This window comes from Corvus moneduloides, chromosome 2, assembly GCF_009650955.1.
Source record: "Corvus moneduloides isolate bCorMon1 chromosome 2, bCorMon1.pri, whole genome shotgun sequence".
Classification (NCBI taxonomy): domain Eukaryota; kingdom Metazoa; phylum Chordata; class Aves; order Passeriformes; family Corvidae; genus Corvus; species Corvus moneduloides.
The window spans coordinates 119,156,167-119,299,736 of record NC_045477.1 but is presented as its reverse complement, the minus strand read 5'-3'; the positions used below and the strand labels follow the sequence as shown (position 1 = coordinate 119,299,736).

General features: G+C 44.2%; 3 protein-coding genes and 2 long non-coding RNA genes across 8 annotated transcripts; 1 reads left to right on the top strand and 4 right to left on the bottom strand.

Moving 5' to 3' along the window:
- Positions 1-12,091: 12,091 nt before the first annotated feature.
- PRDM15 (PR/SET domain 15) lies at positions 12,092-46,836 on the bottom strand. The gene is given in 36 exon segments (XM_032101075.1): positions 12,092-16,134; positions 16,137-16,250; positions 16,252-16,404; positions 16,882-17,067; positions 17,168-17,190; positions 17,439-17,496; positions 17,498-17,521; positions 18,660-18,739; positions 18,742-18,796; positions 18,798-18,835; positions 19,036-19,119; positions 19,628-19,688; positions 19,690-19,707; positions 19,709-19,761; positions 20,455-20,571; positions 21,187-21,208; positions 21,210-21,294; positions 21,708-21,862; positions 24,281-24,418; positions 24,803-24,861; positions 24,864-24,906; positions 24,908-24,934; positions 26,068-26,162; positions 27,317-27,484; positions 28,197-28,284; positions 29,046-29,140; positions 29,768-29,946; positions 31,004-31,139; positions 31,770-31,988; positions 32,752-32,850; positions 35,239-35,364; positions 36,499-36,751; positions 37,449-37,602; positions 40,356-40,449; positions 43,690-43,736; positions 46,469-46,836. Coding segments are annotated over 36 exon segments (3,720 nt in total). The 5' UTR covers positions 46,633-46,836; the 3' UTR covers positions 12,092-15,924.
- A 9,496-nt stretch (positions 46,837-56,332) lies between these two features.
- On the bottom strand, positions 56,333-88,291 carry C2CD2 (C2 calcium dependent domain containing 2). Of its 2 annotated transcripts, XM_032101074.1 has the most exons (15): positions 87,880-88,291; positions 85,816-85,914; positions 77,192-77,311; positions 76,765-76,866; positions 73,599-73,721; positions 73,189-73,309; positions 69,794-69,902; positions 67,751-67,812; positions 65,975-66,114; positions 65,566-65,737; positions 64,710-64,823; positions 62,337-62,464; positions 61,285-61,597; positions 59,520-59,556; positions 56,605-56,673 (listed from the first exon to the last, which is right to left on the bottom strand). In XM_032101074.1, exons 1-14 carry the CDS (start codon positions 88,165-88,167, stop codon positions 59,531-59,533), a joined length of 1,917 nt encoding a protein of 638 aa, XP_031956965.1. In that variant the 5' UTR covers positions 88,168-88,291; the 3' UTR covers positions 56,605-56,673; positions 59,520-59,530. The 2 variants fall into 2 exon arrangements, with proteins under 2 accessions (XP_031956964.1, XP_031956965.1); XM_032101073.1 differs by lacking the exon at positions 59,520-59,556 and having other exon boundaries at positions 56,333-56,673; positions 87,880-88,288.
- A 5,725-nt stretch (positions 88,292-94,016) lies between these two features.
- Positions 94,017-101,202, top strand: LOC116440367. The gene is made up of 3 exons (XR_004238569.1): positions 94,017-94,734; positions 96,022-96,182; positions 97,132-101,202. It is a non-coding gene; the product is annotated as an uncharacterized LOC116440367 (long non-coding RNA).
- Positions 99,133-118,641, bottom strand: ZBTB21 (zinc finger and BTB domain containing 21). Of its 3 annotated transcripts, XM_032101070.1 has the most exons (3): positions 118,565-118,583; positions 110,101-110,155; positions 99,133-107,320 (listed from the first exon to the last, which is right to left on the bottom strand). In XM_032101070.1, the coding sequence occupies exon 3, from the start codon at positions 107,305-107,307 to the stop codon at positions 104,131-104,133; it is 3,177 nt and encodes a 1,058-aa protein (XP_031956961.1). In that variant the 5' UTR covers positions 107,308-107,320; positions 110,101-110,155; positions 118,565-118,583; the 3' UTR covers positions 99,133-104,130. The 3 variants fall into 3 exon arrangements, with proteins under 3 accessions (XP_031956961.1, XP_031956963.1, XP_031956960.1); XM_032101072.1 differs by lacking the exon at positions 110,101-110,155 and having other exon boundaries at positions 118,565-118,641; XM_032101069.1 differs by lacking the exon at positions 118,565-118,583 and having other exon boundaries at positions 110,101-110,824.
- A 19,399-nt stretch (positions 118,642-138,040) lies between these two features.
- Positions 138,041-138,463, bottom strand: LOC116436763. The gene is made up of 2 exons (XR_004237059.1): positions 138,425-138,463; positions 138,041-138,346 (listed from the first exon to the last, which is right to left on the bottom strand). It is a non-coding gene; the product is annotated as an uncharacterized LOC116436763 (long non-coding RNA).
- Positions 138,464-143,570: the final 5,107 nt, after the last annotated feature.

The window sequence follows — 143,570 nt, the reverse complement described above, 5'->3', positions numbered from 1 at the left end:
CTTCTCCCTGCTCCTGCTCAAGGTTTACGAGGCAGTGCAGGTTAATTCCAGCAGAAATGGGGAGGCTGCACAATGACTGAACTGAATTAGGTGTCAGGATGCAGCACCCCACGAGTCAGGACTTACTGACAAGGGGGGACTAAACCTTAATTAGCCTCTGCCTCAGTCCACAAAAACCCCACACCTGAGAGTGCAGGTAGGCTGCAAATTGCATTTTCTGCAGTGTGAAAACAGGGTGTCATTCAGCAGCAGTCCAAATTCACAGTGCTCCCCTCAGTTCCCCACAATTTAAAACCCTCAGCCCCACTGCTGTGCTTGGCACAACTTTGTGAGGCTACACATGGAATTTGGGGGCAAGGAACTGCTTTCAACCAAATCAAACAGGAAACGGAAATGGGTGAAACTCCTTAGGCTGATAACGTACAGCTGATTAAAACATAAATATCATTCAGGCTGTTTTAAAGAAAAATATGTACATTTAAAAACTCCATTTTATTTAGGGTTACCTGGTTTTAGTCATTCTAATCTTAGTAGAGTGAGTTAAACTAAGCTGATGAGCATTCCCACAAGGAGTTAAGGCAGGCAAACTGCTGCATTTTAAATTCACACTCCAGTGTATTTCACAATAGCTCCCTGAGGGAGACAAGCCCTTATTTCCTCGCAAGGGCTTGAAACAGGATCTGAGAAATCCAAGGTCCTGTGTATATGGGAAAACATAGAGGCACATAAAGGTGAGTCAACTAAAATAGTGAGCTAGACAGATCGAAAACCACTTCACTTCTCAATCAGAGCAACCATACGGGGCTTAAACTCATTTTAATTCCTTGCACAAAGCTTCGAGTGTTTCACCAGAACTTCCTTAAATATTCTTTATGTGTAAACAGGAGAGGAGCGAGGTTTTTGGAGCTGTTGCCTGAGTCACAAGCTTTACCTGTGGGAAACTGAACGTGACCCAGAGAGAGGTACCACAAGTGTCGGGGAAGCTGCATGGGTGATTTTCAAAGGGAGTTCTATTCATTACTGTGGGAACATATTTGCAGGAGGGTGGGAAAGGTAAGCAGTTTTCCTTGCCCTCAAAGTTCTCCTCTTTCGCAGTGTGCCCTACCCCACCTCCTGGGGCTGGTGGAGCCTGCCTCCTAAGCTGGGAAACATTCTTGTAATTAATAAAATTCACTAGATAGTTGGAACTTGAAAAAACACGTATGAAAAAGATTTAGCAAAAATGCTGGCGGACTCAGGATTCCGTCAGCCCCAACTGCCCACTTACAAATACAAAAAAAATGGAACGTGAAATCAATTAGCTGGGGTTTAAGCACGTTCTTCAAGCAAAGACTGTGCTTAGTGACAGAGGCAGCAAAGTAAAAATTCTGAGGGCTTTGAACTTTTTCTGATCCTTCTTCATTTTTAAAATAAATAGACCAATCATGGCAGTATGTGAGTAAAGACTGATTGGTCTGTATTAAAGGGCATTAGTATCAAAAACAACTACTGCAAGCAATATGATTCCTGTAAGATATCAGACATAAGGCAATAGGGTTTATTTGTAATCAAAACTATGCAAACAATCCAAGAGTTATCATAAATAATGGTCTGTGTTTTAGGCTTAGGCTTATAGCTTTAAAAAGATGACAGTGGGGTACTTCACAATGTGTAATCCACTTGTAAATAAAAGTTTTTATTTAGAGGTTCTCACAGACTGATTTACTACCTCCCTCTATAAACAGATTTTTTTTGTCGTTCCTTATTCGTATAAGGAAAAATTAATGAAAAAGGAGGTATCAGAGCATTAGGTGAATAAAGATACTCTAAATTTTAGAGTCCAAAAGGACAAAGACATATTTCTGGACATCCTATCTGAAATGTTAAGAGCAAACTGGAAATTATTTTAGACCTAGTAAGGCAAAGTTTAGCAAAGCAAAGCATGGACTGTAGGCACCATCAGAAAACAGAAGTGACTTTGCTCCATCACTGCAGTGCATTTACTCCAGTAAATACTGATCATAAAATGCTCCAATACACTCTGGTTCTAATTCTAATACAATGCACATGAGGGATAAAATGTCTTTGTGAGGCACCACCCTTTGGTCTGACATTGCCTTGCATGGAACTATTTTTATCCTCATTAGTGTTTGTTCTTACCTCAAAAATTATAATCTGTGTCATTAATTTTATCACAACCTTGATATGAAAAAATCACAGATAATAGAGAAATGGGATTTAAGGACGGTCAGCTATGAATCTTTGAAAGGCATAGAGAGACATAAGGACAAAAGGATCAAAGGCCTCTGAAAACCAAAGTTTTTGTATTGATTCACTATTACAAAACCTGCATCAAATTTGTCCATATGAGGTTTGCAAAAATTGTTTAGTTTTACAGTTTTTCAGTAACTCAATTCAGTTGTTTCTTCTTTGCCATTATTTTTTCAGTTGTATCACTTAACTGAAATGAAAGAGCAAAACTCATGAAACATGAAAAAAAAATCATTGTAGACCAGATAAAACAATTTTCCTGCACTATTTCTTTGTCTAAAAACTATCTTGCTCAAAGAGTTACACCAAGGGAGATGGTAAGAAAATGTCATCCCACTCATGGGTGCAAAGCTATTGCTCACTGGCCATAAATAAGAGCTGAGGTTCTGAGGCCAGGAGTGACAGAAAGTGCTTCCCCATAATGTCATAGCAATATGAAGCCACTTCTGATCAGGAGTGAACACCCTCAAGATGCAAAAAAAAAAAATCATATGGGCATCAGTATTTACATTAACAGTGTTTAAAAAAAAGATAGCAACTGCTCTTGTCTTGGGTTGCTTGGAACAGAAATAGCACAGTCAAGACAGAAGGGATTAATGATTTTATTTAACACAGGACACCCAATAGTGGTCAAGGTAAAAACCATTTTTAGTTGAAACTAATCTTGGCAATGTTTGAACATTAAACTTATATGAAAAGCTTGTTGAAAATGTCTGATTTCTATCTGAGTAAAAAAAAAAAAAAAATCCCAAACATTTCAAACTAACCAAGGGAACAATCAGGTTTGGTTGCCTTTTTTCAGACCAACAATAAACACTCTGGATGTGGCTACAAACTTCAAATTTATCATTAAACACTGGTGTATTAAAGTTTTTCACATATGCTCTTAAAACACAAGAGAAGTTGCATCTCTGTCAAAAAGATCATTTAGTCCCGAGAAAGAAAACTTGAATCCAAGGTAACAAATGTTATGCCAAATATCACAGGATGGGTCATGTTGGGAGGGACCAGAGTGGCTCACCTGGTCCCACCTCCCAGTTCCAGCAGGGCCATCCCAGAGCACACGGCACAGGATTTTGTCCAGACGTTCTGGAATATCCCCAGGGAGGGAGCTCCACACCCTCTCTGGATGATCTGTTCCAGTGGGTTTCATTTCTGTCATTGCTACCATAACAATCTCGTGTTACTTACAAAGATAGTGGGACACGTTGTTCAGAGGTAAGACTGAGCAAAAACTCCCCATTTGGAGTCAAATCCAAAGAATGCTGAAGTTAGGAAAGGGAAAAAAAAAAAAAAAAAAGCCAATATCAAGTATTTCACATCACAGTTCTGCCAGCAAACTGCTCTGAACTGTAATAACTTCATCCTCTGTGAGTAGCCTTAGCAGAGAAGCTGCTAATTGCTATCTCCTGATAATGCACCAAATAAAACCTGCAAATCTCAGTGGCAAACAGATTTCCTGCTGCCTCACAGCTGCAGCAGCACCTGAGTGCTTTGTAACCTTAAAGCACAACTTTCTGCACAAAGGCACTTCATAGATTCCATAGGAAAATTTTGTACAAATCAGTATTTTCTTAGGTGTGTATACTATGACACTCTTCGGCTTAGGTCACAGAGACATTGCTAATGTTGGTCCAATTCTACTTTTTTCACCTTTAATTAAAACTCATTCACCTTAATTAAAATGTCTACACCTGTAATTACACTTGATTACAGTGTTAAGAAGAAAGAGCAGGATACACAAGAGCCAAACCAGCTATATTAAAACAGTCTGGTGTATTATTGCTATTACATCCACAGAGTCTGCCTGTAATTTTCTGCAGAATCGGATTTTTTTGTTTTCCTTTTGAGTACATTTAATGCTATTTAAAAACTGTAAAATACAATAGCCATCATACTAACACCAGTGTATTGAGGCAAAACACTGTAGAAACAATAAAAGTGTCCCTTTTCCTGTAAAGATTCATACAAATCCTAATTTAAACTTAAAATTCTTATCCCTGAAAGGGAAGAAAACTCTGCCATTGACAACAGTTTGTTAAAATCTGCAGCTGCTGAGGCCCTCATCTTAGAAAAGAAAACCTCAGCAGACATTCTCATGACATCACCTCTTCACTCTCCTTTCATATTAGCAATAGCTGTCAATACAAACAAAAATCCAGGATAACCAGCAGTGAAGGAAGAAAACCAGGTATAAACCCTTCTTGAAGGGCTTCATGCAGCTGGGGCTTACCAAAGCTCAGGTGCAGGTAAACTGAAGTCAGTATTATTTTCCAGGTAAACTGGAGTCAGAATTACCTTCCAGGCTTGGAATGGTCTCCCAAACTGCCACAGGATCTGTGTGAAAGGTGAGGCAGGAATGACCTGCTGTTCCCAGTGGGTGCTGGAGGTGCTCCTTCAAGTGTTCCACGGGTGCGATTGCAAAATTCCCCCGTGCATTTCCCTACAAAGCAGCATTCTTTCCACTCACACATGGCAGTATCGATCCAGTGCTCTTAAATTTGCTTCCTGGGGCCATTGCCTAAAAGTTTTAGTTAAATTACATTTCTGTGAGTTTCTCTTGTAAAAATAGTAGTCAAGGTTCCAGTCTCCTCAATGACATGAACGTTTTTATTTTTTTTAATTACTGGATACCTTATTTTAAGTATCTAAGGCCGTATTTTGCAAACATTTACACCTTGCCAGAAGCCACAAGTTGTAACATTTTCATTACAACCACACAGTAGAAGTCCTATGATCACCATCCCAAACATCTGCTGAGGGTGCCTTTATTGTAATTTACTCCACGGCAGGGCTGTAAAACTCTTTCCACACAGAAAGCCAAAGCAACCATTACCAGGAGTGCAATTCCAGTCACTGACACCTGCGTGGGATCCCACTGAACACGGCTGGTTCCATTTTCTTGTTCTTCTCAGGACCCAGCTCTGGAATTGGCTCAGCTGCTAAATTAGTGAGAAAATTGATGAAGAAATTATTTGCAGTTGAAAGCTGGTTCTTGGGGGGAAATGATTTTGTTTTTTCTGCTCAACTGGATGGATGTTTGTATAAAGGAAGCCACAGGAATGAAAACCAAATAAGAAATAGTTCCACTGGTTTTTGTTACTGTGAATAGATACAGCAACAGCAAACTCCATTTAAAAAATCCTCCTGGCCCGTTCTCCGTGGTTTTCCACCTCCCTCCTCTTCCCTGTGTTACTAGCTCAAAAGATCTGCCAGATCAGCTGCTCCGAGAAACCACTCCCTAAAGTGCTTTATTCCCAGCACTCGGGATTAGTTTTAAAGGGTTTCAAGAGCCTCGGAGCGAGATCAGCTGACGGAGCTCAGTCAGCGGCAGACTTCGGGAGGAGGATGGCAACAAGCAGCTGGGAGGGAGAGGTTTCTTCATTTGCTCATCCCGATCTGGAAGACAGACTCTGCCCAGTAGCCTCAAGCATCAGTGTAAAAGCCTGACTGTGTCTTCTCTGATGCTCATGCTGATCCCACTGATTAAAAAACTTGGGTGCTGACATAATTCTGGGCTGAAAAAAATCCCAGTGTGCAAGTGGGAAAGCGTGCAGGAATCGCCGTGCCAGCTCCACGGTGTTAAGCAGACACCATCCACACGATGGGCTTTGTGCTCTTTGTACATCCAGCTATTAAAAATACCCCTCTGGAAGTGTTCCCTACCAGGAAGTGAATTACTGGAAAGCTTCCAGAGAAATGATGGTCTGGTATTCCAAGTGGCACTCTCCTCATGTTGTAACAGTTCAATCCACACTGCTACAACCAACCTTTTCCCTGAAACAGGAAATCCTGGTGTCCCCTAAAGACAGAGGGAAAGGCAGGAAGAGTAGTGTTTATGCTGCACATTAAATAATCCGTGGGTCAAGTAACTTTATTAAAGTTATTCCAGCCACGGTATTAATACCACTGGAACAAAATATCTCAAGTTATAATTATTCTAATTCACCAGCGCCAGTATCCACAATATCCCACGACTAGGGGCAAAACCACCAGAGGGAAAACTGTGGGACAGACTTTGAAATCCTCCTGTCCATTATGGTACAGCCCCCCCTTGTCTGCACATTCCCACCTGAACCTCCCACATCTCCTTCCTTGTCTGCACATCCAACCTGAACCTCCCACATCTCCTTCCTTGTCTCCACATCCCACCTGAACCTCCCACATCATCCTTCCTTGTCTGCACATCCCACCTGAAACCTCCCACATCTCCTCCCTTGTCTCCACATCCCACCTGAACCTCCCACATCTCCTTCCTGGTCTGTACATCCCACCTGAAACCTCCTACATTGCCCTTTCCTTGTCTCCACAGTCCCACCTGACCTCCCACATCCCCTTCCTGGTCTCCACATCCCACCTGAACCTCCTACATTGCCCTTTCCTTGTCTCCACATCCCACCTGAACCTCCCACATCTCCTTCCTTGTCTCCACATCCCACCTGAATCTCCCACATCCCCTTCCTTGTCTGTACATCCCACCTGAACCTCCCACATCCCCTTCCTTGTCTGCACATCCCACCTGAACCTCCTACATTGCCCTTTCCTTGTCTCCACATCCCACCTGAACACCCACAACTCTCCCCCCTTCTCTCTACACCCCACCCACCCTCTAATTCCCTCTATTTATATTTACATAAATATATTATATTTATAAACGATATATAAACTATAGTTATGGTTTAGGCTCAACCCCACTATTTTCAACATCCTTCACACCAACACAGGCAACCTTTAAAGGCAATGGAGAGCTGGAAGGATTCTGGAAGGATTTGCAGCCAAGCACAGACCACACACATTTATTTGCTGCTTCCAGGCTGATAAGTGTCCCTGTGCAACCAGAATTTGTGATTTCTTGCAAGCATTAATTGATAGCAGCAAGTTCTTGCTCTACTTGAATTACTCCTTAAAACCACTCTTCATTTCGATAAAACGCTTACAACTTAATTTCTAGACACTTTTCCAAGCAGGCAGACTCAGAAACACTGGCTGTACTGTGAGAAGACAAAGTAAAATGAAGAAGGAAATGTGTGTTTTGTGTAATTAGAATGACAGCTATCCCTTTACTACCTACAGATGCTCTCAGGGGTGAGTGCAACGACTTTAAAACAGCAGCAGAAAACAGAGCACATCTTTTCCAAGCTCTTTCTGCCTGGAACAACTCATATCTCTATTCAAACTCACTTCTTATTTAAATAACCACACAAGTATATCATGCCTGAGAAAACTTAGTGCATGTTGGGATTTGCATGTATTTCGTGGGAAAAAAAGTAGTGAAAAAGGGAGGAGAGTGAATGAGAAATAGGTGCATTTGCCTTCAGGACAAAGTTTCCAATTTTTCTCTTTGGTTATGCAATATAAGATCTTCTCTTTTTTTTGTTTCTGCATCTTTAAAAAATGGTGCTTTGTCACTGATTCCAGTCTCTTCAGGCAAAAATCTTCTGCTTGCATCAGCATGGACTTCACAGGGGGCAAAAAAGCAACTGTTCTTTACTTTTAAAGACACACACAGCCCCAAAAAGAGCCCACTCCTGCCCAAACACCCCCAACATATGTACTCATATTTGCAGTTCAACAATCCTGAATTTTAGCCCCTAACAAGGGCACAAGTGCCACCTGTATGACAGCCAGACAAAGGTATTTATTCCTTTGAAAGCTCAGATTAGGGGCAGAGGTATTGGTGTGGGAGAGCAGGGAAAAGGAGTGGTGAACAAGCAGTTTATTTATTTATTTTTACCTACCAGCCAGTGTAACAGACTGAGAGCCATTCTTTATATCTCCCTTGGCAGAGCAAGGATCTAGGGTTACTACTTCCCCACCCTTTCCTGTAATGAGCTGATTTGATTTTTTAGAGGTTTTTTTGATTGCAAAGCCCCCCTTTCCTCCAGGGTCACCCCCCTGACAACTCTCCTGTGCCTGACTTGCACACAGGCACCACAGAGGTTTATTCTGTGTATGAGAAAGGACAATCACCCTTGGGAAAACTCTGCTCAGAACCCCCCTTCCACAACTCCAAGTGATGCCTTTTCCTGGTCTTAAAATCAAGAGTCAGACACGGTTAGAAGAGGGAAAGGGATTTTACCTTGGTATTTCTTTAAGGATCCTTAGGTGCACACGTCCAGGTCATGTGCATTGAAATGCACCCCGCAAAATGCCCACCCCAAAAGATCAGGTATAACATTATAGGTTTTACTAATTAGCAGATCTATCAAAGATTCCCCAATGAGAGGCTCAAGTGAGCCCCCCTCCCAAGGAACCTTCCCTGGATGGTTTTTCTCTTGGTTTACAGAATGTGTTCTGGAGAGGACCTTGGGCTCTGGGGGCACACTGATCCCTGGCTACGAAGCTTCTAAAATGTTGAGTCTCTTAGCTTGACAAACAGTCCAAGAATGTAGGGAAAAAGCACTAGGAGTGCAGAAGTTGTAAAAAGGCGTAACAGGGGGTATAAAAGAAAAGGCAAAAATCATCATGGCATCACAAAAGCCACAAAACGTGGCCCTCTTCATTCTCTTATCACCGGGCATCTCACTGCTTGGTTTCTGCATGCTGCTGCACATAACAACACACTGAGCATGTGAATCCCAACCTTTGAGCTTAATTTATGGTGAATTCACACACTGAGCACAACCCCAGCACCTTCCCCTGTGCGGGAACAGAGCACAGATTCTGGGCAATAATCACTAATTAGTGAACGAGCCCTGCAGCCAACCCCAGCCTGCCATCAGTTCAGCACAGCAGGCTGAGCTTGTGTTCTCTCACGTGTGTTTTAGCTGTGGGTTCCGATGTGCCTCGTTGTCCCTCAGGCCCCTCTTTCCCCTCAGTTTTTGAATCCATTTCTTGATGCTGAGAATGTTGGGGCTGTTCAGCTTGGGGAGGAGGAGGTTGTGTGGGGAGACCTCAGAGGAGCTTCCAGTGCCTGAAGGGGCTGCAGGGAGCTGGAGAGGGACAAATCATCAGGAACTGGAGTGACAGGAACAAAGGGGGAATGGGGACAAACTGACAGAGAGTAGGGTTAGATTGTATATTAGGAAGGAATTCTTTTGCTCTGAGGGTGGTGAGGCCCTGGCACAGGGTGCCCAGAGAAGCTGTGGCTGCCACCTGGATCCGTGGAAGTGTCCAAGGCCAGGTTGGACAGGGCTTGGAGCCACCTGTTCTAGTGAAAGGTGTCCCTGCCCATGGCAGAGGGTGGTACTGGATGGTTTTAAGGTCCTTTTCAACCAAACCATTCTATAATAACCAGGAACAGGACAAAGAGGAAATGGCCTCAAGCTGTGTCAGGGCAGATTCAGGCTGGACATCAGGAAAAATTCCTTCACAGAAAGGGGTGGTCAAGCACTGGAAGGGGCTGCCCAGGGAGGTTTGGAAATGCCCATCCCTGGAGGTGTCCAAGGAAGGCCTGGACGTGGCACTCAGTGCTCTGGGCTGGGGACAAGGTGGGCATCAGTCACAGGTTGAACTTGGGGATCTTGGAGGTGTTTTCCAGCCTAAAATGATTCTGTGATTTTATGTTCACGAAACATGAAAAATACAAGTCCTGGAGACTTTGAGGTTCCCCTGAGCTCTGTGCAAAGCTGTGCTGGGAGAGACACTGAAATGAGCACGTGGCTTGAGGGGAAGGCTGGCAGAGCTGGCTGGTGTCTGCTCTCATTACAACACCCTGCACGTCAATCCTGACGCGAGTAACCCTGGCAAACGAGCCAGAGCTTGTGCTGCCTCCTTCCTTGAGCTTCCATCACCCATCACGGCAGGAACCTAAGGCTCAGGTGGGCAGGAGAAGGGTGGGAAAGCTGTAGAAAATGAGCATCACTTGTTTCTCCTAATTTTAACTCCCCATTTTGCCATTACTACACTTTTTTTTGTTTTTTGCGCTACACTTCTGGGACACTTTAAAAACCTTCTAGAATCGAAATCTGCAAGTAAACAGAAAAACACAGGAAAGCACTCAAATGACAGCAAAAAGATGTTAGGACTGAAAAACTTGGCTTTAGATGAAATAAACCCCCAAACAGTAGTTTTTATTGCTTTCCTATCAGCTGCTTTACAGACATTGCACCCAATAATCAGCTTTCAGAAAGTGTTAGCAACTAACCAGGCACTGTAACTGGCCAACACAGCTCCTGGGTAAAGCAGGAAGACAAGAGCATTACACCCCAAATGTTGATGGAATCCTGACTCTGGGGGTGACAACTGAAATCTCCAGGACAAGGCTCACTCTCACTGCCCCTTTCTGCTCAGACCGTTGGGAAGTTAGCAACAGTGAGCTTGGACTCTCCACATGAGTAATCCAGCGTTTCATCTATCAGCAGCTGTGGCAAGAGAGCTGGAGAGGGACTTTTTATAAGGGTATGTAGTGACAGGACAAGGGGGAATGGGTAAAAACTGAAAGAAAATATGGTTAGATTTGGTATTAACAAAAAATTCTTCCCTGTGAGGGTGGGGAGGCCCTGGCACAGGGTGCCCGAGAGCAGCTGTGACTGCCCTGGCTTCCTGGCAGTGTCCAAGGCCAGGCTGGATGAGGCTCTGAGCAACCTGGGATATTGGAAGGTGTTTCCTGCCCATGGCAGGGGAGTGAAACCAAATGATTTTTAAGGTCCCTTGCAACCAGAGCCATTCTGTGATTTAAGATTCTGCTGCAGGGGTTCCCTTGGACTGAATCCTGTCTGAACTGAACTGGCAGCAGGACAGATGCAGAACAGCCCTGCAGCACCCAGGAGGGAAAATAAATCCAGAAGAGCTTTCTCAAAGCATCTTAGGGCAAGAAACATCCTTTCAACCACAGCTGCGCTGATTTTTTAACAGCTTCCTGCCATGTACAGTGCAAAATCAATACTGAAGACAATCAAGACAAGTTGATGAGAAACATGATAGAAATACTCTTTTTCCTTTATCCTGTTACCAACCACGAGACTTTGGGTCTGCTATAGGGCAAAAGCCCCTGTGTGGAAACAAACCAGGGTAACTAATCTGAGATTGAAGTCACTTGGCAGCCCAGGTCTGTCTCCAAACTTGCTTGCAAGCAGAGCTTTGCTGTGCCTCGGTGGTGTGGATGAGCAGATCCTCCTCCACGTTCATCTCCTTTCACACCAGATGAGGCCAACTTGTGAGAGGGGCCCAAAATACAAGGGTTAAAGGGTTTCCAACAGATACACCCAAATCAATAATAAATGTCAGGCCAAAAAAGATCACAGTGACGTTATTATTACTGTGGAACATCACCAAGGAGGATCTCATCACTGACCAAGAATTCACATGCATTTGCATGGGTACCTATAGTCTGTACACGACTGGCACTCGGATGTGTGGTATTTATTCCATTCCTGGTTTCCAGATGAGGAATTGAGACATCTTTGTGTATGCAGAACAAATCACTGACAAACTGGCAGAGAATTAAGTTCTTGAAATAAATCCAATTGTTACCTGGCTGTTAACTTCACACAATCTCTGGAACAATAAGAGAGTAAGAGATGTGGCTCGTTAAGACTAGCAGGAGACTGGCTGGTGGTTTTCTGCAAAAATTACTCACTTTTCATAGTGACACAGTTAAAAAGAATAAAAATTAGTTTTAGAAAGTATAGTAACACTTGATACAATTCATCTCCTGAGAGAACTCCGCAGAGAAACCATGAAAGATTCAATCTCTTCTGCTTTCTGTTATTACCAGTAACAAGCCAGAGAATAAATAGTTTAGATGCTACCCCGTGCTTCTATAATTTGGGATGCCACAAAGTTCCACGAGATGAGGGTTAATCTTACTGCTTTGGGGGCAAATCTGCGAGGTTCAAAGGAAAAAATGTTTTGGTATCTAATTAAGGAACAGAAAAGAATAACACTGGCAGAGAAAGGGTTTTCTGTACCTCGATGCTCCTTTACTTCAGAGCCTGTGTGGCCACAGACATCAATTCAATTAAATATAGTCTTAGCAAAGAACAATGACAATACACAGAAACACCACACAACATCACATCCTTTGGCTCAAGTAATTCCAGTTTGTTGACTGAACTATTTGTTACGCAAAAAACCTCTGACAAACGTGGCTGAAAACATAAAACCATTCACATCCTACAGCTGAAAAGGCAGGGAAACAAATTGGCAGAGGAAATTTAGATGGCACATCCCTTATGGAGTAAGTTTTATTTCTTGTGCAGTTTGAAAACAGCATTAAGTTACAAACTTTGGTATTCACCTGGAAAAGGCTTAGCTGGGAGAGCTGCTTGTCCCAAGGGAAGCTCTGTCTGAAAAGGCAGCAATTTCCAAACATCTCCAAACAACAGAATTTGAAACAAAAGGCAAACAGAATAACTTGTTCTCAATTTTTTTTCTTTCATGGTGCAGCAACACCCAAGATACAGTTGTTTTCTCATAGGGATGTTAATAACAGTAGTAATAATAAAATCATGCTGGAGATGATGAGGCACCACAGCAAGGGCTGTGGTGAAAGTCACGGCTCCTGTCTCAAAGCAGTGCTCTGGGGAAGATCAGCTTTTAGAGAGCTTTCCTCGTGCCTGGCCTAACAAAAGCCTTTCCAGTGGTTATATTTTCCTCTCCTGAACATTATTTAAGGTAATTTTTACAGTAAGAACAATCACCCACTGGAACAACCTTCCCAGAGATTGTGTCACTGAAGGTTTTAAAGACGCAAGCTGACAGGATGCTGGTTAATGATGATTTTATGAATTCTATCACCCACCTACGCTCCATTTCCCCAAAAAAGGCCAGACCAGATCATCTTTGGAGGGGCCTCCCAGCCTGAGCTGTTCTATGATTTTGGGGATACTGAGAGACTGAAGAGGGACATTTCTATGTGACCACCAGCATGCAAGCAGTTACATGCAACTACTTACTGATCATTCTGTCTAAAATCACCTGGAATCAACCACTGCCAGAAAGGGCAAGAATCCTATCCCCTGGATGGGGATAGGGAGGCCAGGCAGCAAGGGAGGGATGCCAGACCCCCTAACAGTACAGAAACCCAGGGGATCACATTAGGATACAGAGATTTTGTGAAGCCAGAGAGGTCTCTAATGGTTGATTAACTCTGAGTGCAATTCTTATCAAACTGGAAATTATGTGTTAAAATGATACAGGTTGATTCAATTGCAGCACAAATGCCACTGTCAGTAGTATCAGCACAGAGGCAGATGGACTCTGCTAAGGCAAAAAACCTCTTCTTCCCAATTAAAAAGCTTAATCACCATTTACATGCATCTCAACAAACTTTGATCTTGTAGAAATCCTGTATTTACCACAACAACTCGACCTAGGAGCTCTCCATTTGCTTTCCTTCCCTTTTTTCCCCTCTCTCCATAGTACCCTGCCAAAAGATAATGTGCCTTTACCAATTAGGCACCAAACACAGGGGGAAAAAAAAAGTTTCAAGTACATAAACAATATATTTCATAAATAAAAACCTGGCTTCCTCTTGCCCAGTGGGTTTGGTGTGAAACAGAAGCATTTGTGGATAGGACAGGAGGAGAAACTGAACTAGCTCAAGCCAGTGGTGGGAATAATCCAGGAACTGTACTCAGGATATTGGGAGGCTAAAAAATTACAGGATCTCACAGTATTTGTGTGAGAAGTACCTAAGGAAGACAGAAGAGCGTAGGGAATGAAAAATTCTCTTCCCCACACAGCTGAAAGGTACCTCCTCTTTCTGATATGCATCCCTGTCCCATCAAATACTGGTGCCTCCCAGGTGCAACTATTTTATAGACTTTGTTGACTTTTAAATAAAAGTCGTTCTGCTCCTCTGACACACAAATCTGTCACCAGAAACCCCTTTCCTATCCATGTCCCTGCAGCTTTACACAGAACTTGGCATACCAAAGCCCTCTGGACCACAGCCATGGCACCAAGAAAACCATCAGAGGTTAATTTTAATGTACCAGACATTTATACTTTTGGGAGAATGTGTTTGTAGAGATCATAAGCAACCTTTAAGGGGTCAAGTAGTCCGTGTTAATAGAGACTTTCAAAGCTGAAGTCGTCCTACTCAAGTTTTCACTAAAACATAGAACTTTTTCATAAATACGATAGGCACAGACAGGATTTTTACAACCACCAATCCATCCTCCCTGTCAGACACAGCAGCTGCTTTATCCCTCTAGGAAAAAAAAACCCTTCAGCACAGTTCTGTGGCTCAGTCTGCTGCTGCACCAAAGGACCTTGTTCTCCAGCCACAGCTGGGTTTGCCCTCAGGATTCCAGGCAACAACATTATACATATATATATATGTATATATATATATATATACACATACATATATATATATTTATTCCTTTCTGCTATCAGCTCATTTTCCCTGTGGGAATAACACTATCTTCTCGACATGCAAAAGGCCAGACTGGCACATCCATGAGTGGAGAAATGGAATGGAAGGTGTGCTGGCAGCAAAGATGTGTCCGACCCAACCCACGATCTGCATCCCCAACAGTCATGCAAACCTCGCCCATTACACTGGGGCACACTGACTCCCCGTGGCAGGACACAGAATATGCTTCGGACATTCCTTTTTCTTGCACTTCACACAATCTTGTGTGTGGCTGTGAACTTTGGAAGTAAGTTTTTGGGAACAGAAGGAACAGAATCCACATGTTATTTCTGTGAGAAAGGGCAACACGGGGATGAAAAAATTAATGGATCGTATTGGCAACAGTGTTTTTCACACAAATACTCACCAGGAACACACAGTAAGTACAAAGGCTATATATATATATATATATGTGTATGTATATATATATAAAAAAGAATGCTTTCTCAAATGTTTATTACAACGATGAAATAAGTCTAATTGAAAAAAATTCACATCCTGAACTTCATCAAAGGGGACCGATTGCTCTTCAGGGTCTATTAGCTAAAAGCAAGATTGAAAGAGCAGGTTTGAAAAAATTACATAAAACTGTCTCACATTCTTCTTTCAGTTTGTAATTGGTTTGATTGGAACTGGACTAGAAGACCATAAAAGTTTGCTTCAGCTTTAGACCAGGTCTCCTGGCTCAAGTAGCACTAACACTGTGGGATGGGTACAGGGTTTTTCCATGACTAAAATGGAAATACTGGTAATATTTTCTTCCACACCACACTCATGCCCACCCCAAACCCCCAAATTCCACCTGGACTTTACCGATGTTTGTTAGATACAAGACCTAAAGAAGATAAGAAACAAAGACAATTCTTGTTTTGCCCCTTTGTGTCTTCACATTTCAGTCTCTACCAGCTGACCACAAGTACATTCCACCCACTGTGAACAAGATCTTCAGATGTCATTTCCAGACTTCGAAAGAAGTGACATGGTATGGCTTGAAAGGGTTTTTGTACATCACCAAGTGCTGTAAAATTTAGGATTTCCCTGCTTTGGTTAAGGTGTGTGATGATGCACCTGTCAAATCTCAATCTTACTGCACAACTGCAAGGGGCTACTAAATTTGTGGTGAGATTTTTTTTTTTGTTTGTTTTCCTTTCTGTTATTTTTAAGACAGTGCAAGGTCTAGAGACAGCGTGAGAATCTCAGACCAGGGTGTTGCAGGGCGATCTGCAATTTCAGCTTAAATTTCATTGTATAAAACATTTTCCCATCTCTGTTTGGTATCCAGCAAACAATCCTATTAGAAATGTTCCAAAGGTCTGTGTGGTTTTTTTGTCTCTGAGTACTGTCCATGCCAGCACTTTCCCAAGTATAAATTAGTAGCTGTACATCTGCTGCTGCTGCTCTGTCTGAACCGGCTGCTGGCCCGGCTGCTGCGGCGTGGCCGGCGCCGGGGGCTGCAGGACATCAGTCTGAGGCACTGACCTCCAGGCCAGCGGGTGCTGCTCTGTGATCTGGTTGCCCAGGGGAGCAATGGAGTTCACCAGGGTGGTCAGGTTTATGAAATGGGCCACGGACTGGGGGTTGGGGCGCCTCGGGGCTGCGGCGGGAGCTGAATGTCACTCTGGCGGTTGTGCAGCATGGCCGAGCCGCTGACGGTGTCGAAGGTGACGGTCAGGATGGAGTTGTCCAGCTGCAGCTGGGCGCTCCGGGGCGCTCAGGTGGCCCACGGCCACGGGCTGCAGGTTGGTGAACTGGGTACCAGCTGCCGTGGTGATGGGGGTGACGGTGATGTTGGTGAGCCCCACGGAGCTGGACGGGGCTGTGACGTTTGGGTCGCTGAGGGTCACCACGACCTGAGGAGAAACACAAAGGTAACCTCAGCCTTGTAGCTTTCCAAGCGACCACCAAAATCAGGGAAGTGCTGGTGGGCTCAGGCGATGCCAGCAGAGAAGTCCTACATTCCCATCTGTGCCTGAAACTTGGAATGTAACAGTTTCCACACACAGAAGAAAGATGGTGATGGGAGAGAGGGGATATGCAAGATTTAAAACAAGCAGCCAAATTAACTTTCAGTCTTTTAACCACAGCTTCAGCCAGTTACTTGAGAGCCAGCAAACAAGTTGATGCTAACACCAGAGGAAATGAAAACAAACAGGAGGAGCTTGGAGGTCCAACTTCACGGGTTTTTAAAGTCTCTATTCATCTTTGTGTTACCACAATTTGTCCAATCAGCTCCCAATGTTCCAAACACTCTTCTGTGATTTTTTTTTAACCAAAGGCAGGGTTATCCCTCTAATCAATGCACCCATCACCCTCCTCCTGCAGCTCACCTGTTGGATGCTCTGCACAGCTGAATTAGTCTCATCTCCAACATTCCCAGTGAATTCACCGTCCTTCTCTGTGTATTCACTGAAGGCAGGGTCCTCAGGCACTTGAGCTTCCTCCTCCTCCCCAGACTTTGTTTTCGTTTCTGGCCACGTTTGGGGAGTTTTTATGTGCTGCTTCCCTTCTGGTAGCTCACACCCTGTTCCAGGGCTAATTCCGGGCTGGAGCAAACATTTCCGAACAAAACATCAAGTCCTTTTGCTTAGTGAGTTCCAAGAAAGAGACAATCACCTGAAGCTGGTTTACTGTCAGTTCTCAAGAGGAGAAAACAAACTTTAGCAAAATCCTGACCCCAGGGATTGAGACCTCGCCCTGTAATTATGTTTTGCCAGCACCCCTGTGATACAACCAAGCAGATCAGCAGCTTGTGGCTGCTTGGACATGTTCCACTGGGCTGACTCTCTAAAAAAGCACATTCCTCACCCATCAGCCCACGCCCAGCTGTGCTATGTACCCAAAAAAGTGATGTCCCACCTCACCCTCCAGCAGGCCTGGAACCCACCTGAACAAATCCCAATTGAAGAGGCATCAATGGTCGTCGTCTCTGGCAGGGGCTCTAAAATCATCAATCCTCACTGAAAGGATCTGAGCACAAAGAGGTGTCAGCTGGAAAAGTGCAGCAGTGCAAACCACAGCCAAATAGCACAGCATTTCCCTAATAAACCCTGTCACCAAGCAAAAGTGATGTAATCTAACATTTTACACACACTATTTAAAAACAGGGAGTTAACTGTGGCTTTTTTTTTAAAATAACCTTTTGGCATATCATCTTTTCCTTTTTGCTGAAATCCAGCAAAAACGTGAACACAATAAAAGAACATGTCCATTTCATATTCTAGACAGAACACAACCCTCTGGGAAGTGATGAATTCTACAGAAAACAATGTGTTTGGAAAAAAAAAAAAGTATTATGTTAGCATTTCAATTTATAAACCTATCAACTGTGTCCTACTTCATTATTTTCAGATGCATCTACACAGCTCATCAAAGAATAGAGACAAATTGCCCTCTGGACTTCAGATATGTAGCTGCATTTTAAATCCCCAAATCAATAAGCAAAGCATTTTGTTGACTTCCTTCACAGTCATCATGATAAAACAGCAAAGCAATGCTAATGATAAATTGGTAGTTAAAAAAATAAAAGCAGCCTCAAAGGGAACAGGACAAGCCTTAGTCAAACCTAAACAAGAAATGCTGAGGAGAAATACAATAGCTATTCAGAAATTTAAAACACAGAAAAAAACCCCATTGGGGTCAGACAAAACATCCTCTAATCCAGATTCTCTCCAGTCGCATTCATCTTTTAATACTGAGAATAATTTTGTGTCATCAGCAGATGCTGCCATCACCTCTCTATTCACCACTCTTTCAGATCATTTCCGAATACAGAGAAACACAATGTGGAAAAAAGAATCCTTTATACTCACTAATGGATGGAGACAAAACATGAAAAAACATATATTTAAGCTGAGGCAGAAAAGGAAAAGAGATTTACATAATCAGAAGAACTTCATTTTTAGGGGACTGAGAATCAGATATATTTACTACTAAAACATAACACAGTGAAATGGCTGATTCAGTTAAGTCCATGTTTCACAGACACTATGTAAAACTGGAAAAAAAGAGAGAGAGGAAAACAAAGTAATTCTTTCCAAGTCACCGAAGACCATAAACATTCTTTAAAAAAAAAAAATTTCCACCATCCACCACACAAACTCCTCACCTCTGGGTGTTTACGCCTCATGTGTCGACTCATGGACGCCCTGGTAGAAACCTTTGTCCCACACAGCTGACAGCTCTGGCTTCCACCTTGTCATGGGTGAGCTGGATGTGCTTCTGCAGCATGTAATCAGTGACATAACTTCTTATCACACACTGAACACGTCCACTGTTTTCCTACTGGTGGCAGAAGGAAGGAAGGAAACCCAATGGATGAGCATCGTACTGCCAACACCTCACGAGAGGAACAATTTTATGTTTGGTAACAGGATGTGGAACACTAGTTCCAAGACTGGCCAGTCTAAAGCAAAATTAAGGAGGCAGAATTAAGGAGCAAAATTAAGGTATTTTTGCTGGATACTGTTTTTTAGGGGGTTTACCTGTATGGATCAACTTGTGAGTCTCCATTGTATTTCTCTCACTGAATGTCTTGCCACAGAGCTCACACATGAAATCTTTGATTCCTGCATGAAAAGCACATTTGGCACCTGTGAAAGCAGCCTAAAGCTATCTGGGACAATTCTGAGTCTCTTATTAGTAACATTAAAAAAAAAAAAACAACCCAGAAATCACAGACTAAAAAGGCAGAAGAAGCCCAGCCTCAGCAGCTGTTTTTATCTAAGTCATTCCACTATATCTGGCAGAAAATAAATCCAAGAGAAACTGATGTGGGGGGTAAAATTTTGTTCTAGGAAATGACAACCTGAATTTAAAACAAACCCAGCACTTCTAGACCTACCCTAGACCGAAAACCTAAAAAAAAAAGCGAAACTTGAAACCAACTAAATTGCATTTATTTGCAGAACAAGTGGTCCTGGCTGAGGACAGACAAAAATCTCACTTTTCAAAGAGCAGAATATGCATATTTTATTAGTTTTTTCTCATACTTTCTGACTGTTCTATGTAAGGAATTCTCATAGGAGGCATTTAACTGATGCAGTGCAACTTTTGTCCATCTTTGGAGTCCCTCACCTGTGTGTCTCTTGTAATGCTTCAGCATGTTGACTTCTGTGCAAATTTTTCGGTGACATTCCCTTGCACTCGTATTCCTTAGATCCCTTTGTGAAGCTTCATGTGGTGACGAAGGGCATGTTTTGTCTTCATTCCTGTGCAACAGCAGGTACAGGACACTTAGCCCATCACTCCCACCTTCAGGGGAGAAACTCAGGCTCATGTTTGTTAACCAACAGCTCTATTTTATATGTGCTGCAAGTCCACAGTTGTGTATTTTTAATTGTCTACGTAAGCAGTGCACATTTATCATTTATTTATTTTAATTCCAGAAAAAAGCTCTGGTAAAATCTGGAGTAACCACTGACAGAGAAGCAAAACAGCAGGGACAAGCAAAGATAAAACATCCTTAGAAGTGTCAGATTGACTACTGCCTTTCACTAAAATACCAGCTCAGATTTGTTCAAGTTATAACATGAGCAATTAAAAAAGTCAAAGCGACTTTTAAGGCTCTTACAGAGAGAAATTACTCTACTTCTTAAGCCTGAAAACAGACCAGAATGAAAAAACATCAACCTGCATTCACTTTTGTGCTGCAAATCAGGCATTCCTCAACCTGACAGAAGCAAATGCTGCTAAAATCAGTGCTGTCTTACAGGCCATGAACCAAACTGTAAGAAATTAGGGCAGCTCATGCAACCATAATGGCTCCTGATTAATAGTTTCCACCTCTCAAAATGCAGGATTTACAGCACTGCCACTACTCTCAGCATTGGAAGTTGTTTTAATTCAGATATTCACCTGCTACTCAGTATCACAAGGAATGGAAAACAAGGCATCAGACATACCTTTGCCACATTCTGCACACAAGTATTCTCGGATATTATCATGGACTCGCATATGTCTTTAACATGTCTTTTCTAGCAAATGATTTGCACATTGCTCACAAGCATGACTTTTTACACCTTGAAAATAAATTTAAAGACAACGTAAACAAAAAAAAGATGTTAATGAGTAATGTGCATCTCCTAAAAAAATTGATTAAAGAGGTGAATTAGAGGGCAAACAGCCCACCTGTGCTGACAACCACACTTTTCATGCATATTGTAGCCCAAACTAAATTAGAAGACTTCGAAGAGAGAAAAAAATGGCTTTCTGTGTGAGAAGAAGAAAAGATAAAGCCTGAGGTAAGAGAAGACTAAATAGCATGAAATAGTAATGAGCTGTTAAAAATGATTTGCAGTAGCAGGTTTCAGCCTGTGTAATGGTGAGAAGGTGGCATGGATAAGAATTTGGGGAAGAACGAATACAGGGGATTAGGTGAATCCTGCAACATATTAACTAGGAATTTGGATTGTGGTGTGCCAGATCTAATCTCTTCATTAATATTACCTGCTTTAGATATCTGGTTTACTCTAAAAAGCATAAATATAATATTTACCATATATATATTATCTATCTGTAACTTAGAGTTGAAAATTCTCTAGCAAAAAAAAAAAAAAAAATAAAAGGGAAAGCAACTGGCAACAGAAATTTTTCTTTAGTATTGATAATTATTAAAGAAAGGACAACATTTTTACCTGTATGTATAAGCTTATGTCGTTTCCAGATTTTCCTATACTGTTAAAAATCCTCCACAAATTTCACATGATGGATGTATCTGAAACCAGAGACCAAAAACTGTAATTCTTTTCTTGAGGCAGAGGTGATTCTCAGGCATCTCTGCCACCAAGTGTATTTCATGTGCTAATACTAATGACTATAAAAGTTCCTTGAACTGTACATTTTTCAACCGAGCCATAAGAAATGCCTGAGCTTGGAGCAGTCTGGCATTGCTATACACTCAAATTTTTTTAAAAAACATTTATTAAAAATCATTGATTTGTACTTTGCAAAGCCAAACCAGGGGGCTGTAGACTCATCATCTGTGTGTAAGCCAATCGACTAGTGACAACGCATTTCAAGCTTTTAATAAACATTTTAACCCCCATTACACAGCTATTTAGTTACAGCCAAATTCTCTAAAATACCCCAGCTGGCAGAGCCATTAAAACTCCAAAAAGACAGCTCTTCTGAGATGGAACAAGTCTTACTTCTGCACGTTGGGGTCGGCAGGTTCTCCCTGTGGATGACCATGTGCGCGTGGTACGTGGCCTTCAAGCGAAGCGCCGGTTTGCAGATGCTGCAGCCATAACCCTTCTCCTTGTGCACGTCCATGATGTGCTTCAGGTACTCCTTCCCTCTGCCAAAGGTCAGCTGGGGAATGAACCAATAGTGAATGGAAGGGGGAAAAAAAACCCCTCGGGCACAGCAATGAGCAGGTAACACGATGCAGGATCTCAAGCAGACATAAATATCCCTGTACCACTAAAGAAAGAATCCTGTGTGCCACTGGATGAAGAATCTGTGAGAGCTGGATTTAGGTTCTGAAACTCTTTGAACGTGTTCAAGCATGCTGCTACAGGACATCAATTCACTCTTTTCTCTAGCTGGAGATGGTATCTCCACTTCTGCACAAGAAGAGGACCTCAAGCTGTTCGTGCACTGAGGAACAGCCTTGAGGGAGAGCCATGTTTAACCTCCACCAGCTCACCTTGAGTACTGTGAGCAGTTTTGATCACCACAATATAAAGAAGATATTCAACTATTAAAGTGTCCAGAGGGGAGCTACAAAGATGGTGAAGGGCCTTGAGGGGAAGCTATATGGGAGTGGCCAAGGGCACTTGGTCTGTTCAGCCCTGGAGAAGACTGAGGGGAGGACCTCACTGCAGTCACAACTTCCTCATGAGGGGAAGAGAAGGGGCAGGCACTGATCTCTGCTCTGTGGTGACAGTGACAGGACCCAAGGGAATGGCCTGAGGTTGTGTCAGTGGGAGGTTTAGGGCTGGATATCAGGAAAAGTGCTTTCCCAGAGGGGTGGCTGGGCACTGAACAGGCTCCCAGGGCAGTGGTCACAGCATCAGCCTGACAGAGCTCAAAGAGTGTTTGGACAGTGCTCTTGGACACATGGTGGACTCTTGGGGATGGGTTCTGTGCAGGGCCAGGAGTTGGACATGATGCACTTTGAGGATCCTTCCTGCTCAGAGTATTCTGTGGTAACAAGGATGTCACGGAGAAATGTCTGCTGGGCTCTAGGAGCATGGTGAGCTCCTGTCTGCACCGTCAGCTTTGGCAGCAGCTCCAGAAGGGTTGGAATTTCCAGGCACTGCAGGGCAGTGACTCTGGCTCAGCTTCTAGAAGTGCTGAAGCTACGACAGACAGGTGCTGCACTACTGGAGCTCCAGATGTGCACATCCAGATGTGCTCCAGCATATACCATATATGCTCCAGCATGTCAGGGTGAAGTGCCATAATGACATGAACCTCTTGCTGCCAGTTTTGGAAACCAATCAGGTATTCTGACAGCACTGTACAGCTTGGTGAAGATGTACTTTGAGACCAGAAAAAAAATAGATTTTTAAGAGCTCAGAAGAGAGATTTCTCCAAGTCTTATCTGTATATTGTTCTGCTTTTGGCTGTTCAGTGTCCCCATCTTCTCACATCAAATCCCATTTCCCACAGCTGTTCCCTTACACAATTTACTTCACAAACACCTGCAAAAGCACTAAAAAACCCCCAACTTCCAAAAAGATCTTTCTGATTTGAATGGCTCAACTGCCCCCACCTGGAAGCACACAATTTACATAGGTTTATGTACCCATGAAGTGTCAGGCAGGAAATCAGCACAGTGAAAGCAAGCACATAATTAACAGCTGTGACACCACACCTTCTCATGTTTACTGACATAAGCTTAAAAATCAGTTTGCACTTAAAACCAGCCTCTCAGATAAGAACAGAAAACTGAAATATTATTATCCCCAGGTCTTAAAATGAAGATAGAGTAAGAACTTTCAAGCACATTTAAGTCTGAGCTGTGAAATAAGCTCTGATTTCCAGGGGTCAGTTTCAGTGGCTAAACTACCAAAAATTCCCCTGTCCCTGTGTCAGTTTTGCTGTTCTCACTGACTGGTTTTGCACCCACCTGCCCCAGCCCAGTGTGCTCACCCAGAAAGGGCACAGAGTCCTTAAGGACTCTGTTATTCTTTACAAACTGGCAAAAGCCACGCAGTGAGAGGTTTAAAAAGTCTTCCCCTCTCAGCTGACAACTGAGTAAATTATGTTCCAGCAGCACTTCCAACACCATCCTGTTAGTAACAGAGTAGGGCAAGAAAAAGCAGTCACACTGGGCATAAAGGAGCAGCCTTACTCCTCCAAACTGGAGATCCACTAGAGGACCATCTGGTCTCATAAAAATTAATCCTTTTGTGGACTCTATCAATCAGAAATACTGTAACCATTTTAAGTTTGCAGATAATCAAAAGGTAGTCCAAGATGTGAGTGTTCCTTTACTGATCCTTCCTCCAGTTTTGCTTGATTTCTTCCACACAGGAAAGTGAATGTATCTGTCCTTCTTTTTTTAAGTGTCTAGCATCCTCCTAACTGGGTAACACCCTCAATTCTTATGGAATAGCCCCAGTTCACAGATTAGAGGTAACAGCACTACAGAAGACAGCAGACCTGTGGACGGACTTCCCTTTGAGAGCCCTTAATGTTATTTAAAATTCTGAATGATTTACAGACCCTCCACTCCCTCCCCCATCCCAAACAAGTTAATTTGAAAGTATTTAAAGCTACCTGGCACCTTTTGCAGCTATACTTGTGAGGCTCTGAATCTGCACTTTTCATCAGAGTTGTCATCCGTTTTCCCTCTGATGAGATTCCAATTTTACCAATGAACTCTTCCCTCTGGTGATCATCCATTAGGGCTATGTCCTGTGTAAAGTGGGAAAGAATATTTCGTTTAATAGATTAAACTTCTTCAGAAGGTAATACCTGGTCACCTTTTGTTGCCATGCAGACTGCTTTGCACTAACTGCTGTAATATTATTTATTTAAAATATCCTCCTGCCTCATTCAAGCCAGAGTTTCTCTGTCCAGGACCACACAAGAAATAACTGTTTATTCAAACAACTAATATTAATTTGTCTGCATATAAAAGGAACTTTAATGTAAAGAGACTCAGTTGGTACAATATTACATCTATAAAAGCATCTTTATGAGCACCACTGAGCGATACAATTCCCCTTTAATTTAATTCCTTACAATTCAGTGTTGTCAAAACAATCTGCCTTTACTAATTGATTATTAACAGAATACCTTAAAATGGACATGAATGTGATCTCTCAACACATCCACCCTGAAAAATTTACGCCCACGATCTCACACGTGTATTTCTTGTCTCCATGTGTTAGAAGGTGTTTTGTTCATATTGCTCCTACATGAAAACACCTAAAAGGAAAAGAGAAGGAAGGAAAGATTTTTGGATCATGTCCAGCATGGCTACAGCTCTTTGTAACTTATCCAATGGACCAGCACAGAACACACTGACTGTCTTTTTTATTAATTCTGGCCAGAAACACGCAGGAGCTCCTGTTAACCAGCCAGCAGTCTGCCTCGAAACTGCTGGCATGGCAAAAGCCAGGGGCACCAGTTCCAAGGAAACTGACTGAAACTGGCCATTCATGAGGGGTGGACTTCCAAAAAAGCTGCACCAGAATTACACAGGGCAAGAATTTGGAATATTTAGACTGTGTTTTTTGAATCATGAATGTTCCATCTATCTCTAAAAGATAAAGCCACAAAATCTACCTTGACTGAAATGAAACATATCCAAAGCATCAAAACCAGAGGTCTACACAGCAGCTTAAGAGTTCTTGAGTACCTTTTGCACCATGAATCATGAAACATTTATAAAGTCACAAGTTAAACCCACACTCCTTGTGACAACAATGACTTAAGATCATGAGTGCTGAACATCCAAATGCAACTGTGTCATGACCTACACCATGAATTCACTTTTATTCCCCATGGAAAAAGGATTTTCCAATGCACACAGTCAGTTCCAGCTGCTTACAACCACCCAGAAAAACTCCACTTTAAATAACATAAGCCATGAGATTCCACTGACACACACAGTGGCCATGTGACACTCTACATTGTGCTGCATGTCCTCAGAAAAGTTCAAGCCTGAAATGCACTTTCATCTTTGTCCTAACAGCTCCCACCATCCATGGCCACAGTGGGCCTGGATAAATAATAGAGCTACAGGTGTCTGAAGAGGAATGTCTTGACTGGACTCCACACCCTCCCTGGGCAGCTGTTCCAGAGCTCTGCCACCCTCAACGTGAGGAATTTCTTCCCCATGTTGAGGTGGAACTTCTTGTGTTTTATTTTGTGGCCACTGCTCCTCGTGCTGTTGCTGGGCACCACCAAAAAGAGCCTGGCACCATCCTCTGACACCCCTTGGAGATATTTAAATGTATGGATGGATCCCCTCACTCTTCTCCTCTCTAGACTGAACTGCAGCACCCCTGGAGCTACAATGCAGAGCCTCTCATGGCCCAGCTGGCACAAGCTCATACCTTCCCACACACAGGGCACCCCGAGGGCTCCTTCTTGTAGCGAACCATGTTCTCCGTGCTGTGCTCAAAGTCTTCTCTCTTCACACGCCTCACCCCTTAACACAACAGTCCCCATCAAAAAAAACAAAACAAGAAATAAACCATGGCTTTCCACTCCAGTCTGCAGGCCTTTTCAGGAGGAGACTGGGAAGAAGAGTGAAACACTGGGAAGGGCCTCAATGCAGGGTTTAATTGCTAATGAAAGGGTGGTTTCTAAATTAAAAGAGTGTTTTGAGATTGCAGAAGCAGTCTGCCAAAGTGATGTATTACAACTTACTGGTTATTAAACCAACTGTCAAGTGTCTGAAGACACTTTTTTCAAAAACATTTTTGTCAACACCAGGAAACAGGCAGATCTAGTAGGCCTTGGCACTTCAATCTGGTATGTGGCCCAGAAATTCACCCTCACTGAGAAGGAGAGGAGAGGGAGTCTCTAAGGAGAGATACAACCATCCAGCATCAGCTTTAATGCTCAGAGAGGATTTCAGACCTCTTTCTCTGCTACTTCCAGGAGGGCAGAGGGCTCCAGCTCCTCTGTGACAGCTAAAAATGAGACACTGCCAGTGTCATACAACCCCCTGTCCTCTGGCTCTCCTCTGGTTCATGACACAAATTAGACAATCTGGCTGTGTTTTTTAAAATCACCTTTGGTTTTATCATCTAGATCACTAAAGGCATTCTAATACATATTTACCATCTACCAACTTTTTCCAGTCTTTGAGTACCTGTAACATACTTAGATGCTTGAGATTTTGAACAGTAAACTTTCATAATCTCATTTTCATGTATTTTCAAGTGTTTCAAAGACAGCATTCTACTGACACTATATTTATATAGTAGTCACTCTCAGCTGTACATGGCAAGTTAACTCTCTGCCTTCAGATTTTCAAGCTGCTACATAATATTTTGAAACAGAAAGAATAGATTGCAAAGAAAGAAAAATACATAATTAAAATCACCCAGTCTGAACTGATGCATAATAAGCCATGCAGCTTTCACATGACTGTTAGTAGCACTGGATCCACTACTGATATTTTTCATAAATGTCACATTTTGCTGAAACTTCCAACTCTTGATCAGGTAACTGATAATAATAATAATAAGACAGCTACCATCCAGAAGAATCTAAGGCACACACTCATTTCCTTAACCTGCCCACCTCTACTGCTGTTTCAAGAGTAATAATTAGGTTGATCTGCAGTAAATTTACCTTCCAAGTGCCGTCTTTGATGGTCCAGCATGACATCCTTCCTGTAAAACATCTTATTGCAGATCTCACATGCAAACTTCTTATCCCCGTGCTTCTTCTTGTGTTTCGAAAGGTTGCTGTTTGTAGAGAAGAATCTGAAACACATCTCACACTGGAATGTCTTGTCATCTGCAAGCAAGAGAAACCATGCAGCTCTTTACAGCTGAAAACAGGCTTTGTATGTTTGTGAGACAGGTGGTTCTTTCGTTGGATCTGGGTTTTAACATGTACTCCATCACTATGCTCTAAGGGCAATTACCTGGGTGATTCTGGACTGAACATTATTGGGGGGCATAGAAGTAACCAGGATGTCATTTTCTGAGCATAAAATCACTCAGCATAAATAATATGAGTAACCACAAGGGATGGCTATGGGAGAACAGGCAGGTTGTAGTGATACTAAGAAAAAAAACATTTAGAGACTACTGCAAGTATAAAGCAGGAGAAAGCTGGAGAAAACTGTAATCCCTGAAAACTGCAAACTATCAATAGTACTGGTCCCCTTTCCAGTTCCTCTGTTTCAGAGGAATGAGGAGGAACTTAGTTTCAGGGGAAAAAATTAAACAGAGATGATGACAGAGTATCTGTGAACAAAGGAAACACCAGTGAGGATATTACACAGGTGAGCAGGAGATACTAAAAAAACCCAATTCTTAAGTGGATGTGTTGCTCTACAGATGACTGGTTACACTTTTCTGATCAAAAAACCAGATTGGTTCTTGTGATGATGACAAAACCCTAAATCCCTACTCCCCTTCTGTAGTTTCTCTGCTGAGATGGATTTGGGGACAGCTTCCCAGAATGGAGCAGAGATGCCACAGGAACAGTTCTCCATTCTCACCTGTCCTGCAGTTGTGGAATTCCAACGCACTCTCTATCCGAAAGGCCTTTTCACACGTGGTGCACTTGTATCTGTACTCACTGTCCACCTGCAGGTCACAAATAGGAGAAGTCACCTCTGACAGAGAAATTCTAAACCTCAAATACCGTTTCTGTTTTCTGTCCTTTCCAATTTCTATTTCTTCAAGAGGGCATTTAACCACACAGTGGTGCAAAATTCTGATGCTGTATCATCCTGCCATGTGAGCTACAAAAGAACCCCTAAGGCCATGCACCTGTGTGGATATAACAGCTTTCCTGATATTCCCCTGGTCCAACACAGAACGTTTGAGAAGGAAGATGTGATCTGACTCATCTTCCAGAAGAGATGGCAGCAATCTGAGAGTTAAGGACCCTGGTGCCAAGCAACAATGGGAATCTTCACTAATAAGGTGCCACTACAGGTGTGTTTAATATTTCTATGGCAGCAGCATTGAAAGGCAGAGTTCACACATTAAAGGAACAATAGGTGGGGAGAAACGAAACAGGACAAGCAAACAAGACTGGAACAACCCTATCTGGCAGCATAACTCAAGTCAGATCTCACCTCTGTATCATGCAGGTCCAGCTAATTCCAGCTTGTCTTGCTGGAAGTGATGCCTGAAAGCAGTTTTCTACAGGAAAAGGGCTTGCATATGCTCAAAAGCACATTTCAAATTCATCAATTATTCTAAGATGTTACCACTCCCTCTCTGTCCTTTGTCACTCACATGCGATACCTGCTCACATGGAGCTGCCCAGCTCACACCTGGAATCTCACTGTGCCTTTCCACATAAACCCTGCAAGAGCCTGAGAGCCCCTTGCACTCACTTCGTTCCTGCTGTGCTTGTATGAAACGTGCTGCTTCAAGCTCTCCTTCCTGCTGAACAGCTTTGCACATTCCTCACATTTAAACAGTTTGTCACCTGAGGGGATCAACCAAGATGAAAGGGAAGTAGTCAGTGATTGATAATAACCAACTCCAGGCAAGACAGCGGAAACCAAAGCACAAGCAACTGCAAACAAACAGGCTAGTGATGAAAAATTTAGTAATTCAGGAGATCTAAGTTGTGGATTTTAACCATTTCCAACAATTTTGGTTTAGTTCCCCCACCCTTTTTTCAGTGATGATTGTTCATGGAACCCTTACAATAGGACACAGACCCCTGGAATTGCAGATCACAGGTGGAAAAACTCTCAGCTGACATTCACGCAGCTATGTCACCCATGTGCCTGTGAAGGTGGGGGTGATATTTATGTATATATTCAAAGGCAGTAAGAGCTTTGGAAAAAACATCACATCCTTGCCCTCATTTAAAAGATGTACCTAATTCAAATTTTAAATACTTTTAACTTCAATTTTGCACTACTGTCTTCTCATGCTTTGGTCTGAAAAATTAAAATAGTTTCCTAGAGAGAGTTAAAAGAAAGAAAAAGCAAACCAGCTCTCTTATAAATATGTATCCCAATACCTAAAACGAGCCCTGCTGTTTAACTCAAAGGTGAAACCAAGACACAAAATCAATGCCCAGGCAAGGGAAAAGCCAACCCACCGTGAGAACGGATGTGCCTGCTGAGGTTGCTGCTGTTCTGGAAGATCTTACTGCAGATGCTGCACTGATAGACCCTCTTGTGCTCCCCCAGCTGCTTTATCAGCTTCCGCCGAATTCCGTGTCTACTGGAGAGAATTAAACTTCTTTTGAGGGACATGGTGTTTTGGTGATGAACAAACCTACTGGATTAGAGAAAAAGGCAGGGACTGAAAGCTATCCCACAGGTTGCAACAGAGTACCACCAGCTGGCAAAAGCTAGAGGAGTGCTCAGCTCAGCTCCTGGCAGGAGGGAGGGGGCCTGGATGGAGCTGCCCCAGCTCCAAGGTGCCCCCCTGGCCACCCTCTGGAAGCTGCAGATGTCACTCCCTCCAAATTATCTTCACCCAGCACCAGCAAAGCAAAAAGCAGCAGCAGAGATTCTCTTTGCAGGCCCCTCAGAGGAACAGAAAGGATCCATTTTGCTCATCCTCTGAAAACATCAGCACTATCTCAGCTTAGGAAGTTTGGCAGCCCCCACATAAAAAGTGTATTTGAGCAGAGGGCAGCAGGGTGCCAAGAAGCACTGTGCCATTTCCCAGCACAACCACCTGCTGAAATGCCTTTTTGATGGCTCTGTGTCTGCTAAGGACTTCAATATATACCATTACTAGCTAATTCTGAAAAATTGAGGGGTCTATTATACAAAAAAAAAATTCAAAAGGCCAATTTTACCAAGACAAAAAGGCATAAAAGGATCTGAATTAATCAAGTGATACTTAAGAGTCTCCCTGAGGTTCTGTTATATTGAAGTTTTCCCCTCCCACTGCTCTAAATCTGAAGTATCACGTGCAAAATCAACATGAAGTCATTCATGAGCTAAGATGACAAGCAAGACTGAATAATAATAATGATTAATATATTCTGAAAGAACAAATCTCTTTGCCTGTCTTATCACTAACATTCAATGGGAGTAAATTTCACCTTGCAGCTGCAGGAGCCTTTTGGAAACACATTGAATAAAAGCAGTAACACGATGAACAAAGAAATTTTCATTTATGTTATGTTCCAAAATCCTACCACCGTCTTCCAGTGTACAAGTGGCACTCAAAACCACCTCTTGTAGCAGCAGCAGCAGCAGCACACAGTTTTATGCTGGTAGAAAAGAGCATCTGTGGGCCCAGAAGTCAAGCAGAACTGTTGCATGCTACATCATCTTAGCTACAACTTAGAGGAAATTCTGCATCCCAGAACACTTACTTTGTCACTGAGCTGATGCTGTTTGTGGTGCTGGGCATCTTTCCTAAAACCAAATCCATAATCCTCTCTTCTGGAGCTGGAAGCAGGGCCACCTCTTCTGGAGGGACCTCAGTGACAGCGTCAGCCACGCGTTCCACTGCAAACACACCACAGAAATAAACAGAGCAGAAATGTGGACAGCTGGAAGTAAAACCTCAACCTAAAAAATGCAGAATTTGTAATAAGATGTGGCACTGGACAAATTAATTGTCCACAAACACATTCAAAGAAATCATTGAACAGTGTGGGTTGGAAGGGACTCTTAGAAGTCATCTAATCCAACCCCCTGCCTTGGGCAGGGACATCTCATGTTTTTGTAACTTCTTACCTTTCCAAGCTATTACTGAAGGGTCTGTTGACCATGAATCATGGAATTTCCTATTAGACCATCCCTTCAAGGAAGGTAAGGCCCTTTCTAGACTAAAATTAAGGTAGAGAGAGAAAGATTTGTCCTTTTGAGAGGAAGGATGCTTCCTCTCCTGTTCCTTCTTGCAGGTCTCATAACCACTCACAGGAGAATGCAGGTGATCTGAGTGAAGGTGTTGCAACACCTACAGCAGAAAGGCCCCCAGAAATAATTAACAAAACTTGTGAATTGGCAGCTTTAGTGATCTAACTAAAATCCTCCATCTTGTCTCTCTGCTGCTTTTTAGGCCTTTCTGCAAAGCCATCGACACGGATGTGTAAGTGGATGTATTGCTTAGCATTTTCTAGATTTATGTTTTACCTTTCTCTTCATCAATGACAAGAGGTGGTTCTACTTTTGCTGTTTTGGCCTTTCTTCCCCTCTTGGCCTTTCTCCTTGAGTCTGTGCTGGCACTGGCTTCATCACTTGCCACCTGTTGATCTGCTGGTGCAGCCTCTGCTGCTTTCTCTGCTTTCTCAGCATCATTTTGGCTGCCGGGGGGGGCACCTTTGGCTTGTTCCAGGTGACTCAGCAAGTGCTCTGGGTGGATGGAAAGAACAGAAGAAAAGAAGAAAAAGGAAGAAATTATCCTCAAAATGCTCAAATGGAAACAGCTGAAGCTCATCTATCAGGTCCATCTCACTTTGCAGAGACTTACTTCAAATTATTTCAAAAGCAGTCACAGTAACTTCACAAATCAAAGCATACAGTTTATTAAACAGTCATAAGAGATTTGTTGATACCACAGTAAGAAGTTTGTGTTTCTAATAATGGGTACATTTTTCCAAATGCCCAAGTTATTTACCGACCTAAGTCCCCTTTTCAAAAATGATTCATCAAATGGCCAAAGCTTCTAAATAATTTTAAATTCTTCTGAAAACTGCATAAAATAGCTGTGAAAGAAATGCAGAAAAACATATGTACTTCATTACCTTGACTTAATCTGTGCCACAAATACCAGATGGACAGTATCACAAAGTATGATCTGGCATCACTGACCTTTACACTGCTCATGCTCCCTGTCCTTTATTTTCCTGACAGTCACATCCTCCCCTAGATCACAGTTTTATTTCTTGTAGCTTCAACACTACAGTTGTTTGTCCAGAGACTGAATGCTGCCATGCTCAAAACATCCAAAATATCCCTGTTCTACCTTCCCTACTACTCCTTTCCTTAAAGGAACACGGAATTTAAAACTTCCATCTTGCTGCACCATGGATGGTGCCTGGCTTCACAGCTGTGGAAGAGCAGAACTCTGCTGATGATTCTCAGTGCTCTCCCACGAGTTTCTAGCACTTCCTACCTGTCAGCAGCTGGGGCTCTTGGAAAGCAGATGAACACACTTTACACGTCCACTGGTTGGGCTTTGCTTCTGCTGTTCCACTGCCTTCTGGAGTGTTCACTAAATCACAACAAGAAATACTGAAAAGCTTTGAAAATGGGAAGGTGGTAAACCCCTGTAGCTTTGTTTGTCTTGCAATAACTCCCTGAGTATCACAAGGTACAATTTAAGCAGCAAGAGGCCCTTGGGGGGCAGCTGGGACCACTTCAGGATTTTCCAAACATGAAGAGTTGAAACATCAGAAGATAAAAATGATGCCAGGAGAGAGTATCAATGATCTTGTAAAGTCCTGAGGGTCCCTTTATCACTTTCTAAAGAACTGTGCTCCTAAAAGGCATGACATAAAGCAATTTTTAGCACCTTTAAAACCAGAGTTACCAGTCTTCTTCTAGGTTAGCTGAGGACAGAAGCAGGAGAAGCCTCCTTGCTCTCTGTGAAGGGCATTGCAGAGCAAGAACATTTGGATTAATGGAAGTAAGGGTGAGGACAATGAAAACCCGGGTTTGAGCAGTTTCATTAATTTGATGTGCTATGAAATGACCATATTGATACTTTAATTAACACATCAACTCAAGAAAGGTATAGAAAATGAAGAAATTAGGGCAAAAATGGCACTGGAATAAAGAAAATAAAATGGGAAAAGTCACTCTGTTCACAGTCCTCTGTATTTCAGTCCTTAGATGGTATCTTTGGATTTGTCAAGAGGATCTGATAAATCTGGACTGATTCAGATACTTTTTTGGCACACAAAAAGTTGAATATTCCACAGTATACCAGACTCTTCTTCCAGAGGAGGATGACATTCAAGTCAGGGTAAGTGAATGGCAGCACAGGGAATTCAAATTGTGCCTCAGTTTCTGCCACACATTTCCTGGATGATCATTACATGTCAGTTCAACTCTCTCTGCCTGAGGACCCCATCTATAAAGGGACAGTAAAGTTCTTCCTTCTTTTCAGTGTAGGCTCTTAAACCAAAATAAAAGATTCTCTGAGGCAGAGGTTGTTTCCTGCTACAAGATACATTCAACACTCTGCACTACAGAGGTGTGATCTCAGCCACGCTGCAATAAATAAATAAATAAGAAATGACTTGGCAATGCAGCAACAGAAATTCCTTCTTCACAGGCTACATAAAGTACTTCTTGAGGGCTCTGTCCAGGAGGACAAAAGCAGCAAACCAAGATTCTGTGTAAGTTAATTGTCCCTGACTCTGCACTTCCCTTGCTCCTTGCACTGGTTGGACAGGAAGAGTCAGGTCCTTTTTAAGTTCCCACTTCCTCAGGCTTCCAGGGCAGCTGCAGGGCAACCTGGCTGACTTGGAACCACACATCTGACAGCTGGCAACTGCTTGGTATGACTTGAGGTAAACAGAATCAAAAGAAGAAAATTTTGTTTCGGAAGCACCAAAACACTACATCAGTGGGAACACTTCAGGGTTCCCAAAATATAATAGGCAGCATTTTGTTTCTAATGAAGTTGGGCCTTTCAGGCAATAGGGTGAAGGATGTAGGAGGGGCTGCTCCAATTCTTCATGGTTTACCCCCCAAAAAATCAATAATGCCAAATTGAAAGCCAACTCTCCAGTCAACTTCACAGTTCAGCTGTGACAGAATCCAAGCTGACAAACGGCTCCTCTGATGAATTGTTCTGTACACATCTCCAACAACTCCCCTCCTCTCCTCCTGGCTACCTTTACTACCAGTAAGCAAAATTTAAGAAAATAACCTCTTAAAGAGCAGACTCAGAATGGTTTTCTTTTGATCCTGTGTACTCTTGAGTGTACTTTTTGTACACACTTGGTGTTAAGTGGGTTCTTAATTTTCCTGTTCCACTTAGCAGAGACCAGGTGGGGGGAGCACTGCTTTGTAATGAATCCTTGGGACAGAGCTCCTATGACACTACCAGGTACTTCCTCAGCCATAGGTGCTTTGCCAAGAGGATATGTATTGCTTCTAAGTTTATTTAGATTTGAGTTTCTGTAATCTAGAACAGTCTGAACTCTAACAGTGGCATATACTGTGGTATTATTGTAATTTGGGGATGGCCAGTGTTCTTGCCATTTCCAAACATTTACCCACAGTCTCATGTTTTCTTCTAGAACCTGGCCTGATCATTTGAATTACTACACTTTGCTCAAGAAGAATGAAGATTTTCTTTGGAATTGCCCCCACCCTAACACTAACCACCCTTAAAGTCAGGAGAACTTGTGGTTTTCATGAAAATCATCTGCCTAAAAGTTTATTGGCCCCTCTGTGACTTTTTAACCTGTATATGTACTTTAAACACTGTGCCCATGAAAACAAAAATCCAGGCTTTCAAATCCTCTCTAAATCAGTATTTGCCAAAAGTTATTTATCCATAATACATGTGTAGAAGTGTTACACCTAACAGATCAGTAGATCTGTATCTGTCCTCTATCTCCCTTAAAAGCACTGTAATTTTGCATACCTGCTGGATCAGCTGCTAGTATGCTGGATTTCTTGTTTTTTTTATGGGGTAAGACAGCAGATGAAGGTTTTGAAGAGACCTTATTATTCCCCTCTTTATCAAATTCCATCGCTACCAAGGATGTATCTGTGAAGAGGAAAAACAGTTCATCTTTACTTTCCAGACCCTTTGACTCTTGCTCTGTGCTGAGGGCAGTAACCATAGTCAGAAAGTTTTATTCTGTAACAGGCCTGCAAATAACATTCTCATGTAAAATTTTAACCAGGGCATTCTTATATCTGAATCTCAACCACTGTGCCTTAAATATCCTGGAGTGTACAATGGAAGTGCTGAACAGAGAGGGCAGGGCATACTTAAACGCTATTTTTAAATACCCATAACCCCACAAAAATACATGAACAGGTTAAACTGAAGAGGGAAAGATGAAACCTCTCAGTTAATACCAACTGGAGGCATCTCAGAGTTCAGAAGTCTGTCAACCTGTGCATTGGTTCAGCTGCAGCACTTGAGACTCTGCTTAGGATCAAGGGCAGCCATAAAGCTGACACTGGTGGCAATGGCCTCTCCCCAAGCATTTGTCACCCCAAATTACACCCAGCAGAGCAGTAATAACATCCAGGGAGTACTCCCAGCTCAAGAGCAGGCAGAAGACACCCTTGCAATGCTAAAGGATCTTGCCTTTCAGCTGTAGAAATGGAAAAGTAGGAGAAAACAAAGAGAAAGAACAATGGACTTGTGGCAATTCTAATTCAGATTCTAAAATATCTGCTGCCTTTCTTTCCAATGCACAGCCACATGGATCTTACTCTAGCAGGTCCCATGTGAGGTTGACTAAGACAAATGTAGTTTTTTAGACCTGTGTATCAGTTCTGTGCAAAACCAAAACATTTTCCCTGCAACTGAAGAATGGCTTCTTTAGCAAATCTGCATGCTGATTTCTCTGAGAATTGAGCTCCTTTGCTGTTCTACCCAGAAACGCTTTTGATACGACCACCAACTCTTTAGTTAAGGACTGTTTATCCAGTTTGTGCACTCTGAAGAGGCTGAGCCATTAACTAGGCCACCTGCTTGTAAAAACCTGGCTGCATCACGGTGAAGAATCTACGCTTTCCTCTTGCAGGGCACCCACTGTGCAGGCTGGCCTGACTCTGCAGGATAAGAGCCTACTGGATAAACAGCACTGTCAACTCCAACAGCCAGGGACTATCAGTCCCTGCCAGCACTGGGCCCTTAGGAAGGAAGAAAGGCCCCCACACATACCATTGGCAACACTAGTGACCTGCTTCAGCACTGGCTTTTCCATTTTTTTGGCGTAAAAAGCTGCATACCACACTCGCAGCTCAGTTCCTGGGGGGATGTCCTGGGAGGTGGTGAAGTAAATGTCGTTGTCATGCTGGAAGGCAGTTAAGTTTTGATGCTCATACTCAGTGGCTGGGCGCACCATCATCATCCAGTTGCAATCATCTTCGTTTGTGGTGTCAAAATACACCAGGGGCCCTTCCTTCTGGAACACCTGCCAAGCAAAATGTGCATAGAATAAAAACCTTGAGAAATGACACAAAGTTAAGGAAAAAAAAAATTATTTGGTGCTTTTGCAGTGGTTTCTTTTTGATGTACATCGGGGATGAAGCAAGCCTCAAGTCTTGCATGAGGCATCTTTCACTTAGTCACACGTTCAGATGAGTAAGTCTGAGACAGACAAGATGTGAACAAACTGAACTCCTATCCCAATAATTCTTGCTACAGCCACCAGTTTCTCAAAAAATTATTGGATACATGAGTGGAGGGGTATCCAAACAGCCATCAGCCCAAGGCACATTTCTAAATCTTTACTTCTGAGCTAGGTATTAGTGGAAAATAAGACTGAATTCCATTCTCTTTCCTACCAAAACTTGTCAAGAGAGGAATAAAACAAATGCAAGACAAAACCCCACTTATTCTGCATATTCCATAAACCTAATGCACATGTGGCTCATTAGGCAAATTCAATCAAATTGAAGAGACTCATTAAAAGAGCTGAGCTTCTACTTTGGTTCTTCTGTACCTTGCCCAGAGAATGTTTGTTTAGCTCATCTCTTACAGGGCACACCTAAAAGATGTTCCAAATAATCCCCCTACACACATCTTTTTTTTCCATAGTATTAGATGGGATTAATTCACCAGAGGTAAAACTGACTCCTTGCTATTGCTTTTCATATTCTGTGCCTTACCTTCAAGGGAAAAACGGATTCTTTCTCCAGCTTGAGAACTCTCTTGCATTCAAAGGGGCCAAACTGGGTACGTTTCACCAGCTGAGTCAGAGCAAACACTCCCTCAGTCCCATCCTCCAGCTGTCTTATCTCCAAATTAGAAGGCAGAGATGATCTAAAAAAATTAAGAGAGATTTGAGGAAAACAAAAATCGCAGAATCAATTAGGTTGGAAAAGACTTCTGAGATCATCAAGTCCAACCTTTGGCTGAACATCACCTCATCCAGTAACAGTTACTCACTGGACAACACTGCAGAACCCACGGAAGAAAGAAATCAACAGGGATTTCTCCAGTCTCTGGGAACAGCAAAGTTTTCTGCTCAACACACCCTAACTTCTGTGAGGATTTATAAACAGAGGGGAACAACACTAGCAGTGCAGGAGAGCCAAATCAGTGATTCCTTGCAAAAGCTCAATCCTGATATCTCATCTAAACCTTCTCTCAGGCCATTCCCCCTTGTCCTGTCACTACAGTTCCTGTTGAAAGGTTCCTCTCCAGCTTTCCTGCAGCCCTCTTTACACACTGAAAGGCTGCTGCAAGGTCTCCCTGAAACCTTCTCTTCTCCAGGAGAGCACATAAAAATGAAAAAAAATGAGCAGTTAAGCTCATCTTAGTTCTTACTGGAACACCCTGAAGCCTCTTCTAAAACAGATTATCCTCTGACTCTACAGATCTTTGGTTGTGACTGTGCTTATTTTAAAAAAATAACCTCTATCCCTCCCCAAATTAACACTTTATAGCCTTATGCAGATCATAGCCCTTAAGATGGAAGTCCTGGAAGTTTCCCTTCTGTCTTGTTACAAACACTACCACATTGGTCACAAGTGCTTCTGTGCTGCCAGCCTCTCTCTTTTCCCAAACAAGCTTCTGAGAAGAGCTACATGTAGTAAGTGTTGTTACTACGTATAATACACACAGAATATCTTCCAAAAATCCACATGACTGGCTCTACCGTATCAGTTTTACAGACCAAATGCAATTCTGTTTTTTCAGCTCTGTGCTAACAGATGAAAAGCTAAAAATAATCAGACAGGCTACTGACTACTCTGTAGAAGTTGACACTGGCAGAACTGCTTTAGTGCCTAGACAAAGAGAAATACAAAAACATTGCAATCATAGTGACAAGCAACTGAATTGGGGGGAAAAAAAAAGCTTTCAGTTTGAAACATAGAATAAGCAGTGTCAGAGAGAAGTCCAGGAGATGTTTCTCAACACTTCTAACCATAAAGCATCCATTTTATCTATTCAGTAAGACAGAGGGAACAACAAACATGTGGTTAAGCAAGGAGACTGTTTTTAAAAGATTCATATTCAGTTTGTGGTTAAACTTGCCCTCAACCTCAGATAACTCACTTTCAGCTACTGTTCCCCAGATGTAGAGGCTGCAATTAAATTTCTTCTTTCCTTTTCTTATCTTACCTGATTCCAGCTGAAAACTCTTCAGGAAAATAAATACATTTATCTGTAAAAAAGTCAATTTAAAATTCTGCTTTCAAGTCTACGGTCCAGCAGCCCACACTTCCACTAGGGAAAACTTAGCATTTGCATGTCAAAAGGAGACTGAAAATCAGTGCATACACCACATTTGCAAATACTCCCAGTTGGAACATCAGCACATTAAATTGCAAGGCAAAAACCAGAAAAAAACTGTAGGAAATAATAGTTTAACTTGTCATTGAATCTGTGTAGTACAGGCTGGAGACGTACTGCACTGCCCATTTTTTTGTGTGTAGGAAAAGCACCTCCCTCACCAGCTTCTATTATTCCAAGGGGTATTTTTAAATTACCCTCAAGCACCTGTAGTGTCAGGGCTGTTAACCATTAACAGCTGCTGCAAGGGATCATCCAAGGCAGGTTCCCAGGCACGGGAAGGCAGTGCCTGGCAGGAGCTGTAGGGAAATTCCTCTTCTGGGAAGGCCCAGACAAGCAAGGGACAGCTCCTGCCCAGGAGCATCCTGCCCAGGCCACGGGGTCATGGCACCCACGTGGCAGATCCAGCACATCCAGGATTTGTTCCAAAATGGTCCTGGGAATACACAGCACAGCCTCCGCAGCCAGGATGTGCCAGACCTGCTGCCCACGTGCCTGTCTTCTGCTTGCAACTTCCCAAGAGGAAATATGGAAGCCCTGCATGCATTATATAACACACAAAGCCATCTGAGCACTTCCCTTTTTGGGTCTGTACTACATCTTCACTACACCAATAGTTAGTTCTTTTCCTTAGCCTTATATTTTACACCTTAATAGGAATATCGCTGACAGTGCCTGATTGTCTTTCCCTGTGAAAATCACTACTCAGTGTTGTTTTCTCCCAACTAGATTGAGTCTGTTTGTTTCTTTTGGCAAACATGAGTGTTTCTGCTGCGCTGTCACAGATCTGCTGACAGAATTATTACCCCTAATCATTTGCAAAGACCCACAATAATGAGAACAACTTGTTTTGCTCCTTAAGTGGAGGAATGAGAGAGTTCATAGCAAGCAGGAGGACACAACCATTTACATGAACAAGAAATCCTCACACACTTCTCTAAGAGGGTGCATCTGAGGGGGATAAAAGTGGCAGGTATTCAACCACTATAGAAGTCATCACCCCATCTGGCACCACCTGACTTCTTGCCAGAAACCTCAGCAAAGAAACAGAGTCCTGATGAGCAGCAAGTTATTTTTTTGGCTTCAATTCAGTGCAGCACTTAAGTGTGTGCATCAATTTTTCTATTTAATCAAGGCCATGTGCTTTCCATAGATTTCTGTCATCCTCTGAGAGTTCACTTTCCAGCTGTCAATGTGACATCCACCAAAGAGCAAATATGCTTTAAAGGACTAACATGGGCATTGGGTTAGTCAGGACTAACACAAACATTTCTTACCTTGCCCTGCTCAATACAAAGGAGTCTTTGACTGTCACCACTGGGCCCAGCTCAGGGCACTCTGAATCATGGTACTGCCCACAGTCCTCGCACCCTGCAAGGAACCAGACAGGAAAGGTTGGTGGAAAACACTTTTGTAAGACAGTTTCCTCCCTCTTTCAAGAGAAACCGAGCACCAGGCAAAATACATATGTAGGGAGGCAGATGTTTATTTATATTGCTTAAAAGAACATGAATAATTGAACACTGAGCTGATAGCTGGCACCTGTGTAGGTGAGATAACACACACTGTGATCAGTACCATCAGAAGACAATTGTTCAAATTCTCTCTCAAAGGAATATAATTGCCTTATATCCACAGTAAATATTCTGCTTAAAGATGGCATTATTCTCCAGATAAAGTGCAGGAACACGTAGCAGCTAAAGAAAACCACATCACTGCCTTCCCCAGGAGCTGGGCTGTTATGAACAGCTTGTGCAGCATGGTGTTTCCAGTGACAGGAGGCACAAACCCAGAACCAGCAGCAGAACTGGCACAGGGCTCAGCAGGGCACCAGCATGTTCTGGGAGCCCAGCTCTGCCTGGCCACACACATTTCTCACCCCCAGAGCAGGACAGAGACCTCCACGGTACCTTCTGGTGCCTTTCCAGACACATCAGCTGGCTGCACAACACACCCTGGCCACCTAATTCACTGTCAGCTTAGCTAAATTAACTTTTAGTTTAAGTGGCTGTAAATTACCCAGAACTGAGTGGTTCCTAAGAAACAATTTTCAGACGAGGATAATTTGAGGTTTTCTAAAATAAGCTAACTTAACAGGATTCCAAATGCTTACACATTGCTTCACTGTGAAAAAAATAGCTGTCAAACTGCCCTGCCTGGTCAGCTGCTGACACAGCTTCAGAAGAGATCATCACACAGGGGTTATATTGCTGTGGTGCCTTTTCCATCTGAGCTCCACGCTCACAAGGGCAAGTCAGGAAACCCCAGAAAGGTGCTAAGTAAAGGGTCATTACACGGTTTTTTGGAAAGACATGAAAAAAGCCATGTCATTCCAAGGCATATCCCACTAGTAAAGCTACTCTGTGCTCCTAACTGGAAGCCTCTCCCCCCAGATATTTGTCCCAGTGCATAAAAGGATGTCTAAAACAAGGGATCCCAAACTGCTTCACGTTTCTTCTGGCAACAAAACCCACTGAGCAGTAAAAAACGACATGTATTGGACAAACAGCATTTCTGGCTGGTGCAACCCCCAAGCCTGGTCATTGCCTCCTGTTTGTGCTGCCTTCTGGTGAGCCAAGGAATGAAACAACCAGCTCTTCCCATTGTTTTTCAGCAGAAGGAATCTCCCAGTCTGGGTTGCTGTACAGCATCACACAGTTGTTGCAGCAGAGGAAAGGATCCATGGGCAAATGCTACCCACAGACCACTAGCACCAAAGCTCAGCCTACAGCTGGCCTGTTTACTGTGCCACCATTCTCCTGCTCTAGGCCTGCCTGTAGCCCACACTGTGCTTAACATTACTGAAATAATCTGGACTAAAAGCAGATTTCTCAAACGAGAGAGGGCAGAGGAGCCACAGAAGAATGTGTAAACCAGACTGCTGAAAAGAAATGGACTGTCATCTGCGAAGGGTTGTCATAACCAATGGGGACAGGAAGGAAAAGCCAGAGTTAACAGCTTCTCCAACAGGCTTTGCTGTCCAAAGAGAAAAGCATTTGTCATTTTCCTTATCTCCTGACGGCATCAGGGCACTCCTCACTTCTGCAAAGATAAGCCTCTGAAAGGTGCAGACAGCACTGTCCACAACCACAGGCAGGAATAAGTCACACATTCCTCTGACTCCTTTGCAAAGGAATGACCAAAGCCAGGGGAATATGACATTGACATTGTGTGGCATGGCTCAATATCCAAGGGATGCCCTACAGCAGCCATTTCCCAAAGCTGTTACACTCATCGTGTGACACCTTCAAGGGAATTACAGCCACAGGAGAAACACAAAAATGAACATGAGAATAATCATAAGATACCCCAGGGAGACTATATTCACACACTTAAAAAAAAACTTCCATAATTCTCTTGTCTATGAAATACGTATTCAAGGATATTAATTATGGGAGTGCACAGTGTCATTTATAGCAACTCACTTTTTCAGGACATAACCAGTCCCCATATCCTGTGGGAAAAACCAATTGCAGAGAGCACAAGAAAAAGCTCAAGATATTCAGTAGGGAATCCAGTATCATACAGTCACCTCAGGACACCACAGCCTCCACTGGAAGGGAGAAAATCATGTTGTGTGACACCTTCTAATTAGGGAATGGCATCACATCCCTGTTCTTTTTGCTGTCCACCAGAATCTTTTTAGGAAGGGGAAGATAAGGTAACCCCTATATGGTATCTGCATCTGAGTAAAAATGCCAACAGTCAACACTATTTTTGAAGGAATCTGTGGTAGAGGGAGAGGTTGAACGTTCTGATAGAGTTGCTGTAGGTGCAGCTGTGGAGCCATCAGAGGTAAAATACTGTGGATCCAAAACCCAAGGACATGTGCTCCATTCTGCTCTGCCCTGACTGGATCCACAATATCTGGGCCTTCTCTGCTCACACAAGGTGAGTGGACTCTGCATCTCTTAACTCTTTTCCACCCTGACCCCAGGTCCTGCATGTCCAGGCTGGTGACAAAGACGAGGGCTCAAGTGGGACCCAGGCCTGCCAGCCAAGCTCCAGCAAGCATGGGACACTGCCCAGCCTGGGCACACCACTGCAGCAGCCTTCCCTCACCCACCAGCATCTCAGGAGCCCAGATCCCAGTCACAGAGCCCAGCCTGGCACTCAGGGTTACACAGAGGGCAGAGAAAGAAGCACAGGCTGTGAATGCCACGAGTGACACCTGCCAGGGCAGCTGGTGCATCTCAAACTGGGCTTGTTCAGAAGAATTATGAGTCTGCCTGTCTCTCCTGTGGAGGTGCAGATCCCCAAGTCAGGCCAGAGGTCAGAGTTATCCCCAGACACCCCTGGCTGCTGAAGCTGGTTGTGTAAACAAAGGGCTTACCTGAGTGTTAGACCTTCAATCTCACTCACTTCAGCCATGAAAAAGCTGTGCTGCTAACTCATGTTCAGAGGTTTCACTGTGTGTTTGCCAACAGTGTCAGAATGTGTACGCTTAAATTACACAACCTCCTCTCTATTCATCCATTAGCTGTTTGAGCCTCCTTTACATAAAGCAATTTTTCTAAATAAAATCTTAAATCTGTTTCAGTCTTTAATTTCAAACATTCTGAGTAGACAAGTCACACACCGTGAGAGTTAGATCCTTTTCCTAATACTTACAAATAAACATAATCTCCTCACTGCCATCTTCAGCCATTTTTTTTAACCTGCCAAAATACAAAAGACAGAGTTAGTTCTGAATTGACTTCTATTTTCCATGTAATATAAACATCCCTTTGTGAAGTAATGATGCTGACTGACCCAGAGCACACCCAAACACATTACTGTCCTTGCAAAGTTAAAGAAATTGAAGTTGTAAAAAAGCCCCAGTGACTGCTGTATCACTACATGAGCTGCAGGCATCTCTACCAAGAAGCCTCAATGTCCATGGGCTCTCAGGGTTTTTCTCTCTGAGGCAATGCTGTCTCCTGCTGTTCCCCATCTCTCACCAACTTCCAGCCATCCCCTGCTACAAAGCTCCTGTGGAGCCTCAGAACACGCAGGGCCAGAGGATAATCCAGGTCAGCAGCAACCACTACAAGAACAAGGCCCAGTGCAACATTTTATTGAACTGTAGCTTAAAAAAATTATCTCTGAAAGGCAGATTACTTATTTAATAAACACAGTAATCTTAAGAACCTAAAAACTGCTGATACAGTTGCAGATCTGTTCCAGAGGCAAAGGTATGTTGTGGTACTGAGCACCAGAAAACCTGGGGAAATAAAATCCTGCCTCTGTCACTGGCCTTCCAAGAAATGGTAACTGACCAATTTGATTCCACAGTTAAATAAGGTTAATCTATATTCACTTCATTAGTGTCAGTCTGCATTAAAAACTTATATGAACATATCTATTGCCCCTCAACAATTAAATTATGGTTGGCAAAAAGTCTGATTATATATGGCTAAGACCACAACATGAGCAGGACCTAGAAGAGAGTTTTTCCCTTTTCTAACCAAAAAAACACTCTCCTCCTCAAACAAACAATTTTCCCAATGCCTCAGAAGAGAAGCAAAGCAACACAAAGATGATGACCCAAGTCTGAGAGAGATGAGGCTGCAGAACAGCAAGTGTATTGGCCAAGAAGACAGGAAGGCTAAGAGGTAAGAGCTGAACCTGTGAGAGGGAGAGGAAACATGACACACCAAACCAGCAGAACCCTGTTTGAAAACACATAAAGCATTTGCTACGACAGCAACAAAAGCCAAGCCAGAAATGTGGGAGCACATCCATTACTTGGGATCAGGACTCTTCAAGCACTGCCCTCCCCAACTCCACTTGTCAGCAGCAGGATAGCTCCCGAACACTCACTGCTGCAAGGGGCCAGCACTCCCCCTCCCTGGCACAAGCTGGGTCTTTCTTGGCTACAGTTTTTGGGGATAAAGCTCAAATAAGAAAACAAACATTTGAACAAAACCCCCATGCCGAGCACAAACAGTAACTCAGAACATTTCCCCAAAAACTCTTATCCTGAAAGCAAGGTGAACGATGCAACAGGTATTTATGGGAGTCCAAGCACAATGCTGCAAAACAAGCGCTGTAAGCTGAGGTCAAAAATGGTTTGGTTTGCTTTTTAACCAACGCTTTTTTTTGGATGCTTTGCACTATTTCAAGAAGCTATTTTTATATAAGATTTTAATCATAAATACGGCTGAATTAACAAAAAAAGGCCTCAGCCAATGGTTCAGGGGCGCAGTGCAGCCAGACCACCACAGGCATTTGCCCCCAGGACGTTACTGCGTCGCATCTTTGGCAAACAGCAGGCTGGGGACAAGTGACACCACAGGAGCAGCAGCTCCGTCTTGTTCCAGGGGCCGTGGGATGAGAATAGCAACAAAGGGGCGGAGGAATCATCAGTGCTGTTCAAGGTGACGGGGAGGAAGCGTGAAGGGCCCTCACAGGTGCCTCGGGCAGCCTCGGTGATCTGCATTAGCGCAGCTCCCATCTCTGCAGCGAGGACTCTCCGTGTTCGCAACACTCCTGATCCGTCACCCCTCGCTCCCCCGCTCAGCGCTGCGCTCCGAAATAAGCGCGGTACCTGCTCTACAATTCTGATTTACACGCTTCTCACCCATGGGCTTCCAAACTCCTCCTCCCAGATCTCGGCTGTGTTTCCCAGGAGTTTTTGAAGTACATGACATGACGCCACCCGCTCCAGCTGGTAAACAGAGTCACGATGTGCCACACAGGCTCACATGATGGCACTGAAGACAGCCTTCAGAATTTTTTTTTTGCCCTCATCTGCTGTTGCTCTGGGCCATGTCTGATTTTTTTCTTTTTTTTCTTTTCAAACATTTGTACCAGAAAAATATTCCATTAAGTCGCTCATCCCACTGCTCCTAATTCTGCTCCTGTCTTGCAGGGATAATCAAAGCTTCTGGAAGTTCCAGGTACTTTTTACATAAAACAGAGAGCAATCATCAGCAGTCAATCATCAGGAGAAAAGCCACACAGAGGAAATTAGACCAGGCACAAAGCCTAACTCTGATGGCAGTAAACGAGCAGAAAAACACTTTTTGTTTGTATAATTAGACGAGTGACTCTGTGCCCAAAAGTAGAGCCACACAGCTATGCACAAAAATTCCAGCTGCAACACAGGCCTCTGAACAGATCTGGAACTTGAGGGAGCCCAAATGAAGACACTGAGAGGCTGCAGCATCACAGGTACCTGCTTGCAGCCCATGACGTGGAAAGATACTGTGAAGGAACCACTTGAGCTGTAAAAATTTAAGAACTGATGTAAAATCACACTTTCTCCTTATAAACTGAAGAAAGAAATCAGGCTCCAGTGCGAAGTCGAGCCATTTTGATCTTGTTAATGGATTTTTTTTGTTAAAAGTAGGTCATAAAAATCTGTATTTAATGAACCTAATGACCAAGAAGGTAGAATTAAAGTTACCCTTTCTTCAGTTTGAGAATGGGCTTCCAGGACTGTGAATAACTTGAAACCACAAGCAGATGGGTGCTGCAGATACATGTGTGGAAGGATGCGCTTAAAATCCAGTTTTCCTCATGATGTAGTAGAACTTTTTCATGCCACCGCTCAAAGGAATTGCAGAACATCTGGTAAACTACAGTGAGGCCTTGTATTTCTTAAAAAAAGTAGGGCCATTCTATCAATTATTGTCGGGGGCGGACGATTTTACGCCACTCGGGGGGGCACGGAAAAACAGAGCGGCTGGGGGGGGTCTGCGCCACCTGCCCTTCCCAGCACTTCCCGCGATCATGTGAATAAACTACATGCAAAGTTTAATGGCCCTGAGCAGAAAACGAGCGTACTGCAGAAAATTCACGTGTGCGAAGCCCCGCAGACCGCGGCTCTCCTCCTTTTGTCTCCTCGGGCGCCCACCGCACCTTCTCCCACAGGGCAGACGCCGGGGCAGGGCAGAATCCCCGCACCTCCCTCCTCCTCCTCCTCCCAGCCTCTTCCCTCTGGATCACGCCCTCGCACCTGGGAGCTCCCACCCCCCCTCCTTCCCCAACCCCCTGCGGCCAAGCCGAGACGCTCCCCGCTCCCGGCCCCGCATCCCCGCGGCCGCGAAGGGTGCGTGCCCTGCCCGGCCGAGCCTGGGGGGATCGCCCCGCGCCCGCTCCGCGCCCGCCCCGCGGGGACCGCGCCGCCGCCGCCCGGAGCCCGTCGGGGCCCGGGATCCGGGAGCGGCTCCGCCGGGTTTTGCCTCGGACCCGCCTCGCCCCCTTCGCTACCGCCCTCCCGGCCGCTGTAACAAAGAACAGGCGGCCTGGAGGAGGCGGCGGCGGCGGAGGAGGAGGAGGAGGCGGCGGGGCCGCAGCCGCCGCCGCCGCCCCGGGAGCGCTCGGAGCGGCCGCCGCGCCCGCCCCGGCCCCGCCGCACGTCCCGGGGAGCGGCGGGAGGAGCCGCGGCGGGACGGGCGCGGGGGGTCCCGGGCGGGGGTGCCGGGGAGGGCGCGGGGTGCGGCGGGAGGAGCGCGGGGAGCCGGCGTTACCTGCCCCGGGAATGGCCAGACCCGGATCGGATCCGCGCTCCGGGTTCCGATCCGCTCCGGAAACCACGCGCCAGCGGAAGCCGGCGCGGGCGGGCGCGGAGCAGGGCGGGAAGTGTAGTGCGGCGGGGCCGGCCCCGGCCCTGACCCCGGCCGTGTCCCCTCCATGTCCCCGCCCGGGGTGCCGCCAGCCGGGTCCCCCCCCGGGCGGGTCCCACCCCCGAGCCCCCGGAGCCCTTCCCGGCGGCTCCCCGGGCCGGAGGCGGGCGGTGGCCGCGCTGAAGGTGGCGGAGCACCCGGGTGGCTCTCGCCGGGTTTCCCGTCTCTTCCCGGGCAGAGGCGGCCCGGAGCAGGCGGGAGGGTTGGCAAAAACAGAATCACAGGATTGGTAAGGTTGGAAAAGAGCTCCGGGATCATCCGGTCCAAGTTAAGACCCAACACCACCTTGTCCATCAGACCGCGGCACTGAGTGCCACATCCAGTGTTTCCTTAAACACATCCAGGGATGGGGACTTCACCAGGTCCCTGAGCAGCCCGTTCCAATGTCTAATCATCTTCTTCTGTGAAGAAATCCTTCCTGATGTCGGACCTGACCCTCTCCTGGCGCAGCTTAGGTCATTTCCCCTCGCCCTGTCCCTTGTTCCCTGGGAACAGAGCCCAGTTCCCATCTGGCTGCCCCTCTTGTCAGGGAGATGTAGGGAGCAGTAACATCACCCTTGAGCCTCCTTTTCTGCAGGCTAAACACCCCCAGCCCCCTCAGCCACTCCTCACAGGGCTTCTGCTCCAGACCCTTCCGCAGCTTTGTTGTCTTTCTCTGGACACAGACCACATCAGCCCTGTGGTGTTTCCTCAGCCAAGCCCTGGCCATGTACCCGAGCACCTTTGCCTCCTTATCCAAGCCTCACTGAGGTTCAGTGCTCCAGGACGAAAGGACATATTCTCAAGTTGCACCAGGGAAGGTTCAGGTTGGACATTAGGAAGAATTTCTTCACTGGAAGGGTGATTAGACATTGGAACAGTCTGCCCAGGGAGGTGTTGGAGTCCCCATCCCTAGAGGTGTCCAAGGAAGGCCAGGACATGACAGTCAGTGCTCTGGGCTGGGTGACAAGGTGGGTCATGGGTTGGACTCGATCATCTTGGATGTCTTTTCCAACCTAAATGATACAATGATTCCTAAATCTCATCATTCTGGCATCACCAGGATCTATCAGGGCTCGGCCCTGCTGTTCCTGACAGCACAAATCATTTAGGGGGTTTTAAACCTTCAGGTTATTCCACCACTTCAGCCAGTGGCCAGGGCAAGAAGCATGCAAGCTTTTTGTATTCAAGCATGCCCCAATTTTTTGCTCTGCTGAGAAGGGTAGCCTGCAGTGGAGTCCTCCCAAAGCCTTATGCAGTGCTCTCTGCCACCAAGGTGTGACTAGTCAGCCTCCACTGTAAGAACACCACTAGAGAGCAAAAGGTGGTGGGAAGCAGGCACCAGCTCTGTTTTCTCCAAGCAATGTGCTCCTCTCACATCTGGCTACATCTTTAACAGCTGGCAAAGGCCTTTCTCAGTTCTCACCCGCCCCACAAACCCTTCTGCACAAGTACCAGTTTCAAAGACGTGTGGAGAGTATCTGAGCACGGGTCAGGCTGGAAGGGACCACAGTGGATCAGCTGGTCCCACCTCTCTGCTCAAGCAGGGCCATCCCCGGGCACAGGAATGTATCCAGGTGGTTCTGGAGCATCTCCAGTGAGGGAGACTCCACAACATCTCTGCACAATCTCTGCACAATCTGTTCAGTGCTCGGTCACTGCACAGGGAAGAAACTCTTCCTCATGTTCAGGGGGAACTTCTGTGCATCAGTTCCTGCCCATTTCTCTCGTCCTGTTGCAGAGCCTGGATCCATCCTCTGGGCATCCCCCCTTTTAGATATTTATACACACTAATGAGGTCCCCTCTCAGTTGTCTCTTCTCTAGACTGAACAGCCCCAGCTCTCTCAGCCTTTCCTCATAGCAGAGATGCTCCAGTCCTTTATTTTGTCACTCTCCACTGGCCCTGCTCCAGGACCTCCCTGTCCTGAGGAGCCCAGAGCTGGACACAGCACCCCAGATGTGCCTCATCAGGGCTCAGTAGAGGGGCAGGATCCCTCCCTGATCTGCTGGAAATGCTCTTCCTGATGTACCCCAGGGCACCATTCATGGCCATACTGTGACCGTCTTGTCAGGTGCTTGGGGAAACTGAAACAAAGCAGTATTTGAATTTTGAAAATATTGTACTTGGCAAAACAGTGTGAATTTCAGCATGGGGAACCATTTCTTCTTTCAAAATGACTCGTCAGCAGACTGAAATGACTACAGGAGTAGTAAGGGGAGTTTTTTCAAGGATCTAACTGCATGTACAAATCGTTTGCTTTTTCAAAGACTGAAGCTGACTGGCAGTTTTTGTATAGTCTGTTTTTACTTATTTTCCCTGTATATTTCAGTGCATAATCCCATGGACTTTCGTATGGTTTTCTCCAGCATCCAGCACTTCAGAGTGGTTTATCCTATTTGCAGTGCACTCACTTTATCAGAGTAAGTATAAATTAATTCAGAATAGTCATCTGTATGTGTACAATGCATGTGAGCCTGGATCCTGCAGCTCCAAAATTAATTTTTTTTCAGTATTAACTTCAGACTATGAAGTTGCATCTTCTGCCAGTCTCACCTGGGTACAGAGATGAAAAATTGAAAATCCTTTACATTTATTGTTTAAGAATGGTGAACTGGAGGGAAGAGTACGGTGCCACACTTGGAGCTACATCCATTCCTGCTCTCCCTCTGACAGGTCCTGTCACTTTTGCTGGCATCACACAAGGTAAAAAACATCACCCCAGATTAGAGCAGGAGGGAAAAGGATGGAGGTTTGTTAATAGGAGACTATCAGGAAATTTGAGCTAAGCACTTCAAGAGTGTGAAATAAACAGGCATGTAAATGTGGGCAGTAAATCCCAGTAAGGGAATGTAACATTTCCTTGTAAAAGAGAGTACAGCCCTCAGCTTTGGAATGGAAATAGAAACATTATTGTGGCTATTTTCATGTGAATGCCTTTTATTTGTTTTGTTGGTTTTTTTTGTTGTGGTGGTTTTAATGTTGGGGTTGGGTTTTTTCCCCTCAGTCTGGTAGGGCTTTGTGGCAGCACTGCTTTATAATATAAACCTTTTCAATAAAATCATCACAAAAGAACCTAATTCCCAGGCTGTGCTCATTTAGTACTGGTGTTTTCTCCATAGGATCCAGGCCCTAACACTCCTTCCCCTTTGCCCCCTAATTCAGGATATTACAACATAACTGAGAAAAAAAAAAAAAAAAGAGTAACCACAATGAGCTCCACAATTCCTTCTGCCATTAGACTCCCACCCAATCCACGTGTCAGGTGATTTCTCAAGCAACAAGGGGCTACCTGATAGGCTGGGGTTATCAGGAACAACCACAGTGTCAGCATAGCACAGGTGGAGAACTCTGCTCCTGAACAAACAGGGAAATAAATGGTCTGTGTTAAGCAACAGGTCAAATTAGTGAAGGAGAGTGGAAAACCATCTGTTACATCTGGGTATGTAGGACAGCACAGCACACAGAGACAATTGGCTTTTATTGTATGTACAGCAGGTGTTACTTCTTTAAAAAATCCTCTTAGGTTTTTGTAGTGAGATAATAAATCTGTACATCATAGATTTCATAATTGCACCAACTTAGGTTTATGTATGCACAGAAAGAAAAACACACCACAGAAGAAGTGACTATGACGGCTGATGCTAGAAAAAAAAGTTTTATCCCACCTGGAATAATACAGAGCATAATACATCATTGGGAAATACAGAGTTATAGTACTGGAAAGACCTCAGATCCATCCTTCCCAGCTATTTTCACACCATGCCAGCACCTTGCATAGCAGCAGTTTGGATATCCTGAGTGAAGTGGTATTACTCACCCTTAACTTAAAGTAATCACCCTTGTTATATAATTAATCTGGAGTTGTTTGTCACCATGGTGGAGGCTTAGCAATGTGCAGAAGCATATGCTGACTTTAAACACATGAATAAATCCACTTAGGTCCTGTGGAGGTCAAAGCATGAGGTCAGCTGTTCCCCCTCACAACAGGAATGTCTTAGCCCGGAGCTATGGCACAGTTAATTCTGCACCAGGGTAAGCACTTGTCTCAAACCTCAGCTCTCCAGTTTAAAGCCTGCAATAAACCCAATTGAAAAATCCAGGCAGCTCTCACCTTGCTCTTTGTAACACCCGGAGCTACCAGACCTAAAAAAAATGCTAAAACAAGAGCAAGATTCTTATTTTGCTTCCCCATCCACATTTGATAGCATTTTATGCTTTCAACTTTGGTTTTTCCTATGACATCTTGCACATCAAGAACACCAAAACTCTGCAAGAAATACACAGCAGAAAGTTTTCACTTGAAAAACACCTAGAACCAGCAAGGAAATGCAGCATCAGGAAATGCTGTAAAATTCCACTGATGCCCAAAACTGGTGTAACTGCCAGGCAATTTCATCAAAAAAGCAGCACTGTAAGTCCAGTCCTTTCAAGAGCAAGACAGATACAAGGTCTATATGGCCTGGACCCCCAGCCTGTCTCCCAAAGAAAGAGCAGGGAAAAAAAAAATCTGTCAGAAAGCATAAGAATAAAACCCAGTATTTATGCCTGCACAGTGTATGACCTGTCCATTAAGTTGTTTTGCAAAGGTATTTCGCTTTCAAAATGAACTTTTTCCCACCCTGCATTCCTTCTGCCTCAGATTCCCAAGTTTTATATATTGTTAGGAAATGACTGTAATTTCTTCCCGGGCAAGTAGGATATGAAATACCAGGGATCTAGGGATAAAGTCCTCCCCTCCTTTCTGAAGTGACTTTGGAAGTGATCTCCATCACTTTATTAAAGTTACTTAGCTTGTATTCCCACTGGAGATATTAGGTAGTTTTATTGCTTTAATCTACAAAGAGCAGTTTAATTCCTGTACTATTTACTCAGTCAAAATTCACACTAAAGCCAAGGCAAATCTTGGTTAGGTGAGGATAGGTGTTGTCTCCATCGAGGCAAATTTAAATTTTAAACATCATAAAGCAAAACTACAAACACAGATTAAGAAGTTTCAGCTATGGGCAGAAAAATTCTTTAGAAAGGAAAAGCAAGCCTTCATCTCTTAGTCCTCATGAAATAAATACCATGCCTTCTTTGCTGTACAGAACACCCAGAAACACAAAAGTGTGAGAAAAGGGACAAAAAGGAATTAGTATTTCACAGGTTGTTTCCAATCTACTGTTCTGACATAATTAAATTGCAAGGCAGTAAATAAGTTTTCAGGGTAATAGTATGTAAAGATTTTATCTATGGGTCAAGTGGGTAGTTATTAAATTCTTTAAAATTTTAATAACCAGACATTTGAACAATGGATCAAATTACAAAACACAGATGATTCCCTCTGGTATCCTTCACAAAACTGCATAGGACACATCACGGTGTTGTTTGTGCCAGTTGACAAATCCAGTCTTTCTGACCCACACCTGCAGTGTGGATCCTGCAGGTTGTGAGGATCCAGCTCACACTGACCCAGATACACAAAAAATGTACATCCTCAGATCTCCTGATCTTAAATGACAACCTAAGGAGGGAATGGGATTCCATATTGTGGGTCTTTGGGGTTGTCATGACTGAGCAAATCAATTGTCTCTTTGTGTTTAGTGCCTGAGCTTGTTTTTACAGCAGGACATAAATTATTTGCTGAGGAGTAAGAAGTGAGGAACACACCACCCAGATACAGAGATCCAACATCAAACCAAACAATGTTTATTTTCCTGAGGAGTGATGGCAAGTAAAAAACAAGATTCCCTTTTTACACCAAATGCCTTGCTCTCTTCATCTGAAGAATCCATTCTCTCTCAACACATGTGAGCCCAAACCTTCACACAGTTTGCAGTAAAGAATGTTCTTCATTCCCACCATCAGGGCAAGCATTCAAGTGATCATCAAGACCTTAAGATGAACCAAACCCCCACTTTTTTCATGTGTATCCATCCTCTGGGTTAAGCTACAAGCAAACCCTACTCCTGTATCCTGCAAGTTACTCAGTCCTATTTCACCCCATTCTACAGCATGTGCTAAAGCTTCTGTAAATTAGAATCCCAGTTCAGTAATTTAAGAAGACTTCAAGTAGGTTATATGCTGCCTCTACATTCCCAATTCCACAGCTCTTTGTTTTTAGTGTATGGATGTGCTACCCATGGAGCACAGATTCACTTGGATTTCTTGAACTCAGTGATCAGTTGTGGTTTTGTCCTTCAGCAACAAAGACTGAGCATTTAAAAATGGCAGGGACTTGACCCCTACCCTGCCCCATAACACAGAGAGTTCCTGGTAAAATCAAGAGGAAAAGTGTCTGTTGAGGGAACATGACATCAGGGGTTTTAATGCTCACATCATGAACCACTGTAGAACAAATGAAGAAACAAAGCTTCTACTTTGTATTAAATCAGAAATAAACAAAACTGTTCAGGCACATTCAAGCTGGACAGACCTGTGTTACTGAACTGGGATTTGTAAGCACATTACAGCTCCAAAAGATTAATTTGTAACCAATTTTCAAAATGAGGAACATTAAAATGCCTTCAAGTGTTTCCATAACAAGCAGCATGCTTAAACGTACAACTATTTGATAGTCTGGTCTACTGTACAACCACAGTGATCTTAGGAGGTGACACATAAACAGTATTTTTTAACAGTTAAAAGATTTTGTCAGTTCAGTTCTAACATTTTCTTGGTAAAAAAGAAACCAAAGCCCCTCTACTCTGATACTGATTTACCAGGGAACCTTGAGTCCGTCAGAAGTTTGAAATGTATTTCTTCAGTGAGTTTCTATTTTTGATGAATGCTTTAAGTTGAAAGCCAAAGTGTTGGATAGCTTAAAGAGAGGAAAGGGGCCAGGGAAAAAAAATCACTGTTGGCAAAGTAGGCACAAGGTCTCTCATCCATTTACATCAGTAATTTAGTTGGAAAGAATGGATATTTTTCTTGGCTGAAGACAACAGGCTTGGCCCTTTGTCCTCAGCAGGAATGTAGACGATGGAAAAGTACAGGTAAAGCATGAAAGATGGTACCTGTGAAATACTGACATTTTACTCTTCTTAACAGCCAAAATGAGAACTTTGCCTTTACTTCCATCAGTTTTTCATTTTAGACTAAAGGAGCCAGCTGCAGTATTTAAGCAAGGAAAAAAAGGTTAAAAAACTCATCTGACCAACCACTCAGCACATGACAACACTGGTAGATCTAGAAACTGAACTAAGGGAATTACTATTTTCTCAAAAGCTTTCTTCACAATTTTGTTTTTTAAGATCTCAGTGTGTTTGGCAAGTAAGACAAGCTATCCAATGAAAAGCACTGTAGGGTTAACTACGCTCTATTCACTTATTGCTCCTAGCTTTGCATTTGATATGATGGTTTATGTACTTGTCTAACAAGCACTTGGGAGAAGGAATTAAGAGCCCCTAAGATGAGTTTTTGCATCAGCAATAAAGCTTCTCACACAGGGAAGAAAAGCTACATGTAAGACTTTGCAAATACTTTGTTTGCAAGTAGACTCAAGTAGATTTAAAAAAAAAAAAAGTTCTGGTTTTTAAGCCTAACTTTTTTTAAGCAGAGCATTGAACAATATGCTAGTATTGGTATTTGCATAATTTATTGATTTATGGCTAATATCAAAGGCATCTCTCCACCTACACGGGCCGAGCAGTGATTACAGCAGGCTACAGTTATTACAGCAGGATATCAGAGTCAGCATTTTCCTTCTGCTTCTGAACATTTACGCGCTTCCAAATTACAACACAAACTGGATCTGGGCCCCTTTTTGTCTTCCCTTGCAGGCTGACCAGAAAAATCAGTTGCTACTGTTGCAGGCTGCAGTGAGGGAGCACAGTGGTGTCTTCTCTCTCTGTAGAGGTTCAGTCACATGTAAGTGGGTGTGATGTTTCAGTTCTGAGCTCCCTGTTGATGTAAACCAGGTAATCACGTTTGGGTCCTCCCCACAGGATCACTCGGGCTGGAAGTCACAGTGGGCTCATCTGGTGCCACCTCCCTGCTCCAGCAGGGCCATCCCAGAGCACAGGGCACAGGGCTGTGTCCAAACACTTCTGGAGTCAGTGAGGGAGAATCCACAGCCTCTCTGGGCAATCTGTCCCAGTGCTTGGTCACTGCACAATAAAGAAGTTCTGCCTCCTGTGCAGGGCAATTGCCGGGCTCAGGCCCTGCCCGTGGCTCTGGTGCCGCTGCCGGGCCCCGGAGCAGAGCCCGGGCCCTGCCCTGAGCCCTCCCTGCAGCCAGGGACAGCCAGGGCTGAGGGCCCCTCTCAGCTGGGGCTCCTCTCGAGGCTGAGCAGCCCCGGCTCCCTCAGCCTGTGCTGGGCACGGAGCTGCTCCAGGCCCTTCCTCAGCTGCGCAGCCTCCGCCGGCCCCGCTCCAGGAGCTCCCTGGCCCTGCTGGGCTGAGGAGCCAGAGCTGGGCACGGCACCCCAGAGGTGCCTCCAGGGCTGGGCACAGGGGCAGGATAACCCTGACCTGCTGGGAATGCTCTTCCCACTGCACCCCAGGACACCAGGTGCCTTCCTGGTCCCCACCTGCACCATTCCCTTTCCTCCCTCCTCTTCCACAATAAACCACACTCCTCCAAAAGCTGTCGGGACACATTCAGCACTGCTCATATTTGGAGGAGCGACTTCATCATCAGAGAGAAAAAGCATTTTGGAAAAATAAACCAAAAAGACCACTGTTAATAGTGAACATCCTTTTATGCAAGTCATCAGCCATATTTGTATTCTCTAGTACTGCTCTGTAAACAAGTGCTCAACTGGTGAGCAAGGATCCCATCGCAGAGGGTTCGGGTTTATAGGTACGGCTCTCCCGAAGCACCGTTCAGTTTGCTCTTGCTCTTGTTCCTGGAAAGGAGCTTCTTGCTCAGAATCCGTGAGAGTGTCCCCCCCTTCTTGCGGCTCTCCTCTGACAGAGGCTGCTGCAGGTACACCAGGTCGTTGTGGGACTGGCTCATTCCCGGGTCCTTCTGGTGATGCTGCCGGCGGAAAAACAGCTTTGCGCTTTTCTTCAAAATCCCACCTGTGGAAGGAAGAAAGTGCAGGACACTTTAGACAGAACAGGCTGCTGTCCTCCTGAAGCTCAGCTTTAATTGCAGCATGACTGAGAAAAGCTGATGCTCTGATTTAAGCCAATCTTGTGGAAGTCTCCTTCCTTACACTTAGTTCCAAATGCTTTCCTGGAGGCCACGCTAGTGGTCATACACACATGCACAGCAACTGGGGTGGGTTGTACCCGGGGCTCTCACATGTGAAAGAGGCACATCCAATCTTTCCAACCAGTAAGGTAGAAAGGATTTTATAAAAAGGATGAAAGAGAGGAAATAATGTTATTCTTTGTTGTTTCAGAGATCAAAGGAGGTGAAGATCAGCCCGTGAGGCACCACGAAGTGAAGGTGGCATTTTAATTTGAAGTGCAGGACAACAGTACCTGGCAGTAAACCTGTGTGCAGTGGTTCTGTACAAGCCAGGCAGCAGGTGTTCTGTACAAATTCGGCAGCACCACCCAGAGTAACACTCACAAAGCATTTGCTATTTTAAAGTCCTGTTAGGAATAGCAATGCACTTCAAGCCGATTAAAAATAATATTACATCTGCTTCCAACAGGTTCAGAAGTCTGCCCAAATCCCTCCTGCGGTAAATTAAGTTGCTTTATTTTGCTGTGTTCCTTCCCTTGACCCCATGTCAAACCCAGCATGCAGCCAAGGCAATTGCAGCTGTCATCTCACCAGGGACTCATGTTGCCAACAGCAGCTCTCACTACTCCTCTCTTTGCAAGCTTGGGTTGTTTGTGCAGCCATTCTGCCAAATTCCACCTTCCCTTTCCATGTGTGCCCATGTGCCTGATGTGCAGCTGGCAGGGACACTGCTCCAGGCTACCAGCACCACTCAGCCTGGTGTTGGGACATCAGCTCTGTGTTAAAATAGCATCAGTTTCGTATGGAATTGGGCAAGGGTGTTGTCCCAGGTGGCAGGAGCCAGGTGACAATCCAGCCCAAGAGCTTCTGGCAGTCAGACTTGTATGTGGGGACAATCACCTTCCTAGCAAACCTTCCACACCTCCTCCCTGCACCACTATCAGGTTTCCTGATCCTTTCTCAGTTCAGCTATTAATTCCTCTCATAGCATGGTCTCGATTCTGCTTTTCCTCCCATTGCAAATGGACACAAAAAGCAACACACAGAGCAGTTCTTGCACGGGACACTGCCACTAGCTAGAATTAAATGTTTGTCCCCCAAGGACCTGACAAGGCCTGCGTGTCACTTTGCACAGTGACAGCTGCAGAACAGGTACTTGATAGCAGCCAGATGCTGCTTTGTGCACACCAAAGCAGTCACAAACATGTACTGGGTTTATTACTTCGTACTTTCAGGGCTAAGCACTCAGCACCTGGGAGGATATTCCAGCCTGTTTGTTCTGGCAGCTGCTGAGACTGTCCTCACAGGGCGCAATGGGATGGGAAGCAGAAATCAGCTGAAAGCAACCAGAACTCGTGGATTTGAATCTTGACTGCTCTCCCATCAGCCTCTGATTGATCTTTTTGGCAAGGCAGTACCACTTCAAGCTGTTGTCAGCAGCATAAAAGAAGCAGTGCTCCAGCCCAGGACACCGACAGTTGTTGATGTGCAGAGGCTGGGGGGATGCAGAGGCCCCGCTGCTGTGCAGCTCCTGTTTGAGCAGGCAGCTGTTCTGCCCAGCAGCCCTGGCAGCTGCAGCTGAAGCCCTGCCAGCAGCAGTAGGACACAAGGGTTTATCCCTAAGCAGGTTTTTAGTCCCATCCATTCTGTCATTCAGACTGATTTGCCACACCAGGAAACAGCACCAAACTGAGAATGTCCCAAAAATTGTGCCGGTGGCCTGGGACACCTCCCTGCAGCTGAAACACCGTGGGCAGCGCTTCCCTGAGAGCAACACAGGCTTGGCACAAGCAGCAGCCCCCCGACACGAGAGCTCCCTGGTGTTCAGTCACTGCTGCCTGGAAGCTTGCCACATGCCCATCAGTCTGGAGCCAGTCTGGAGTGTGCTGCCTGGCAGTGGCTCTGGCTGCTGTGGAGACATGCAGCCCTGGGAGGGAGGCAGGGCAGGGCAGGGCAGCAGCCTGGCAGTGCTCATGCTGGTTTATGTGCTGGTTTATGTGCTGTTTGCATGCTTATGCCTCCAGTTCAACAGGATCCATGTGCCAGCCCTGCCCCCAGCACCAGGAGATGAGCAGAGAGCACTGTACGAACTCACTGCACTAATGTAGGGTGTTCTGAAAATGCTTGTGGGGATGGGATCACTTCTGAATCTCATTTGTGCTAAGGGAGGAGGATTTCCTTCCACATCTACAAGGATATGAAGAGAGATCACTTTCCATTCCTTCCCAACTTCCAAAACAGTTTTTACACAGGTGGTTTTGTAAATACCTGCTGGTTTTGTCAATACCTGAGATCCCGGTAGCTCTACAAGTTAGGCTAGAAAACCTTCATCTAGAAAACTGTAAGCAGGAGGTTTTTGAATAAATTTTGAATAAATATCTATATCCAGTTATGGGTTTGCATGAGCAGATTTTGACTGATTACCAGATACTACAGCAATGGGCATGATGGAGAGAGATTAGGAATGTAGAGCATCCCTCCAAGCCATCCTTGCTGCCCTCTCTGTGTGACCCTCCTGGACAGCACGACCACCAGAAGGATGATTTGCCACAGCAGACTGGTCTGCTAAGACACCTGAGCACAGGAAGGTAATTCTGGAAGGAGAAAAGGAATGGATGGGGGAAGAGGAAAATGGGTGCCAAACTAATTTTTGCTTCAGTTTTTACAATGAGTGTCTCATTGTAAAGCTACATTTTCTTAGGGATAAAAAAAAAAGACAAAAATAACTTACTGTGTAGGTAATTAATTCTGGCTGGCATAGTAGTCATCTTAAGTTTATAAAAGGGACCGAGTAAGAAAGAGGAAGTCAGAAAGGTAAAAAACCAACCAACTAAAAATATGCAAGAGTAAAAAAAAAGTGCTAACTTTAAGACATAAATACACACAAAAGGCTTTTCAAAGCAGAAGGGGTTTTGTTTGGGTTTTTTGCTGTGTTTGGGTTTTTTGTTGTTGCATTTGCGGTTTTGTGGTGGGTTTTTTTGTTGTTTGTTTTTTTGGGTTTTTTTAAGGGAAAGCATTTGACAAACAGAAGCCTTGAACTATTCACAGCTCACTGAAGGCAGGGGGGTTGAAATGTTTTCCTATCTTACTCCATAAAAGCTACTCAGCTGTGACAAAGCAGAGATTCAAGGCTTCCACAAAGACATCTGTGTATAAAAGAAAGGGATTTGAGACAGTTTTTTTCAAGTATTTTTTCAAGATGGTACAACTCTCTCAAATTAGAGATATTCTGTGGTTTTATCAATCTTACGCTGAATTGTGTAAAAACGATCTTTAGAAGTCTGATCTCTTTGCACAGGGAAACCCACAACTAGACAACAACTCACATACAAACTTCCACTTGCTTGTTTTAGAATAACACGTTGAAAACAGTCCGGAGGTTTCGCAGTTTCTCATGCAGCTTCCTAAACCTCTCCAGGCTCCAAAATGAGACAAATCCCTTGACAACTAACCCACTCCCCTCACCCCAAACACACCCAAGACTTTCCAGTGCCTGAGCATGTGTGTGGCAGGGATTGTTGCAGTACCCTCCTGATCTCTGATGTGGAGCAGCACAGCTGTGGGAAGGCCAGAGAACTCGATGCTCTAACGGAGGGTCCTGACAAAGAGCTCCAGTGTCTGCCCTGTGTGTGGGGGGGTGATAATCCAGTAAAATAGGGAGGTTTTGTAGTGAGCCATTTTCAGGATCTCTGGATGAGGAAATGACAGAAAATAATAAAGCAAAAGAGAGGTGGATATGGGTGAAAAACACAGTATTTCTGCAACTTTAAGGTGGAACCTGTGTGCCTGTTTGGGGCACAGTCCACTGTACTGGCCCCTTTGTAAGACTTGCTAATAGCCCCTGAGTTTACCACACAGCCACAAACCACTGCTCAGAGGTTACTGGATTTATCAAGTGAACACAAAGAATCCTAACACATTTTCAAACTGCAGCTATTCAGGTGTGTAACTACCTAAGAAAAATGATCTGATGCCTTATTTACTTATTAAATTACCTTTTATTTCTTTTTCTTTAGCAAATGATGGGAGAATCTGTTCACCAGGCAGTTTCTGCTTCAGCTGTGGTGCTTTCTGAACACACTTTAGTGAGGGCAGGGGAGCCTTGTGCTCAGAGATGTGAAGGAGGAGGAGGAATGTATTGGAAAGCAACTGAGGATCCCTGCATTTTTCACCTTGGTAATGGGGCTGCTAATATAGGGCAAGTCCTGGGTTACAGGAACACCATTTTCCTTGAGGAATTGATAATGTGACTAGTTATTTCTCTCCTAAATAACTGAGTTGGGCATAGTGAGCTGCCAGCTTCTAAGGATGAGCTGTTTCCTCGTGGAGGGGAGGGTAAGAAAGCCTGAGCTGGCTCAGACCTGCAAGTGAAACAGCTTCAACCAACACCACAATCACAGGAGTTTGAAGGACAAAAAAATCAATAAGAAGGATGAACTACTGCAGCCAATTCTGTAGAGAAAGCAGTTGCTGAAGTGGAAGTGAGGATGACGTACCTTTAGACTTTTTCATGCTCCCAGTTTCTGAAACACTTAATGAGCTCCCAGATATTTCTTCAGAGGTCTGGTCTAAGAGTGTGCTGGTGTCCCACTGCTGGCTGCCATTCTCCAAACCCCAGGCCTCGTGGGTGCTTTGCTGTGGGTCGGTGTCAGGGACTCTTTCTGAAGCACCCAACGACTGCTTTTCATCAGAGGTGATTTTTGCAACAGCTTCCTCCACAGTGGGTGGATCTGCTTCCCTGCAGGAGCTGTCCATGGCTGCAGCATAGTCCATCATCAGTGAAGCTTCACTGTCCTGAGATAAAGAGGTCTGCCCAGTGGAAAGAAGAGACAACACTGACAAGTCATCCTCCTGGAGAAGAACAAGCCTCCCTGCAGGAGTTATTTTAACTCTTTACACTTGTATTGCTTAGGACCATCAGCAAATCCCTTGAAGCTTCCTTAGCTCTACTAAAGGAGAGGAGCATTTAGCAAAGTTTTAATCATGTTGTAAAGGCCAAAGGAGTGAAAAAAAGAATTAAGTAAATGCCTTCCACCTACCCCTGGCCCCACTACAAATAACAGGACTGCCTATATGTGCTGCTGTAATGAAGTGTCAGCATACAGAGAGAATCTTTTGGTCCTTTTAAGAAAATAAACATCAGAGCATTTCATCTTGTCTCCTTGTTTGCCCACCCTCTGGAACAGCGACCAGAGAACCAGAGTTTTTTCAAAGGGTTTTAACAGCTTTGAAAAATAAATAGAAAAACCTTTCATACTTTTTCTGTGCATTTTTCCTACATGGGTGAAACACACAGAAGGACTGATTATCCTCTCTTCTCACCTAAACTGATTTTCCCAAATCCCTAACACCACTCCTATCCAAGGACACTGTGCATTTCAGTGAGGCTGTCAAATCTAACAATCAGAACCCAACACCCTGATTTGGCTTAACTTGAAACAAGTTACAGAAATAACCTGGCACACAAAACTGGATTCTGCAGAGACAGAAGAAGCATGCTTAGTTTACAGAACTAAGCATTAACTCTAAGGGTTGTTTTCTGCTCTACCTTGGACACCCCTGATATGATAATGGTGCTTTTCTTTCGAGGAGACTTCAGCTTCTGCTTTGCAGACTCGCTCAACTGCCGAATGGCTGCTTCTGCCACAGGGTCGGTGCCATTCAGTACCAGCAGCTCTGAGAAGAAAGGATTATTTCAGAGAGGAGAAGGAAGAACAGGAAAAAACAGAGCAGAGACAGGCAGAGTTTGTCCTTGACTTAAATTTCACAGAAATGGCATAAACACCACAAACGTCTTCCAATTCACCACCCGGCCATCAGGGCTTGTCCTTCCCTCCTGTCGCCCATTTTTGGAGAAAAGGTACTGAAGTGGCACTTACAACCCCTTTCCACAAGAACAAAGGAGGTTCTGGAAGCCTGGACAAAACATCCCATTATTTCAGTGCATTGCTGTCCTGTGGTGACAGTGGGGACATCGTGAGTTACCACAGTCATGAAGAACCGTAGTTCTAACATGGCACAAGGCTGGCACACGATGCTACTTCCTCAGGTAGTTTTTTTGTTATCTGGCTCCTTTTCCAGACGTCCCCCCTCAGCATTTCCAGATTTGCTACGACAGTGTGATAGGATGGGGAAGGCAAAGTGGCTGCCTCCAAAACCTGTCAATTCTACCCCCTTTTCCTCTCCAACCACTGCACAGGAATATAAAATCTTCTGTGTAAAATGCTCTTTAGTGACAAACACAAGTTTATTTTTAAGCATGGCCCTTTCTGCCACCTAGGACACAGGTGCTTTGGGCACAGCAAATACACACTGATCAAATTCATCAAGCTCAGGAACAAACAAGGCTAAGAAAGTCAACAAGACAAAAATCCCCATGTTCGACTGCCTAAGGTGGACTTTTCTGGCAAGACTTTTAACAACAACAAAAGAACAGAGGGAGAAATAGCACCAGTGTTAAGTAAATTGAGCAGTGCCTTTTGTGACTGGGACATTACTGCAATAAAAGATGAGGCCTGGAATTTAGGTGTATGTGTGCACAAGGGGTGTGCATGTCTGCACACTCATCTCAAACCTTGACTTCTTCCATCTCCTCAGCCCCTGCATTAATTCTTATTGTTGTCATCACTCAGAACTATGGCACAGACACAGCATATTTCCAGAGTGCTTGCTGCTATTTTGCCATGATGTTTGTAGTAACTTTTACCCGCCCTACTGCCATACCAAAAGCTTCTTTGTATTTCTTTCATTTGGCTTTTGTTCTAATGAGTAATTCTTCCTGCAATAAACACTTCACAGAAATCCCCCTGCACTCCCAATAAGAACATTGTCTGTAACAATATGGAATAAGCTGTCTCCAGATGACTTTTCCAGTAAGTGTTTTGTGTCTTTAATACCATAAACACTCAAGAGAGTCAACTCAGAAGTCTTGCACTATCTTAACATTTCCCAAATTGATGTAGTAATACCACACTGCTTCATGGTATCTGAATATTTCTTATCTTACAGATAGGAAAAGATCCAAGTGCTTTTACAGCTATTCATGGTTACTGCTTCTTGCCCTTCCCCATATTTGTTGCCCAACACATTTGTGTCTCTCAGAAACCTCCAGACTGTGCCAGGAGCAGTCCAGATCATCTCCAGATTGTCCCATCTCCACTCAGATCTGTACATAGCAAACTGAACTCCACCCCAGGTGCCCCTGGCAGCCACACTGGGTCACAGCTGTCACTGCTGCTGCCCACAGAGCTACTGAAAGGTTCAGTGGTGACCACACACAGGGCTGAAAAATATGCTGAAGATTTAGAGCTGCAACTTGAAAAGGTAAATTCCCCAGAGTCAAAATCAGGTCTGTATATAATTCAAAGTGAATTTATAATTAAAGTTATTGTCAGTGTCACCTGACACTCTGAAGGCACTTCAGCTGTATCCAGGTGACTTAGGAAGGTGGACAAACGGGCACAGCAACCCCAAGAAAGCCCAGTGGCAGGGCTAGGAAGAGGATAGAATCTTCCTTACATCAGTCCAGCCTCTGCCTTCTCTTCAGACACAGGGGACTTAGAGGTACATGTCACAGAGTTTTAATTTAGTGCAGCATCCCCCATGCCTTTAAGAAAGGAGGCATCTTTCATTCAAAAATAAGAGTAAAGACTTACTTTTGGCTTTTCTGCAGTCACCTCCCTGCTCCAAACCACAGCTCATTGTTACTTATTCAAAACCAGTAATTTAAATTGCCTATTAAAACCAGACTTTTACTGCAAAGCTGCCATACCCCAAACCACAGTGCTTTGTGACATAAACATCTCAGTGCTGCTGACAGGCAGCAGCTGTATGGGTTGGCTGTTATTTTAACAGGATCACATTAATCCCATGTGCAGAACAGAGAAATGTTCTGCTTAGCAGCTTCAAACATTTTTATTACCTGTATCTGAAGATGACAAAGTTTTGCTGACTGGAGCACCATGAGAGTGGAGGGCTTCAACAGTGATATCCTTTTCAGTCACCTTTACTTTAACAGGAGTTTTCACAGGAGAATCTGAGGACCAAGTTTTTTGGTTACTTGAACTGGTCAAGACATTTTTTATTACATTAATAAGAATTTATTGTACCGGTTCTGCCTGTTCGAATCATAAGTGTTTGAGAAAATTGTTTAACAGAAATTCTCAACAACACATGTTCTGTGGCAAGCCTGACCCCAAAAGGCCATTGAAGTGTAAGAACTTATTGTTTTTTAAATTTCCTACTGTAATACGTTAGACAACACCCACTTAAGTAGAAGATTTGCTTTAACAACTTAAAACAACACAGATATTTGTGAGACTTCACACCAAGATTGTTCACAGGTTTTACTCCTATAATTTTCCCAAGAAAAATTGGAAAATCTGCTCCTGGAGGACAGGCTGAGAAGGATTTTGTGACCAGGTAACACCAACCTTCACCAGAGATGGTAACATGGATCAGGGTTAGAAGGCACAGGATGGTCTGTCATCAGCAAACCTCTGAGAGTGATGTAACCAAAATCCAGGCCTTCTGCATTATCACACCATGGTAATAATTTACAGCATGTATTAGAAGCAGCATTAACTGTTCCTCTTGTAAGAAACAAGTTTTCATGAAAATTAAAAACCTGATTCTGGAGAATACGAACAAGAACCCCACCCCAACACATCAGAGCACTCTGGAAAATAGCGCCTTCCTGACATCCCACTCCCCAGTGCTTCTCCCAGTGCCCATGGATAAGCCTGGGAGGGAACACAAGAAGATCTGGACATGCTGACCTGTGCTCAGAGGGGATGATCTCCCTTCCAGACGAGGTTTGGTTCTCACAGCAGTGACAGTGGTGACCACGGTCCCACAGGGCATCACAGTGCGATCCTTTTCGATCTTGGTGGCCAGCACTGGAGAGGAGACCTGCCGTGCCTTCAGCTCACTGGGTTCTATAAAGGAGAACTAAGGAGACAGAAAAACACCACCTCAGAAGCCCAGTCAAGCAAGAAGGACACGCTTTCTAGCTGATATTCCTTTAAGGTTTTCGCTGAGCCAAACTCAAGAGTCAATTCTTTTGATAAGACACAAATATTCTGCAAGCAGAACAGGCTGCTCTGACTCAGCCACAAGTCCAAAGCACGAGATGAGCATTCCCAAGCACTTCCTGAAGTAAAAGATCCACCCCAAACCCAGCAGTACCTCTGCACTAATGGATCCCAGCCCGGGCCCTGGCTCCGAGCTGCTCTCCCTGGCCTTGCTGTGCAGTGCAAAGCTGTGCTGGCCAGAAGGCTGTTTCCTGAACAGGTCTAGAGGTACAGTCACCTTCCCAGAAAAAGGACCTGGAAGAATAAGATCAGCAAGGTCAGCCTACATCTAAGCTGTCAGGATGTGTAAGGGAGACAATATGGGAAGGGAGGAGGAAAATTCAGGCAGATAATTGCAAGAATTGGTTCTACACCACCGGGCAGAGAAATGACATTTTACACCTTTCTTTCCATTTTACAACTATTCCTCAGCCTGGCCTAATACTGTGCAACAGGAAAGAATGGACCCATGAAATATTACTTATTTACTGTTGTTTCTGGCCATTATTTTTCCCCTTTAGGGGAAAAAAGGAGACAACTGTTAGGTTCTTGGACCATCTCCATAACCAGTTTCTGCATCTTTCATTTCAGAGGATGATCTGGATTCCTGGTAAACTCGTGCATCACAACAACAGTGTTTCTTAATTTGAACTTTAGCAGAACTTCAGCAGTTCTCTTGCTCCTCCTCTGACTTTATCAGCTCCACTAGACTGCAGCAAGCCGTTAGCAAAGGTACTGTACCATTTCAGAGATGAAATTCTAGTTCTCTGTGAAAAGTAGAATGTTTAAAAACAATGAATTCCTACACTTCACTGGCCTTTTGTGGTCAGGTTACCACAGAACGTGTGCTGAGAATTTGTATTAAACAATTTTCTCGAACACTTATAATTTGAACAGGCATAACAGGTATAATAAACTCTTGTATGTACCTGTATTATACAACTAGAGATCTACATTATATTCACATAACTCAGCTCTCTGCTTACTAATGTGATTCTGAGTCTTTTATTTAAATTTTTGGGAGAAGAACAGCTAAATTTGTATGGAGGGGCAGAGGGGGAGGAAGAGAATTGGCAGTGCAATCCACTGGGACCTTTTTTCTTCAGGAAACCAGGCTGAAAGTTACACTCAGTAGGATGTAGAACAATCTTGGTGTTTGATAGACTAAAGATGCTGAGGTACAGTCAAGACTAAACTTTGTGCAAGAAACAATACAAATTTCCTGACTCCATATAAATCCCACATTATTATTGAAAATAAAAAAGAGCATCCATATCAGAGCAATTTTTTAAAGCTTTTGCCTACATTTGACTTTCCAACCCCTCCAATAACCACAGATCATAAGCAAGGTATTGCACAACTTTGTGTATCTAGATTATTAAAAATAATTCCAAACCAACAGAATCGAGTTGTAAAAATGTTTGAGCCCCTATGTTTTATATTTAATCCAACATAATCAGAACTGGAGTGTTTTACACCTGATTGTGATTTTTATACCTGAACTGTTAGGCAGTCTCTGGGACTTGAAAAGGAAAGATTTAGGATTAACCCACATGATTCCCCTTCAGCCAGAGAAAGAACTCAAAAGCTTAACTTGAAACCAAAAAGGTTCACAGTGGATCTGTTAGATGCTTAGAAGGCTGCAAAGTATAGGATATCAGCACCTGGAAGACTCAGTGTGTTGACAATATTGAAAGAAACTCAAAGATTCTCTGTAACCTCAACCCAGTGCATGACAGAGGCACCTGATCAGTGCATTCTCCTTCCATCTGTGACTACTGATGGATCTGAGTTTCTCTGTGGCCATCCAGAAATAAAGGAGGACTTACATCAACACTCAGCAAAGCTCACACACGCTGATCATGCAAAATAATTCAGTCTTAATACTTACTATCCAACTTTCCATCTTCTACTATTTGCAGTTGCAATGCTTTTGATTTGGCACTTAGTTCACTGTGAAGGAAATAAAACCACGTTAGGTTTTTGCAGGCCAAGCAGATTTTCCTTCCCACATAGGTCTTCCCCTTTCCCCAGCTTTTCTCAGCCCTCTCCAAGCCAAACACTGCACCTTGCAGGTGGGTAAGACTGACTAAACAGATCACAGTCAGAAAACCGTGGCCTGGTTGCCTCCCTCACTGTTGCACAGGTTCAATTTGTTAAATTTCAGAGGCTTTTCTTCTCCCCAGTAGCTGACAAACGCTGCCCTCCAAGCTGAACATGGTTCCTAGTCTGACTGCTACACCACAACACTAAAAAGCTTTGTTTCTCCTGGCAGGATCAAATTTTTAAGTCAAGATGCTGGAACAGGTTCAATCAATATCCCTGTCAAAGCAGGAAAGTGTCCTGCAAAAATAGGACAGATGCAAGGAAAACAAAAGTAGTTGCAGCTTTAAAGGAGAAGAGTCAGTATCACTTTTCCAAAATAGGACTCAAGGATGCTACAAGCCAACCAGAACGAGTTTCTGTGGGACCAACCCAGGTGAACTACTCTCAGAATTGCTATGTGGTACTTCCTGAGATGGACTAGACAACAGATACAAAACCTTTCGTCTCACAGAGACAGTGAAGCAAACTGGGTACCTACTGAGGAACCCTCCAGTAAAACTTTATTTTATAACCTTCTCAGCAGGTGTTCTGCCAAAAACCCTGAGGGCATGCAAACATGTATTTCATTTTGCTATGTCTCTGTTTCAGGATGGTGTGATCTTGGCTGCAGACATCCCACCTCCATTAGATGCTGTGGGACATCATCTATGCAGCAGATTTTAAGTTTTTCCCTGCCACTCCCACTCTTCCTGCACCCCAGAAGTTGGAAAGGAGCACCTTGATGGTACTACTGCTGCTTTGCCATGAAGCTGAAGCAGAGCCTGACATGGTGGTCAGTACAATGGTGTTCACAGTGGAGGATATTTTTGGCTCTGAAGAAAGGAAAGGGCAGAGGAGTGTGTGTGTGAACTTGAAGAAGTTCAAAAAACCCTGCCAAAATCCTAACCATTTATTTGTAAAAGCCCCCAAGCTTACCTCATGCACTTCTGAAAAGCAGTGTAGAAACCCCAGCACTAATCCTAGTGTCAAGACCAAATTCCAGTCAAGTTAATCACATCCTGCCTGCCCTCTCTCAGCCCTTTCAGTTGGAAAAGGGTATTATTCTTACAAACTTCCTGTCCAAAACTGCTGGGAACTTGTCTGCTCTGAAACATTGAACAGGGGTGCTGTTCCACCAACAGATGGCTGAAGTGAATCACAGACCCACTGGCTGAAGCGCTTTGTGATACTTCAGAAAAGAAAGTTCATCAGTGACTCCCCCCCTTCCCAAACTCATGCATCACAGAAGCCATTATTGCTCTGCTGTTAGAAAGTGAAAATGAAAACAGTTTTAGAACTGCTCACTTTTGACCTTATTTACAGCAGCTCTGTGAATCACAGAACACCATGTAGGCTGCCCAAAAGTCCCTTTTTTTGTTCTACAGGAGAAAGAAAATCTAGTTAAGTTTTACACTTCCTTTTTAGTTATACCCACCATCCTTTTAGATGGTCAATTGTTTTTGCACATTTGCTTCTTCCACTCAGGGGAGAGAATGGAGACACATTTGATTCCCTTCAATGCAGTTTTCACAGTAAAGTGACTTCAAAACCCTGCTAACACTTCTTTCTTGGCACTGTAGGAAAGCATGAGGTGATTTATTATGCTTGAGACTGCTGTCATGTACTAGAATCATGTATCTACCATGGAACATCTAGAGACCTGTATCTCATATTCAGGCAGAGAGTAATTAGATATCCTGAAGTTCCAACCAGCTCCAGATTTCTCTGAGGCCACACAGAGAAACGCCAAGAACAGACCTGTTTCAAAATGCCATTCTTCTCTCACGCAGTTCAAGTAAAAAAAAAGGTGCTTTAGTGTAAAAGTATTGTCAGTAGGCAAGTTACTTACAAGATAAACTCTTCCTTCCAAAAGGGATGTGCAGCATTTTTGGCTACAGAGCTGGAAAACTTCTGCATAGGGTCATTCAACTGAACTATACACACAAGGTCTGTGCTGCCTGTAAGGGCAAGAAAAATCTAGTTATTCATGCTCCATCACCAAGAGGCCACTTTCTGAAAAGAAACCCCTTTCCTTGCACAGTGCACCTTTAAACAGGCTTTTGCAGACACTTTCTCACTCTCCCAGAGAACAAATGCCTTCCCCTGGTTTGCACACCGAGGACATTCATGGCAAAGGTCAATATTGCATCACTGTTGTCTTATGAACTGTCCTACACACTGTGAAATGTGACAGCCCAACTTAAATCCTGCCATGAAGCAACCAAGTGCAGGCATAAAACAATCCATAAAGATGGGGAGACAAAGAAACAGTGAGCAGGTGATGTTGTGGGTGTGAGGCAGGGAGGGAGTAAAGCTGCTTTCAGCTGTTTTTAAAAACACAGAAGTTTTCTAAGTTCCTCCTGGCCACAGTCACAGTAGTTTATTTGGACACAAAAATAAGCTTTTCCTGCTGGCAAGTGACTGATGACAGCAGTGCTAATTCATGATGGTTTGTGCACTGTGGTTTTTAACAAGTTTTAAAGCACTGCTGCAGACTTATCTCTGCCTTGATCTTGGAATTTGATAGCGTTGCAAATTGGCATATTAGGAGTAGTTATACTGCTGCTCCAAGGGGAAACTGTTTGCCAGATCTGTTCCTCTTAAAACAGTTTCTTTAATATGGCTTTCACAGCATCAGAAATAATTCAGACCCAGACTTCCTAAGGATCAAGGAAAGCCACGAAAAGCTCAGTACTGACTGTGTGCAAAGCAAACAAAAGATGCTGCCCCCAGTACTCCAGAAGAATCTGGGTTTGTATTTGCTATCAGCAGCTCTCAGTTATCCTCTGGGGATGCTCTGGGGCTGTGGCTCAGCCCTGTCTCAGGCAGAGAGGCAGCCTGGGCCTGGCAAGGTGATTGGAGGAGACATAGGACTGTGTACACACAGCTTATTTGGGATCCAAGATGACCCCAGAGTAAGTAGCTGAGCTGCTTTCACAGCAGGCTGAGCCTGAGCTCATGAACCTGGGCTGGTTTCTGCTCACCCAGCCATGTGTCTCTGCAGGCAGGTCCTGCCAGGGCAGGGACTCTGCACAGCCCTGCCTGGAACCACACCTGAGCCACACACTGACTGTATCCAACAGGGTATTGCAGTTTTTCTGCCCTGGACACCCTGCTGTGAACAATTAACTACTTCTTCCTTACCAGCAGAAATCACTTTTGCCCTAAATGATTCCCTGTGGGCCATGTAGTACAAAATCTAGGGTGATCTTTGTTTACATACATAAACTAAGGAGATAAAAACAGGCACAGCCTATAAGCAGAGACCAGTTCTGCTACTGGGTGTTCACCAGCTGAACTAAGATATCTACAGGAGAGCCACGAGCTCCTATAAACCCTGTCAGCATCCATCAGTCAGCCATGGTTTCATCAGACAAGCTGCCCCTCCCCAGCCCCCTGTGTACCTGTGCAGGTTACCCTGCAATACTGCACACCCTCATGGAGCCTGAATTCCAGCAGGGCAATTCATTATTGCAAGGGAAGGCCAGGAAAAGGGAAGGGAATATTAATTAAAAGTCAGCAAGTTACATCCAGAAGCCAGCACCTTTCCAGCTGTGCAGGATTCCCACTGGATTTCAAATGTACCAGTTAAAGCCTATTATGAAGCTTTATTTCTCATACTCACTTCCAAATATTTATACTCCAGGAGCTGCTGGAGAAACAGCAAAAATCCCTCCATCTCCTGTTAGAATAGCAAATGGGGATTTTGCCTCCCAACATCTGTGTTCCCAGAACAGAGCACAGGAATTGTCTCTTCTTCTTCTCATTTTTAGGCAAGGTGCAGAGGTTCTCAGAAGGCGAATCTTCTGTTCTATGCACCATATGCACATAAAGGTATCTCATCTCATGACTTTTAAAGGCAGGCAAAAAGACCCAATCTTCTGGAAAGTCTAGTTTGCACTATAAAACTGTAGAGTAATAGCAAATCATAGAATGGTTTGGGTTGGAAGGGACCTTAAAGATCATTTCATTTCAAATCCCCTGCCGTGGGCTGAGACACTTTCCACTAGACAGGGTTGCAGTTGCCAGCATAGTTTTATTTATATAGGACATTTCACAGCCCATAGTTCCAGAACTGCTTTAAAAATAATTTGTTTTTTTAAAAAAAAAAAAGCTCTGCAGAGATTTTTAGGGGAATCACTTCCAGCCAGGATGAGTGAAGCAGCATTATGCAAGACTCTAGGGCAGAAACCTATTACATCTAACTGAAAAAAGGAGAACAGCAAGTAGGATGTATTTATCCAAAACTAGTGCCTTGCCCAGTTTAGCAGCCACAAGCTTCCATTAAAAATACTGTTACAGAATTGTTTAGTGGCCATAAATAACAGAGCCTCCAATCTTATTTCCACTGACAGAACCTGAAATGTGCCTGCTCATGCCTCAATCAGTGACAGAGACGTGCCTGCACTTGGAGAAGTCTGAATACTTGCAAGACAGGCCTGGTGCTGCTTTCCAAACCCAACACGAACTTCACTAGGCAGTGACCTCTTTTTTGGCTTCATTCTCCACTTGCAAGAGGAACCTTCTTCCTTTACCTGCAGAGGTACTTCATCAGGAGGAAATATCCCTGACAACCAAAGATCACCTTTGAGGAGTTTCTAATACAGGAGGAGAGTTTTAGATAAATCTGCAGATCACTCAAATGTAAAGAAAAATGCCTGTAAAAATAAGGTAACACTGAATCAAGCCAATGTCATTGCCAGCAGCTAATGGAGAGTTGGATTTGAGCCCCTCATCTTGGGTACAGCCAAAGTGAGAACTTTCAGAAATTAAGACTAAAATCCAGAAAATAATCAGCCAACTTTATACATGTGGTCATTTCAATCTGTTTTCAGCAATGATGGATTTCTGTACAAAAAGAACAAGATGTTTAAATACTCAAATAAACTAAAATATACATTAAGTCAGCACTGGCACAGGGTGCCCAGAGAAGCTGTGGCTGCCCCATCCTTGGCAGTGTCCAAGGCCAGGCTGGATGGGGCTTTGAGCAACCTGGGATAGTGGAAGGTGTCCCTGCCCATGGCAGGGGGTGGAATGAGATGAACTTTAAAGTCCCTTCCAACCCAAACAACTCCCTGATTCTATGACTTTATGAAGTCTATTTCTCAGAATACAGCAATTTCTTAAACCTTTTGAGAGTAGGCTGTTAACCCAGAACTTCCACATTATCTCACCTGAAAGCAAAGTAAAAAAACCCACCCCAGCCCTGCCTGAAATGGAGCAGCACCACCTGGGCTGTGTTACCTGCAGCACGGAGATCACTCAGCTTCACCGCGATGTTCCTCACCAGCAGCTTGAGGTCATGAGCCCTTGGAGGTTTGGGAGGACTTGTGCCCTGAAGGAGAAGGCTCGTGTTCTGTGCATTCTGCAAAAGGCAACCAGGACAAGGGGCACTGTGCACATGCAAACACCAAATCCTTGTGTCACACTGACACAGGGAAGCAGAGCTGGGCTGTAACACCAACAAAGAGCCACTCGGGAAGTGCGGCCACAGAGCCTCCACTGCCACGGGCTATGTTGTTCTAAACATGTGTCCCAGTTGTTTCTTGTCACTGAACACTGTTAAACTTACTCATTCGTGAGTCATGAATATATAACAAAAGCACTAAGCAGAAGGACATTTCTCCAAAGATTTTGGAAGGAATGAGAGTTACCTGAACCTCCTTTGTATCTGCAGGCCTCACACTCAACACTACAGATGGAGAAGCTGAGCTGAAGAGGTTCTTCAAGACATCTCTGAATGTTTCAGATATTGCACATGTCCCTGTTGTCTGTCCCTATGAGGAAACAAACAATCAGGCTTCTCAAAACTCAGAAGAAGGTGAGGCAAAAATTAATTTGGTATATATCTAAACCACCAAAGCCATCAAACATCAGCTTTGTCAGAGAGAGACACATGGTTTCTGTTGCCAACAACACAATTTAACAGATCATGCAAAGAATTACTTAAATTTCTCCATTATGCATTAAAGGAGAGCTAGAATTAAACACTGAAAAAGTCATGCTGTTCTGAGAGTTAGGAAGGCACAGCTGTTATCCACAAAACCAGAAGTTTCATTAACAGTTTTTATCTCATGATGGTGATTTAAAGATTCTTCACTGCTCTGCACTCCCCTAAGAGAGCAGATCAGGTCATCAGATAAGCAGATCGTTATGCCAGCTTGCAACAGCTGAGAAGAAACTAATCCTGTGCTGCACTGAAAAAAATATTACAGCATCTCCTGGAGGTCTTCAACCTTGCTGTAAAGTGCAGGGTATGGACAGAGAGCCCTGCTGCTCTGGAGCACTGAGCTGTAGTTTGCCCATTTAAAACTCTCACAGCCATCTCTGCTTAGCACCACAACCTCTGAGGGGTCAGCACACAGCACAGATTTTGTTTATCCACACGTAGCTTCACATGATTAATTCTAAGGTGTATGAATAGAGTGACTGTCCCTGCCCTCTCTGTGCTCCTGGAAAATGCCTGCTTCCCACAGCATGCTCCTCAGGAATTTTCTTCTGCTCAGTTACCTACAGGGCACAGACTTTTAAATCACACTGTCCCAGAAAGGACAGTCTGACACCCAACAGCTCTGAGGGCAGCACAGGAGAAATCTCAGTGAGGTTTCTTTCCTAAAGAAAAGACTGAAGTAGGAGACAAAGATCTGACCTAAAAATAGAGGAGCCATCCATCTTTTCTCATCTGATACCACGCCGAGAGACTTCACTGATGTGCATCTTGCACAACAGCCCAAACAGACTGGGAGTAACAGCCCTTTCCCAACTACCCAGGTGTTACAGAAACATTTAGGGTGTTTCACAAAAAATCCCAGGAATGCTGTGTACAGAAATCTCTGTTTTACTGCCTTCTTACCTAACTGGCCTCTGATGACAGCTTCAAAATACAACAGCATTGGCCAGTCCCACAAAAATTCTGCTGCATTTACACCATGTGCCCTCAAATAACCACCAAGGAAACAGATAATACTCATTCACTTTAATAAAGATCAAAGTAAATTAGGCTTTCTAAAGCCTCAGTAACAGCAATTTCATTACTTAGGTTACTTAAATAAGCAGATAAATTGTGGTTAGTCTTCACTGTTTTGGAGGTAATTTCCCTCCCTGCTCTTACCTAAATTGTAAAATCCCAGTTGCCTCTCATGCTTTGCCATCAGCCTAATGTGACATCTGTTATTTAAGAGCGACAACAGCAACCATAGTCACTGGACTCCTGCTCATAGGTATTTTCTGCTGTTTCCATAGTTATTTGGAAAGGAGATTGATTAAAGAGCCTCCTGTCAGCTCAGCCATCCTTTTATTGGAAAGCTACTCCCCACCACAACACCCTCGACAAGATAACCCATAATGGCTTAACTGCCACCCCAAAATGATAAAGACAGCAGGTTTTACTTTGGGTTTGACTTGGGCTAGGGGTGTACACCACAGCCAGCCTGGGGCACATCAGCACGTGAAGTCACCCGGTGTAAATCCAAACCCTACCAGTCAGCCAGGTTGCCCAACACAGCTCAGGTTCACCCAGCCATTACCAAGAGAAAATGGGTCATTATACCCAGCTTCTGTGATGACAGAACCACCGTGGAGATAATCACAAGTAATTAAAGGTATTTATTTGTACACACAGTGTTGCTTCCGAGAGAGGAAAAAAACAAGACACAAAAGCTGACATTTAAGTTTAGGAGCTGGAGCAATTGCTGAGGTGTAGCTTACTCACAGGCTTTAGCCCTTTGTTTATTGCCTCTCCTCTTCTGTAAGTGCTAATAGAAACTTCAAAGTGAAAATAATGCCCTCTAACTATTAAAGAACTTAACAGGCTCATTGTAAAAATGCAGGCAAAGCTAACAGGTGCAACTCTGCAACGCTGGACTTGGGCACCTCTCACAAAGCTGATTGTGAAGTCCAGTGACTGCACCAGAGTCATCTGTGTTTGTCAGTAAGGATTTAATATTTAATGACTGTTCAAATGTGGATAATCAACATGCCACCCCAGCATATGAAGGTCATTCATATGCTACATGTGCATGGTAAAACCTACATTAAAATATACTTCAAAAGGCTTGTCTGTCTTGTTATGAGTTTCCCATGTTCATGGACAAAAGCTGTGGTAATAAATTATTATGATTGCAGCTCACTCAGTACAGGTCTTTAGAAGCAGCTCTACAATAAACTTATTTTTTAACAAGGCCTTCAGTCAAGAAAACAACTTCACAAAACACAAGCAGGTCTTCCCCCAGAGTTGTAAGAAACAGTTAAATCACCACATTTGTGCCAAAAAAAAAATTGTGAAGGGTCAAAGGCAGAAGAGAATCCCACACAAGACAAAACTCTTCCAGGGGATGTCTCAGTAAAACAATCCCCAATGAATCAGTGCTTATATACAAAGAGAAGGTGCAATTCCAAAAGCATCAAAATATTTTTAGATCATCCATTATTTCCTTAAATAACTGTATTTTTCACAGCTGTTTCTGATCTACTGTTGCCAGATTTCAACAGTGATTTAAACTAGGGAAGGAGCAATATTGTCATTGCTTTGATAGGAATACCACTACAACTGGGGTTTTTTTATTATTTTAGAAGTGTTCTAAGAGAAGATAATTAAGAACAGACATTTTTCACACCTTAAATTTGGATGAAAGATGTTTGCAAAGTCATTTGTCTGCCAAATACAGACTTGTTTCAGTAATCTTGAGAGATGCTGCTGGATTTCAGAGATGCAGGTGTTTGATGGGTGACCCATGGCAGATGCTTTACGACACATTTTGGACCAAGGGGATGGAGACCCATCTGCTCTACCATTACAACAAATAAAACTTACTGACTGACCTCCTGCACTGCTGGCTGGATTTCAAAGTTGATTTCATTGGTGTTAATGAGGAACCACTCAACTTTCACGTCTTCTCCTTTGTCTTTCACATAGACCTGAAGCTGTGGACAGGAAAAGAGTTATTGGAGAGTGTTCTGGTGTCCTGTTAAGGAAACTGCAGGTCAAACTCCATACTAAGGCTTGACACAGGAAGAATGATACCAATTTTTGAGTAACTTCAAACTGACACTCCAAGAAGGCAGAAGTTGCTTAAGCTTTGAGAGTGCACGCCAGTTAAAAAAGGGAATTGTTCTGTACACCCAAGCAGTCTACCCAACATGTTACTTATCCCCAGTCTCCTGAAGAGGCAGCTTAATTTCTGTATTTACCACTTGCCCCAGAGGGAAACAAAAGGAAGAGAAGAGAAAACAACACTTAAGACTTTACCTGCAGGTGGACTGGGGACAGCTTCACAAAATATGACTGAGCTTCGGCAGCTGCAGGCGGAGGGGCTGAGACAGCAACGAGGAATTTAACAGAATCTCCCACAACATTGCAAGAAACCACCTGGAGAAAGGAAAAGGATGAGGGGAAATGAAGGGAAATATAAATTAAGTCTTGAGAAGCGTTGCTGAAGGCAAGAAAGAAAATAAGAAAGGAATTTAAGCTAGCAGAAGTTGCACAGGTGGGAAATTTCTAAGCAATTTCATTCATGTCCCTACCTCCCTCTGTACATTCTTCTAAAAGCACAGACCTCAAGAGTTCAAATCTGTACGTGAAATTTAATACCTGCAAATTATGGCATTTTCCCAAACTTCTTTTGTATTGTTACCTAATTCAAGAGTAACTCATTGCCTGACAAAGACACCTTTCCATTTCACAGATCTATGAAAAAAAAAATCCTCACAGGAAAATAAAAAGCTCACAGGGCAGTTTTGCAAAAGGGAGACAAAGATGTTTGTTCTTCCTCTCTTCTGCTCTGAGCTAAGTAGCCTAAACAGGACAGCTGATTTACCAAACAATCTTTACTTTAGTGGTATCCTACAAATGTGAAACTTTGGTATAAACCTGCTGCTGCTACAGAAGAGGATTTTGTCTGCGTAATTCCAGTTCTCAGGGGGATAAGAAGGAGCAGGAGCCTTTAAGAATTTATTCAAGCCTTTGACCAAACCAAGAAAGGCCCTGAAATGTGGTGACAAAGCTAAATGTCTGGGAAAAGTCTGAGTGCCACTTGACTGCAATACACTTTTAGGAGCAGTAATTTAACTTGTTATCACACTGAGTTTGTAAACACTGGACAGTTTTTCCTCCCTCCCCTCTGCAAACTGAGCTGCTGGAGCTGCCATGCAAAATTCCTGGAGTGTGCAGAAATTCCTGGAGTGTTCCTGGCAGCGCAGGAAAGCCCATGGGGTGGGAGTCAGAAATTATTCATCACACCACAGAGACACGTTTATTTTGCAAACAGATGTGCTGGTTGAGGAGAGCTGCTTGTCACTGTCCCTCTGTGGTTACTGTCCCCACTGTGGCAAGGACAGCTGTGCCCTCCTTACACTGACTCAGGCAAAGGGAACCAGGTCAATGCAACGCACAGACAAATAATTCCCTGCAAGGTTTGTCTGACAAAAACTCTGCACAGTGCTATTAAATTGTGTTTGTGCACTTACTGCTCCACTTATGGGCACTGGAATTGAAGCTGAAAGCTTTGAAAGGAATCATGTACCTCCTGGAAGATCCTTATCAGGCTCTCCTTAAATACATTTCATCTCCCTGGGCTCTCTAGGGTGCACTTTAAGGATGGCCAGGGCTTTATCGAGGGCCTGAGTACATCCATTAAGGTAGAGACTTAATTACAGAAGCAGGGGGTGGGGAGGTGGATATGACAAATAAAAATCCTAACCACACCCACAAGCAGTAAGATTTGCCCTTTCAGGTATGTCTTCTGCAAATTATAGCTTAGAAGTGGACAAATGAGTTTCCCTCACCTCTCCCCTTCCCAAAGTCCAAATTCCTTCAGAAGTGATTTCCGACCTTAATCCCACACAATCAACACCAACACCCAGTATTATAGTAAAATATAAAGGATTTTTAATAGCTAACAAGAACAAGGAGCCCAGCTGCTTGTTTTACTTGTAGCTGAGTTGAAACAGAGAATCACTCCTTTCATTCAAAGTAATGCATTGACACAGTGACTCTTTAAAGACTTCTAAAATTAAAAGGTTCTTCCCTCTTTTTTTGAGGGAAGAGGAGGAAAAAGGACAGGTCTGATGCAAAAACCGCTGACACTTCTATATCCTAAATGCAGTGTTTTATCATCCATGCACGTTTTTTCCACATAGGAAGTTCAGGGCATTGAGAACAAGCTGGACTTGCTACACATGCGATGCAGAGCCATTCATCAGGAATTTCTGGATGTCCAAGAGCCAAGGTTGCCAGGTACGTGGTTGATTAATGCTTTAAAAAAAACATAAAAGTGTGGCCAGAGAGATGGCAGATGACTTCATGTGCCACTTGTTTCTTAATCATGTTTAATTCCAAGTAAAGGACAGAAACAGACACTGCAGGTGGTGGAACTTTCATTTTTCTTTCTGCATTTTGTCAAGAGATGCTAAATCAGTTTTTTACATAGATTTTTACCTTTCATTTCAAAGCCCAGACCAGTGGAGTTTGGACTTTTAGTCTCCTTGATTAATTTTCTACCAGCAGCATCTACTAAGCCCTACTCCCCTTCTGCCCCCACTTCTACTAAAATAACTGTGGTTTTCAGGTACAGACGCCCATCAATTTTTAATCCAATCAACAAAAGGAGTGGTTCCATGTTTGTAAATGGAAAATAATATGTCTTTATGTCAGATGAATCCCTTTGTTCTGGGAGCAGGATGGATGATGGAGTCAAAATACTGAGAGAAGCAGAATTCTGGGATAGAATTTGAAGAGAAAGCAGCTTTGTTTTCATCTACAGTGCTGCCTCAAGTGGTGAGAAGGTGATTAAAGAGACTGCAAGTGCTGCTTCCCTTGCTGAGTGACATTCCTTTAGAAGTGTAGCAGGTGATTTTGATAGACCAGAGCAGAAATACGTAGGCCATTTCCCCCATGGCAGTCACACAAAGAAAAACACTGAAGCTTCCCTTGCTCTGCTCCTTTTCCCCCGCCTTGTTCCAACCTGCTTCCTCCAATTCATTTTCTCTGCACAGACAAAGAGCTGGAGAAGGGAGGGCCAGGCAAAGCACCCCTTTCTGGTTGGCAGGGGGAGAAAGAGGAAGGATAGGTATCCACAAGAAAACAGAGGAACCTGGACTGATAGGAAGAGAGCTCCCCTTTAATTTCATTTATGTTCCTCATTGTGTCTCTCACTCCTCTCACCAAAGACATCCCCAGCCATCAACACCTTTGTGATTTAGAGTCTAGAAAATCTGACGCTTTTATAACAACCTGCTCTTTAAAAATCAAGCCCTGCCCAGCAGCTGGGACCAGCTGATTCTGGACTCCCAGAGGGGTCACCTCCCACCCCTCTTTTGTGATCCCACATCTGGACAAGGCACGTCTCCTACATTAGCAGAAATAGGGTGAGGTGAAATACAAGCACAAAGAAACCGAGACCAAGGTATTTTCTCCCTTCCACACCTCCCTTGGCACAAACACTCTTCTCTCCATGTGCTTTGGGGATCGGTTCCCAGCACCTCCTCAGGTACTTGTGCCCGTGCTCCTCCTCAGCCCTCTGCCATCCCTCCCCACACACAGCTGGTACTTCATCACCCCAATGCCAGGATGTTATTCCTGCTGTTTCCAGCCCCTCCTCTTCACCCCTGACCACTCCAGCCCATGATGGGACGAGCTGCAGTAGCCAAAACTCCCTGACCTGGCTGGTCTCAGTTCCCCACACGCCTGAGACTGACACCCAGCTCCCCTGAGCTGCAGATGCTGTAACACAACTTGCTCACATGTACCTAAAATTTTAAGTACAATTATCCTAAAAACAATTCTCTTCCAGATAAACAACTGCAGGAACAAAGGAGACTGAAAAAGCACTGCACTTTGAGAAAGACTGACTATCTGAGAAAGCCAAGTGTCCAAACTTGGGTACTTGAAGCTACTAAAACCCTTCCCCTTGCTTTGCCCTCCCCCTTTATATCCAGACTTTTTCCCTTTGCAATTCCTCTGGACAGAGCTGCAAAATTTCTGTTTTTTCCTTCCTGAAGTAGCAGCAGAAGCAGCTTAATCTCAAGAAGCACCATGGTGCTCCTCCTCCTCACACATGGTGTCCTCTTGCCTTGAGGTTTCAGTTTTGGCACTGGCACCCCATTAATTTGTGCATTACACCTTCCCTTTTCTTTATTCTTCCCTCTCCAAGTGCAGCAGCAGGTTCCCTCCCTGAGCTGAAGGGCTGTGACTTCAGGGGGAAGTTCTGACAGCCCTGGTGGGGAAGATTTTCTTCACCTTCCCCAGGCCCTGACCACACCACATGTATGTAAAACCCCCAGCAGTACAGGCCTTGAGTGCCTTTTTTGTTTGTTTTCTGGAAGGAAACTGCTTTTACTGCACTTGGTATTTACTTCTAGAAAGAGCAGGTTACTTGAGGTTACTCCGTAGTATGTAAGTAATACAAATATTTAACATTTTCACAAGAAAATTAGAATTCACCAGGAGGCAACCACACAGTGAAAGTTGCCTGGATCTCACTGTAAGATTTAGGACCCTCATGATTTCCCATATGTCTCCCAGAGTACTACTATGAGAAAGCTCTTTTTTTTTTTTTGGCATGGAACACTTATCTTGTCAGGGATCACACAGACAGTCTGTGTGTTTGGATTAAAACCTCACCACAAAAAAATTTTTCAAGTCAAAAACTTCTTCCTTTTGACAGTCATTAACACTCAGCTGTTCAGAAGAATTACATGATCTTCTTGGTTACCAGAGCCAATTTCTTAATTTCTTGAAGGGGTTTCTCCAGCTTCTTCTCCACCCCCTCTTTACCCAAACAATTGACCAAGTGACCAAAGCAAATGAAGGGGAGATGACAAATGCAATGTCTAACCCAGGCACAGGTAGGTGTGAACTTTTAGGAGCCAGCATCAAACTGAATTTGCCTGTAAATACAGTGAAAACCTCAACCAGTTTTCCAAATGGTGGTAAACACCACGGTGGAGGCAGAGTGAGTGATGGACTCAGTGCAGGACAGAGTTTCAATGTCAGCAACAGAAACAAAGCAGAAGTTGATAGAACGTGTGAATTTATCCACTCCTTTGAGGCCAACACATTCAAATTCAAATAGGTGGGAAAAAAGGGGAGAGAGGAAATAAAACAAACAACCAGGGAGTACGAGGAGACAGGACAGGAAGAATTTTCAATCCACCTAACAAGCTCAGTGAACATCAAACAGTGCGAGGACAAGAAGAAGTACTTATATTTCATAAGGGGGAAAATAAATCAACACCAGAAATAGAATTGCTAGTTCGGCCTCACTGTTGTGCAAGTCTTTTCAAACCATCTGAGACACAGCACAGCTGAAGACACAGAGACCAAGAGGAGACAGTAAAGCCCAGGAGAGGTTTGCCAGTTTGTGCTGCGGTAGCTTGGAGAGTGATTCACTGCAGAGAGTTTCCCTGTGTCAGGGTGCTAAGGCTTCCCTGATCCCTGTGCCAAGCTGGCAGATGTGGCACAAATCTATAGGAGGCCCACACATCTGCAGAAGCAGCTGGAAGACAGTGCCAAACCCAGGATCATCTCCAGTGAAGCAAACTCCCACCCGATGTCTTCCTTTGAGAAGGCACTCAGTTCTGAAGAGGATTAGATCATAATGTTGTCTTGCTTACTTTTGTAGGCTCACCCCACTAATAATTAAGCTTGTACTCCATCATTCCCCCATTAAGGTGGACTGGGATGTTTGAAAAGGAGAGGACAGTACAGCGAGCAGGGAGGTGAAAGCTGGAAACAGGTTACAAGATAGTCTTTCAGGCACTGACCCAGTATACTGCACAGTTTAAGTCCAATGTACCTCAAGAGAAACCTGAAAGAAAACGTGATGCTCAGGAAAGCAAGCTGGGAAGCAGCAACATAAAGGAAGATTAGGTCATCCCACAGGAAAGCTGAAAGACCTTGAAAGTAGGAGAGGAATGCAATACAAACTACGTAGTGTGTGTGTGCGTAAGAATTAACAACTACTGCTCATACAAAGGACATCTTATCACCAGGAGAGCACCTCAGGGAGAGAGATCTTGATGCAACAAGGCACTCACAGCGTGAAGCAGCCACAGGAGAGGCAGACTGCAGACTAAAACCCCTCAGGAAAGTACTTTCAGAGACAAAAAGAAGCCATCTCCTTGCATAGTGAGAGCTCCCTGTAGGGCTGTGTGTCCCTTCAGCCATCAAGTTTAAGAACATGCATTTAACTGGAGCTGCTGCTGAGAAAGGGTGCATAGGAGAGACTTAGGAGCCAGGACAGCATTGTAAGAGGAGACTTAAGGAGCAACTTATGTAGGCAAGCTAAACAAAAGCTGGAAGGAAATATAATCCCTTCATAATACATTTACTGACAGCAAGCACCACGGAAGAAGAGTAAACACATTGAGAAAAAAGGATTATATTAGTGAAAAAACTAAAAAAAGCCAAGGACAAAATCTCCACGGGCCATAATTCCATCTAGGCTTGTAAAAAAAACCCCAGTCATTAAAGCAGCAAAGCTCTGAAATGGCTTTTGAAGCAAAATGAGGAGTTAAAAGACAACAGGAACTGTACATCATGGTCAGGGTAGTTCACCCCACCAAAAATAATCAGAAATAAACACATGTCCATAATTAGGAATGGTCCCAGTTAGGAGTGCAGCAGTGACATTAAAGGAATGGCAGTCTGAAGGAATTTTACCCCTTCCCATTCGAGCATGAAGCAGAAAAAGAAGAGAGACTTCTGTCATAGCCTGCTCCTTTCAAACCCTCTGTGCCAAGACCCCAGCAAGAGACTCCTCATTTTTTGTTGCCTTTTTTGTTGCCGTTTCTGTTGTGAAGTTCAAGTCCTCTGGAAACAGACTGCACTAATGGAAAGGCTGGCAGAAAAAGCTAAGACTAAGAATATTTCTAATGTTTATTAAAACAAAACAACCAATACCACACAATGAAAACAGGCCGCTTCATTCTATATATTTAGGCTCTGGCCCAAAACTGGAGTGAAGGCAACACATAAATAGAGGCTTTATCAAGGAGCAGTGTGGTGTAACCTTCAGCCACAGAGCAGCTCTGTTCCTATCACCACAGCTTTGGCCAAGCTGAGAACCAGCAGCATTCCGACCATGTCTGCAGCACTGCACTGTGCAGCACCAATTTCTGTCACAAGTTTGAGTTTGGTCAAGCTGCAGAGAGATTTTGATTTCACATGCAATCATTAAGAGTTTCAAGAGCAAGAGGGGAAAAGAAAACACGAAAAAAAAAACCCCAAAAAACCAAACACCACCTTGGGATCTTTGGTATTACCTGAGGAATATGTAAGAGACAATTACCATGTAAGAGAACTCCTGAGGTGTTTAGAGAAAGGTATGCATTTAAAGAAGAAGGAAAAGTAGCTACCAGACTGCCACTCTAAGGTTATTATACGCTGTAATTCAAATAAATATTCAAGTTGTACCTTTACTGAAGGAGTAAGAATGATTCAGAGAACTTTTTCCAGCAGCTGTGCACAAGATTATGGAAATGGCAGAGTTCAGAAGAACCCAGTGTATGAAAGGGAACCTGTTTTATTCCAATACATTTTAAAATGTGCTTCTATTGGTTTAAGCTATTTTGAAACCATGTCAGATTTCTGTCTGCAGTGTAACAGCTCGATTAAGATGCTGAAATGGCTCAACCCAGCCTTGCCTGTCCCTTCCAGCAACATTTTAGACACTGCACTGCAAGACACCAGTTTTTTGTGCTGTTATTTGCCAGCTTTTACTTGCAGCAGCTCTCCCTCAGGTTCTGGCTTCACACACGACACAGCACATCACCTTCAGACCTAGCAGGGCTCTCTCCTTACAATTTCCCATCGTGGCATCTTCCAGTGGCACCTAGTAACAGTTGTGCCAACCCTACAGCCCTACCAAGTCCAGTCTCTCCAGCCCCACTGCTGGGGCAGGGACCACTGGTACTGAAATAAATTTTACAAAAAAGAGAAAATAAGTACACAAACAGCTTTACATGTTAATAATCCCCAGCTGCCACCAGTCAGGGTGTGCCTCTAAGTTGTGTATCAGGCAGATAAGCATGCATAGTTTTCAAAAGAATCATAGTAGAGCTGCTTAGCATCTAAATCAGATGAGCAAAGCAAAATAACAAAGCAAAAGTAAAAGAAGAGCATTAGGCTAATTTGATGCAGGTGCCTAAAGCTGAGCAGAGTTCAGATGTAACCAGTACTTAGTCACTAGGACAAAAATGCAGGAGCTATCATTGCTAATAAACATATATAGATTTTTTTTCCCCTTTTAATGCATTTTTACTGTTCCAAGAGCCACGTTCTGCCTTCTTTTAATTTCACATGCACTGAACTACCTCCCAGTGGGAGAGGAAGAAAGAAATCACTTGCTCCTCACCAAATACAGGGTCCAGCAGAGTCAAGACTTCACCCTCAGGACTTTGCACCTGTTCCACTGATCCTTACTCAGCTCCCACTTAGGAAGCAAACCTATCATCAGCCACACAAACAGCAAGAGGCAGACAAAGATGTTTGCCTGTCCCAGAAGAGAAATTTCTTTCTTCTCTTTGAAGTTCCCACTGCACATTTCAGCAATAGGATGGGGAGCCATCATCAGGACTGTGGAGGTGGGGGAGAAGGCTGCTCCATGAGCTCATTGGGGACGTAGCTATAAACTTGGCATAACCCTGGTTATTGTGCATTTGGTGGAAGCCCTGGAATACATTCTGCTCATGACTTGCTAAAGAAGTGAATCCACGCAGAGAGCTTGCACAGGTTCATTAGAGAGGAAGCCTCTTTCCTGCCTTGACAAACACAGCTCAAGAGTACAGATCTATTGACAAATAAAACTTCCACTGATGCTAATAAAACATTTCCTGACCCAAAGTACACTGAAAGGCAACAAATCCAAAGTTTACCTTCTCTCCAGCTGACTTTACAACACTAGTAACTTCTTTAACTGCTAGCTCAAGTGGTTCTGCTGGGTCATCTTCCTCAAATGTGAGCAACTCTGAATCCTAAGAAAGAAGAAAAAAAAGAAGCATCATTAGGTGACGAACCCATCACTTGAAAACAAGTGATAAAAATGCACTGCCAGTCAAGTTCCTGGAATTGCAAATGTATGTCAAAACTTCCATGTATTAATTGCATGACACCTCACTACATAATACAGGGTAGAGCCTGAAAACATATACTTAGGACATAACTATGGGCCTAATCATAACTCATCTTTCCCTGTAGTAGAATATCAAGGTACACAGTGCAGAGCCAAGTCCATGAACAGCAACAGGGTTCAGTGAAACTGCTGTTCTTCAGCAAAGATTTATCAGTGCTGTAGTTTGAAAAGGTCTGTTTGGTTTGGCCTAACAGTATGGCTGCAGTAGGCGATGCCAAAACTAAGAAACCCCAAATATCATCTTGCAGAGGTGAGGAAAGAAGCCTTCCCCTGCCCAGCCCTCCTCACCAGTGACGGCAGACAGTGATGACAGCCACTCAGTCTTCACACAGACAGTAAGGAGAAGGCAGCCTTTGGGCATTGAGGTCATACTTTCAGAAGCATCAGCACTGCATTCTCCACCTGCTACCCACACTGAGCACTCAGCCCCACTTCCCTCATCACCCGAGGTTGTTTTGCACGCAGGAATTTCATTAGCTCTGTGCTGCTGACATTGTTTTGGGAGGCTGACAGCGGGAGCAATGCCACGCCGCAGAGCCAGGCGCTCAACTCCCGGCTCCAGCTGCTCACCCAGGCAGGGAGGGTGTGCGCGTCCCTGTCCGAGGGGCTTTGCCCTCTGGTCAGGGATGGGAAGCTGCCACTTGTGTCTGGTTACTTTCAGTTCCCAGCACCTGTGCCCAAGCTGTCTGGACCCTTCTCTTCCACAAGTGCAGGGCAAACCTTCATTTCTTAGCACAACCCACTCTTTTCTCTACTGCACCATGCAATTTGAAAGGGCGGACAAAATATTTTCTTTCCGCTGTCCAACTTACAATGATATTTGGAAAGTGTTAATTTTTATTTCTTATCTTTCACACACACATGTTGCCCCACTCTTCCTTCTTCCCCAGGCTGCTCCCTGACACATAAGAAGGAACCTCTTAGCTCTAAGAGGCACGCAAATTCAGAGACCCGGGGACATGCCACTTCCTAGACAGTTTATCCTCAGCATTTTGCACTGACATGACAAGGGTTCAGTCCTCAGGACAAGGAAATCAGCTTGCCACAGCCTCACCTAACCTCCTCACCTCTTAGACCGGGGCATACCATTACACACTAACGAGCAGGATGCCATACTGCACCTTTTTCAGGAAGGGCAGGTTGGGATGAGAAGGAATGCCACGTTTTGTGCATCCTCCCTGACCCGCGTTACAGGCAAACTGACCAAACCCTGAGCATCACACCCACCATCCAGCGGGCTCGGAGGACACCAGCCCTTGGAGTTACACCACACACACGCGGGTTCAGCAGGGCCTGAGGCATCGCGGGGGAAGCCCAGCTCTGGGAATTATTTGCCGAAGGACGGGCCGCAGGCCCAGGCCAGGAAGTTTCCATTGTTTCCTCCTCCCCACGCCCGAACAATGTTATCGGCAGAGCGAGCCCCGGCCAGGGGGCTGCGGGGGTCGGGGTTTTCCTTCTTCCCCATCCTTCCCTCCTCCCATGCGTGCGCCCACTCCGTGCCTCTGGCCAGCTTCCTCCTGCAAATCCCTGCCAAGCAGCCACCAAACACACACGTGTAAATATACAAACACACACACGGAGGGGCAGGAACACACCCGGTATATCCCTGCAGCAAGTCCCGGCGTCTCTACAGCCTACTCCTGGCGGCGGGGAGCGCCCGGAGCCGCGTCCCAGCGCGATGCCCCACGGCCGGGAGGCGCCGGCCCCATCCCGGCGGGCGCGGGGGAGCCGCCGCCGGGCACCCCCCGTCCCTTCCTTCCCTCCCTCCCTCCCGCCGCCCATCCATCACCTGCATCCCGGCACTCACCGCCCGCTCCGCCGCCTCGGCTCGGAGCGCCGCCACCCAGGCCCGCCGCCACTGCCGCCTCCAGCTGCCCCGCGACAGCGCCCAGGCCAGCACCGAGCCGCCCTCCTCCAGCAGCTCGTCCCGCTGTACCGGGGGAGCGGGGGCCGGCGGCGGCGGCGGGCGGCCCCTCCGCAGCGCCAGCAGCGCGTACTGCACCAGGTACACGGCCAGCGTGGCCAGCGCCGCCACGAAGAGGGCGACCAGCGCGCCCCAGCGCAGCTCGGCCAGCCCGCCCGGCAGCCACGCCATGGCTGACCATAATGGGGCCGCGACTCCGGACCCCTCCAAGGCGCGCCCCGCGGGGAGCGGCGGCCGCAGCCCCGCGCAACGCTAGCTCGACCCGCGGGCGCCGGCGCAGGGACCAGCGCTGCCCTGGGACGCGCCGCGCTGCCCCGCCCGCCCACGGCGCAGTCCCCGCCCCGGGGCGGCGAAGGGGGGGCCTGGCCCCGGACCACAGGCACGGTCCTGGCCACAGGCAGGGCTCCGGACCACAGGCGCGGCCCTGGAGTACAAGCACGGCCCCGGCGCCGGCTCTGGCTCCTGCCCAGCGCTGCCGGCGCGGGGGCGGTTGCCAGGCGGCAAACGAGGCTGGCGGGGTTGCTCGGCCCGCGCTGTCCTGCGCCTGGTGCCCCGGGGGCAGAAAGAGGTAGACGGGCTTGGGGTGGGCACCTGGTACCCCCAGGGGTCAGAGGGGCTTTGGATGAGCGTCTGGTAACCCCTGGAGAGATGACAAGTTCATGATGGGCTCCTGGTACCCTGGGGTAAAGGGAATAGAGAGGCTCGGGATGGGCACTTGGTAGCCTGGGGTAGAGAGAGTAAAGGGGCCCAGGGTGAGCTCCTTGTGCCGCCGAAGGTAGAGTTCAGGGTGGGCGCCTGGTGCCCCCGGGGTAAAACGACTTGGGATGGGTGTCTGGTGCCCGGGGCTTGGAGTTGGTGTCCGGTGCCTCGGAGGGTAGGGGGGACACGGAGAGGGCACCCAGCTCTCCGGGGATAGAGGGATTCGGTGTGGGTATGGAGCAGGTGCCTGCTCTGTTTCTTTCCTAATGTTTCTCTTTACCCGTGGCAGGTCTCAGCCAAAGACCCTCCCCTGATTTTTTTCCCAATCCACGTGCTAAAACATCCCTTGACTAAGTTATGAAGGCTGGTCGTGAAATGTCATTGTAAGACCTTGCTCCACTTGGCTTTCAGCCCCTTCAGAGCTTTTCCTTAAAGGGCAGGAACTTCTTTTCCTTGCTGGAAACTGGAATTCCAGACCATTGCAGTGTGTGCCATGGAGCACAGAGGGCAATTCCCGAGGCTTCCGGGGCGCTGTTTCTGCCGTGCCTCGCAGGGGAGCTGTGCAGGTGCAGGTGACAAGGTCCCGAAGCTGAGTGGGCTCCCAGAGCAAACAGCAAAGGCTTCTTTGCTGGACATTCCCAAGCACAGCCCCAGCTCGAAGCAGAGGGAAGAAGAAAAGGGAAGCGAGGAGCTGGCAGAACCCGGGAATGCTTGTGGCTGGAAGGGACCCTGCGCAGGTGTTAGGATCCCACGAGGGAGAGATGCCTCTGCCCGAATGAAAGTGCAAAGGAGACCATATGAGGACAACACAGAGATTTTATTTAATATGGATTTTGTTTACCAAGAAAGAGGAGGTAGAGAGGTGGAAAGAAATAGGAAAGAGGTCAGTTGGAACTAGATGATCTTTAAGGCCCTCCCCTTCATTCTGTGATTCTAGATGTGTGGATGTGTATTTTAATTTGATATTATTATTTACTACTACAACTATTTAATATTATTATTATTATTTACTACTACTATTTCTTTTCTTCTTCTCATAATTCTTATTCAACTTATTATTCTTGTTCCTTTTCCTATTCTTGTTCTTATTTACTACTACTATTTCTTCATCTTATTCTTCATCTTATTCTTGTTTTTGTTTGGGGGTTTGGTTTTTTTTGTTTGTTTTTTGGGAGTGGGGAGGTTGTGGTCTTTTTTTCTTACTACTGATGTTTCTTAAATTCAACCTTCACCGTTTTGGAAGAATCATTTAAGTCACAGTCATGCAGTGATGTCTCTAGAGAACCACCTCCCATCTGTGCCCATTCCTTGTGGATACAATCCCAAAGGACCAGCATGTAATCCTTTCAGGATGAGAGGAAATGGCCTTCCATTCCCCCGGGAGAGGTTCAGATTAAATATTAGAACAAGTCTTCCCTGACACAGTGGTCAGGTATTGGAAGAAGTTGCCTAGGGAGGTGGTGGAGTTGCTGTCTCTGGAAGTGTTGAAGTTGTCTGGATGGGATATCTGGGGACATGGTGGTGCTGGGGGGCCAGTGGGACTGTACGACCATCAAGGTTTCTTCTCACCTTGATGATTCTCTGGGATTCACCCCTGAGCCACCCGGCACCAAGTGTCCCCCATGGGTGCTGCTTTGGGGGCTGGCCACATCGCTAACTTTTGGTCTTGGGGAGATGCCCTTGGGGTGATGCAAAGCAGCTGGGGATTGCTCAGCCTGGATGGGCACGTCTAGGCAAAGGCAGCCCGTGTGGCTCCCTCAGGATGTTGGGCAGGCTCCAGGCCAGCCACCACCTGCGGGGCCCGGCCTGGCGCGGGCAGCGGTCACTGATTGTCCGGCCGTGGCCGCAGGCAGGGGCAGCGAAGCAGCGCCCGCAGCGCCCGCAGCGCCCGCCTGAAGCGGGACGGGCGATTCTTGGGGGCCGCCGGCCGCTGCCCGAGGGCTCCCGGCTGGGAAAAGCACAGAAAGCAGCTGAGCGAGGCAGGCACCGGGCTCTCTGTCCCTGCCTCTGGCACCTGCTCCTCGAAGGCAGGAGAAGCTGCGTGTCCTCTGAGGAGCCCTTGGGCTGCCAGGTGGGGAGGCGAGGCCCAGAGCAGCACTTGGTGGCACAGTTCAGCTGCCTCACGCTCAACCCAGGCCTCCTGAGGGACAGGCACTGGGAGCCCATCTTCTGCAAAAACTCCCAGTCTCTGCTCTCTGTCTTCTTCTTCACTCAGCTCAAAAAAGCTCAGTTTGTCCCACACGTCCTCCTCCTGCAGCAGGGGCTTGACCCCATTGCTGTGGACGCTGACATGTTCCCAACTGCTGTGTGCAAGCTCTTTGTCGCTGTCATCTTCCCAACTGGACTGCACGGACGGTCTGTTACCATTCCCTTTGGACAACTCCTGGCCAATGGAGCCTTCCTCTTTGGAAAGCTCTTGGCCAACAGAGTCTTCCCAGTCAGACAGTTCTGAGGAGCTACTGACTTCTCCCTGGACAGCCCTTGCTCCAAGCATTCTTCCCAGTTGGAGAGTTCTCAGTAGCTAAGGGCTTCTCCCTGGGCCAGCTGCTGCTCGCTGCACTCATCCCAGCTGGAGAGTTCTCCAGAGCTACTGACTTGGGAGAGCTCTTGCTCAAGAGATTCTTCCCAGTTGGAGACCTCTTGGTAGCTCCTAACATCCCCCACTGGGAAAGCTTGTGATCCCTCTCTGATTCCCATTCTTCCTCCACGTTGACAAAGGCCCCCTCCTCCTCAGTCTTTGAGGCAGGACTGAGCCACCTGCTGCCCCCACCAAGTGCCCACTGAGGGCCTGGTCTTCTGGCCAGCTGGGCAAGGGGCTGGGTGGCTGGGAGTTGGGGTTCACTTTGTCCTACTCCAGCTCTGTCGTGCTCTAGCGCAGAAAGATCCCGGGAGCTGCTTCCTCCTGAGAGATGCCCCGGGGCTCTTGAATGGCCTCCCCAAGGACACAGACAGTGGATCCAGCTCACCCTCAGCACCTTTGCAGGGCACGGGAAGCTGAGCAGGGCAGGGGCACCAGGGAAGGCGGGGGCCGTGCACAGGGACCTGGACAAGCTTCACAAGAGGGACCACGAGAACCTCACGAGGTTCAATGAGGCCGGGGCCAGGTCCTGCACCTGGCCTGGGGCAATCCCCGAGCCCCGGATTCATCAAGGTCGGAAGAGACCTTCAAATGCCTCCGTTTAGCGCTGCCTCCCCGGCCGCTCCCAGCACCTCCAGACCAGCGCTTGCTTGGGCCCTGGGGCTTTGCCCTGCCCGTCCCCGCTTTCAGCAGGGCTGGCCCGAGCGGAGCACCCGCAGCCTTTGCCTCTGCCCCACAGCCCCTCCGGTGGGGAATGTCCCTGCAGCCTCAAGGGCCAGGGAAAGCCCAGGGCCGAAGAGTCTCTGCCCTGCAGGCCCCGCTTGTTCGGGGCTGAGCAACAGCTGGAGCCCGGCACTTGCTGGTAGCAGCGGGGGTGAGTCCCGCGCTGGACGGAAAAGGGGCTGGGGCTGAGGGCGATGGGCCGAGGCCCCTCCCGCTGTGTCCCGGGGCCAGAGCCCGGGCCGGGCTCGGTCCCTGCTGCCCCAAGGGCGCTGCCCAGGGCTCCCCGCCCGCCGGGGCCGGGCCGGCGCTGAGGGGCGGCCGCCGCCCGCTCCGGCCCCTTGTCCCGGCCCCCAGCTCGAGCAGGGCCACCCAGAGCCGCTCGTGCAGGACCACGGCCACACTGATGGCTTTGGAACATCTCCTTGGGCTCTGCAGCCTCTCTGAGCAGCCCGTTCCAGCGCTTGCTCACCCTCCCAGTGAAAAACTGCTTTTCCTCCTGCTCAGAGGGAACCGCTTGCGTTTCAGTTTGTGCCCTTTGTGTCTTGTTCTGTCTCTTGGACACCAGAGCCAAGAGCCTGGCTCTGTCCTCTTGGCACCCTCGCTTCAGGCATTTCTATACCTTGATCAAGCCCCCCATGGACTTCTGTAGCCTCTCCTCCCCAGTTCCCTCAGCCTTTCTTCCTCTGAGAAATGCTCCAGCCTGTGAATCATCTTCACAGCCTTTCAGTGGCCTCTCTCCAGTGGAGACACAGCACTTCAGGAGTGGCCTCACCATTGCTGAGGAGAGGGCAAGGACTCCTTCCCTCAGCCTGCCAACAGCATTCCTAACACTGAAGTATTTTCCTTGTGCACCTGTGTACTCGGAATAGCCCATGTGAACATTCAGGGTCTTACCCATGAAAGCATAGCTCTGGGGATGTGATTAATAAAGCAATTAGTTTTTCATATCTCCGTGAACTTTGAGCATGGGAACTGACGTGCTCCTAGTCTCTGCTCTGTGCTGGTTTTTTATAAAGGAACTTGTGTACTTCCCAAATTCCAGATTTCCTTTTAATTTGCAAGTATATATCTATCTCTGTCAGTGATGGCTGCAAAGCAAGTTTTGAAAACGTAAAGTGAGGGAGATTGATATAGAGATGACTTCACAATGGTTGTGGAACAAGGGAGTTATAAATGCATCATTTGTCGGGGTTACCTCACATCTGGTTTTGGTTCTTTGAAGTATGAATTTTGTTCACCGTTTCACTCCATGTTGGAGAAGCAAAAAGAAAACTGCAGACCTGGAGCTTTCTCTGACCTAGAGTGATATCAGAGTAGTTCTAAAATGTTTTGCTGGTAGAGCTACCCAAGGCACATGAACGACTAAGAAACATCTCACCTGTCAGCTAGTGCTGCCACGTTCTGCATCTGCTCTGGACGCTCTTTTTCACCCCATAGACAGAATCAGGGCAGAATTTTAGGACCTTGACTATGGGTTTGAGGTTTCAGATTTTTTGCAGGTGGGTGGAATGGTAGCTTAGACTTGACACAGATAAATGTGTATGACAGGGTGGGACATAGCAGGGCGTACACTCTGATTTAGTGTCTGGAAAGTGTTGGATCTGAGATTACCCGGAGTCTCCTCTTACAGAAATAAGCATCATAGCTTATAGTTGTTCATAGCTATTTAATTAATTTAATCATAGTTATTTAATAAATTTCATTTTTAAAGCTGTGAACACAACAATTTAGGAAAAAAAGAGTATATTCAGTCACTGCAATTACAGTAACAAATACAAAACCAAATACACCGGAAAGAGATAAAATCAATACAAACTTTTCCCATTAATTCTCTGCCTCTGAACTCTAGAGTCTATTTTCTACACCTGAAAGGAAGAGAAGGTTCACAAGAAGCCATACATGCAGTCTAACATGAAGTTTGAAACAAGTGCTTGGTCAGGAGAGTGGAACAGTGTAAAATATGCTTAGTTCATAAAAACTACACTTTGGCCAGCAGAGCTTTGCAGCAGCATCCCAAGACTCTGTGTGATGCCACCTTTACCTGTGAGGTGGCTCTAACCATGTTTTTATAGAGATTTTATAGCCTCAGCCTGACGCGGTACCACTGCACACTCCTCACTGACAGCTCTGCTGGCAGAGGCAGACCTGGTAATCTTCATTCCTGAAAGGTGATCCCTCAGCTTGTTACTCCTCAGGGAAGAGGGGACCATTTCCCCTTTCGCATGTAGCATTTCAGCCTTTCCCCCAGAGACAGGAAACAGCCCTGTCCTTCTGCCTGCTGACTGTGGCAGGTTTGCTCAGGAGTTGTGGGGCCAGGAGAGGCACAAGCCCAAAGCCAGAATGTGGGTGCCCCATTTGGTCCTGCCCTCACGTGCCCTGTCCAATCTGTTTTCTGTAGCCCCTTTCTAGGTGAGACTCAGCACGTGTGACACATCCCATCCCTTGTGAGTCAGCACTGTGAGTCTTTGTGACAGCTGTCTGAGGAGGAGGGTGACGGGCGTGCAAAGATGTGGCACAGTGGCCAGGTGGGATGCCCAGAGAAGCCTCTTTGGAAGGTGGTCAGCAGCCTGGCACCAAGGACATGCCTCCAAGCAAGCTTCCACAACCTGGAGCTGGGGTGGGGATGAGGAGGCTGGTGCACGTCTGGCTCTTGATCTGGAATAACCCTCTCAACTCGTGTCTTCCAGAGAACATCCTCTTAATGAAAGAGTCTTGCTCCATACAAAAAAAGCTCAGAGGTGATGACATCATTGGACTTCCACTTCAGCTAACTGCTCTTATTTTCAGTTCATTTGCAAAATCAGGAGACATCTGATCTATCCAAACACCAATCTCTGTAGAAGAAAATGTAACATGTCCACCATGACCTCATAGTAGTAAAACTGCAATTCATTTAAGGTCATTTAGCTCTTCTTTGCCCAAATGCCTACATCTCTTAATTGCTTAAGAAGACACACTGCCAGCAGCTGAGTGTTTCATTAGATCAGAAATTAGCTTTGCTATTAAAATACAGGCCTGGTCCTAAAAATGTCTGGAAAAAAACAACCATGCCCCATGAATATAATTGTTGACAAATTGGCTAAGTTTCAAAGCGAACGGGTCACAATGTTTTATTTCATCCAATCATAGTTTTGAATTATGTATTTAGATATAAAGCGAAGCTGCAGAGCCATGTTTCAAATCTATTAGAATTGACCCAAGTTGGTTCACCCTGGGTACTTGTACTCGCTTTTGAAGCCCTTTGTGCACTAAAAATGCAGTCTATCACAGGGTCATGGTTTAACCCCAAAACCAGAACACAAGGAAAAAGAACTATGTATGAAAACAGACAAATAATGGCACCGTGGTGTTTGTATCAATCCCATCCTACCAGTATTCCACTCACTAATTTTGCAAGTGTCATAAATTATAAGTGTCATTGTTTTGTCATATTTTAACAATTACATTTTTTCCTGTAGGATCGCACTTTTCCCTTTCTCCAAATCTGGCTTCAAACTGAAAGAGAGCAGGTTTAGATTATATTTTAGGAAGAAATTCTTCCCTGTGAGGGTGGGCAGGCCCTGGCACAGGGTGCCCAGAGAAGCTGTGGCTGCCCCTGGATCCCTGGCAGTGTCCAAGGCCAGGTTGGTTGGGGCTTGGAGCAGCCTGGGACAGTGGAAGGTGTCCCTGCCCATGGCAGGGACTGGAACTGGATGAGCTTCAAGGTCCCTCCCAACCCAAACCATTCTGTGATTCCATATCTGGTAATTAATCTATTCCTGAGCAGTCACAATTTTGCAAAAGGGACAAAGGCTAACAAGAAACATTTTGCCTGGAATGTATCTGGCACTGCAATGGAAAAAGGAAAAATATTTTTCGGGCTATTATTTTTTCTACGATGATGACTCTTCAAAAATATATTGACCAAAACTTCAGTGAAATACCCCAAGTTTTTAGAAACTAAAACACGCCAAGCTGCTGCTTTACTTATTTTTTTTTTACCTCCTATATTTCACTGCTGGATCCGGTTCTTTTCTCTCCACCAGAGAGCGCCAGGATCCCCAGAGGTGCTGATGCTGGGACTTCCAGGAATGTGCGCTTCTCCCGGGCAGTACAAACACTTGTGTGGCTCCTCAGACAGATGCTCGAGGGCACTCAGACCAGCTGGCTTTGGGAATGTGGGACGTCAGAAAGAAGAAAGGACTTGGTAAGTAGGAAAAGACATCTTCATGTTTTAGACTGAGAGCAGCAGCACTTCAAGGAATTTTGTAGGAAACCAACAGGCTTTGAAAAATGCCTTCCTCCAGAAGAACAGTGAAAATGCTCCGATGCAGCTGGACAGTTAGAAAATCCAAGGACCTGTGCGTATATAGAGAGAGGGCTTCACCTTCAGTGTGAATGCTTTTGAGGTCGCTGTGATGGTGCAGTCTTTTGTTTCTAGCTCCTCCTTGATGCCTGTACACAGCATTAGAGGCACAGAATAGATTATAGCATCATCTCCATAAAACAAAAGTTTTATGTGATTCTGCCTCTCTTAAGCCTTGTAGTAAATACTTGGAAAAAAATACCCAATTTCAAATCTCATTTTAGTATGTGTGAATCCCCTCTAGACGGAGAATTTGGTGTTTTTACAGGTTTTTTTTCCTCAGGATTTTAAAAAATGCATTTACATGCCTTTACATACCTCTGTCAAATTTCTCCTGAAACAAGTAACCTGAATGTCAGCTAACAAAGCAAAGTTTTCTTCTCATGGCATTTGGCTGCTCAGAAGATTGATGAGTAAAGAAGCAGCAGCAGCAAATATTGCACAGCTGTCATTGTCACATCTGGGGAAGCCCTCAGGATTGCAGTCTTCAAAGCCTGTTCCAGAGCACCAAAACTTCCCCCAGTGCAAGACTGTAGAGGAAATATTATAAATATCTTTTGGGTAGATTTTTCCCTTGAACTATTTCATAGACTTTATAGCATAAACTAATGGATGACAAGAGTAACTGATGTAGTTTCTGTCAGCCAAAAAGGGTTAGAGGTGTCACACCCCAGGAACACCTCATTCATTAGGGAAGAAAGTAGTAAGTGGGAACCAGAAAGAGCCATATTAATCACAAATGACACCTTAAAATAGAGGCTGTTCTTTTTCTTGCTGTTGTTTTTGGCAGGCTCGCAGCGTGTTCTCTTCTGTATCTTACATTCTTCTGCTGTTGTCATCGTACTTTCTTGGGCCTCTTCTTCTGGCTCATTGCCCTTTGTTCCTTCAGCCACCTGCCTGCAGAGCCTGCAAACCTCAGCATGGTCTCCTCCTTCCAGCAGAAGCATCCCTGGATGTCAGTAATCCCAGCAGGTCTTGTTTCTAACACCAGTGGACTTCACTGAGAGATGCACATGGCTGGCTGAGAGCCTGAGCCCTCAACCATCAGCTCAAGCTGATGACTACAACCAGGGCTCCATGACACTGAAGAGCTGAATCCATCCCAGATCCTGGACTGACATGACATTAATAAACTGAAAATGGTTTATCAAAACTGCAGAGGCAATTTAAAGCAAATTCTTTGTCAGCAGAAATTGACTTTCAAGGTACTCTTTCAACACATGTAAAATGAAAAGGAAATAAGAGTTGTATATGTTGCTTCATTGCAGCCAACACCTTGAAAATTTTTATTGCCAGAGTATTTCAGGACTGGAAACAGAAATATTATCCACGTTGGTCTAATAGTAGGGATGCTCCTGTTAGTGATTGTATACTGAGTGATAGATGGAGATATCATATGAATGGAAAAGTAAACATTACTGGATTTGTTTGCAGACCAACTGTCTTAGAAGGGGACAGCTGGAATTAGAACAAAAATAACCACAAAAAAACAGGTGCAATGCTCATGGCATTATCAGTAACTTTTTATCATTTTGGTTTGTTTCTTGAGTTTTATGTCAAACACAGGCTGTATGGTCTCTGGAGTATTTTCTGTGAACCATTCAAGCAGAGGTCAGTCTGTGCTGGAACAGTGACGGAGAGAGGGCTGCATGTCAATATTAACTGGATGCAGGAAGAGCTGAAGGAGTTCCTATCTGAAAGGAGAGAGAGCCAAATCTTTCGGGATTTAAGACTGTGAATGGGTCAGAAAGCAGCTCTCTGCCCTCCTTCTGCTTTTTCCACAGCTCCCCTAACTTGTGAGGGGCAGGGATAGCCCACAGAGGGACAGGCCAGGAGCCCTTTGTCCCTGTTTTCAAGGAGAGGCCCAAATCCTCCCAAGCTCAGTGCCTTTTCAACCCCTGACCCAACCACTTGGCAGAGCTGGTCCTTCAGCTCTGCCCTGTGTTCTGCCTGAGCCATTGCCCGCTCCCTCTGACAGTCAGTGCACACACAGTGACAAGGGCTGGGGTAGAAAGTGCAGGTAAGTGCTCAGCACCTCCTCTGTGCAAACATTATCCTTCCCACTCACACCATTCCTTGACACCCAGGCAGTGATTTGCATGAAATTTGTGCGACATTAACACTCGAGACCTTGTCTCCTCTGTTAAATGTGGGTGAAACTGGTCAGTGGGTCCAACCACACTGGACAAGGCAAAAATGGCAAAGGACAGCAAATGTGGAGTCCAAGTAGTTGAGAAAACTGGCCTAAGTGTTCTCTAAGATAGATCACATCTAGTGTGAAGAGAGGAACTGAGTAAACCCCGTTCCCAAAAGAGAAAAAGTTCATTTGCTGTGTTATGGGAATCCACACGCTACATTCCCACACAGGGGATTTTGAAGAGGGAAATTCATGCAGCAAAACTGCTTTGGATGAGAGTGCTGCAAAACACCAGAAACATTGCTGTATCTTTTCAAACATCTGGCTCAGTCCAGTTTGAGATGGAGACACTTCCTGCCACAAACTCCCCTTTTAATCACTGATTCCACATGAAGCAGGATTTGGGCTGTGCTCGAGTTTTTAAGAGGTTGTCTAGAGCAGTTGGTTTTCCTGTATTTTCCAGTAAAAGGTTCAGTGAGGCATTTACTAAAACAAACAAACCCCCATTCGTTTAGTAATGTACAAGTAGCACTTACATCCAACAAACAGAACAAAAGATGCTCTTTTACAAACGCACTTCCCACCCCACAGACACAATGGTTTGTACAGTAACACCACCCTCTGCCAAGAGATTCCAGCAGAAGACACGGTGACTCAAAAGAAACAAAGTGTAAGTTTATTGGACGTCAACATTTCTTAGTCAAGATCTAAGTAAAGAAAACACACAGTAGAAAAAGTTGTACAAAGCAGCAATGGATTTACATTACATTAAAGAAAAACTTGCCTTAAGCTATTAAGTCTCAGTCCTAAAAAAAGTAAAAACCCATCCTGGTGTATTGAACAGAGATAGAATGTATAAGGTATACAGGATTATAAACCCAGAATTGCTTGTCTTACCTCTATAATCCTTTAAAATGACAAGTGATTTTGTGTAACTAACCGGAAACTCTCTAGAAAATATATTGGATAATTCCAATTTCTAGTAGGAAACTATTCCCCTGTACCCAAGCACTTAAAGTGATCCCATTTTCCTGCTTTTTAAAAAGGGACACTGTCAAGAATAAGTCTTAAAAGACATACTTTATGTGTATTTTGCACTTAACGCTGCAAAAGAGGGTTTGTTCTGGTTTTCTGTACATATTTGACATAAAGCTGCTGCTTCAATAGTGAGAAGCTTGTGTCTTTAGAGTGTACTACTGAGAGACTGGAAAAGGTAAAGGAGGATCGAGTCCTTTATTCTGAAATAGTGAGAGGAAAAGCAACAGGAAAAATCAGCTCAACCCACAGAATTCAGATATATTTTTCAAACATCCTTGCAACAACTGAGGCTGCCCATAATAGGACTTACATGTCCAAAAAAAGCTCAAGTGTTATGACTCAATTTGTTTTTAAATTCTTCAATATTATTTATTAATATCAAGTATTCCTAATGTAGGTATGTCCATTTTCTGTATCCAGCCTTTCTCTTGATAGTGTCCCTTTTTGTAGAGCAGTTACAGTACAGTTTTTCACAAGTCATTTTAAATAAACAAGAATCAATAACATTAAAAATACTATCAGGCTGTGTTCAGCAACAACAGAAAAAGAGATTTTAACACTGATTCAGTAACAGCAACACTAAAAAAACCCCAACCAAAACAAACAAAAAAAACCCCCTCCAACAAAAAACAACCCCCTAAGCTTGTTTTGATTTTTATCTAAATCTTCTGGTAGGAAAATGTAAACAATTGTATTGAACAGTATAGGCACATGCCAGATTACAGGCTCATGCCAGATATTTGCACCCTCACTGTTAGAGCCAAGAAATTAGGCATAGTCTGTCCTTATCCCATGGGAGGAACTCAGTTTAACACTGGAAGCTTGGAACAGAAACAGAGAACATGTAGAGCTTTGGAGCAAACCCGCATGTCCTACTTGGGGGAAAGCAAACAACATCAGGCAAAAAAACCTCCTGGATGTTCCTGCCTAAACAGGAAACACAGGCCAAGCCTCTAAGAGCTGTTTGGGGTCACAGATAAGGCAATATCTCATTTTTGAAACACCCCAGACAAACTCTGGGGTCAACCACTTCACCAGGTTATCTTCTCCATCACCTTTCACGGGGTGTTTCGCTCTCCCTTACAAAAAAGCCCCAGAACTAGAGACAGTTTTGTGACTGGTTCATGTGTTTTGCTGCCCTTGCTCACTTTCAAGGTTGATCATGGTCCCAATTCAGCAAAGAACTCGCACAGAACATTTTAAAAACATTAAGACTGATTTTAATGGACTTAAGATAGAGGCTTTTAGAGGCTTTGCCAACAGAGTGCCTGAAAGGAAAAAAAGTCCCAAACCAAAATACATTTCATGGCTCAACCCTGCTCCCCTGAAATGCAACACAAGTTTCCACTCCCACTGACAAGATAGTTCTCTGAGATTTATCTGACAGGTTATAAAAATAGCAAAAAAAGGACAGAATTATAGATTCTAATCTATATATTAAAACATCTGCACATTCCTGTCACAAATTTTAGAAAAAAAAAAGCAAAACACTTTTTATATTTAACAAGACCTCTAACTTTGTGTCACTTCAGTACACAGCTATAAAATTAAACAAAATATGATGAAGAGAGGCTTTTGTATCAATAAATTTGCCTTTTATTTTGGCTGTGGCCAAACTAGACACTCTTCAAAAACCTTTATTTATAAACAAGCAACTAACATTTTTTTTTCCATAATTTAAATTTTAAGACATATATTAAAGTTATATAAGTGGAAGCATATTTATTCCGTATCCTCCAAAATAAACACTTCTATCAAGGGCTTTTAAAGATACTGTATAAAAGCTAATAGAAAACCAGAACTGCTATATAAACATCTCATATTTAAATTTTAGAGATCCTGAATTCCTTTACTAAACAACAGGAACCAAATGTAAAAAAAAAGAAAAAAAAAAAAAATCACACAGAACACGCTCAAAGTGGAAAACAAAACTTTAAAAACCCCCCAAAAACCAAAGCAACTGAAGAAAAACTTAGGAGGCTACTTAGACCAAAAATATTTTATGGATTCTTTGTAATACCTAGTACACTAGGAAAAAGGTCAGGGTTTCTTCAAAGATGTTGCACAAAGTTTTGATTTAAAGTGTGTAGAATTTATCATCATATCACAGAGCAGAATCCCAGCTGGAAGGGAGATGGCTGTGACCCAGCTGAGCTGGTTGCCACCTTCCTTCAGAAAGCACACTGAATTTTAAAAGGCTACAGCTCAACTTTCAGGCTGTTGTGCAGAGGAATTACTGGGGAAAACTTAGGAACCATTCTACAAGAACACGTTCTTATTTTATACACACAAATTTCTTAAATATATATAAAGGGTACTTAGCAAGGCTTTATGTTTTTCTGATTTTTTAAAACCAGGTTTAAGTGCAATAACCATTTTATTCTGAAATTGTATCTGGCAAGAAAGAAATTTATAGTCTTATTAGGTGGAATAAAAAAGTCAGTAACTGGAGATGTCACTATTAAGCAAGTACCTTGTTTTAACTGCAATGCCACTAAAGAGTTTAACTGATACTCAAGCAAATCAGCTTAATCATACTCAGCCAGAGTTTGCCTGAAAGAGGACAAAAAAGAACATGTTACTTTTAGAAGTGTCTAGCAGCAATTTTAGATTATAATAAAAATGAAGCAGAAGAGGCTTGAAACTAACATTGCAACTTTTTTGGTAGCTGAAAAAAAGTCAGGGGTCCGTCCTGAGCTAATTCTTTCAAATTTCACCTACAGGAAAAATAATTTTAAATCTGTTGGGGAAAAAAATGGTAGCACACTTGGCTTTCACTGAGAAAAATCTGGTGTGTGCCTGAGGGTGCCCATCCTCAGAATCTTAAGAGTTACACTTGTGCTTGATTTTGCTGAATCTCAGCGTCAGCTTGGAATTCTAACTTCTGAGCTTGGGATACTGAATATAACAGTTACACACACGGTTACACAGAGAATTCAAGCCTCACTCCTGCTGCCCCTGAAACTGGCGACCAAACACGCGCTGGTTTCACTGGACACAGACTGGGCTCTGACTCAGCAGTGTGGAATTACATCCCCTTTCTCCCAACCCTGCAGGGGGAAAGTTGGTCAGGATCATAAACACTGTTTGCATCATTTTTGTTCACTCTAATCCACCATCCCTCCATTAAGTTTAAATTCTAGCAGAAAAATTTCTCACTGTAGGAGGTTGGTTCACCTCCTACTTCTGGGTAAATATTTCCTTGACTTACAGAAAAAATTGGACCCTTACCATAACTCCTGGTAAATATGTGTGATCCTACTTACACTAAATGCTCCAGTTGCCATTTGAGGTAAAATAATGGAACCACACAGAGTAGCTGCAGCCCATTATTACCACAATTTTCAACAAATTGGAAAATGCAACACAGCATCACATATGATAGAAAGCGGCAGAAAGAACTACTCTATATCCATTGTATCCATAAAATGCAGTGATTGTAGTGTGATTTTTTCCTCTGCTTTGAGCTGGATATGTACGCTTAATACAAATTTCAAATACATACTTCTTCATTTATACAGGTGTCTATATAAATATTTACATTTTTAGGTTTTGTTAAAACATATCTTTGTACTCATGGCCGAGCTTATTATTTGTGTTTAGAAACACAACTCCTCTTCTGTCCCTTAATGAGCTCTCTCTTGTTGATTTAATAGTTATACATTCCTTTGTAGTTAGAATTACAAACAGTTGTACAAATAGTGGAAACAAAACTATGAAACTTGTCTGACATCCATCCAACCTCAGTTCATGTTATAAACAGTACCATTTGCATTATCATGGCTGTTACACAATGACTCCAGCTACCCAAGTATCCATAGGAAATTAGTCTTTGGGATATTATATAAAGCAAAGTACCCCCTCTCTCAATTTTCCTTAGAAAGTTATAATTAAATGGCTGAAAGCAGGCTTGCTGCTACTTCTTATATAAAATCTTAGTAATAATATTGCTGACTTTAGATTCTGTTTTAATTTGCACAAGTTCCATACAACAACAAAACAATTCTATGTTCCCTTAAAATAGCAAACATTCGTATCCAATAACATCAGGATTACTCAAACTTGAGGTTTATTTGTTATTGCTAAAGGTTTCTAAGACCTAAGTCAATACAGCAAGACACTCCATCCACTTCCTCCCAAACTGCCAGCACATGGCAACCACTTATATGGAGCTTGTGTGTGTTGGTTTCTTTTTTAAAAACAAATTAATGACGTCAGTTACAGTATTTCACTACTATAAGCTCACAGTTAGAATCCAAATTGTTGTTTCTCTTTCGTTTAATATATAACTTTATATATAATACACACGCACACACCAACATCAAGGGATGAAGATCCATGCATACAATCCAGATGCAATTGTATTTCAAAGTCAGATGAAATAAAATAAAATTTATTCTGTTACTATTAGATCCCAGACCACAGTATTTTAAATTACTCTGCTTTCTACCTACTAATCAAGTTAGTTTTCCCTAATCTCCAAATCCAAGCAGCATCACAAATTCCAGATTTTTCATCATCGTTTTGATCCTCTTAAATTTGTAGTCTATGTGGCAGACCTCTGAGATCCTGAACACAGCCCCCCAAACCAGCTCTGCAAGGGTTCTGTTAAAGCTAATTGTGTGTCTGTTCATGGCTCCAGAGACTGAAAGCTGTCTTGAAAGTCCTGTGGCAGAGTTTGCACATGTATTGTCTCTTGAAGGTGATTGCGGAGAGCGGCGGGGCGTGGTAGAAGAGCGTGTCCGACTCCTGCGGCACGAACAGCTTCTCAGTAGTACTGGAGCTTTCCGGCAAGCCTGTGGGGCTGTCCGGCTCCAAAGGCTGGATTTTGGGGAGTGGCGGGGGTGGGGGTAAGGGTGGGGGTGATGGGGAATTGGCTGGTGGACATATCTCGGGCTCCTTATTTGTGGACTCCTCTGCAGCCTGGGACATGTGAGACTGGAAGTGGCTCCAGAGCCGGAAATTCGTTCGGAAGGCCTTGTTGCACACGTGGCAAATAAACGGCTTCACGGAGCACAGGAGCTCCTGGTGACGCTCCAGCTGTTTGCGTAAGGTGAAAATCTTCCCACACTTTTCACAGGGCCACAAACTGGGATCTTTCTTGGAGACTACTTCCTTAGCTTCCCTGCTTGTTTCGGTGACCTCGTCCTCTATATCATCCGCAGGCTCTTCTTTGATCTGGATTTTAAACTGCTTGGAAACACTTAAGTCTTCAGGCAGGCATGAAGAGTCTTCAGAATCAAAATTGATTTGTTCTGACGAATCACTGAACACACCGTCCTCCTTTGCAGCAACAAAATTGTTCATTTTATTGGATTCCGACTGCGGAGGCAGCCGTGACGAACTGGTGATTTCTCCATTGTGATCCATGAGAGGTAAAGAAAAGTTCTCTGATGGAGCCATTGTGTTCTGATTGTGAACTTCAACCTGATGACGCCAGATGCTGAAGGATGATTTGAAGGTGCGCATACACTCAAGGCAAGTCAGCTTCTTGTACTCACACTTGCTTTCATGCTCGTGCTTCAGCTCTGAAGAAGAAAACCTAAGGCTGCAGTAAGGACAGACGGTGGCGTTTCTACAGAGTCGCTCGTGGTTTCCCTGTTCAATAAGTGAGGAGAGCTTGGCATTGCAGAGACGGCACTGATAAACCTCCTTGTTTTCCACCGGGTTTTCAATATGAATGTGATCTTTCTGCTTAGGAGCCTTATTCCCTCCAATGGGTTTCTCCCCTGGGTGCATTTTTATGTGCTGTTTGAACTGGGAGAGGAAACGATAAGCTTTCCCACAGTAGGTACAAATATAGGCTCCTTTGGTTCTCGACCTCAAATTCCTTTTGATGACTTGTTGTACTTGTGAAGCAGACTGGCCCGGAAAGCTCTGCTTGCCACGTCTTAGTTTCACAATCAGAGCTTTTTTGATTTCTCTCTCCCTCACTATATCGATCAGTTTTCTTTGGAATTTTTCATCCAAAAGGGCATGTGAACTGGAAGCTGGTGAGGGATTCTTCACAATTCCATGTTGTGTCTGGCAGTGCGTCCACACTTTGAAATTGGTGTGGAACCTCTTGTGGCATATGTCACAAGCATAGGGCTTCTCTGGATTGTGATACATGTTAACATGGCGATGAAGACCTGCTGTTGATCTGAAAATTTTAAGGCAGTGTTTACATTTAAATTTTTTATTTGGTCTTGCTTCTTCCATCTCGCTGTATTCATCTTTACTGACATCAGAATCAGGGAAATCAGCATCGAGGTGCGTGGGGCTTGAGCCTTCCTCAAAGTTCTCTTCTGAACCAGGAGAAGGCTGCTCATCTGCCTTCAGTTTCTTGAATGGTAGCCTCTGATCATCCTGGAATCTCCTTTTTGCTGGAAGTCTGCTTGGTTCCTTACGGTCATCCTCAGTTTTAAAAGCAAAGTCTTTGTTTGCTGATGCTGAAGCATCACCCACTGTAACTCTTATGATTTCAGCAGGATCTGAGAGGGGACTGCTGGGCTCAGTTTTTATCCGCACCTCTGAGAGAGGGGAAGCAACCTCCCGATCCGTTGACTGAGAGGCACTGAAAGACCTAAGGCGATGTGGGTGTATTACCTGTGGCTTTTCATCCAAGGCTGACTTCTCCGATGACTCTTTCGAGGATAACTTTTGGGATGCAACATTAAATGTCTTCTGGGAATCGTTAGTTCCTGGTGACAGGGACGAGGATACCTGTGCAGGTTTTAGGTCAACAGAAGGTGAGTAAATAGGAACCTGGCTATCCATGGACAGTGACCTTCGAAGGAGACTTTTTACAAGGGGCCCACTTCTGTCGATACTTTGGTTTTCTGGGCCAGACCCACTAGATGGGATTACCAGCCCTAACTTGGAGTAGTAGAGCAAATTCCTGTCTTCCCCTTGACCATTTCCTTTTCCTGCCTCTCGCAACAAAAACGTGGATTCCACTGCCCCACGCAGAGATAAGACTGGTGGACGTGGTCTTTTCAATGACATCTCTGCAACTTTTCCTCTCAGAAGCTGAGCACTGCTTCCTGGCTCGCCACTTGCCATTTCTTTCTCTGCTAAAGACATCTGAGGCAGCGCCATGTTCCTTTTCACTAAAGCACCTCTGCTCTGATCCTCCACAGTTCCAGAAGTTTCATGAACCTTTGTATAGCTCACAGGGCCTTCTTTCAGCCACCTCCTTTCAGTCAGTGATAAATTGTGAAGGGTTTCAGTTGGTTTTGTTACCTGTGGTCTGCTGCTAGCTTTGACAGCCACAGAGGGTGAAGGTTTAGGAGTATGGCTTAAGTCATGTTTTGTTTGATTTACGCTTTTCACTTGTGCTTCGATTCTGTTCTGACAGACAATAACACTTCTCTTCTGAGAACTACTTTCATCTTCATCTTGATAGAGTATTTTTTTAATAGGACAAGAAGGAAAAGGAGCTTGAGGACTCTTGGAAACAATATTTGTAAGAAAAGATATTCCAAGACTGTAACCCAGTTCTTGCACAGCTGCGAGACTGCCTTTCTCAATGAACAAGGATGAAGAATAAATGTAGTTCAACACATTATCAAAAGCATCTGGCTCACAAAAGTCGAGCTGAAACACTGACTGAGACTCATTCTCCTTATTTGTGAACAGAGTCTGGAAGTATTCACTGCTGGCAGCCAGAACGTTCTTATGAGCTCGGAATTTCTGGTCTCCTACGATCAGCACAACGTCACACAGCTGTCCCTTGAGACGCTCCTCGTTCAGGGTGCTTAGGAGGGAAATGGCATGTGCTGGATTTATGTAATGCAAGAGCCCCTCCATGATTCTGATGGCCCTGAAAAAGAACAGCAACAACAAAGTTGTAGGTTGCCTTATGTAAACTGGTAGAGACAAAGTAAACACACCTCCTGTAGTTTGTAAACTGGCTAAACCACCATCAAACAGTGATTATAGGAACAGCTTGTGTGGAGGAAAGGTCTGGGAATGAAAATACCACTGTTAGCTCCAACAAAAGCACAGCCATGGGAAGAACCAGCTCATCTGCCCACTTTCAAATATCCTTTTAATTGGCGATCATATACCAAGAACATTACACCCAGCTAACTGAGGGATGGATGGACAGATGGATGAGCTGTGTTCTCTTCCTGTAATACACCTCTCCACAGGGAGGAACAGTTCAATCATTTCACTCTTGATCATCTCTTTTTCTGCTTCAGCTTTATGAAGTCTATCTTGACAACTGGATTGATAAACTCTTGGATCAGGTATCTAAAGCTTAGGTAGAGGTACTCACCTTTCTGAGGCTAAGCAACCCTGACAGTCTCCTACTGACTAGACAAATTAAGGGAGTTTTGTTGTCACTTTTAATAGGATGATGGAAAAGGCATTAATACTGGGAAGGGAGAAGGAAACAGGATTATTGTCTGTAATCTAAATTCATCATATTTACTTACACTTAGTAAGTGCTCTTAATATCTACTTCTAACTGTGTGTGTCACTTAAAACTGCACTGGCAGGATCTGGTTTCTGGGAAATATCACAGTTTTCACTGAAGTATCCCTGCATTGCTTTGCTCAGGATAAAAAGCAATCAGAGAACTGAAGTCCCCATTTCATTCATTAGCAGAAGAGCACTTTATGGCCACAACCCATGTATCTGAGGAACAGTTACCCTTGGCTGCATCCAAGAGTACAATAAACACAAATTAAGCTGCAGTGCAGAAATCTACGTGATCCGTATGCTTCAAAACACAGCCCACTCCATACTGCAGGATGTCTTGATAACTCAATACACTGCTCCTGATGAGAGCTTAACAAAAGAAGAGAACCAGGTTTTAAGTTAAACAAAGAACTTCTGTGGCAGGAGTTGCAATTTATATATCTGTGCACAAGAACACACACACAGAAATCAACAATATTCAATTTTCTTATTTTTTTCATGGACACTCTCTACACTACCTCCATGGTGGTCATAAAACAAGTCAATGATGTGTTAAAAGCAATTCTCTTATTTTTACAGCTGATTTGAGAAACTACTTTTTAGTTTCATTTGTACATGATGTATGCAACTACAACAAAAAGGTTTCACTGTTCATCAGCTTACAAGCAAAACTGTAAAGTTTATCAAAATAAAAAAACAACACCGAGAAGCTATAACCGCATGGTTAATAAATGAGGATGGCAAACCTTAGAACTAGTGGATATAAATAAGTGATCAAAGTCTAAACTGGTATTATTGAGAAATGACTTAAAGGATGCTGCATGCAATGTCTCAGGGCACTGATTATACTAAGGACTGAGCTACCACTTCTACACCTAAAAATACCAAATGAGTTAATGGTGTCATGGCAATAGCTCAAGCAGAATGCTGTTTCCTCACCAGATCAGTCTTTACTGAGTATTTCAGTGCCTTGCACTGTCATTTCATAAACACTAATTTATCCTTAATTCACCTTACATAGTTATAATGCATAATTCCCCCACACCTCCATCTATAAAAAGCAGTACAGTCAATCTTCATTTAAGAAAGCAATCTGGTTTGTTTTGCTTTCTATGTTTTGCTTAAAAATGCTGGGAGGATGGAGGTGGGGATGTGAGAATGGTGGTTCATTACCCTCCTCCTTTGTGGATGCCACTGCAATTTAAAGTGGCAGAGTTTGACTGGCCCTAATCCAGTTTCATGGTCTGAGCACCCATTAACACTTACAGAGTTGTAAGTGCTCCAGGAGGGCATCTTTCCCTTTCCCTTCACGTGTATGAAAGCGAGTTTGCAAACTCAAGTGATTCATCTGGGATGCAAATTGCAGAAGGTACACGGAGGTAACAGATCAACAGAGCTTAGGAAACTTTAACTGTGGTATAGAGACACCCAATAGAAGCTGCTGCATAACCCACACTTCAAGGACACAGTGGAAATAGAGTGTATTAGTCAAATGTTTTGAAATATTTTAAGACCTTTCATTTTAATCTGGTTTTCCCAGGCCTTGTGTTTTTAAGACTCGCAGAATAAACACCATGTAATTATGAGGTGTCCCTCTGCCCGTGTAACACAGCAGTGCAGTATAAGCAGTAGGGACTGGTGTAAAATCTGCAGGACTAAAGCAGAATCCAACAGTCACCATCCTTCTGGCCACAGTTTCCTTGTTCATTCCTACACCACCTTCAATTCATCACATTAAACACAACAGACATAAACATCCCTCCCGCTCATGCTCAGAGCACAGTGAAGGAGGTTCCAGAGCAATATAACTGTCACTTTAACAGTAACCAAGGATGTAAGGTACACAATTGGCAAAGGACCAAATTAATCCTTCAAAGGCAGCTTTAATCCTGGTATTTCCTAATTCAAGTGCTTGACTTTCAGTTTAATAGCCTTTAGACACAACAGGCAGAAATTAAGCAAACAATACCAAGAAATACACCTGAACTGTTTTGCAGAACCATTTAAAGACATTTACCCAGATCACGCGAAAGCCTGAAATACTTAGAAGTAGAAAAAAAAATCAACCCAAAGAATACCTGAGTCCAAGTGCAATGTGTTAAAATTTCACTACATAAACACTTTTCAGTGACAAAGTTGATCCAAGTCATCTCTGCTCTCATGTGTTCATCTTACCTGCACACTGCAGGTCACTCCTCCTTCAGCTGTGCCAGTACAAATATTTGCAGGCCTGTAGCAGAACAGACAATAAATAAACCCCCAACATTATTTCTTTTCAAATGCGGGTCAGTTTTTATAGTAAACCACATCCAGAACTATTGCATTGGCATAACTGAAGAGGCAGCAATAGGAACAGCAATAGGAGGACAAGAACTCTGTCCCCAAAGCCAGTCCTTGGCTGCCTGTGCTTAGCCCCACACAGAAGCTTCCCTGGCACAGTGTGTACATACACAACTCTGGCAGTCTCCTGTAATACCAGATTTGGTTCCAGGTGTTTGAGTACTCCTCAGCTGAAGATTGTTTTGTGATTAGCTACCTAAGATCTCTCCTGCAGATAATCTACTTCTAGTCTCTCTAACCTTTTTTTCCAGCCACCTTCACTACTGACTGGAAACAAAGTTCTTTCTTCTTTTCTTCCATGATGTTCAGGTGACATCATGGAAACAGCAGGAGACCATCAGAAAACCTCCCATTGCCTGTATGCAGGTGCCTCATGCTACAGCAGCTGCTGGTCCTCACAAGAACAGTGACATTTAGACTCCAGACTCAGGAAGGGCCAATGCAGAAGGAAACTTCGGGAGGCCAAGAAGAGGTTTTAGTGTCAGCCTTCACAGAATCACAGGATGGGTCAGCTGGTCCCACCTCCCTGCTCAAGAAGGGTCACCCCAGAGCACACAGCACAGGAATGTATCCAGATGGCTCTGGAATATCTCCAGTGAGGGAGACTCCACACCCTCTCTGGACAATCTGTTCAGTGCTCGGTCACTGCACAGGACAGAAGCTCTTCCTCATGTTCAGGTGAAACTTCCTGGGCATCAGTTCCTGCCCATTCCTCTTGTCCTGTTTCTGGGCACCATGGAGCAGAGTCTGGTCCCTCCTCTTGGCACCCCCCCTTTAGACATTTATATACATTAATGAGGTCCCCGCCCAGTCATCTCTTCTCCAGGTTGAACAGGCCCAGCTCCCCCAGCCTTTCCTCATAAGAGAGATTCTCCAGTCCTCTAATTCCCTCCTTCAACAGCCCTCCACTGATCTCAGAACACTAGATTTCAAAAGCCTAAGTACCATATTTGGTACAAGATTGTCTTTCTTTTATATCTTGAATAAGGATAGAAAAAGATGCCTCCACTATTTCAAAATTACTTTTGTAATAAAAAAGAAATCTCAGGAAAGCTCCTCACCAGGAAAGGGTGAAAAAGCTTAATCTTAGGCCCAACAGTTTTTTGATCTTCAACAGCAACCCCTCTTTGAAGTGGGGTTTCCTTTCCTCTGTTCCTTACTCTCACATCTCCTCCTCCCAGCCCTGTGGTACTCTCCTCTTCCTTTCACCAACTCTGCTGCTCATTTGATCTCCCAGTGAGTTGATTCAACTCCTTAAAATTAAGCAGGAAACAAACAAACAAAATCATTCCAGCTTTTTAGATCTGTTTGCTATTTTCTAGGATAGGGAGCTTAATCAGCTCACTGAGAGGTCAAATGAGCACCAGGGTTCCAGCAAGAGAAGCTATGCACCTGCACATTCTTTGTCAGGAAGTTGTTCCATCAGCTTCCTCCATCTGAAATTTCACCTTTAGAAACAATGGAGCCACAGACTTTACAGCTGAAGCTTTACAGATAGAATCAGGCAGATATTTATGTGTGGTTTCAGTGTAACAGCTACACCCTTAAACACACAAGCAACTAAGAGATGTTGATGTTGCCATCTGACTTCCATGATAAGGAAATTGCTGTCAGCTAAAGCTCCATTAACAGCATGCTGGGGGTGGCAGTGGGAAAGATGATGTTCTGAAACCCTCAATGAGATGGAATATTGCAGCAAGGAGGTGCCAGGGCTGTGAGAAAGTGCTTCTGTGAGAAGCAGAGAATACGAGGATGGAGAAGGAAATATACAGAGGAGACAGAGACGGAACAGGGGTTTAAACAGGGAAAACACACAAGCGTGGCAGGGACAAACCCACTAAAGAAAGCAAAGAAATGTGGATTATAAAACTCAGCCAAAAATTGCAAGTGAGTTCCTGGGGCATCCTCTGGAAAATACAGGAATGTTGCATTCGAGTGCTTTCCTGAGGATCTGATGGCTCTGACAATTCTGGTGCTGTTTCAGACACAAGAAGGGTAAAAAGTCCTCTTACTTGTCAGAAGTCCAGATGAAAAAGGAACCTACACTGCTTAAGTTTCTACTCAAGGACCCTTTGCTGGATTTTATTATTTGACAACAGTTTATAAAATGTCTCTTCTCCCATCAACAACCTTTGCAATACAGATACTCTCCCGCAGTACATACAGATTTACACATCCCCCTATATACTCCCAAAACCTGTAGGTAAAAGCTGCAAACCCACATAGAAACATTGCTTGCATTTCTATAATCTTTTTCTATCTAAATACTTAAATAATCCCTTGCTGCAAGTTCGGGGATTCTGTCTTGCTGGATTTAATTAAGTGAGATTTCACTGCTATTGCTGTTTTCCACTGCAGACAACACTGTGAACTTTCTCCATGAAGACAAATGTTTCTCATTTCCAATAGGTCAGCAGCACAGAGAGACTCACTGGTATGAAGACAGGCATCGAATCAGATAAATAACATGCTTGCTAGTGTGTGAAATTGGTGGACTAATTTCTACCTATTTATCCTCCACACATAGAAAAGCAGAAATTTAGGTAGAGGAAAAGAAGAAATTTTATACTCATAGGATCACAGAATGATTTGAGAAGGGATCTTAAGGATCATCCAGTTCTAACCCCCCTGCCATGGGTAGGGACACCTCCCACTAGACCAGGTTGCTCAGAGCCCCATCCAGTCTGGCCTTGAACACTTCCAGAGGTGGGGCAACCTGTGCCAGGGCCTCACCACCCTCACAGTAAAGAATTTTTTTTCTAATATCTAATCTAAACCTACTCTCAGTTTGAATATTCTGCAGTCTATTCTGCCCTACACCATAGACAAATAATTATCAGTTACCTGACACAGACATGAAATTCACTTAGAAATTAATGGCTACTTTTCACATTCAGATCATACGCTCAGTTTCATGTTCTGACACTTAAAACAGCTCCCCCTGACGTGCAGCAAACTACAGAATGTCAGAGTACAAAGCTCCTCCTGTCATTCCCGTTCTTGTTTACTACCCAGCAGCAGCTCAGGGTGCAATTTCATCTTACTCTCAGAGCAGTCTAATGAGGGATTGCTCCTGCAAGGAGCAGCCTGTGTCTCCTCCCCCTCTGAGGAAGGGCTGCCTTGTGTCAGAGCAGCGAGCAGATCCAGCTACAGGGATCTGTAGATATACAGATGGAAGGGATAGGGCAGGGAAGCGCTGGCTGGGAGCTCTCCCAGTTCTTCCTGAAACACTCAGTGAAGATTAAATCACATCAAACACAATTTGATAAAATATTTGTCCTGGCCTCCATGCTTCAACTAAAAGGTTGAAAACTCAGCCTCCAAATTGCTGTAAACTAAATCAAAATATTAAAAAGTTTTAAAAACACCTTTCCCTAAGGAGTTCTTCAGCTTTCATTCCCTTGGGCTTTGTGATGTTGCAAATAAACTCTCTGATGGGACAAGTCTGAAAGGCTTGACAGCCATCTAATTTAAACACCTACAGAAATCTCATCCCCAGAAATATTTCCTATCTTTTTTTTTTTTTTGGTAGATGTGTGAAATTTGAAGAATTGTAGACCAAATGTGCACACTTGTATCTTTCTGCAGGTTGACTTTATTGTTTTATTTGAAATGCTGTGATATACTTACCAAGTGGAATAATATTCAGTCATCTGCTTTACTAGATGAGACACATTAACTGGCCTAATTCACAATAAAAACTTGTCTACATACAGCTTTTAATTTTGCTGGTATAGTGAAAATGACAAACCCTAATTGTGGTTGTATTTCTATTACTATAATGGGGCTTTTTACAGGCACAGTGTATTTTGGGTAGGAAGAGAAGCCATTTATACCCATGTAAGATCTTTTCTATCAACAGAATAGTATTTACACTAAGGTTTCTTTAAGAAAATGGGACATGAGGGGGAAAGGTCCTACATTTAATCTGAAAAATGCAGAACTAATATAAAAGCTGAGCATAAAAATTTGCCGAGTGGGAAAGTTATGATTCAGGGAATGCAGGTATCTTCCTCTCACTGAAGGGATCCAAAGAAAATGTCATTCAGCCATCACTGACTGGCCAAGATACTGGGAAGATAATACAGGAAAAGGGAAAGACAACATCAATTTTACCTCAGTATTACCTTAAGAGATTTACAAGCTCATTAATAACATGTGGAAGATTTTCAGTTTACTCCAAGTCCATAAGCAATTGAAGTAGGCTATGTCTTACATAGCTAAAAAAAATCAATTAAAAAATCCAGCTCCATGAACAAGAGCACTGTATTTTCTTTACTCTTCAAAAGTACTTATGAGAATGAAGATGGTCATATTTTTACTGAAATTCCAGGAAATTTGGCCCTTAACCTCAACAGCTGAAGGACTGTACTCATTATGTCCTGGTACAAAATAAATTCCTTTTGGTTATGGCAGATTGAGTGTGGCAGTGATTAGATATCACTGTAATTCTGCTGCTTTTCCATCCATGGCTCTTAACTTACAATAAAAGGGGCTTTGTGGGGCATATTTACTGTACCAAGTACACTCTTTTTTAGAAGTGCTCCAAAGATACTCACAAATGTGTCCAGACCAGACTGTGAGGGGGCAGAGGGGACACTTACTGTGCCCTGTGTCAGAACTGTCCCTGCACTAACCACAACTTGTCAGAGAGATTGATGAGAATGAACTACAACCTAAATGTTAGTGGCACTGTTCAATACTGAGGCAGGATAAACCTTGGTTAAGATTAATGCTCCAAGACAAAAAAGGGAAAAATTTCTTCCTTTCCCAAAGAATGCAATTTAATTGTATACAAAATACTATTGATGGAAAAGTTTTGCAGCATTTAAAAAAAAATTATTTGGTCAAAGGATTTTTCATGTCTTTTCGTCACAGACTGCATGGAAAGAATTTGCACAAGAAAGATGTGTTTCGCTACATCTCAGAGGGAAAACCCCCCAACAATCAGGACTAGGGGATTTTAAAACTTGTATTTGTGGGCAGCAAGACTGATGAACTGATGGTGGTAGAGATGGAAGGAGCTTAGGAAGATTGAAGACTTGCTCAGCACTTTCTTTCCTTGTTCATAAAATATGCTTGAACTGTTCCAGAACAGCAAAATACATAAAGTAGTCAATAAGAAAAGACAACAGATTTCTTTTTATTTCACCGCTGATTGAAAGAAAATATAAGAGAACTGATGTCTTTAATATTATCAGTAAGGGGGAAAAATAGAAATATTACAGTACAAAGACTAATATTAAACTACAACAAGTACTTGGAAAGGAAACCCCCTCTGCACACACCTATTTTAAAGCAGGGCATACTGCAGTCCTTCCACTTGCACCAAATGCCTTTGCTGCTTCTAAAGACTTTTCTTGCTTTCTGAGGATCTCAGATCATTACATGTGACAAATTTCAAAATGAAGGAGGCTGGGTTGCTCAAAAGTTTAATGAGAGCTGAAATTGTTGCAACTGCAGCATGTGACTCAGAGCATAGCCGCTCCCAGTGCAGAACGAACCATGTGCTGATTGCAGCCCAACTTCCTCTCCCCTCTGAGTCCACACCTGGTCACACACTGAAGTTATCACTATCTAGCAGATAAAGCGAACTTCAAAACCCTGAAAGCTACAGAGGGAAATTACTTGGGTTTTAGCAGTAACTGCTTCACAGCTCCTGAAGTTCAAAACAAAACAACTTCAATACAGTACGAAAGCTCAAGGCTTTCTGCAAACCTGTCCTTTTAAACCCAAATGTTGACCTGTCCCTAACTGATTTTAAGGAAAGTGTGATCAGCCATCACTACAAAGCTGATCCGGGCACTTAATTCTCTGCATGCAAGTATTCTCTAGCACCACACACACCCCCCTACCTCCCCGAGCTCAGAATACCTAATTTGTTAGTAATGTCCAGCTTCTAGTGATCAAGAGGGCTCTCAGTGTGAGATGGATGTGGCAGAGTTATCACCCTGGCACTTGGAACCTACGCAGCAGGAACAGGAGGCACAAATGTTCACATTTATCACTAAATGTACAGCACAAAAAGGACTTTGGGAACTTCTTAAAAGCTGCTGCCTGTTTTATATTCAGTAAGAGTAATAATATGTGCTAAAGGATAAGCTACCTTGAACATGAAAGCAGAATCAGGGGAGCTCACAAGTGGTGAAATCCCCAAGGAATCCTGGTCTGGCTCTGTAGCTGAAACCTCCAGAGGTTCTAATTTGTGACATCTCCCTGCAAGTCCCTAATGAGATCATGTCAATGACAGTTCTTGAGATGATCACACTGCAGTCAGGATTGGTGGACTTTCCACAGGTAAACAAAATATTCTTAAGAAATTACAACTCTACAGCATGTGGGTGAAACACAGGTCTGAGAGAAAGGGATGCCAGATCCCCTTCCACCCAAGAGATGGCCACATAACTTGGGGTTTTTTGCAAACAAGGTTTATAAAAAGTTGCTTAAATTTGCTCAAAACTTCCCCTCAAGAGGATCAGCATAACACGGGTGGAAAATTTTAGTCAGAGCACTTTTTCAGTTAGAGCAAAGTCAGAACAGAACACTAAAACACATAAAGCAGTACTAGATTTACCTGTAGTGTGTATTTACTACTCCTGATTTAATATCAAAAGACTTCCTGCACAAAAACACATTTAAAAAGTCTATTTTCATATTAATTTATCTAAGGATAAAATATTAATTTATCTACAAGATATTCAGCGTATTCACAAAAAGCTCTGGGACTGTGTAATTCATCACAATCTCTTCTTGTACGTACAGCCTACCTACCTCTCTTACTTCCATTGGGAGACCAACTACAAAAAAAAGGAAGAGCTACTAAAGCAATTACTATTTAATTATTAAGACGAGCTTACTCAGCACACACACATTCCACAATTATTTCCTGTCTAGCAGTAACTCCTTTAAGTTTTTCTGCTGTTTATTTACACGAGCATCATCCAATCTGAACATAACATCAGCCTGGGCTTTAGGGAGGATTATAACAAAGTTTTCTCTCTGACAGCTGTGACCAGGTAAAACACCTTCCACAACTTTCTGCAAAGGCACAGCCCAGCGCTGAGGATCTCCCCACCTGGCTGTGAAATGTGCTTCATCCTGCAGATGAATAATCCAGCCCAAGAGTGCTCGGACCAGCAAAGCCACACTTTGTTTACAGAACCACAGGATGGGTCAGGCTGGAAGGGACCACAAGGGGTCAGCTGATCCAACCTCCCTGCTCAAGCATGATCATCCCAGAGCACACGGCACAGGATTGTGTCCAGATGGTTCTGGAATATCTCCAGTGAGGGAGACTCCATACCCTCTCTAGACAATCTGTCCAGTGTTCGTCGCTGCACAGGAAAGTTCTTATGTTCAGGTGAAGTTTCTGTGCATCAGGTTCTGCCCATTGCTGGGTATCAGCGAGCAGAGCCCGGTCCACCCTCTGACACCTCCCCTTTCCGTACTGACAGACATTGATGAGGTTTGGTACCTGCCTGCACTTACACGCGGGGACCTCGCTGGGGGGAGATGAAACGCGCTCTCCCTTCCAGACACACCGGGGAGGAGCCGTGTCACCGAGGCACGGCCCTCCCGGAGCCTCTCTCGTGTTTTACAGTTCGGATCGGAGCGGGGGGAAGAGCCAGGAGCCGCCGGCGGAGGGGGAAGCGCCGGACCGCCGGTCCCTCACACCCACAGGCGGCCCGTCCTTCTCACCACCGGTCCCTGATCTCCCTCACACCACCGGTCCCTCACGCCCTGGGCCGGCCGGACCCTCGCGGCCCTCACGCCCGTTGCAGCGGGTAACGGGCTCCAGAGGCGCCGCAGCCGAGGCAAGCCGGAGGACGGCGCGCCGCGTCCCGCTCCCCCTCCTCCGCTCCGCTCCCGACCCGCCTCTCCCCCTTCCTCTCCCCGCCTTCCATCCATCCTTCCTTCCATCCCCGCCGGCCGCGCTCATGCGCCCTGATCGCTTCCCCCGCGCCTCCCCCTGGGGGCTCGGGCCCAGGCGGGGCGGGCGATGTGGCGGCGGTCGCGGGCACCTCCCGCCCGCTCCGGGCGCCTGCGCCGAGCCCCGCCAGGGAAGGGGGGGGGGGGGGGAGAGTTTCGTAACCGGCGCATGCGCGCGGGAACCGCATCCCCGCTCGGTGGAGGAAGGGAGGGGGGGGGAAGGAGGAAAGAAAAAAAAAAAAAAGAGAGAGAAAAAAAAAAAAAAAAAACCACCTCAGAGTTACGTCAGGAAAAGACGGATTTGTGCGCGGGGAGACCCGCGCGGCGCGGGCAGCCCCCGAGACGGGCGCGACACGCGGGCGCTACTCACGCTGTCCGTCGCCCCCCCCTGCTCGCCCCCCTCGGCGCCTCCGCTCAGGGCTCAGCCCGCGCTGCCGCCGCCGCCGCCGTGATTCCATCCATCTTGAATTTGACGTCATCCCACAACCGAGGGATGAGGTCATCGCGGGGAGCGCTCGTCACGTGCGCGGCGCCGCGATTGGCCGGGCCGGGGGGGAGCGGGGGGCGAGGGGGCGGCGCGGCGGGGGGGGACGGCGGGGGAGCGGCGGTGGGAACGGGAACGGGGATCCCCCCGGCCGCCCGACCGACCGACCGCCCGCCTGCCTTCCACCGAGGGCAGCACCGCCCGGAGCGCCCCGGCAGCCGCCCTCAGCCCGCCCCGCCACAGGGAAACTGAGGCAGCGGCCGCGCGTGTGGGGGGTGGCCCGGCGCGAGGGGGACACGCGGAGGGACAGGTCCCTGTCGTTGTGTCCCTGCCGGTGGCGGCGGCACTGGGGTTTGGGAGGTGCCGCTGTGGTAACCCGCACCCCCGGCCTGTGTGCTGCGGGTGTGTGAGGGAACCCGCGGGCAGCGTTAGTCTGCGCTTCGCCGAAATGTGTAGTTGTTTAATCGTGAGTTTTTATTGCGGTGCTTATTATTATTAATTTTCATGTGGTGTTTTTTTTAAGTGTAGGGGTAAGGCCCAGTGGGGTCTGTGAAGAAGCACCATGCCTACTGCCACCCGCTGTGTCCCTCACAAAGCCACCCCTCAAGCCCTCACAAGCCATCTCTGTCCCCCTCAAAAACCACCCCTGTCCCCATCAAAAGCCGCCGATTCCCCCAAGCCACCCACTATCCCATTCACAAGCTAGCCATTGAAACCCTCCCAAGCCACCCCTGTCCCCTTCAAAAACCAACCCCACCCCTCAAAGGCCACCCACTGTCCCTCAAAAGCCACTCACTGTTCCCCTCACAAGACACCCCCGACCCCTCAAAAGCCACTCCTGTCCCCCTCAAAAGCCACCACCATTCCCCTCACATGCCACCCACTACCCCTCACAAGACACCCTCTGATCCCTCAAAAGCCACCCACCATCCCCCCTCCCAAGCCAGCCCACTGCCCTGCATTGCCATCAGGGACACACCACGCCCAGATCCCCGTGGGTTTTGGCTCAAGCCTTTTGTAACTGCTCTACTCACTCGTCTCGATGTGATTTGAAAAAATTATAATGGCCATTATCATTGCTTTAGGCTGGCTTCTCATCGTGATTATCCGCTTTGAATTAAATACCTGAATAGGGCTTTATGTGTCAAAATGCAAGTATTAATATAGAAATTAGAATTACAAGATTTCTCTTGTTTTTGTCGAGAGCTAATCCGGTGCGTTATCTTTTCATTAAGGCCAGCTCTAGAGATTAGCATCTAATCCCATACATGTTTTCAGTGTGCTTTTAGATATCCCACCTAAGTCACAAATACTCCGAAGCAGCTATAAAATCCCTGGAATGTGTTTAGTGATGTGTTTAAACCTTTTTTGCCAAGGTTTTGTTGCAAATGGGCTAAAACCCCTGTAAGGGAAGGCAATGTACCTTACTGGGTCTGGCTCCTTTTTTGCCTCTCCAGATCGTGTGGGTTTTTTTGTCATTGCTGGCTCTTCTGGTGGCTTTGGAAACTTGGGAAGCTGCTTGTGAAAGAAGTGGGGCTTTTTTCACTCAGGGACTCGTGCCCTGACGCGAGTGTGGCTTTGTGAGCCAGCACAAAACCCCAGCAAGCTCTTTGGTGTTGTTTGGAAGAGTTCCCTGGTCTGGTTTGCTGCGCGGGTGTGCAGACAACTGCTCTGGCACAGGGGCTGCTGTGGTGATGGGAACAAGCAACTGGGAAAGCAGTTGCATCTGTTCCCATAAACCAGTTTGTGCAGTGACGCTGGCTGTGCTGTCAGGGAAGGATTTGGGGATCTAACCTGAGTTTGGAAATCTAGCAAGGCCCTGATAACTTTTTTTTTCTTTTTTTTTTTTTCCTCATGTGTACGCAGTTATTTCTCAGCCAAGCAGAAACTGGTCTTGCATAATTTCTCATCTGTGCTTCCCAAAAGGGCCTGTGGCACAGATGGAGGATCTCTGTCCCAGAATTACCCTGCTGAAAGGTGTTCTTACACACGTGTGTGTGTGTCGTGCTGTGCAGGTATTTATTACCAGTATTTTTAATTTGTCAGGTTCCCTAGTGAAAGTGCAGGCAGTAGAACAGAGCCCATGTAGTGGCTTGTATAATTCTGTTGGAGAGAGTCCAGAAGAGGCCATGAAGTTGATAAGAGGATTGGGGCACCTCCCCTATGGAGACAAGCTGGGAAAGCTGGGGTGTTCAGCCTGGAGAAGAGAAGATTGTGTGGAGACCTCAAAACACCTTTCAGAATCTGAAGAGACCCTCAAGGAAGCTGGAGAGGAGCTCTTCAGCAGGAACTGGAGTGACAGGACAAGGGGGAATGGGTACAAACTGGAAAAGGGGAAATTTAGGTTAGATATTAGGAAGAAATTTTTCACTTTGAGGGTGGTGAGGCCCTGGCACAGGGTGCCCAGAGAAGCTGTGGCTTCCCCATCCCTGGAAGTGTCCAAGGGCAGGTTGGATGGGGCTTGGAGCAACCTGGGATAGTGGAAGGTGTCCCTGCCCACAGCAGGGGGTGGGACAAGATGATCTTTGAGGTTCCTTTCAATGCAAACCTTTCTATGATTCTATAGCTCTGTACTTCTTACAGGTAATTTGAGAAAATTTTGAATGCAACCCTCCAAGATTTTGTGATTCAAAAAGACGTAAAACTTAAGACAACTCTATTTCATGATCAAATAACTTGATGTTATTATAGTTTATGGATGTCTTATATCCCTGTAAATCAGATTTTTCTTGATTATAATGAAATCTATGCAAGGAATTAATTCTGTAGAATTATTGAGGGTTTAAGTTGTCTCTAAGTAGGTTAATTTTGTCAAATGTACTATTCCCAATTATTTGAATGTATTCTGGCATTTCAAGATTAGCTTGTTTATGAACATATTTTCCAACATTTCTAATTTTAGATGCTTTGATGGAGGGCTTACTTTGATGTATTTTTCATCTATATGTGTGGCTGCAGCTGTTATTACCAGATGAATGTTTGTTAAATATAAGATTTGTTCTCCGTTCGGAGTATCCAATAACTGCTCAGATTAACTTTGGATCATACTTGCCAGCAAGTTTTATCACTGGAATTTTGTTAAAAACTGAGCTCCTGCAAAATGTAGAATGTAAACAAACTTTAAAGAAAATAAAGGATGGTTGTACCTGGACTTTGTGAGCAAATTAAAATGTAAAAGCTAAAACACTTGCATTGGTTGAAAGTATGAGAATTACTGGGTTTTGTTGTGTAAATATTGTACTAAAAGGCAAAGTTGTGTACTGTGAATAGTTCAGTGTTTTTAACAGGCAACATTTTCAATATAAAAACAGTTGGAATACAGTCATATCTTGGAGCTAATAGGTCTTTGTTTTTAGTTTGGTAGTTCCAGCTCTTTTACATGTAGAGACCCTAAACTTTTTTTAATGAAGATTTGGACCTTGTGTGATTAATAGAAATCTAATGACATCCGGTTCTTTTCCTGTAGAGAGCCTTATTAGTAGCTCAGATACCCCGAGGCACTCCTCTATTAGCAGCTGAGAAAGAATTTTGCAGAGAAGAGCTTGGTTTTGAGGGGGGAGGGAGGATAAGGGCAGAAGAACACACCTCTGAAGCTGCTTCATTTTGGTGGGGGAACCTTGACTAGATGGAGATGCTATGATTTTTCATCTTGGTAAAATCTCTTTGAGTCTTCTGTCCATGTAGAGGGATCTGTTCTGTGCTTCGGTAGATTTAGGAGTTTTTCCTGCTGCAGCATCCCTTCCTTCAGGGGAATGTGGCTTTTCCAGCTCCAAGGTTCTCCTGTAGCCACTGTAAAAGCAGAAATCCAAAACCCCAGGCACAGGGTTGTGTCTCTTGTTTCTCACCAAACTTCTGGAACTGACTATTGCCAAAGACGTATTGCAGAGGGAGATAATTAATCTCTGAGAAGCTGCCTTCTCTCTCAGCTGGAGCTTATCAGTGGAGCAAGTGCTGTGGCTGTAACCCCATTCCTTCAGATACCAGCTTCTATCCCAGAACCTCTAGCATGTGGAGCACAGTTACTTGGGATCACAGAACACACTTGAATGAGCCCTTTCCTTTGAATGCAGCAGATGTTCCTGGGAGCTGCAGAGGTCTAGCTTTATTGATTCCAAATATTCTGCCAAAACCTAACGACTTGACGAAATGCAAACACAGAATTTTCCACCAGTTTCTTATGGCTGACAGCTGTGCATGGAAAAGGGTCCCTGGATTTTTATTTATTTTTTCTATTTCTCTTGTGCTCAGATGACACTTCCTATAACAAATACTAGCAGCTAACTAAGGAATCTTACGTTTTCGAGTTAAAACCTGTCACTTATCTTGTCATGAAAGTACAGACACTTCCCAGTATTCAGAGGGAAAACCAGACAGTGAGATACACAATGTGAACATTGCAAAAATTGCAGTATTTCGATTACTGGTGTGATCCAAGGCACACAGACAAGACTCTTCCTGAAGATGTAAATTTCTTACCAGGAAAATAACTATAATACGGAATAATGTAAAACTGCCTTCATTCCTGGTATTGCTTCTGAGTGCCAAGTCTTGAGCTTTTTTAGCTGTCACCCTTGTTCTTCTGCAAATAGCACAATCTAGTTAATATTTTCCACTTGGAGCCCACATGCAGCAGCTCGGACAGATTCAGATAAATGGTGCTAGACAGCATCAAGCTGGGTGGCAATATTAACCTAGAAAGCTGTTAAGTAGCAAGAAACACATTCCTTTTATTTAAAAAGGTGATTGTTCCACAGGTTGGGCAATGATTCAGAGACAAATAAGCTACAGGTTTTGGTGCATGTGTTCTCTAAATGGGCAGATGGTCATGGGTTACTATGCTTAAAGCATAAAAGAATTTTCATTTGCAGCTAGTAAGGGGTTGCAAATTCGTGGGCATTTCTAAAAAACACATTGATGAAAAGCTGCAGGAGCAACTGAAATAGAAAATCTGTCACAGCGCAGCAGATACAGTGCAATTTTGTGTTAGCAGCTCTCCCAGCTCTGCGTAACTTCAGCTGGAGTTTGGTGTCTGAGCCTTCTAAAATTGAAATCCTGAGTATTCTGATTACAGTGGAATTGTGTAAGAATATTAAAAAGTGGCTTCGGTTTCCTAGTTACAAGTATGTTCATCACAGCTCGTTATGTATGTAAAGAAGTTCAGGAAAAACCAAAGGGAGAGGTGGATGGTATGGCAAGCATTTTCCCTAATTCTGTCCAGACAGTAAGTCCAAGCAAGAAAAACTAATTGTCTGGTGCTTATTATATTAAAAAACAAACAAAAAAAAGGAAGGCTTATGTTTTTGTTCATGTTTAACAAAGTTAATTTTCAGGAAGAGCGAATGGAATGATAGTGCGAAATTTTGCATTAGTACAGTAATTCTGTTAATGTCCTGCCTTCCCGTAAATGTGGCTTTAGGGATCAAGTTTCTTGGCAGAAAGCAGCGTGGCTGTAGCCTCAGTTCTCAAGAAGGTTCATGTAAGTGAATCAAAGAGAGCACCAAAGAGCTATTAGGGCTATGGTGTACTGGAAAAGTGAGCTTGATGCTTTCATTCCTCAGTATCAGTCAGAGAGTTTGGCCTCAAATGACGATCTTCTGGGGTTAGAGATTGCACAGAGATGGACAGCAATTTCCAGAATTTCAGCGAGTCCATTTGTGTTTGTGCATTGCTGAGTTGCTGGAAAAGTGTGGTGTGTGTTGAGTAGATTATTTATCTTTTCAGCAATTGTATCCAAGTGTTAGAGGTGATTTGTGGTAAGTTCTTATCAACTAAAAAGTGAGAAGTTAGGAAGTAAAGGTATTGTCTTGCTGGAAAAATATGTTTTCATTTCTTTGTTTCCTCAAATAGTGCCAGGGTGCTGTTGTTTCACTAATTTCATATCTGATGTTAACATGCTGGTCCTTAGACAACAAAATGTGTATTTCAAAGAGAATTTGCAATTTATAACAACTTCAAACTTATTCTTGTGCCTTTGCCTTTCTCTGCACTATGAAGACATGCCCATGGTGTGAGATGAGGAACTAAACCTTGCTTTGAGGTCATGAACAGAAGTTCTGCCCTGTGACAGCTGAGGGTCAGCTTTGCATTTCTATGGCCTGGGCACTCTGACTGATGTCATCTCCACGTGGATTTATTCATTACTGAGTGGAAAGCTCAAGTGGCATAGCAAAAATAGCCAAGATACAGAATTATTGATGTCTTTATGTTCAGGCTACTGACTGAATTTATTGTCCATTCTGGACTGTGAAATTACATTCTTTGCATGATGAATTCAGCCCCCAAAACAAAATGAGGATTTATTTAGTAAGTGTTGCTTTACAGTTCTAAAGGACAGAAGCAGTGCACTGGAAGAGGCCTTTTCGCCTGACCTGCTTTTCTGTCAATTTAACACTTTTTCCCCCAGTTCCCTGTGCCAGTTCATTACACAGGAGCCAGTGATATATGGGCAAAAGAGAGACTGATTGCCTCTCCAGACCCAGCATCCTGCTGGGGACCAAACTGGCTGTAATGTGTTATATTCCCGGGATTTGATAGCTAATGTGCTTACACAGCCCTATCCGTACATGGGATTTTGAATGCTGAATGTGAAGAGACAAAATTTGTCTGTGCCATTACACAGTTGGCTTCCCCTCTCTCAATTATACAAATGACACCTCTCCAATGTCTTTCTCTTAGTTATGTTCACAGAGATCACAGCTCTGGGTCACATGTGACCACTACAACTAGAATATGTCCTGGAGAACCACAGCACAAGTGTTTCTGTTTGAAAGCAATCCTGATGGTAAAATCCCACACATGAGCTGTTTTGTTTGCCAGACCCTTCACAGTCTGATGACTACTTACAGCATCTCCCTTGGTGTTGTCATGGACCTTCTTGAGGGAAAAAAACCCTACAACCTTTAAAAAAAAAAAGGTTTTAATGGGCAGAAATATGCAGATCTACTGAAAGCTAATCAGAATAATTGCACAAAGGCTAAAGATATGCAGACAAATCTGGCTTTAAGCTTTTTATTTTTGTACTTTGTGATGTTTGTGTGTCTGAAGCATTATTGTCTGTACTGCACGTTTTACTAGGTATGGGAGCTGATGACTCAGGACGAGAAAAACATTATGTTGACATTGGGCCTTGGGTTGAAATCGCCTTCAAGGTTATGCAGATGTATTTTGGTGCTGGGCTAAAAGATTATGGCACTTATCTGGCCAATTAATGGCTAATTAAAGCACAGAAAAAACTGAGAGCCTCCAAGTGGCATAGAAGGACCCAGCCATGGCATTTCAGTTTATGTGGCTGTTCTTTCTCCTCTTGAGGTCTCCTCCTATTTCCAAGTAGCACAAGGTTTTAGTAAAGTTGTCTTTAAATACAAAAGGGAAGTTCCCTGTTGGAGAGGACGTGGTGAAAATACAAATTTCCCTTTGCATGTGGACGATGAAGTGGGAAAAGGCAGAGGGTGTCATGCTGCAAGGATGGCATAGAGGGGAATTGCAGCTGGAACCTGACACACTCACAGGAGAGATTAGCATTTTCCGGGCTAATCTAGAGTATCTGAGGAATCTGACCCCTGCAGTCTTGTCAAAGGACTCTCCAGTTACTGAAGGATATTTTTTCCCAGGAATCTACAGAAATGTGTGATGTAGAACAGAAATTGTCTCCTCTCCCATCCGACACGCTGCTCAGCTGCCTGGATATGGGGTTTTCCCCCTTTAAGCAGGAGATTTTTTCATTTAAATTAGGATTGTAATAGTTCTGTGAATATGTGAAATCTCTTCACTGGAAACTTCTCCCCCATTGCCTCCCAACTGCTGCAGACCTGAGAGCTGCTCTGGTTTCATTTTGTTTATTAGGACTACACTGACCTGGGAGACAGAAAGTGAGAGTGGGATCTGTAATTCATGACATATTTGACATCCTGTTTTAAAAAGATGATAAACTGATTTTTGATTTATTTTATATCTTTAACTGGCAGTGTCACTCTTGGAGACGGGCTGGCATGTGTGCTACTTTGGGTGTTGCCTGGTTTTTGTGTCTGAGAGCTGCAGAAGGGCAGACCTGTCCATTTTAGCTTGTAAGAGATAAATTCTCCACTGTACCTGCATAGAGCTGCAATAACCAACACTGCCTTATAGTTTCTGTTTGCCAAATATTTTTTGAGAGATTATGTCTGGAATTATTTTGCTGTAAAAGTTAAAATGACACACTTTGTTCCCTTATATGTTTCATCATTCCCTCTATTTTAGGTCAGATGATTCATCTCTGCATTACTGGTTCTGCATTTCCATTGCCTTAATTGGGTCTTTCAGAGTCATTACAGTCTGTATAGAATTGTCAATGCTATTTCTAACAACGTACAGATTTGATCCCTCCCTTCATTCCTCCCTTCCATGGCAGGGGATGTTGGAATTAGATGACCTTTAAGGTCCCTTCCCATCCAAATCATTCTGTGTTTCTGTGATTCCTCTCTTCCTCACTGCTTTCTCTTCTCTGCTTTCCCTGATTCCCCCTCCTCACCTTCCCCACTCCCAGGTGTTTTCTTTCCTCCTGTCTTTGCTGCAGACCAGCTTTTCAGGGAGCGAGCTGGGTTTCACTTACTCTCCTGCTGAGAGGTGTCTTGTTTTCTTTAGCCACAAGTGAACTCTTCATGCTGTTTTAAGGTACAGCCAGGTGCCTACAAAAATCCTCGCAGGCCAAGGGTGTCAGGAGATGCCCTGGACCAGCACATTTACTGAGTATTTCAGGTACTACATCAGCAGTTACTGATTCTCATTTTTAGCAGCAGGTCCCAGCACACAGAGGGTGATATGGTTGCTTTTCTTCCCACCTTTTCCTACCAAGGTGCCTGCAGACACCCAGAACAGCCCCCACCCGAGTATTTGCCAGCACAGGACAGCACTTTCTTCTGTGTACAGTGATTAAGAACTGGGCTCAACCTAATTGCACCTCCACATGTCAGTAGGGTGCAGCTGCTGGGTGTGGAGAGGCCACTGCAAGTGCTGGAGTTAACCACATTTTAACAGATTATCACTGGCCACCTAAACTGAAAAATCTGGCTGGAGACATGCTTTTACCCAGTGGTGAACAAAATAAAATACTAAGAAAAGTGTTTAATATTTAGAAGTGCCATGCATGGGGCCTAATTGTTCCTAGATTTGTGTTCAAAGGCAGTGTGTGCATTCACAGTTGAAAGGAAGCAATTTGTCATTACTGCTCACAGAGAAACTTTCTGTTTGTGATTTTAAAATCCTGAAGTTAAAGAGGATGATTAATTACAATCATGTAATACACCTCTGCATGTAAATAGTCCTCATTAACCCTGCACTAAATTTATACCTTCTGGTAGAGCTGTGCCTTTTCTGCTCGCCTGAAAGACTTGAACACTTTCAAAATCATCTCCTTTCCAATTAAAACTTAGGAAAGAATGAGCATTTGCTGTCAAAATATTTTAAGCAAAAAAAGGTAATTAATGTTATAGTTTCCAGGACTGGGAGCTATAAATTCAAGACAGAAGGAAAAGGAGGGTTATTTTAACCATGAGGATTATTGAGCACTGGAAAAATTTGCCGAGGGATGTGGTGGCTTCCCTGTCACCAAGGCTGGGTTCCTACAGCTGCTGCATGTGCCCAGCATGTTCCCCAGGTGTGGTGGTGTGTCCAGAGCCTGTAGGAAAATTTCAGCAGGGAATTTCCCCCCTCAGATCTCCTTGAATCTCCAAATGGAGCAGCCCTCCAGGTAATGCTCAGGTAATATTTTAGGGTAATGTTGAGCAGGCACAGCCCACTCTTAATTCCTGCTAAGCTGCCTACTGATTGTTGTCACTCAATAGCTACAGAGTTTGGTGAACTAAAGAGATTGGAGTGTCTTAAACTGCTCAAATTTCTGGACATCTGTTTAGCTTCAAGATTGGGCTCACTGGAATAAAACCTGGGTGAAACTTTGCATTGTGTCACTAACAGATGACCTAAAAATAATAAATTCAGGGCATTCTCTCAAGATAGAGCAATAATTTTCTGTTGCCTGGCAATGTCTCTGGCACTGAATACAGAGCTGGGAGTTTATTTTATGATGCTGTGCAGAAAAATTTGTTTACAGTTTTCCGCTGTGATTCCCCCGAGAGGAAGGACCCATGGCTCATACAGAGAGAGCAAACATTAATGACACCTTCTATTCATCTTGGCAAATTTATGACCAAGTTTCCATTCCTCCTTCTGTACTTCCAGAAATATTTATGCAGAGACTTGTGTTTTTTCAATTCAGCCCTATTATTTTCAGTGGGATTTAGCTTGAACTTACGCTAAACACCTTATTACAGCATAATTTAAATTCTAGTTGATTTTTATGTACTCTGTTTTTAATAATCCTGTCTTCACATGGCAAGCAAAAATCTTTACCCATTTGTTTCATGGAGGACTGAGGAATTTTCTTATGTAATTCTAGATGACATTTTATTAACCATACAGTATGTTTGGTATGGTTTAAAGGGAATGTTATTCACCCATGATGTCCTGTGCTTGATAGAAGAATCTGAAGACTCAAATTTCATAATATCCTTCAGGCAAGTAAGCTGCTGTATCCCCCCCAAACAACAGTATTTGCTATCACTTGTAGGACTGGGATATTTTTGTGACTGAATTAAGCCCCAGCAACAATAAAGATAAATTGAATATTTGTTTTTGTTTTTTTCTCTCTTGGAATATACTGCTAAGAGGGGGACAGAAAGCTCCATGGTTTCTTGGGCTGGGATAAGCTTTTCTTATGACCTGGGATAGGCCCAGCCTGCATTTTTGGGGGAATACATTAACACTGGGAAGAGGCTTGTATGAACTGACTCCACAAAGAAGGTCGTGAAATAAATCATCCAGAGCTATTCTGGTGACAGTCACCTATTACACATTTAGAAAGCAAATGCCTGCTAAAATCAACAGTTTGAAATAACTCTGAGTTTCTTCTCTCCATTGGTATTTTAACATTTGGTCAATCCCTGTGATGACTGTAACCCCCACATTTCCTTTTACAGTCAGTTCCATTGGAGAGGATCCTGCTGATGAAGGGAGAGCTGATCAAAATTAGGCTTGGCTGGTGATGAGCTCAACAGAGCCAGAGAGATTTTGTTCTTGTTTTTTCTTTTGTTTACATGGTAACTGTCTCTTTCCTCTTCCCATACAGATGAATGTCATGTAGCACAAGCAGAGATGTGCTGCCCTTTGCTTGCCAGCAGAAGTTTCTAACGATTGAATCACTTGAATGCTGAAATTTAGAGGCAAGACTTTTCAAAAGAAAAAAAAAATTAATATGCAACCAGTTGAACTTTGTGGCATGTCAAGACCACCCTGTCACTCCCACATCTTAAAAATAATTAATTCTTTTCTTCTTGTGGGAAAGGTGATGAAGTTGTCTAAGTCATCAAAATTCACTGTTCGAGTCACAGATTTTTTTGCAGCATCTTGGTGGTTTTAAGCAAAGCCTCAGCAGCAGCTTCTTTTCACGGTACAGGAAAAATAATTCAGACATCAAACTGATCCTAACTCAATCTGTCAAATACTTTTTGAAGAGGACAGATTTTGAACTGCTCCTTCAACACAGGAAAACAGAATAAGTTCCACTTGTTTTCATAGCAGCTAATTGTGTAATGTGATTTAGCTTGAATGCAGAGGGCTGGAAAGAATAAACAGCTTAATAAGGTGCTATGGGACTTGCCTTTATGATGCACATGTAAAGACTTGTTAAGGATAGAGGCTTAAAGTAAACTGATAGATAAAAGCTTCTACAGGGTGTTTACAACATCCAGCTCAAGCACTCAAACCGTGCAGGGAGCATTTCCCTCCTCATGGATTGCACACGGTTACAACCCACTGTTTCTATTTCTTTGTTTCTTTTTCATCCTTATCACATTTGTTTCAGTAAAAAATGTGATGCTTAAAGAGTGTAATAATCGTGGTTGAAAGACCAAGAAAGCTTCAACAGGCTGATACAGTTCCATCATATTAAATTTAAATATTAACAGTGCTGAATCAAACACTATTCCTTTTGCAAGGGTTGTATCTTTGCATGGATGTGTTTATCCACTTACACGTGGGGTTTTTTGTGCCTATATGTATTTGTTTATATATACAAAGCACACGTGTTTGTGTGTACATGTATACACGTATAGACATGCATGTATATAAAAATAAATGTGTATTATGGCAGAGACAGCTAAAGGAACAAACCTGAGCAAAACATTAATATTCAGATGGATAGAAATGTGAAAAGGGGAAAGGCAGAAGAGGTCCTAAAAGTAAATGAGATGAAAAAACCTTTTCTGTTGAGATAATCATTAGTGCTGCTCGTGGGAATGCGGAAGAGATTTTCCAAGTGGACACTGAGTTATGTGCATAACCCTTGCCCTTTTGGGAAAACAGTCCTCTCAAATTTATTTTTAGACAGCCCTAGATAGAAAACCAGCCCATTTTGTTAGGGACTAGGTAGTTGCATAATGTAGGCACATGATTCTTCAAAATGTGGATGTTTGCTTTTAAAAAAATGAATCTGGGCTTCCCACTTTTGTTGTTGGTGCAGCAGAAGGAAAGGGAATACAAGTATTAGTGGAATTTGACTTTGCCTACTCTTGATCATGTCTGCCTTGGTGGGTGTTTCAGCAGCATCTGACAAGCAAAAATGTTCTGACTAATCCTTCTGCCTCAAGGATCTGAGAATTACACAGATTTTTTCAGGTGTACATCATCCTTTGTTCCGCATTAAACTCCAGGTAATTTGCCGAGTTTTTGGCTGTTTCCTGGCACTTGCTGCAGCTCTTCAGAGTGCAAAACTGCCTCAGCCGTGCCATTTTTGACATGGAAATGTTGCTTTAGTTGTGGATCATATGATAAATCCTTTCTTACTGGACCCTTGTTATCCATAAAATATCCTTGTTACCATGAGGATACTTTTGTGTGTCCTACCACAATGTGAAGTTTCCACCTTGCTGGTAAGGAAACATCTTCACCACATCCTGAGGAAGCATCAAATACCGGCACTGACATCAGGATGATTTTCCCAGAATGATGATTAAGGTTCTACCCATCTGCTGCTGTTTATAAGCCCTCAGGGCTCATCCTGTGAACTTTTCCAGTCCCTAAAGTTGTCTTAAGTATTTTTGTCCCTTTTGCTTCTGGAAGGACAAGGTCTATCAAAAGCAGATCTTTTGCAAGCAGGGAATGATGTTGCCCTTCAGTGTTTTTCCTTTTGGTTAGAAACAGGGGCATTTAGGCAAAGTGTTCATTTATCCTCATCATCAGCTAAGCTTTTGCATTCTTATTTAAGAAATAAATTGCAGGAAAGGCATGGAAGTTTTGTAGACTGCCCTAAAGCCTTTTGTGACTTTGCCAGTGGGTCCCAGTCCATCCATCCCATCAGATCTCTGAGAAGAACAGTGAACCAAACAAAAATGTGGTAGATGCAAACTTATTTCAATTGCCTCCCTCTTTTTAAGGCATGCACACATGTTCTCTTATCTCTCATTAAGCTGATTTCACTGACTCAGATAATTAAATCAGCAGTGCTGCCTTTTGGAGGAGGCTGACACACCCTTGGCTCCCACCTTTCCGTAAGAATTTGAGGCCTTAGATCAATTTGTGAGCTCTGTCTCTCACATAGGACAATACTGAGTAGTTTTTAGAATATGATAGAAACTAGTTGCAAAGAAGGAGAGTGATGAAATATGTGTGCTGATATTCATACTTGGCATTTTAGTGATAAATGAATGTTAATCACAACAACAGTCATGTTCTCATCATCCTTCAGTGGCAACATTAGCATTATTGTGTCCATAAACTGAAATTCCTGTCATTTTCAGCAGCGAATGACAAAGAAAATCCTCCCTGCCCCAGAGCTCTTGCAGTCCAAATATCATGAAGGACAGGGCTGTGTGCCTCCTTAACCAAAGCCAAATGTTTGATCTCAAGGAGGGAATTAAAATCTATTTTCACTAGGGATTTTTTCTCATGCAGAAGGTCAGCACACAGAAAGGAAAGCACACAGGAAGTTCCCCTACTGGCATTTGTGCTAATTAAGGGTGCAGAACAGATTCAGTAAATAACCCACTGCTTTCTCAAGCCAATAAACATTTTGAAAATCATCTCCTTGTGAGCTTTAAATATCAGCTCTCAGTATCTGGCAAAATAAGTTCTGTTGTAAGATTTTTTTTTTCTTTTGGTTAAATAGAGAGAGATAACTTTAGTTGGGGTTTTTGTGGGGAGAAAAATCACCAAAATTATTTTCCTGCTGTTTTACAGTGCATGACCACATATTTCTCTTCACCTGAGAACGCCAAAAACTGGTGTGAAGTCTCTTTGAGCTCCAAACAAGGAACTTCTTTGCCAGGCATCTCTTCTTTTTCCTGATTAGCTTTGCAAAGAAGGTGATTGATGGTTTCTGCTATGGGTTACCAAGCCAGTGATGCAATATGTAATCTTTATTCCAAAGCATTTACATTTCTGCTTCTCCTTTCAGCACTCTGGTATCGTAAAGAAGCTGGCGATGTTTGTGTCAGCACCTGATGCCTTTAGGAGGTACAAATGATTTTCTTTTCCTGAGTACCTGGAAAATCCAACAGTGCTGTCTAACTGAGGCAGGGGCTGCACATTGGAGAGGGTGTGGAAAGAGCAGGAGTTTTCCTGGCATCAGAAGTGGAAATTTCAGTGCTGAGAAGCTCCTGGGAGACAGAGGCTCTTCCCCAGAGTGGTGTGAAACTCCTGCTCCAAGGATGCAGTCCTGAAGGTGCCACTCTTATGAGAGACCTGTGGGTTAATATTGGACTTCCACTCTTCCATTGCTTAATTCCCAGGTGCTGATGGAATAAACCCTGCTGGGGAGCCCTGTGCAAGCTGGAGCTCTGCCCTCCTCTGTTTCAGCAGCAGCTTCAGCTCAACAGATGCTTCAGAGTGACTTGTGGGCGAAACCATGGCAAATGCCCACGTGTCCAAATGCAGAGTCAGAGCAGCAGCAGGAGCCTCCTGTGCTGAGCAATTCCGAGGGCGGATCAGCCCAGCACTGCCTTCTGGGCAAGGCTGGATTTTTGTTCAGACTTGGCTTGTTCCTGACAGACACCTGGTACAGGGGTTCTTACAAGGAGTCTGCAGTCTTTATTTAGGGAAAAGGTATGAGCAAGGCCATGGAAAGCCCAGAGACGCTTTGATTTTAATCTCATGGATGATTTAATGTCAATCTAAAAAAACCCCCAAAATTAAATTTCAAAGCAACAGTTCCACTTGACAGCCGGCCAGGATCTTCTTTAAAAAAAAAAAGAGAAGAAAAAATAAAAGCACTTCCTCACTGTGTACAGTGAGTGAAACCACCAGTGAATTTTCTGTTTGTTCAGAATCCCCTCAGAAACACAGGTATGGGTTCATAACTTGTCTGGCTGTTACATTTTGGCGGCTAGATTAAAACATTTATTCTTTTTCTTGCAGATGAAGTTTCCTTGTACCTCAAACTTTCATTTCATATTGGTTTTAATAATTCGTTGTTTCAGTCATCTGATGCTTTTCTGCCCACTTAAGAAGCTCCCCACCTCCTTTGTACTGAGTAATCCAGTATTTGTTCTGGGTTAGTCACAATTACAGGTATTAACAGGGAGGAAAAAAGAAACAATACAACCTCCCCCAAACAATTTACTTTGTTCCTTCTCCTAAGCGAATCTATTTAAATGTTTGTATCTTCTAACCAGCTTAAAATGTGCTGGATTTTTGCAAATCTGACTGAATTCCTTACTCAGTATTCACACAGTAGGAGCAGGATGCCATCCCATACCTTGATCTTAGGTTCCCTAAATCCAGTGTTTCTGCTTTGAAAGGCTCCTCCTCCTCCTCGAGCTGCTGCTCTGCTTTTAGTTGAGCTGACTCAGGAGCACACACAACAATGTGCCTTTAGGTCCTTCAAAGTGACAAGCTTCCTGTAAACATTTAAATTTAATGCATCAATAGAAGCTCTGACACAAATTGTGAAACAAGTCCTGGGGTTTGGACTAAAGATTTGCCTCTGAAACGCCGTAGGAAAATCACCAGAAACATGTACTTGGATCTGTGTCTCTGTAACTCTTAGCTGGCAGTGAGAGTTAAATCTTCTGTTGACCAACAGCAAAAAGCAGATTGTGTGTTTTGGTTGGTTTATTCTGTGCTTCAAATCTGCTGAACAGAGGCACGTTTTGCATCTGTGTGCAGGAGACAGATGCACAAGTGGAATTTCCAGTTGCATGCACAGTCCTCTGTCCTTCCCATCCGTGTCTCAGCTGTATGTCAGATGGGTTGTGGAGGGATAAAAAAGGTGAAGTCATCCTTCTTCCAAGAGGAGCAGCAGGTGCCTTCAGTCAAAAACGAGTTACAGGCAGCAGCAAGGGCACAAGCCAGTGAAGCAGGGCCAAATCTTTGGGCTGGTCGCTGGTGTTTGCTGTTCTTGAGCCCTGTGGCATTGGGTGAGCAAGGAAGTGGGATTGGTGTCAGTGCCCATTCCCAAACCTTTGCTGCAGGGATCTGATGGCTCAGCCAGCGAGGCAGAGCGAGGAGAGGCCCAGTCCCATCAGCAGCTGCTGGCAGAGGCCAGACCTCTGCCCTGAATGGGACCTTCAGGTGCACTGGCCCTTGTAACCCATGCTGGGATGCCGAGCAGGAGACCCTCTGACTCTTCTCCCAATAAACCTCCATAGCAAAAGGCAATTCCCACCTCCCAGGCTGCTTTCCCTCAAAAACGCCTGGTTTTGGAGCTAAAAACAAGAAGCAAGCCACAAAATATCTCAGATGGGATTTACTCCCCTGCAGCACTGCTAAATCATGGATGAGGTGTGATCAAGTCTCATCTGGTGCCCAACTCATGCATGAGGTGTGATCAAGTCTCATCTGGTGCCCAGCTCCTGCTGGGGATGGGACCCTGCCCTCAAAGTGCTGGAGGGAACAAGAGCTTCCCCATGCTGAGATTGCACAACCTCCTCTTGGAGGAGCAGGGCCAGGCAGAGGTTCGGCGTGACCTCTGCCTGACTCATATTTTTTCCTCCTGTTACCAATAAGAACTTTTTCCTCATGAGTCACTTTGAAACAGTTTGTGCGCGTTCAGGGAAAAAGAAAAAAACAACAAAACCCAAAGATTTTCCTGAGGAACGGTTTGTTGGTGAGACAGAACAAATCACTGGGTACTGTCAGGGACCATTCTGCCTGCACAGTTCAGCTAATGAGCTCCTAGGGCTTCAGTGATTTTTTGTTACTGTCATTTGTGTGTGTCCCTTCATTTTAATGCTTTCTTCTCTCAAATGCAACAGTGAAAACCACAAGTGCTACTCTTCCACTCTTTGGATGCCTGAAGCTCAGGGAAACAATGACTCCTTCAAGAAATTGCCAGTTTAGCTGTGTCCATCCTAACATAGACCTAAAATACGCTGGCAAAACTGTGCTTTTTCTCTTCTACTTTCTCTTCAGGTAACATAAACGAAAGCACATTTATAGTATTGTAGCTGTGACTTTTACAAGGTCTGAAATACTGGGATTTCTGCTCCTTCCCGTCCCCATGGCTTCCTTGCAGTGGCAAATTTGACCTGTGTGACTCACAGCACAAGAGTTCTGTGGCAGTGGCAGGGAATTCAAGTCCCTGGAATCACAGACAAGCATTTTAACTCTGAGAGTTGAATAGGTACTGAGAAGTTCTTTTCTCTGTAGGGAATAGGCATTAAGGTGTCCATTATATGTACTCATTTTCAGAAGCAGGAAAAAGTTTGTCTCCTGATGGCAGGAATGATTGCTTTTTAGTATTTGGCTGCTAAAAGGTTATTTCTGGCTAAGTCAGCTTGTTCCACTCTTCTAGAACATTATTGCCTTGCTGATTGATTTAAGCCAGTTTTGACAGATCAGCTGCAGGCTCAAAGACAAGTTTCTGCAGTTTTTGGGAAGTTTAGTGTAGAAGAGGGAAGAAACCTTAGCACTGCCCCACTAAGGGAAAGACTGGCTTGAGCTCAAACATTGCTAAATATCTGAAATGCCACAGCAGGAGCAGTTTTTAAGACTGCCCTGATGGTGAGACAAAATTCACTGGGCACCACAAAATGCAGTCATGGGGCAGAAATCAGGTGGAAATCAGGTCTCCTCTCAACTTCTTGTCACCTTCATCGGCAGCATGGTTTTGCCTTTGCCTTCCTGTCCTGGATTTGTTCATTCCCGCAGTGAGATCTTCAGGACTGGTGGCACCGCCGTTCATTCCCACAGTCTGCTGTGGCCACAGCCTGGACTTTCTCAGACTGACAGGCTGTAATCAGGCTGAAACTGTAGGAGCCTGGGTGAGGTCTCTGGCTATTTACTGACAGCTGATTTTAAGAGGTTTTTGAGTGGTCAGAAGGTCAAGGGAGGTGGTTCTGCCTCTTCTCTCTGCCTTTGTGAGACCCCACCTGGAATGCTGCATCCAGCTCAACAACATAAGAAGGTTGTGAACACTTCAGGGTATATCCAGAGGAGGCCATGAAGATGATCAGAAGGCTGGAACACCTCTGCCATGAAGACAGTCTGAGAGAGCCAGGGTTGTTCATCCTGGAGAAAAGAAGGCTTTGGGGAGAACTTAGAGCACTTTTCAGTGACAAAAGGGGGCTTATAAAAAGGAAGGACATTTTTTTGTATGGCCAATAGTGAGGGGAAAAGGGGCAGTGATTTTAAACTGAAGGAGGGCAGGTTTAAATTAGATATATGGAAGAAATTCTTTACTCTGAGGGTTGCCCAGAGAAATTTTGGATGCCACACCCCTGGAAGCGTTCAAGGCCAGGTTGGATGAGGCTTGGAGAAACCTGGTGTAGTGGGAGGTGTCCCTGCCTATTGCAGGGGGTTGGAACTGGATGATCCTTAAGGTTCCTTGCAGCCAAAGCCACTCTATGATTCCATGACTCTAGGTTAAATGATTTAATAGTTCTCAAGCTTTAGATCCTATTCATCTACAGGAAGATGTGCTGGCTTCTGAAGCACAGAGCAGTTTTTGTTGTATTCCCAATGATATATTCCTCAAATGTATATTCCCAATGAGCCCATGGTCCCGTTCCCCTCGTGCAGATCAGTCTGTCTTGAAATGTCATGACCATTTTCTGCATCTGAAATAATGATTGCTTTATAGACAAAATAATACAAAGCAAGAAAGAAATGTTCCAGCAATGACCTTTCTGTGTCAAACCCCTTGCCTAGAGAAGATCAAGATCTTCTAAGTGACTAATTAAATCAGAAGTGAATCTGTCTAAACCAATAAATGCCCAAAAAGTATGATGAGGAAGCCTGCTGTCAGCCACAATATTTCAATTACTGATAGTACAGTCTAGGAGAGTCAAATCCCATCTCTAATAATCTGCTTCTTGATCCTGTAACATTATCCACAAATGGATTTTGATGTGGCTTTTATTGGCACAGCCCTTCCTTGTATAAATTGCAAACTTTAGATCAGTTTAGACATTAGAAACATAACTGCAGAAAGTATAAACAACAGAGCCAGGAGAAGTGATCAGCTCCAGATGACTGTGCCAGGAGGACTGGGATGAGCTCCTTCCAGGCTGGAGCCCAGCTCACTAGCAGCACCACACAGGGCTTTTATTCCACAGAATATCTTCTTCTTCTCCTTCTCCGTTCCTCTCTCCACTGTCCTTCCTCACCACCAAAGAGAGAGTGGGCGAATCTTCTGCTGGAGTCCTGAGATAGAATCATAGAGTCATTTAGGCTGGAAAAGCCCTCTCAGCCCATCAAGTCCCAGCTGTGCCCAGTGCCCACCTTGTCCCCAGCCCAGAGCACTGAGTGCCACCTCCAGCCCTTCCTGGGACACCTCCAGGCTCCGATGGAGACTCCAAACCTCCCTGGGCAGCCCCTTCCAATGCTTGACAACTCTTTCCGTGAATAAATTCTTCCTGATGTCCAACCTGAACCTCCCTGGAGCAGCTTGAGGCAGTTTCTTCTTTTTCTGTCCTTTGTTCCCTGGGAAACAGACAACACCTACTTGAAAGGAACAGGGGAGAAAACACCAAAAATTTATCTGTGAAATACAATGATGGTTACTAAAAAGGTAGTTATATGCAGTCATCCATGCATGTACAGATGGTCAGTTATCCAAAATATCGGTGAATCTGTAGTTTCCCTGCAGGAGACTCTGCGTTGGCTTGTGCTGAGCAAGTGCAACTCATCACGGTAGTACAGAGATCAAGCACTGCTGCAGGGGATGCAGCACATCATACTCAACTTGCTGCACTTAACACAGGACAAGAATGTGGCTGGAAGATGTGGAAAGGGCTGGACAGGACACAGGATGCATCCTTAATTGCCTGAGTGGTCTTTTCCAGTGTCTGCATTGCTAAAAAGTAAATTGCTGTGAGCCTAACTGATTGTAACTGAAGAAATAATGCAGATATAAATCATGGACTTGCATGCAGAACCTCATGGAATTTGCAAGTTGCGAGATAAATCCTGAAATACACATGATTTCTGTATCTAGTTCTTGTTTGGATTAACCATTCACTGACTTTTCTCAATTTTTTATTTGAAAAAGGGGGTTCTGCACATTCTGTATTTAGGAACCATTTAATTCACTACTGCAATGCAGTTTCAACTCAGATGCAATCCAATTCACATGCCAGTCTGGCATTACCTATCTTTGAAATTGGACAAGACATACACTTCTTTATAGGAGGGACCAAGTAATTTCTAAGTGCTAAAGATCTGGTTTTTGTCAGTTCTAGCCAAAAAATTTCAACCAAGATATTTTTCCCAGAAAATTTAGATTGTTCAAAAAAAAATACAGATTAAATATTTCTATTTAAACATTGAATTTCACTGACTTAAGTAATCTTCTTTGATTATTTATTTATTAGTGGGGTTTTTAAGTCAGATGGCATCCTCTGCCCAGCCTGCAGCCAGGGGCTCATTGTTGCCTCCCTGACAGGAGATGTAGGTGGTGCATCTGTGGATACATCCTGGTGCTAAGAAGCACATTCTCCTTGGAGCAGAAATGTTTCCAAATCAGTTCTTTTTTTTCTTTTTTTTCTTTTTTTTAATTTTTATTGAAGCATTCTACAACTGATTTTGGTTGTGTTTTTTTTTTTTTCCCCCGGGCAAGCTTTATTTTTCCTTTGTTTTTCTTCCTTTTAATTTTCTTTTCCCCTTGATGAGCTTGATACTTGATTTTCCAAGCCGGAAGAACAGCTCAGAAGTGCCTCAATGCTACAAAAGGCCCCAGCTCTCCTATCTGAACACCCACAAATGAGAGGGTCTGTGGTTCCAGATCCCTTTCATCCACATGGAATTGTCTACAACACTGTGATACGTATTTAAGTGCTTCTCTGAACATATTGCCTCAGCTCCAAGAGCTGTACCTGTGATTTTCCATCCTTTAGTGTCAGCTCCTCAGAAAATATCATCCCATGTTCACTCCTTGTCTTTGCGTGAGCCAAGTGACATTGCACTGAAGTTATTGTCGTGTGTTGGAAAGCTGGAGGCACATCTATCTTGGGAATGTGCCTTCATTATTTAGGCAATAAAAAAAAAAGGATTTTTGGTTTCTCAGACCTGATTCACACCCTGCTTAACAAGGTTCTTGATTGCCTGGCATTGCTCTGGCTTAGGAGATGCTGAAATTGCAGTGAAATGAGGGGCACAATGAAAGCTACTGGACAAACAGTTTAAACTCAGGAATGAACACTGGCATAGATATTGGCTTTTACTTTTAGTTTGCTTTCAAGGTACAGAATTAAAGACCTTCAAAGTACCACCTGATGTGTGGACAGGAACTGAATTCAGGATGCTTATACCTGATAACCGAGGTGCGTAAATCTGGCTCTGAGGTGTTGAGTTTAAGGTGTGAGTGCTCTGGAGGATAAACAGGGACTAAACCAGCAGCTTTAAAATGCCTTCCTCTCAAAATCAGGCCAGGGGAGCCAAGCTGAACAGGCAGAAGAGGCAGATTCCCCAGAGGGAACACGAAGGAGAGAGAACCAGAAAAATTCCCAGCAGAGCCTCTTTGTTGCCAGCAGTTATCACCTCCCTGCAAAAGGTAACAAACCCAGAGCACCCTTTTCCCCGATCCAAAAGCCTACCTGTAGGGACAACCAAGCTCTACCACCTTGGAAACAAAGGGATAAGAAAGACTTATCCAGGATGGGCCCTGCAATGGCCAGGATCACTCTTGTTTCTGTTCTCATCCTCTGGGCTGCTGCACGACAGAGAAGGGGAGGTGAAATTACAGGTGAGTGAAGCAAAACTGGCCAGAGAGCAGCTTAGTTTGGATGTGGGATAGATATTTCTTTGAAATAAACCAGCCAAGGTGGCCCTCTCTGGAGAACTGGCAATGTCCCAGCGACCATTTAAGGATCCTCTGTTGATAATTAAACAGAGAAAATCTAACCAAGCAAAAATACAACCTTTGTCTCCAGCCTTTCATCCTCGGGCAAAATCCTTGTCTTTTCCTTTGTGCCAGAAATAAACAAGGAGAATTTCTGCTTTGTCTTCAGTATTGTGCAAATTTTTAATGAAAGTTGTCTTTAAAATAAGCTTTAGGAGGAAATGATGTAGTAATGTGCCTGGCAAATTCCTAGAGGTGCATAAAGTGAGGCTGTAGAAGACATACTTAAATATCATCTGTGGTGTGGGCTGTAATTTTGAAAAACCCTAACCCAATTGTAACTGCTAAATGAACTCCTAATTTACTCTTCATTTCTGCTTTGATTTATGTAGATGAGAAAATACCGTGATTTTGGCTGCTCTTTGTTGCTTTTCTTTACCTAAGTGGTTTTGTGAGTCTCAGTTAAATATAAACCATATTTCTTAGAACCTTGCAGACTTTTCTGTTATTCTGTCAAAGCCACAGGTGAAAAGAGGCTTGTAATGATTAGGGCCAACAGAACCCCCATCCTAGTGCCATTTAAAGTAAATAGTGTTGACTTTAAAATTTGGAATTTGGAGAAAAATCGAGCCCGTGATCCATTTTTTTTTTTCATGTTTTTCAAAAGTAAACTTGAATCTGCCCTCCAAGAATCTGTTCCAACAGACTACGTATAAGGTTATGTCAAGATAAGAAAGGGGCTTATCTTTTGGTCTTGCTGCTCTCCAGTGAGAAAAGATTTTGCAGATCCCAGTGGTTCCTGTATCACTTGAGGGGTGAAGTTTCCAGAACTGCAGCTCTGTCTGTGGCGTAAATGCTGTGAAGCATTTTTTACTGCTGTTTTTTGATCATGCTCTCAGTTCTGACCTGGGTTTAACCTTGAGTTCTAAGGAGTCTGCTCTTGTGCAGCCTTTGCTCCCAGGCTTTCCTCTCAGTATTGGTTTCTGTTAATAAAGAGTTTTGCTTTAATTGTTTATGCTCTTGCTTAACATTAAAAAAAAAAAAAAGATATTTTCCCTGATGGTGCTGAAAGCTGGTGGTCTCTGGGAAAAAATTGTAAAATCCAGAAATGATAGGTGTAACATATCCATACTAACAGCAGGTGACTGCCTTCTGCTGTGCCACTGACTTCAGCTTTGAGTCACTGAAAACAACAGCCAGTGCATTTTAATTCCATTTGATTGTGCTATAATCCCATAGACAGGAGTAATGAGAACAGAAAGCCAATTTGCTAAAGAGCCCAAATTGATCCAAGCCACATTGCTCAGCAGCAAACTGCTGTCAGCAAAATAATTGAACTCTGTGAGTGTCAAAGCTTGTTTTGAACGGTACAGAAGTGATGGATGGGGCAAAGGTTGGTGGTGCTGCACCTTTCCCTGCCACCTTCAGTCCAGCTTCTTCCACTGAGGGCATCTTTTTGTACCACCCTAACCTTATCTGAAAGCTTCTCTTTAGGCTTTGGCAGCCTCATTCTACACCTAGTGTGTGTACATATATATATACCTACTATTAATGTTTAAGTATGAAATATGACTTCATATCTGCTCTGACAGCTGTCGCTTCCAATTATAAACTGCGTCTAATTCTACACCATCTTATTCTCAGTTTGATACCTGTATTTATGTTGCACATTGCTGTAGAGACTAAGCCAGCTCAGCTGACACTGGAATTTTTAACTTTCCAGTGCTACATCCTCGCTGTGGCCTCAGCTCTGCACGGACAACACGAATCCTCAGTGCTCTCCTTACTCAGTTTTTCCCTTCCAGTCCCTGCTTTGCTCTTGCCAGGCTTTACGTGAGCTCTGGAGAAAAGGAGGGGTCATAGGGATGAGGAACAAGGCTGAGCTCTTGCTTCTTACCTGCCCTACTCTCCTCTAATTTATACTATCACAGTCTGGTTCCTTAACACATGAGTTTCTCTTTCTCATTTTCATAGAATAAAATTTGTCCTGCTCCTCCCTCCTTCCCTGGTCACAACAGATATTTGTGCACTTTCTCCAGGGAAAGGCTGTAACCAAAATTATTTAGGTATTGCTTCTGTTCCACTCTGCCATTCAGGTTACAAACTAATTAAAAAAAAAAAGCCAAATAAAAAAGCTGAAGCAAGATTTCCCCCCCCACACCTACATGCCTAGAAGCATTTGCAGAGAAAGGTATTCTTGGATCACTCTTAACACATGGCAAGGGAATGCTTTCCAAAATGCAATGACAGCTGCCTGTTTCTTCTCAGGCACTTGTGCCTCATGTGAGGTGTTAATGGATCAAATGCATTGAATAAAAAGCACCCCCTGATCTCTGATTTCTACTCCAGAACCCATGTTTGTTTTCCTTTCCCCTTCTCCCAGAGAGTTACCCTAAAGTTAGCCAGAGGGAGAGACCACCTTGCTTTCTCTGGCTCACTTCTCCTTCTATCTCCTCCTGCACAGCCATAGCTGGGTCCTGGGCAGTACTCCATCCCAGCCTTTGGGATCCTCTCCTGGCTCAGGCAGGGTCTGGGCTGGAGCCAGGCTTTGAGCCAGGCTTTGAGACAGGCTGGATGACTCCCTGCCCC

What these genes read in the sequence shown, in the direction of transcription:
- ZBTB21 (XM_032101072.1), bottom strand. Translation starts at nt 107,307, where the DNA reads ATGGAGGGGCTCTTGCATTACATAAATCCAGCACATGCCATTTCCCTC.
- C2CD2 (XM_032101073.1), bottom strand. Translation starts at nt 88,167, where the DNA reads ATGGCGTGGCTGCCGGGCGGGCTGGCCGAGCTGCGCTGGGGCGCGCTG. An exon ending in TAAAGTCAGCTGGAGAGAAG is followed by an intron (nt 77,312 to 85,815) that starts GTAAACTTTGGA and finishes TCCTTTCTCCAG; the next exon opens with GTGGTTTCTTGCAATGTTGT. An exon ending in AGAAGATGGAAAGTTGGATA is followed by an intron (nt 66,115 to 67,750) that starts GTAAGTATTAAG and finishes TTATTCTTCCAG; the next exon opens with GTCCTTTTTCTGGGAAGGTG.